The sequence below is a fragment of the Camelus ferus genome, chromosome 14 (genome assembly GCF_009834535.1).
Source record: "Camelus ferus isolate YT-003-E chromosome 14, BCGSAC_Cfer_1.0, whole genome shotgun sequence".
NCBI classification, from domain to species: domain Eukaryota; kingdom Metazoa; phylum Chordata; class Mammalia; order Artiodactyla; family Camelidae; genus Camelus; species Camelus ferus.
The window spans coordinates 48,311,916-48,456,094 of NC_045709.1; the positions used below are offsets into that span (position 1 = coordinate 48,311,916).

The 144,179-nt window shown below is 35.7% G+C and overlaps 1 protein-coding gene across 19 annotated transcripts; it reads left to right on the forward strand.

The window, feature by feature from the left end:
• Positions 1–17,788: 17,788 nt before the first annotated feature.
• Positions 17,789–92,992, forward strand: RBM26 (RNA binding motif protein 26). 19 transcript variants are annotated; one of them, XM_032496819.1, is made up of 24 exons: positions 17,791–18,306; positions 41,984–42,102; positions 42,725–42,861; positions 45,821–45,909; positions 46,754–46,971; positions 48,694–48,954; positions 49,749–49,988; positions 50,409–50,579; positions 50,919–51,074; positions 54,784–54,895; positions 55,823–55,982; positions 58,341–58,505; positions 59,181–59,312; positions 60,521–60,592; positions 67,707–67,832; positions 68,186–68,260; positions 69,684–69,851; positions 71,271–71,375; positions 74,431–74,631; positions 77,297–77,383; positions 84,775–84,888; positions 86,531–87,699; positions 88,337–88,395; positions 92,101–92,533. In XM_032496819.1, exons 1-22 carry the CDS (start codon positions 18,236–18,238, stop codon positions 86,618–86,620), a joined length of 3,069 nt encoding a protein of 1,022 aa, XP_032352710.1. In that variant the 5' UTR covers positions 17,791–18,235; the 3' UTR covers positions 86,621–87,699; positions 88,337–88,395; positions 92,101–92,533. The 19 variants fall into 19 exon arrangements, with proteins under 19 accessions (XP_032352722.1, XP_032352718.1, XP_032352719.1 ...); XM_032496822.1 differs by having other exon boundaries at positions 92,104–92,533; XM_032496821.1 differs by having other exon boundaries at positions 88,340–88,395.
• Positions 92,993–144,179: the final 51,187 nt, after the last annotated feature.

Consider the following 144,179-nt stretch of genomic DNA (forward strand, 5'->3'; position numbering starts at 1 on the left):
TGTATGATGGTTGCAATTCCAGTGGTCATCTTCTGACCTTGAGGATGGAAACCATGTATTTGTATTAAGAAAGGATTCCTGTTGCCTTTGTGGATAGCCCATTTTGAGTTTCTTTTACGTAAAAGAATAAACTCAAGTATTTAAGCCATTGTAGTCAGATTTCTATTGCTTGTAGCTGACACAATTCCTATTTGATAGAATATATCTCTGCAACTGAACATCAGTGGTACTTCAGGAGATGCTTGAACTTATTTTCTGTGAAATGAAGAGAGATGAGACGAAAATAGTTTTGCCTAAAGTTACAGGCAATCCTCTTTATTTTTGCCTCATGTAAGAATTGTAGGTGAGAATCAATGAATAATTCTGGCTGCTGCTTCCTCACCTCTTTTCTGATCCTTTCTATACAATGAAGAAATTTTTACATGGCTCAGATGTGGCAGTCCAGAGTCACAGATCTTGCCAATAAGAGCTTGTAGATGTTCTCTCTCTCTCTCTCTCTCTCTTTTGCCTTCTCCATTCTTGTGATTATTGTTCCATTCCAGGACACCATCAGTCTGTTATTCAGGGCTTCCTGCATCCAGTATTTGTTCACTAAATCTAATTCTCTGCACTGGCATCAGAATAACAAATCAAAAAACATCATGATTTTAAAAACTACAGGAAACAACTACCTAAATGAGCTGTTGGGTGACCAAAATCAGGTAGAAGCTGGAGGAAAGTCAAAACCTGAAGGAAGTGGCAACATACAATTTTATATATATATAATATATATATAAAACAACATGTGTGTGTGTGTGTGTGTGTGTGTGTGTGTGTGTGTGTAATTTTTATCTGAGGGCAGGCTCCAGTGAGGGGGCTAAAACTTGGATGGCAACCCATAGTCATACTGGCTTAAAGAATTAAGAAATAAAGCACAGAGTTTGGGGTGACCACTGCAGCTAGAAAGAAAAGAGAAAAAAAACTTCATAAAGGAGAGATCCAGAAAGGGAGAGTTCCAAATTGTCTGCTCAAGTCTTTAGTTGAAACCTGAACTCTACTTGCACAGGACAGATTCAAAGGAGCCTAGATAAGGCCAAAAGATTTGAACAGAAATTTCAGCTGCTACCTTCTATAGAGAAGACAGATTTTGGAGTGTGAGTCCAGGTATGTTAACTACCTATTAAAAAACAAACAAACAAGCAAATATCACTCTTAACAAACTAGGAATAGGGAGAAACTCCTTCAACTTAATAAAGACCATCTACAAAAAACCTACAGCTATTATTATATTTAATGGTGAGAAAATTAAAACTCTCCTGCTAATAAGGCAAGGATAGCCCCCCTCACTAATGCTTTTCAACATTATACTGGAAATCCTAGCTAATGTAGTAAGACAAGAAAAGGAAATAAAAGTTATACAGATTGAGAAGGAAGAAATAAAACTGTCTTTGTTTGTTGATGACATGACTGTCTATGTAGAAAACCCAGAAAAACTAACAAAAAAACCCTCCTGTAATTAGTAAGTTTTATAGCAAGGTTGCAGGATACATGGTTAATATATCCAAGTCAATTTCCTATATACTGGCCATGAACAATTGGAATTTGAAATTAAAAACACATTACTACTTACATTAGCATCCCCTCTCCAATGAAATACTTCTGTAAAAATCTAGCAAAATATGTACAAGAGCTATATAAGGGAAACTCTAAACTCTGAGGAAAGACAAAAAGAACTAAATTGAGATATTTAATATTCATTTAATTGACAGACATAAATATTAATATTTAATTGCATTTCCTTGATGATTAATGACGTTGAGCATCTTTTCACAATACCTGTTGGCCATTTGTATGTATTTTTTTGGAAAGATGTCTATTCAGATCCTCCACCCATTTCCTAATGGGATTATTTGATATTTTTTGCTATTGAGTTGTGTGAGTTTCTTATATATGTTGGATATTAACCTTTTATTAGATATATGGTTTGCAATATTTTCTCCCATTCCATAGGTTGCCTTTACATTTTGTTGATTTTTTTTTCTTTTTGCTTTGTAGACTGTTTTTTAGTTTGATGTAGTCTCACTTGGTGATTTTTGCTTTTGTTGCTTGATGTCATATACAGAAAATCATTTCCAAGACCAAAATCAAGGAGCTTTTCTCCATGTTTTCTTTAAGGAGTTTTACAGTCTCAGGACTTTTGTTTAAGACCTTAATCTATATCAAGTTTTTGCAAGTGACATACGATAGGGGTCCAATTTTATTCATTTTGCATGTGAATATCCAGTTTTTTCCAACACCATTTATGGAAGAAACTATCCTTTCTCCACTGAATATTTTTGACTCCCTTGTCAAATATTAGTAGATTGTATAGGCACGGGTTTATTTCTGGGTTCTCAATTCTGTTCCATTGGTCTGTGTCTAGTTTTATTTCAGTACCATATTATTTTATCTTTGTAATATAGTTTGAAATCAGTAAGTGTGATGACTCCAGCTTTGTTCTTTCTCATAATTGCTTTGGCAAGTCAAGGTCTTTCGTGGTTCCATACAAGTTTTAGAATTTTTTTCTATTTTTGTGAAAAATGTGATTGGAATTTTGGTAGGAATTGCATTCAATCTACAGATGGCATAGAGTAATGTGGACACTTTAATAATATTAATTCTTCCAATCAATTAATATGGGATATTGTCCCATTCAGTTGTATCTTCAATTTCTTTCATCAATCTCTTATAGTTTTTGGTGTATAGATCTTTCAATTCTTTGATTAAATTTAGTCCTAAGTATTTTACTGTTTTTGATGCTATTATAAATTGGATTGTTTTATTTCTTTTTCAGATAATTCACTGTTACTGTATAGAAATGCAACTGATTTTTGTATTTTGATTTTGTACTCTGCAACTTTACTGAACTCATTTATTAGTTCTAACAGTTTTTTGGTGGAGTCATTTGGATGTTATACTATATTGGTAGTATTGGGACATTTTGGTACCTATTTGGAAAAATAAAGTTTGATTCATAATGTACTTCAGAATAAAGCCCAAACCCCCAAATCAATGAAAACAATAAAAACAACATAAAAGTACTAGAGAAAACATGGGAGAATTCTTTATAACCTGGGGATGGGGATGGTTTTTCTAATAATGACCCAAAATCTAAAAGGCATTAATTAGCAAGATTAATACATTTGACTAGGTAGGTAGGAAGATTTCTGCATGCCAAATAAATACCGTAAGTATGAAGACAACAAAGTGGTAACACATATCACAGAGGGTTAATCTCCCAAATAAAGAGAGAGAGCCCACAAATTAATAAGAAAAGGACCAGCAACCCAAAAGAAAAACAATCAAAGGATTAGAAACAGTAAGTTCATGGAAAGGAAATACAAATAGCTCTAACAGTGATGTTTAATTCACTCATAATAAGAGAAATGTATAATATAATTACAACTAGATACATTTTTTACCTATCAGATAGGCAAAATTCAAGTTTGATAACACTCAGTTGGCAATATTGTAACAAAATCACTACACTGCTCCTAAGGGAATATAAATTGGTATAACCTTCATAGACAGTAATTTGACATTATCTATCAATAATACAAACTTGTATGTCTTTTTACCTAGCAATCTCACTTTTGGGACTTTATCCATCAGACATAATTTTCATATGTATAACAAGGTTATTACAGAAAGATTCTTCACAATAGAAAAAGACTGAAAACAAGTTAAAGTTTATCAACTGGGGACAGGTAAATAAATTATGATATATTCTTAAAATGTACTTGCTATCCACTATACGAATGTCGAAAAATAAAAAGCAAGATCTCTACAACAGGTTTATGGAAAGATTTCCAAGATACATATAAAGCAAGATATAGAATAGGATATATGATTGATACTTTTTATATAAGAAAAAAATGGGTTAGAATAAAAATATATATCTATCTGTAATTCACAAAGAAATTCTGGGAGGATACATAAGAAACTAATAATGACAGTATCTTATAATAACCTATAATGGAAAAGAATCTGAAAATGAATACACATATATATGTATAACTGAATCACTTTGCTGTACACCTGAAACATTGTAAATCAACTATACTTCAATTACAAAATCAAAAAATTTTTTTTTAATTTTAATAAGATATAGAAAAAAAGAAACGAATTATGAATGATGTTTATCCATGTATGTGGCGGGGCTGAGAATTTACCAGATAGAAACATGTTTGTATTATGTTTTACAACATATACAAGAAATACTTAAAATGTGTCATATTTTACCTATCATGTTCTATATTTTAATTTTAGTTTAGTCCACCTTAGCAAAACCAGAAATCTTGGTTAAAAAAAAATTTTTTTTAAAGTAAAGGCTATTGGAAAAGTAAGTGGAAAGAATGCGACTTTAATTGCCTGCCATTTCTAAGTAAAGTAAGTGATACTGATTATATTTTTTGTTTGGGAATATATTTATTACTTAAACAAGAAATATGATATTCTTTTTTTACTAATACATCTTTACCATTTAAACCACAACTACATTATTTTTCAGAATCCAGCATCTTCAAAAGAGAAAATAATTTTTAGTTAAAAAACAAAACAAAAAGCTTGAGCTCCCTCTGCTGGCTCTGTGGTAGCATATCAGAATGAATTTTGGTTTTATTTAGAAACAGTCACATAGTTAATTCATTTGCCAAAATTCAAGAGAGTAATTCTAAACTGTTTCCCACAATTTTCTAAATGTTAAGTTCGCTGATATATCACTAATATTGGCAAGTAAGATGAGCATTTCAATATAAATTTAAAAATTTTAAATTTTATTCAGTATGTGCCTTTAATACACCCCTAAATATGGTACCATAAAAGTGAGTTGTACAGGAAAATTTTTTACAGGTACAGTATGTACAGGAGAATTTTAGTTTTTAAATTTATAATGGCTTTCAAGTTGCAGGAACCATAAAACTTATATGTTGTGTTACTGTACTAATATTTAATTGATTTAAAAATCACACACATATTTTGAAGTTAGAAGAAATAGAAAATACTTGCATAGTTAAGCAATTATTTATATGAAAATTCTGAGTAACTGGAAATATTTTGTTCTTTGTCATGACAGCATAATCTATGATGTACTAATTTATGATGTACCATGCAAAATGACAAGCTACTTCTCTTTTTATGATTTCTATCTTCCAGATCATAGATTAGTGTCTCAGTGATGACCATCTTATTCTTCTATTTACCTACTAACTTCTTTAATTATTTTTCTCTTTCACTTAAATCTCTTTAATGATGCCTGGGGAATCACTGATACAGTATTCATCCAGCCTCAAAGGTAGTGCCATGGTTTTAGAATACGTCCACAAATTCTTTCTTATCTCGTTTCTTAAGGTGAGTACTAATTCTTTCCCCACTGAGTGTTGGCTGTACTTGACTCAAATGAATAAAATGTAGTGGAGGTGAAGGTGTTAGACTTCCAAGGCTAATTCATAAAAGACATTGAGGCTTCCGATTTGCCCTCTTGAACTGCTTGCTTTGGGGGATGCAGGCTGCCATATCACAAAGGCACAAACATCCACATGAAGAGGTCCATGTGGTGTGGAACTGAGGTCTCCTGCCAACAGCTATTTTGAAGGAGATTCTCAAGCCCCAGGTAAGGCTTCAAAGACTGTGGCCCAAGCAGACATCTTGACTGCAACTTCATGAGAAACCATGAGCTAGAACCTCTCAGCTAAGCAGCTCTCACAGATCAGTATTGCTTCCCTAACTCCTAGTAAGTCTTACATGATAATTTTCACTGGTTTTGTTTGGGCTATATGTGTGCTTGTGTGTTTTATTCATGATTTGAATTTGCCTTTTGGGCATACAGTTCCCAAATTAAATTCATATTCATCTTCTGGAAAATTACATGCAAACAATTATTGATAAAGAAGAATCAAAATTTGATTTCTATTAAAATGCGATCTGCTTTAAAGTCACAATTTTTAGCACACCAGCTGTGATAATATGCCCTGTCTTCCAATTCATGTTGGTAGTAAATCCCTTCCTTGGTGAAGAGATAGGCATAGATCCAAGCTAAAGCAATTAGCTTTTCTATCCTGATAATTTATATCTTAAACAGAGATGCCTGGGGTGGGTGGTTGCTATTACATCACTGGACTGCAGGAGTATTTTGTAGAGAAGGTCCAGGAAGGAACAGATACTGGCTGCTATGATTCCTAGAGGTGTGCTGGTTCCTGTGGCCTAGGAGGTTTGGTCAGTATTCCTCAATGCCATGTGTTACCTTAATTTCATTCAAAAGATGAATCTCCTTTTATATAAGTAAGTCAACTATGAATATTTGTTGAATGAATGATTGGAATGAAATAGCTGTGTCATAAGAAAAATAAATGTTGATAGAGGTATCAGTGTTTGTTGGGTTTTGTATCAGTGTTCACTATGTAACTAACCACCTCAAATCAGTGGCTTACAAACATTTAATATTTCTCGTCATTCTGTGAGTTGCTTGGGATGTTTCAGTTTGGGCTGGCTGAGTGGTTTAGGATGGTGTCATTCAAACATCTGGTGGTTAGTCACTTTGTGGTCTCCAGGTTCTCAGGGCTTGAAAGGAACCAGAGAGGGCAAGTCCTAATGGGCAAGCACTTTTCAAGTTGTTGGCTTATATCACATTTATCTCTGCATATTTACTTTAATCTCATCAGTCAAAACAAATGACACGGCCAAGTCTAAAATTATTGTGGGAGGAAACTGCAAACGTGGATATGGAAAATGTGAACAAATTGGGGGGCCAATTACTGCAGTTATTTACCATGCACTTGGATATAAGAGTAGAGATAGCATTTAAACTCCTATGATTTTCTAGCTCCTTTGAATACAAAAGAACCCCCCAAATCTTTGTTAATTCTTTTTTAAATCGGTTCATTTTATTTTTTCCTTTCTTTGGGAGAACGACAAGTATCAAAGAAAGGCCATTAAAAAAATCTCTCTTGTGACTAATGTTTCACTTCCTGGCACCCTGAGAGATAAAGTGTCAATTACCACTATGAGCACAATATCATAATAATTACGGTGCAGAAGACCCCTTCCCCCCAAAAGAGCCTAATAGATGACAATTTAAAAAAATGCATTATCTTATTATTCCCATTTTAGAAATGAAGTAACTAAGATGCAGAAAGTTTAAGTAACTTGCCCAAGATAAGTCAAGGCATCAGGATTCAGACCCTGCTGGCCTAACTAGAACTCAGGCTCTCATTGGCCACACCACCTACCATTGCCCTGGGGTGGGACAAAGATAGGGCTGAAGGGGCAGGTCATTCTTAGGTTAAGTTAACCAGTTAATACAGTGTGCTCCCACAAGCACACTCTACTAAAAAAAAAAAAAAAAAAAGGGTAACAAATAATTTCCTTTATTTCCAGAATGAGCAGTCCAGGGCTCATTAGCTGCGGCCACCACCTACCTCTTTCCCAACACTGTGAAACAGGACTGCCATACCCCAAATTAACAAAGATCATCACTTGTCCAGAGTCAACAAAGATCTTTCTGCGCCCACAGCTCCTAATGATGCTGTCATTTGTTATATAAACAAATCACTCAGTTGGTAACAGAAAGGTCAAACAAATACATCTGCTAACTGGCTGATTAGCCCATGTCTCAGCAATGAGGGGATCCTCAAGGGGGAATCAGAATTTTACTCCTTAGCTTTTTGGACTATCTCTTGCTGTCCAACGAGTAACACTGGGTGAGGATACTACTTTAAACCAGTAAATCCCAATAATGTATGCAAAGAGGGGCAGGTCTGATACAGAATGGGGGAAGGGTGGATAAACTCTGACATGTTCCCTCCTCTTGGTCCCATCACTTCCCTTTCCTCTCCTGACTACTAGCCCTCCAAGGCGTGTGACTGCCTGCTGTGTCTGGGACACTATGCACTTTCGCAAGCTAAAAGGACACAGACTTCTCGAGGCTGTATGGCAGAACATACTGCCAACTGGAATCAGACAAGCTGGGATGAAATCTTGACTCCACCACCTCCCATTGTGTGACGTGCCCAAATGCTTTGAGTCCTCTGAGCCTCAGTCCTCTCATTTCTACAGTTGGGACAAGAATAGCATCTATTTTATAGACTGATGTGAAGAGTAAACACATGTCAGCTCCCAGAACCCCACAAATAAAAGTTCCTCTGGATTGATTGAAAGTGGTGACATATGACTATCTCTAAGCAGCACTTTTTCCCTACAGGTCTCTTTGCTTAACACATTTCTGACCTTCTCTTTCGGAACTGCTTCCAACATGAGTACCTTTGGTGATGACAAATCTCTTTCTTTTGGGGATGCATTATGACCAGAGCAGTTATTTAGGGCCAACACTGGTACTGAGAAAAGGAGCATCCTTTCTATCAAACGTGAGGGTTGACTGTGAAGTCCTAATCTGGCCCAATACACAAGTTCCTATCAGCTGCCACCACTCCCCATTCCATGCATTCAGAGTTCCCCAAACCTCACCATTCCTCGAATGAGCATAGCCTTTCCTGCTCCCAGGGCTTTGCACAGGCTCTTCCTCCTGAATGGAATGGCATACCCTGACCCATCTGGAAAAATCCTAATTACCTGACACACCAGCCCATATTCAACCCTCTGTAAACCTTCTCCTCTGCCAAGGAGGCACAATGGCACTGGTTAAGAACAAAGACCACTTGGATATGAGCCCAATGACAGGGCTCAAGAGAAGCAGCAGGTAAGGTGGTGATGTGTGTGGATCATGAAGCCAGGCTGCCTAAAGCTGAATCCTGCTTCTGCAATATGATCATGAGCTCCTGTCTCAGTTTCCTCAACAGTGAAACAAGATAAAGAGTGGTGGCTGCTTCAAAAAGGCTTCTTCAAGCCTTCAAAAAGACTACTTCAAAGGTTTATTTTAGAGATTAGATGAAGTACCCAGCAAATGTCTATCGATCTATCATTTCTTAGCTGGGTGATCTTGAGTGGGTTATTTAACCTTTTTGCATCTCAATTTCTTGACTTTAAAATGAGGAAAAGAAAAATAGCACCAACTTCACGGGATTCTTAAGGATTAAGTAAAATAATGTATACAACTTGCTTAGTACATAATTGTATAAAGAGCTTTACATATGGCAGGATTTCAATAAAATGGTAGTTTTAAAAAAAAGTTGTTTCTTCTAAACTCTGTAACACCTTACTTATATCTCTACCTGGCACATATCAGATTATATTACAATAGCCTTGCCTGGTAAGTCTTTGAGGAAAGGAACTTTATTCCTTCTGATAAAGGGAAAACCAGTTCAGCTGGCAACTAGGATGTGAGTGGGGAACTGAAAATTGAAACAGATACCACAACTTGCAAAACTGTATTATGAATCACAAAGCAGAAAAACAGTACAAAATCATGACACGTAAGACAAACTAAGTTCAGATTCTTAACACAACCTCATTCAGACCCATGGTATTCTAAATAAGACAACAAACTAACTTAACAATCACTCCACACAAAGCCATGTGTACTAAAGATAAGACCACTGATTGTTCCAGCAACTTCCTAGTTTACAAATTCTGACCAATCTCTGCCAAGGCCACCCTATGACTAACTCTGCCCTGCAAACTCTAGATATTCTTCCCTAATTTCCACCTGTTGAAATGTTGAATTTTCCATCATGTGTGGCACTCCTCTGCTATAGCCAGCTAATAAAGATTTGTCTGTTTGAAAAAAAGAAAAAAAGTGCTATCTATTGTATGTTAGAATAAAACAGTGGAAAAAAAGCTTTTGCCTTCAAGGAACCAAATCTTTCAATGTGGTAGATAGACAAATATTAACAATATGGTGTGATATAATTATGATCGAGATAAATACTGTGAATACTTGGCCCAGTCAGGGATGTCTTCCTGGAGGAAGTAATTTTTAAGTTAAATCCTGAAGGGTGATTAGGAGTTAGGGAAAGAACAGGGTTGAGCATGGTAAATGTGCTAAACAGCAGCGGCCTCTTGTGCAAAGAACAAAGAACCGCATGGCTTGGAATAGAATAAAGAACAGCTAGGAATAGATTAAGGATTTTCTAGGCCAAATGCCTCAAAAATATTGTAATTTTCTTCCATTTGCAAATCAAAATAAAAATGCTAACTATAAAATACATGTAGGAAAGTTTTTCTCACCATGTTTAGTTTAATACTTTAAAAGAAATCTCAAATGCTCTAAAAAATATTCATGTTCCTAATGAACATGAATGAACAAGAAACTTGGTGGTTTCTTCAGCATAAACCAGTCTGTCTATCGCATAGTGCACTACTTTCTGGGCAACTACAAATATTTTGGTGTGCCACCATCGTAGAGTGCGAAAGGTGAAGAAGTCAGAGATAAAGCTGGAGAGCAAGGCAGGCACCAAGTAATGAAAGATTTAGTAAAGATGTGGGTAAAGATGCTGTCTTTGTTGTCAGCTGATCTGGGTTCAATCTCTGCCATGCTTGGGCACTCTCCGTATATGCCTGGGCAACTCAAAGCCTTAATTTCCTCAGTTGTAAAATGGAAATGCTAAGTTGTGATGATTAACTATAACAAATATAGACCACTTAGCAGTGCTTAAAATTATAAAATACACTTAATTTCAATTAGGTATTATTATTAATAAATTTGTTCTTCAGCTTGAGAAACGGGAGTCAATAAAGAGTTTTAAGTAGTGATATGATTAGAATGAGCTTTCATGGATTTCTTTGGCTGCAGTGTAGCCTAGGCTGAATGACAACAAGTAGCTTCTAGGTGTGCTTAGGCGGAAGACTCAATAGGTATTATATTACTGATTGGATGGAGGTTGAAGACATATACCCATGCTGCATGAATACATATATTACATATTCCTGTACATGCACACATTTACAAAGTCTCTATGAACTGCTACAGATGATGGCAGATAGACATAAATCTCAGTTCCGGAGGAATCAAATATGTAGTATTATTAAAATCATCTGTCGGTGAAATGATGTGATATCAATCTGCCAAAATAATTTGAAATGATGTAGGAAGCGAGGACGGAGTGTCAATGAAATAAGATTGACCATGACTCAACTTTTGTTGAGACAGGATAATAGGAAAGATTATACTTTTTTCTGCTTTTGCATACATTAAAATTTTTCCATAACAAAAAACATTTAAAATATATTAAGGCAGGGAGACTCAGAAATCAAAAAGAACCCTGGGAGGGCCTTATAGACTGGCTAGAATTCAAGCTCTGTGAGGGCAGAGGCCTTGCGGGTCTTGTCCACACCTGTACCTCCAGGCTTAGAACAGTTCACAGCCACACAGCAGTCTCTCAGTTTGTGTTCGTTGAAGGAATGAACACTGGGGAACAAAACTCAAAACCTGAGTTAGAGTCTGACAGCTTAGACTGAGAGCCAAGATTCCTGGGCCTCCTTTCATCTTTCATGCTACATATGATATCCCATTCGCTGCGTAAGGAAAAAGACCTCAAGAAAACCACCCTGAGAGAGCAAAGCAGATTCATAAACTTCACTTTGGAAATCCATGAGAAGAAGGTGTTTACATGCTTATATGCACATAATCCCTAGCAAGCCTCTGCAGGGACTCTGTCATATTTCATCTCACTGTTTTTTAAAAAACAAATATTTACTGTGGAGATGTCCTTTTCCTTTAAGCCGAGAATCAGAAGAAAACTATGTACACCCTCTCCCCTCTTCCCTCTTTTATACTGTGGCTAAGAGAGGGGAGGAATAAACAGTCTTTTGAAGAAGGCTCACCTCTACATTTTGTTCTCATTTCCTTAGTAGCCTTAGAAAAAAAACTGTCTACTACAGAAGTAATGATGTAGAACCTTCAATTAAGGCTTTTGAAATTCAAGCCCACTTTTATTGGGGGCCAGAATCCGAGCAGGAAAAAAACCACCAATAGCACTGAAACAACAGACATCAGGCACAACTAAATTCCCATGTGAAGCACCCTCTAAAGTTTGAAACCTGCACTGACTGGGACAAGGGCCACCAGCAATGTGTGGCTATTGAGCATTTGTGATGCAGCTTGTTTGAGCTGAGATGTGCTTTTAAGTGTAAAACAAACACGATTTCAAAGACTCAGTAACAGCAACAACATAAAGTAAAATATCTCAATAATTTTTATATTAATTGTGCAATGAAACAATATTTTGGATAAATTGGGCAAAATATATTAATAAAGTTAATTCCATTTTTTTAACTTAAAAAAATATGTGGCCACCAGGAAATTAAAAATTACATACATGGCTCACATTACATTTTTATTGGGACAGGTTTTTGTTTCTTTTTTTTAATGAAGTGTAAGGACTTTTCCTCTCCTTATGTGGAATGAAAAAAGCAGAAGAGCTCAGTGTATTACTAGCACACTCCCAGTCCACTTACTCCGTAGTTTCAGACCCCTTCTATAAAAGTGCTGCTATATGGAGTGACTGAAACCACTTACAGGTACCGATGGAGTGCCCACTGAAGAACTGCTGATTGTCCCACAAACTCTTTTTCCTTAGAAGTGCTCTGATCTTATTAAGGGGGAAATGATAGAATGTCCTCTGATCCCAGTTTACACTATTAGAATTGCTGAAGTGTTTCTTCTTCAATTACCTAAGGATAAACCTCACAACAGCAAGCATTATTTTTCTTTTTCAAGTTATCAGTGCCTATTCTCAGATGAGAAAACTATATTCCCTTCATTAATATGCTTCTGATTCACTTCTAGGGAAATAAAAATCCTGGCATTATTATGTTAAGAGCGATTTGCCTCTCTTCTGTGATATTTAAAAATCCCCAATTTAAGCTTTCTCTTTGAGAAGAAGTATCTGTGTATGTGTATTCATGTTTTCAATTCATCCTGCCACAATGGAAAACTTTCAATGGCTGTGCATCATATTTTAAATAAAATCTAGTTCAAAAATTTTAACATGTCCCATGTTTACCTAGTTTAACCGACAGCCATGTTTCCCCCTACCTGGATATCCTCCCACCTTTCTGGCTTTCTTTAAGACCCTGGCTCTTCCTTACCTCAGAACATCCCATAAACTATTACGTCTGCCTTGAATGTTCCTGTCGGTCTTTTGTTTCACATGGCTAACTTCTCCTCATTACTCCCTTTCTTAACTTCTACTCGTTATTCCCTTTCTTAACCATTTAAGTATTACATCTCAGAGAAGCCATGCTTGAGCCTTTCCAGTCCAAATTGTTATAAAGGTTCATAATTCCTTTTATTTTCTTTCATAATACCTAATATAATTTGTAATTAAGTTTTTTCCTATATGATTTCCCATGAAATGTCTCTCCTCTAAATTAGGCTATAAGCTCCACAGGGCAGATATTATGTTTTCTTTGTCCACCACCATATTCTCGGCAAGTAGTAGTAGTATGTTCGAAACAGAGTAGACCTTCAGTAAACATTTGTTGAATGATGAATTGGAAAGACCTAATACAGTGCAGAGTTGAAAACAGGAGATAAGGAAGTAACTGATGAAACGAGGTGCTTAAGGAGGCCATAGGGGATAAAGTGTATGTATATTAAAAAATAAAATGATAGGTGCTAAATTAACGATGGCCAAAGAAAGTCAAAGGTTTGTTAGAATGTACACCTTGGGAGAGATCATATTAAACTGAGGTGGCTAGGGACGGTTCTAAAGAAGTAATTGGGGCAGAAGGCATGGTTAGGTTTTCTTGTTAACTGTGATTTCTAAAAAAATTAGTAAGAATAGAATGAATAAGATGACTTGTGTCATAGATTGGATTTTTTGGAAAGCAGATGTTGAGATGGAGTTAGAAGTACAAAAGGTTTACTGGAGAATAACGTTTGTGGAAGGGAAAGGGAGGAATTGGGTAGGGGGAGCTATCAAGATTGCCATGCAGGTCGGACAAAGCCTCTGTCATCCTAACATGGCGAAGGTCCTTATATTATGCCTTATTCAGTCTTTAGCTAAGGATGGGTATGGGAAAGAGGGGTAGCCTTGACAATGGTATAACTTCAGCTTGGAAGCTGAGGTGAACTCAGAAAGAATGAACAACTGGAGGCTGTCAGCTAACTGCATGCCTTGCCGTTGGGCAGTGAGTCCTTTCTTGAAGGTAGCTCTGAGTGCACCTCTGTAACCGCCACACATTGTAGGATGCCAATTCAAGCCGAATTAATTTATAAACTCAATGAAGAATTTTTTTGCCAAGATCAACAATCTTGTTCTAAGAAGTATTTGGAAGACCAAAGGTTCACATTTAGCTGAGTCAAATCTGAAAGAGACAAGCAAAGGAGAGCAGTTGCCCTATTATGTATTAAGATAGTCTGTAACACAATGGTAAATAACAACAACACATTTACTGGTGTAGTCACAAAGAGACCAGCTGAAGAGGTCAGAACCAGAGCCACATACAACTGGAAATATGAATATACATAAAGCTGGTATCAAAAATCAATGGGGAAGGGAAAGACTGCTGAGCAAAATTATAGAGAAAAACTGGCTTGCTGTTTGGAGAAAAAGTAGACTAGATCCTCACCTTACACTAAATAAAGGAATGTGTTCCAGAGAGAATAAAGACCTAAACATGATTCTCTGGAGAGGGTAATGACTATAAAAGAAATAGAAGAAAAATATAGAATATGTTCGTGATGTTGAAATACAGGCTAAGTTTTTAATCAAGACCCCCAAAGCACCACTGAGAGTAATAAGATCGTCTCCATTAACTAGGAGAGAGAACTGGAAGAATCTAAGGAGGAGCTAAATACACCCTAGAGAATATTCCTAGGATCAGGGCAGCAAAGTAAGAAAAGGAGATCTATCGGGAGAGATATCATTATGACTTGCCTAGCGGAAATATTTCCCATGCCTCTACTTTCTTTTTATTTAAAATGAAGCACATATCCTTCAATAAACAAAGACATTTTTGAGTTCCAGACACAGTACTAAGTGCAGGAAGTACAAAAAAGAATATACTTGAGTTCTAATCCTTAAAAAGCTCATAATCTAGTTAGGGAAACAGATGAAAAAACTAAATGTTTTAACGTCTATTCTATAGGCAGGAACCAAGAAGCAACTATCTTTGCCTAGGGCATCTGGTATTTAAGCAACAAAAAGTGATTGCAGGCAAAAGTAACAGCACTAACAAAGCCACAGGGCTTTGAAAGAGTATGGTGTGTTGGAAAATGTTAAGTAGGTAACCTAATACTGGACATTCTGGAATGTTTGTTATTGAATAGAGAAAGTAGTCTATGGGGGTTGTTTTAGTCTTTTCTTAGTTGCCGTGCTTATCACAGTACCTAATCATCACCTTTGAAGACAAAGCCAAAGATGAAGCACTGAAGTGATGAGGGATAAGTGTTAAAGGTTAAGAAGAGAAGCATGCTAGGAAGTTGTGGAGTGATAATAAACACTGTAACCATGGATTTAGAAGAGGAAGAGACTGCTATCAGCTATACTGTTCAGGGAAGATTTCATGGAAGTGTCAGGGCTTCAGCTGATCACTCAAAAAATTGAGAGTTGAAAATTGACTGTATATATCAGGAAGCCATGCATGGAGCTGGAGATTCAAAGCCATGAACAGTCTACTACTGAACAGATAGTCAGATAATCACAAAAATAAAGCAATTAGCATTATTAGACCCAAGCACAGGCTGATGTGATAGAACCTCAGAGGGACTCTTGCTTTAGAGCAGGGAGGGCAAGGATGGGCACCTTCCCAAAGGTGATGTATGCACTGAATTTTGATGGATGAGTAGGATTCCATCAAGTGCAAGGAGGGAAACAATTTCCAATGGATCAGTTGAGTGAGAGAACACACCTCTTTCAAGGAACATAAAATAGTTCATCACGGCTGGAGCAAAGGTTCAGAGGCAGCGAAAAAAGTTTCTAAGGCAAATATAAATGTTTTGATTATAAAAGGCCTTTCATAGGTGGTAAAGAATTTAGATTTTTATCCAGAAGACAATGTGGAAGTTGCTGAAGATTTTAAGCAGGGAAGTGACGTGATTAGAGTCACGTTTACAATAATTGCTACTACAGGCAATGATGATAAAGGCAACTGAAGATGAACTGATATGGGGGTAGCTAAGAGGCAGAGAAATTAAAAGGCTGTTGCCATTGTTTTGGAAAAATATGAGCAGGCTTCCAAAATACAGTAGCAGTGGTATTGAGAGAGAAAGGTGAGCAAAGTTTTGAGTAGCCAGAGAAAGAAGTGGAAGCCTTCCCTGTGGAAATGATGTGCATAAATGTTTGGAGGAGGGGAGGGTGAGCAGATCGGTTTACCTGGAGCATGCAGTATTTGATGGAAGAACGATGATTAGCTACAGTGGAGGACCAGAGTTACCCAACAGCTGGTGATGATATTGAAAACACTGGTGGAGTCCTGCCTGTGGCAGGCTATTCAACAGAAAGGCTACACAATTAGGATTTTACATTTTTCCCTAGCAATGTTAAATATATAAATTATTTTTAATTGTGGTAAAATTTTACCATTTTAACCATTTTTAAGTGTACAGTTCACAACACTCACATTGATGCACAACCATCAAAGCCACCTATCTCTAAAACTTTTTCATCATTCCAAACTGAAATTTTTTACTCATTAAAAAAATAACTCCATATTCTCCCCCACCCCTCTGGCCTCCGGCAACTAACATTCTATTTTTCTGTCTCTAGTGGTTTGGCTACTCTAGATACCTCACTTAAGTGGAAATAACAGACTTTTTGCCTTTTTGTGTCCAGCTTATTTCACTTAGCTAAATCACTTTAATCAACACCCTGGTTATTCAGTAGTTGACTTCTAATTTAAGTGCTACTTTATATGCTATATCTTAAAACAAATGTCTAGCTTTTCTTACTTGATCAAATCTTTCCCACTTATTAAGGACACTTTACTCTAGCAAATTATAAACTCAGACAATTTAGTCTACCACTGTGTCTGCCATAAAGAGCTTTTTATTGGTCTATTTACTGTCTTTACACTATGAATTTTTTCATTTCATTATGGTTTATGGGCACTGGACCTTTTGCAAAATTCCACCTAGTACAATGGTAGTAAATAATAGCAAATAGAACAAGGGAAGCAGGAATCAAACTTATCTGACCACCCTGGAGAAAGGAAGTTATTTATTTAGGATGCTGATATGAAGCCTCTCTCTTCTGATACTATGTAATTTCCCTATCTGGGGCTGAATTGGCTGTAAATGGAGAAAATTTCTGGCTGGGGAAAAGTCAGAAAGTTTCAGATGATTGGAGACTACCTGAGAACTGTCAAGGGCTAGGGACATCCCTAGGTCACCAGTGCTCTGCCAATTAATCAATCGAATAATTTTGTACAAGACGCTAATCCGCTGGAGGTCTCAGTGCGTTAGATTCGACCAGCCCGTTCTTCCCTGTTTTGTCCACATCACAGCACAAACGGAACACAGTACTGCAGGACCCTGAGATTAACGGCAGAGGCAGTACAGCACAGCACACCTGTAGCCCCTGGCCGCCTCGCGTCCCGGCAAATCCGAGTGGACGCTCTCCCAGGAGAGCTCCAGTCCGCAGGTTCGTTCCAGCTGATGCGTCACGCCGTCTGTTACAGACGACAAGCTAGGGTTCCCGCTGTTTCTGAAGTCAGCAGCCTTTCGCTCCTTCTGAAAAAAAGAGAGCCTTCATTCCTTAAGAGGACCAAAGCGTGGAAAAGCACAAGGGCCACAAACCACGCAAATACGCAAAAGTCCAACTACCGCACTTCCCAGCGCGCGCTCTCCGCCCGTCTTACGTCTCTTCCCAGCAGGCTCCGGGAGTCACCGCGAGACTTCATCAATTCTCGCGAGATTTATCGGCAGCCATCTTCTTGGGGGTGCTGGGAGCCGGGAAGACCCCCCGAATCGTTCCCATTCAGCTGTCCTTCGTCTTCGCTTTCTTCACTTTTGCCTCTTCTGCGTTGCCAACAAGCACCTGGTCCCAAGGCTGAGAGAAAGCCCGGGTCTAGGCGCGTGTCGCGCGCTCGGTCCGGGAAGATTCGCTGTGGTGGAGGGAAGGGGGAGGGCCCAGGCAAACCGTTGCTGCCTCAGCCCGGGTCGGGGTCCGGGGAGGGGGAGCGCCTGACACCCTGTGAACTCGCGGCCTGCGGCGGTCCCCGCGGAGCTGTTGCGGATCGGGGCTCGCGGGAACCTGCCACCGGCGCCTCCCACCGCGGCCCACGCGGGCGGCGCGCGGAGGAGGGGGCGGGGGCAGCGGCGGCTGTAGCGGCCGCGACCTGGGCGGGCTGAGGAGTGTGACGGGCCTCGGGGCCGCTGTGGATGGTTTCTAAAATGATCATTGAAAACTTCGAGGCACTCAAGTCCTGGCTCAGCAAGACTCTCGAGCCCATGTGAGTATCCGGGGGCTATTTCCTTGCAGGGATGGAAGTGGGAGATAGGTGGACACAACAGATGTGTGCAGTTTCCCCAGGTGCCTGCGGTGGAGGCCGAAGCGGTGAACGGAGGTCCCAGGGCTCTTGTGTTTTTTCCTCCTCTTCCACCCTCGCTCCAGGTTCAGGATACCCCTGGGAGCCCGAGCTGACCTTTATTTTATCGCTGAATTGGTCCTTAAACCAATGTCTCTTCCTCTTGTTTTACCGTTATATGTAGACCGACCCCAAACTACAACTCGAACTCGTATTTGCCGAGGGCCCTTAAATCTTTTTTTTTTTTTTTGAAGTGAATCCGACTGTAATTTCCTGTCCACAGACCATTTTGCTTTGTTTCTTTAAATGAAGTGAATAGCCCTTATTAGGGATTAGGACAGTTCTAGTCTAAGCCACTCACGGTTTACCTAAATAAAATCCCTGAAAGAAAGGCCGTGTCTCCCATGTGCTATCTGGCTCATCAGCACCTCTCTTCACTGATTGAAGATGTAACAGGTGCTACGGTGCCCAGTAAAATACCCTTTTCCCACCTACACGTTTGTTCGCTTCGAGGAAGAAAATACAGTCTGTCCATATGGAATATTTAGCAGTTTTAAGTAGGATTCTATAGGGGTGTGTGGGTGTTTTGATGGAGGGGGGTTCAGAGTGCTGAAATGTAATAGATGGGAAAAATTAAGGAGTGTTTTAAGGATTTATCTTTTAATACATACAAAATATATCATAGGCCAGGGGCTTTATCAAAATTGGTTGATTTACAGTAAACAGCTTAAAATACAATGGGTAAAAATCCACTCACTTAAATTTATTAAGTGCCTACTATGTACTTCGGGAGGCGTTGGGGCTAGAGCTTTTAAATTTCAAAGCCAGGAAGACATAGTAAGCAAGTAAATAAGATAACTTCAGGTAGTAAGAGTAATGATGGTTGTATAATAGAAGATCATGCAAAAGAGTCGTTAGAATGTCACTCACTTCAGAGGAGGTGACATTTGAGCAACACCTAAGGAGGAGAAGGAACTATCTGTGTGAAAGTCTGGAGAAATAATGTTCCTTTTAGAAGGAACAGCAAGCAAGTGCAAAGGCCATGTAGCAGAAATGATCCTGGTGTGTTCCAGGAAGAAAAAGAAAACAGTTGTGGCTGCAGAGAAACCTTACCATGAGGGAGAGAATGGCAGGATATGAAGTTGGAGAAGTAGGCAGAGGCCTGTCATGCAGGATCTTCTAGGCCATGGTGAAGAGCTAGGATTTTGTTTGAAATATAATGGGAAGACATTAGATGATGTAAAGCAGACAAGGACTGATCTGTGATTTTGTTTTAACCCTGCCTGCTTTGTGGAGTTAAAAGGGGCAAGACTAGAAGTAAGGAGACCCATTCTGAAGGGTGTTATAGGCAGAGATGTAGATAGTTTGCATTAGGGTTATAGTGGAGATGGTACTAAATATGTTTTATAAGTAGATGGGCTGGAACTAGGTGATGGATTGGACATGGGAGATAAGGCTAAGGGAAATCAATGGCGATGACTAAGAAGTTGGCCTAAGCAGCTGGATCGGTGATGGTAGAGAAGGCTTGGAGAGAGCAGGTTGAAGGGAGGAGAGTAGGATGGTTGGTTTTGATGATTAAGGTGTTTGTTATACATCTAAGTGAGATATCAAATAGGTAGGTGGGTTTGAATTTAGAACTGAAGCCAAAACTAGAAATATTTGGAGTCATACAGTTAGCATTTAAAGCCTTGGAACTGGGGGAGATTTCTGAGGAAGAATGTAAATAGGGAAGAGAAGAGGGGTCGAGGTCTGAGGTAGGAAGAAGATTGGGATAGATGTCACTAAAGAAGCAAATGTATGACAAAAAAGGTGGATTGTCAGCTTGATGGGATGCTGTGTAGCGGATGAAACAGGCGGTGGCAGATAAGTGGCCCCTGTTTGGTAAAGTAAAAATCATTGGTGGATTTAGTAAAAAGTTTCACTGGAGAGGGGTGGTGCAGATAGAAGCCGTATTTCAGTGGACTGAAGCAGTGGATTGGGCAGCAGTGTAGTGTAGTGGTTTAGAGGGGGCCTCTGGAGCCAGAATGGCTGGCTTTGAATTCTACCTCTGCCACTTACCAGCTATATACTGGGTAAATTACTTAGCTCAGTGCCTCTGCTTCCTCATGTCTAAACAGGGGAGACAATAAATATGTATTGAGAAAATCTTTGAACACTGCCTGGTTTGTAATTAGCAATCAATAAGTATTAAGTGAACAGAAAACTTAAAAGAATGTTTTAAGTTAAAATAGCATTCCTTTTTTTTAAGCCTTCAGTTTACAAATGACTTACCAGCTATATTACCACTTCCTTTTTTTCACTAACCTAAGAGAAAATTATTTATAGCTTCTTAGTGTGTTTGCTTGTAATTTTTCTTTAGTTTTAATGAAGCATACTCAGGTATCCTGTAGCCTACTCAGACGACTGTAGCACTGCAGTCATTATTGCTGGAATAAAGCACTGCTTGCAGAGCCTAGACAGTGTGGTAGGAATTGGTTCTTTTATAATGCACACTGCTGATGTAAAATTGAACCCTTATCCAAGTTTGTCCCTTTAATTGCACTTCAGGTGAATTCTTTTAGATGACTTTTAAAACTAATCCTAATTATTTAAGATCTATGATTTCTTACCTTGGTTTTGTGAAACTTTAAGATGTGTTTGTTTAATCTAAAGAGTGTTTTTTCCTTTACTTTAAAACTGTAATTGCCCGATAGCACCTATTTGAGGCAGGACCATTTGAAGGACCAAGGGTAAGATGTAACTTGAAACCTGTGTAGAACTTTATAGCTGTTTGTTCTAGTAAAGTATCTCACGGTTTTTGACTTGCACCATAATTTGAATGTATTAATTCAGCAAATATTTATTGAGCACTTAATCTACTCTGTGCTAAACAATTTCTCTTTTTTAAAAACTTTTTTTTGGGGGGAGAGGTAATTAGGTTTATTTATTTTATTTATTTTTAGAGGAGGTACTGGGGATTGAACCCAGAACCTCCTGCATGTTAAGCATGCACTCTACCACTTGAGCTATACCCTCTCCAGCAATGTGTTAGTTGTTGGGGATAGTAGGAAACACAGCATGAGATGACTATCTTCGTATTGTTTACCATTTAGCAGGGAAGACAGATAATGAACAAGTAATTATAAGACTAATGAGTGTTATGAATTCAGAATGCTGTCAGAATATATGTGTAGGAGTTCAGGAAAGGCTTTCCTGGGTTGATAAAATTTCATCGCAGCCGGGAAGGATGAAGAACAGTTTGCTGGGGCAAAGGATGGAAATGGAGAGCTGGGAGAGCGTTATAGGTTTTGGAGAGCAGATGGTATAAAGGCCAATGAAACAAAAGAGGTGTCTTGGAGGAACTGAAAGAAATTGAAAAAAGAGTAAGGAAAGTATAGCAGTGAATAGCTTTAGAGAGAGCAGCCAGATCACACGAGACTGTTGAGTCATGTTAAGGATTCGGGATTTCATTGAAGGATAGTGGGAAGCCAGAGAAGGGCTTTAGAGGCTTTAGGGGAGGAGTTTTCAGATTAATATTAAAAAAAAAAAAAAAAAAAAAAAAAAAAAAAAACCAGCCTGGTTGCACTTTAGCATGAGTTGATAAGTCTGTATTTCAGTTGCCTATAGTTGTCTATAGGTATATCAGGATTCAGAGTTTTCTTTTTCATAATTTACTGAAAGTATAAGTGTTAAGATTGTCATTTTTGAAATACTTAAGATTGATGTTTTGTTGTATCAAACTTTTGCTTAGTCTTACTTGCTAATAATAAAATAAAATTAGATGTTGATTGTTCTAATATTAGTTTCTTTTTTATAATGTGAAGTCCTGGAAAAAATTAAACTAACTCTTTGATGTCCAATTTTTCTGTTCGTGTTTTTTAAACAAAAGATTTTCTGTTGTATTTTAAAATTTTTTATGGGTTTACCCATCACTAAATGTAGTGGTTTAATAAAATTAGGTGGTTTTTTTTTTTTTTTGGTTTGTGTGTGTGTGTGTTTTGTTTTTGTTTTTTTTTTTTTTCTTTTCTTTTCAGTGGTGGTACTGGGGATTGTACCCAGGACCTGGTGCATGTTAATGTGAAGCACACACTTTACCACTGAGCTATTATCAACCCTCCCCCAACCAATTATGGATTTTTTTTTTTTTTTTTTAGCTAAAGGGAAACCTCAAGATCTAATCAAACCCCTTGATTTTTCAGAAAATAAAATTGAAAGGCAGATAGATTTAATGACATGCTCAGATTTTGTTGAGTTTAGTAGTAAAGAACAGAATGCCTAGTTTTGTGTTCCTGCTGCTATGTAGTGCTGTGGAGGTGGTGTTGTATAGTGGGAAGGAAACATTTTGTGTCAAGGTAGGCCGGTGTTCAAATCTTAGCTCTGCCACTTATTAACTGAGTAATCTAGGCAAATGAACTTCCCTTTTCCTTATAATAGGGAGAATTACACTTGTTTCTTTCTGTAGTTGAAAATATTGAATGAAACATACTTTTAAGAGCCTAGCCCTTCTCTCCTTTCTTAAATGCTGGTTGACTAAACACAAATAGATTACATTACTATTATTGCTATTGTTAATGTTTATATGATTGTTATAAGTTTTTTATTACTTCCAATTCTATAAGGTAAATATTACCTCCATTTTGCAAGTGATGACACTGAGGCAGTGAAGCATGAGGTTAAGACACTTGGCCAGAGTCATAGCTCCTACATGTGACTAAACAGTGATTTAAACTCAGGTTGTTGACTCTGGAGCTATGTTCTTTATTTACTACTACACAATATGGTGTATTCTTTCCTATTACTGTATATACTTTTTTACTATTACATTTTCATGGTAGTAGCTATTGTTATAAAGGAATGAAGTTCTAAAGCGTCATGGTCATCAGTGCTTTAGACTTTAAAAAAGAAACTTCAGTTTCTGTAATCTTTTCCATGTCAGTCATACTTGTTACTATACCTTTGTTGCCACATTAAAATTTATTTTTGTCCCTATTCTACTGGAAGAACTGAAAGGTGATCTTTTTATTCCTGAACTTTACTCCTATTTCCCTTCTTTGATCTTTCCTTTTCTATAGACTCCTTTGGCCAGAGAGAGTCAATCTCCCATTCCTTAAGAAAAACTCAGAACAATAGCAAAAAACAAAACAAAAAATGAAATCATACTTCATCACTTTCGTGGTAGCTTTCTTTTCCTGTCACTGTTAAATCTTAAAGTAGTCAGCCTTTAATTTTTCACTCATTTGCCCCCAACTATTTACTTCCTAATGCCTTACAATGTAGTTTCTTCCTATTTACAGTCCACCAGAATTGCTTACCTTAATGTTACCAGTAAATGTTTTTATTAAATATAAAGATTTTATATAAATTTTAATTCTTTGACCTCTGTGTATCACATTAGATAATGTTGATAGCTGCTTTTTTTTTTCTTTTTAAACATGTCATGTCTGGGATCCCTAATATTTTGGGTCTCTTTTCAAATCAGTCCTATCTCTTTAAGTTCTTTTTCTTGCCTTTGAATTGTATTTTTATTAGTTTTATTCCCATGACTTTTTTTCCTCAACCATTTCAACTCTTGACACCTTGTTCACGTTCATTGCTGTGGATAATTTCTGTTGTGATACGTGCCAGTGACTTTAAGTACTTTTTGTGTGTGTATTATAGATGCCTTGAAAGTTTGATTAAAGACTTTTTTTCCCTAGGATACTGCATATATGTATTTGCATTTGAATTTTAGAGCTTTTCCAAGAGCACCTCTATGCATTTATTTTTCACATAAGTTAGTTTAGACTTAACCATGCTTCAGAGCCTTAAGGTCTTAACCCCAATTGCCAGCTAAAATCCACCTGGTCCTTTCATCCAAACTTCAAACTATGTTTCTGAAAATAAAATGTTCCCTGAATTCACTTACTTCCATTTCATTTCTCCAAAAAACCTGGGTTTGAAATTTTATTTTTTGGCTTCTCCTCCCTTCATCTCTCCCCTCCCTCTCCATTCATTTAATCATTGGGTTCTCTCTCTTTCTTTTAATAATTCTTATAATGACAGTGCCCAGTAGGGAACTCTACACTCCTTATCCAAACCATTGCAGGTTGTCTCTTAACAAATCTCCGTATCACCAGTCCTTTTCTCCCTTCCAGTTCTTCTGACCTATTCTTTTGTTTGATCAAAATCTTCACTCCTGAATAATTAATTGCATACTTTAAAACTTGGCTTTCAAAAGTCTAATGTCTTTCAAATTATCTTCCCAGTTTATATCTTCCTATTTTTTATATGTCTTAATTTCAATGAGGCTGAACTTTTTATTCTAATTCTCTGTCATATTGTTTATACTGTCCCTTTTACCCCAACTTTAAGTAGAAGGTAACATTCATTGAGGGCTCATTACATGCCAATCATTTACTGTATGTACCTTACTGTATGTGAGTTAGGTTCTGTTATCCCAGTTTTAAAGATGAGGAAATTGAGTCTTAGGAAGATTAATACACTTCATTCATAGCTAATAAATAATAGAGACGGGATTCAAGACAGGACATTTTGATTCCAGACTTTGTTGTGCACTATGATGTACTGCCTTTCTCCATTTCCTTTATATATGTTGAAATCAAAGATCAAGCTGATTCCTGTTCTTCCAGAAAGCCATTTATCATCTGTCCAGTTGGAAGCAGTGATTTATTTTTCCATGACTCTTCTCTGTTTGCATTGTTTATGATACTCATCACTTCCAAACTTGTTTACTAACTAATTCTTAAATTTTCCAGCATTATTATTAGAAGTTTAAGGTCCTTGAAAGTAAATTCCAAATAGAGGTTAAATGTCTTCCTGTTCTGTATAGCATCCAGCACAATGTCTTGTGTGTTGTATACACCTGAGTTTCAAGTGCCTTCGTTGAAATCCCTACTTTGTGCACTCATGACCTAAGGAAAGAGAAGCATTTGTGTAGAACTATTTTATTTTATAAAAGCAGGTATGTGAGCATTTTGAAGTTTTACTCATCTCTGGGTCCCTTTCCCTTTATTTTTACCTTATAGCACCTTCAGATTAGTTAAAACTTAAGTATTTTTAAGAGGGTAAGGACACTGAAGAGTATTAACATTTATTCATTAAAGTATTGGTAAATGCTTCTGTGTGCAAGATTGCTGGCTTTCATGGAGCTACACAAAAGAAATGTACTCTAATTCTAGTCTGATGAATTTTACAGTTGGTAGAAGAGTTTTCCTATAATTAATTAATGGCTAAAATATTTTTCATGACCTTCACCCTCTTAACTTAAATTGACCCATTACCGTGTTTTACTGCTGCAACCTTAGTTGGCTTTTCCATCTGAGTGATGGGTAGTTAAAATGATTTAGCATTTCCTACCTGTTTTAGCAGTTCCTTTTGTCTTACAGTACTTCTCAAATAAAATTATTTTATATGCATAGACCAAGATAAAAGAATTGTATTATGAGTAAAATGGAAAATAAGGTATTTCAGTGTTTGGTGTGTACATATGGAGAATGAGTAACTGAAACTTGAGCTAAATGGCTTCTAGTAATTTTCTTTCTTCCTCGTGCTTCATTAGTCCCAGAGAATTGAGAATGAATGAAAGAAATGAGTGGATAGTAAACCCTTCCTACCAGACTTACTCACTACCTCCCACTACCTTTTTTTTCTGTGGAAAAATCCTTTTCAGTTTACAAATAGTAACTTCTGAAATGGTAAAAGTTTATTTTAAACTTGATATTTAGTATTTTGCATGTGTATGAAACAGTGGAGTACACTTGATATGTTACTCATTGGTTCTTCCTGAGATATTTTGCCTTTGTACAAGCAAATATGTTTGTATATTTTTCTTACTCTTTTTTGACATAGTTGATATTATACGTGGAGGTTATTCCATATAATACTTAAGAAGCTTGCCCTCTCCACCTTTTTTTAAAGACTGCATAGTATTTTAATGTAATGGGTGTACTGTAATTTATTTAACCATCCTGTATCGAGTAACTGAACAAATAGTACTATGGTGTGTATATTTATGATGTGTGATTAACATAAACAGATTGGTTGCATAAGTTTTGACAGTTATATACACCAGAGTAATCCCATAAAACAAGCTCTAGAGTGTTCTCTGGAAAATTTTCTTGTGCTTCTTTCTAGGTTTTTCTTTCCTTCCTCAACAAATGCATCTACTTTCTAACTTTGGCATTATGAGTGTGGCTGCTATGAATATTCTTATTCAAGTCTTTGTGGAAAAAAAAATACATATATGTAAATACCTAGGAGGGTGTTTGCTAGGTCATAGGGTAGATTTATGTTTTCCATTATAAGAAACTGCTAAATTGTTTCTGAAGTGGTTGAACCATTTCACATTGTTATCTCCTATGTATGAGAGTTCCAGTTGCTCCATATCCTCAACAATATTTAGTATTGTCAAGGTTTTTATTTATTAATTTTTTTCCTTTTTTTAACCTTTATAGTGAGTATGAAATGGCATCTAACATTTTTTTGGACTAACAGTTTAATTCTCATTATGGTTTTAATTTGCATTTTCTTTATGACTAATGCTATTGAGGACCTTTTCATGTGCTTATTGACTATTAAATCTTTTGTAAAGTGTCTAAGTCTTGCTTATTTTTAAAACTGGGCTATCTTTTATTGTTGGTTTATAGGAGTTCTTTATTCATGTATAATGTACTGTAGATTTTTTTTCCCCACTCTGTAACTTGTATATGGTAGTCCCCCCTTATCTGTGGTTTTGCTTTCTGTGGTTTCAGTTACCCATGATCAGCTGAGGTTTGGAAATACTGAATGGAAAATTTCAGAAATAAGCAATTTAAAAGTTTTAAATTGTGTGCTTTTCTGAGTAGCATGATGAAAGCTCACACTGTCCCACGTGGGATGTGAATTATCCTTTGTCCAACATAGCCTTCCCATTAGTCACTTAGTAGCTGTCCTGGTTATCAGGTCATGGTATTACAGTGCCTGTGTTCAAGTAACGCTTATTTTACCTAATAATGGCCCCGAAGCATGAGAGTAGTAATGGTGGCAATTTGGATATGCCAGAAAGAAGCCATAAAGTGCTTTCTTTAAGTGTAATGGTGTTAGTTCTCAACTTAAGAAAAAATCCTATGCTGAGGTTGCTCAGATTTACAGTAATAAGAATGAAACTTTTACTTGTGAAATTGTGAAGAAGGAAAAAGAAATTCTAATTTTGCTGTTGCACTTTAAGCTGCAAAAGTTACAGCAACTGTGCGTGATAAGTATTTAAGGTGGAAAAGTCATTCAATTTGTACAATGAAGTATTTTGAAAGGAGAGAGAGATTACCTTTTATTCTCTTACCTTTTATTACAGTATATTGTTAGTATTATTTTTTATTATTGTTGTTAATCTCTTACTGTACCTAATTTATATACTAAACTTTGAGGTCTTACACTTCAGTATATGTGCTACCCAAGCGAGCAAGAGGTTTGTACACTTAAAATGAATTTTTAAAAATGCATATGAAATGAGATAGGGTTAATGGCTTCTTTTTTCTTTAATAAGTGTATTATTAATTTTTCCATAAATAATTCCTAAAAAGACTTTTCCTTTTTTCATTAGGTGACTTGCCTGTTGGTTGAAATCAGTTAGCTGTATAGTTGAGTCTATTTGTAGACTCTGTCTTGGTCCAATGATACTGTTCATTCTGATGCTCATACCACACTGTCTAAAGCCAACTAACTTTGTAATAAGTCTTGAAATCAGGTTATGTAAATCTTCCCAGTTTGTCCTTTTAAAGATTGTCTAGGTTTTGCTGGATTTTTGTTATTTCCCTAGAAAGGTGAGAATCAACCTGTCAGTTTCTACAGGAAAACCTGTGTGATTATTGATAAGGATTGTGTTGAATGTAGAGATCGGTTTTAGAAGAAAGAGCATATTCATAATATTTAGTCTTCCGTTCATGAATGTGGTGTATCTATCTCTCCATTTATTTAAGTTTAATTTCTCCTAGCAACATTTTGTAGTTTTCTGTGCAGGGGTCATGTAAATCTTTTGTTAGATTTTTTTCCGTGGGTATGTGATGTTTTATAAAAGCTTTCAAAATTTAATTTTCCAATTTTTATTGTTACATATAAAAAAGTGATTGGTGTTTGCATATTGACTTTGTATTCTTCAACTTTCTAAGTGAACTTAGTTGTGGTCGCTTTGGAATTTTCTTCTACCTGTTATATCTGTGAATAATGACAGTTTTACTTTCTGATTTTTTTTTTTTAATGCCTTCATTTTTTATTGTACTGGCTAGGAATGACAGTAAAAGTTAACTTAACATGGTAAGAGTTTCTTGTTCTCGGTCTTGGGAGAAAGAGACTTAGTGTTTCAGTATTAACTGATGTTAGTGCTAGGTTTTTAGTAACTACCTTTTACCAGATTGAGGAGATTTTCTTGTATTAATTTGCTGAGTGCTTTGCCATGAAAGGATGTTGAACTTGTCAAATTCTTTGTATTTGTTGAGATGATCATGTGGATTTTCTCTCTGTATTTATTGACATGATCATGTGGATTTTTCTCTCTTTTCCTATAAATATTGTGTATTATTATGGGGGTTGGTTTTCAAACATTAAACCAGCCTTGCACTCCTGAGAGAAATTCTACTTGGCCATGATGTTTTATCCTTTTTATACATATTGCTGGATTTGATTTGCTAATATTTTATTAAGAATTTTTGCTTTTGTTTATGAGGGCTATCTGAATTTTACTTTTTTCTCTAAGATGTCTGGTAAACTTCACTGGTGAAGCTATCAGAAACTAAAGTTTTTGTTGTAGGATGGATTTTTTTTTAAATTACAAAATTGGTTTCTTTAATAGGTATAGGTCTATTTACATGTTTTTTCTTGTGTCACTTTTGACAGTTTATGTTTTTCAAGGATTTTTCTCTAAGTTGCCAGATTTATTGACATAGAGTCTATGTGAGTTTATGTTGTTGCCTTACTAGTCATATGATTATAGAATCTATTGTAATGTTCCTCCTCCCCTTTTTAAAATTACACCTGATGTTGGTAATTTTACTCTTATTTTCTTGACTAATTTTTCTAGTAGTACAGTTTTATTCACTTTTCCCAAGAACATTATTAGCTTTATTGATTTTTTATGTTCTCTGTTTTAATATTTTACTTTTATTATCTCCTTTTTTCATACTTTGAGTTTAGTTTGTTGGCCTGTCCCTCTTTTTAAGGTGGAAACTTAGGTCATCGGTTTTACATCTTTCTTTTAGTTTCAAACATTAGAGGGTAAGGCACAGGATCTACTGCTGAGACTCTAGATCCTATGAAAGGGAAAATTCTGATTGTGCCCTCGAAATATTTAGAGCCATGGTGAACTGAATCAAAGTAAAGCTGCTTACAAAGCCCCAAGCTGCATCAGTTACAGAATGATTGACTCCACTCTACAGGCTAACAAAAGAAAAGACATGTCTTTTACTGAGGAGAAATCTGATTTACTTGTTTCCACCTTAGTGTTCTTTTACACAAAATGTTTAGAGTAAGATCAGATAATAAGGAACACAAAATAGTAAGAAAATGAGATCCACATGAGAAGAAATAGTCAATGGAAGCATACCCAGAGATGGCCCAAATAATAGAATTGTTAGATAAGTACTTTAAAATAACTGCTAAAAATGCTACAGAATCGGAACATGTGAATAGCATGCATAAAGATATGGGGAACTTAAGCTAATACACAGAAACTATTAAAAAGAGTCAAATGGAAAAACCTAGAAGTGAAAACTATGATAACAGAAATAAAAAATTCTGCTTTAAAACAGAGTGGACACCATAGAGAAAAAATAGCAATGAACTTGAATATAGGAAAGTAGAAAATATCCAAACCAAAAGCAAAAGAATAAAAGTAATTTTAAAAGATATATCTGATATCTGTATAGTATCAAACAGTATAAAATACAAGTAACTGAAGTCTTGGAAAAAGGAAAGAAAAATAAGACAGCAAAAACTGAGGCATAATAATCAAGGACTTTCCAAGACTGATGAAAGACATCAAAATACGTATCTAAGATGACAAAACCAAGCAGGATAAAAACACACATACATACACAGAGCCCTAAGCATATCATAGTCAAACTGCTGACCTGAATCTTAAAAGTATTCAAAGAGAGAAAAAACACAGATACATTACATACAGGAGAACAAAGACTCAAATGGTGGCTGACTTCTTGTCAGAATCAGTGGAGGACAGTGGCAATGGAACAATGTCATAAAACAGCTAACCACTCAACACTTACTAACTAAAAACACAGGAGTAGTTCTGGAAGCAGGGAAGGGGAACTAGAAGAGACCTGCCAGCGCACTAGCAAAGTCTGGGAGTGGAGCAGGAGGGCTTTGCAAAACTCTTAGGCTTCCAAGCCTTCACATAGAATTGGGTGGTTCCCCTACAAAAGACAAGGGAAAAAAGCAACACAACAATTGCTGTGCCTACATTCTCTAATTATTGATTTTCCATTGCTTACCGGCAGTTTAAAACAATATGGAAAAAACATTTATAAAAATCTTAAATGAAATCATTGTTGTAAATGAAAAACATTTGGATAATTTCAGATCCTACACATAAGCAATAATAAGCAGTTCAGCAATCATTTTTTGCTCTTTAATATAGTTTCAAATGTAACAAGTACTTTTAGACTTATAACTTAGAACCTTTTTAGGGCATATTTAAAAGAAATTATCAATGTGACCCTTCTTATTTTTATATTATTTTCTTAAAGATATATCCAGTATTTATTTTACTCTTTCAAAAAATTTAATTCTTTATAACAGGCAGACTGTGTGTGTAAGAGAGAGAGAGAGAGATCCCATTTTGAAAACTAGTTTATAAACTTGCAGTTACTAGTCTGTGAAGTTTCTCAAGCACTTTCTCAAATTGGAATGTTAAAGTTTTGAAGCTTCTGGTGACAGTGAGTACTCCCAAATTGGAAGAACAGTTGTATTCAGTGAGCAATTATGACTGTTCATTATGGTTAGGAAAAGGTTTTTGACTCCAGTTATCCTTTTTTGGTTTCAAATCAAGAAAAAGTTTTATTGCCATGCTGAAGTGTGTGAACATTTTGGGGACTAAGCTATGGGATAGTGGGGAAGATTAATAAAGCAGTGAAATAACTTGATCATGTCTCTTTTTAAGAATGAAAGTTTGATGTTTAGAGATTTGATTAGGTTATAGCATTTTGGAAACAAGAAAGTCTAAGTAGCAGTTTTTAATTCTGATTTTAAGAGTGGTTTGTAAAATGTCAGAATTTGGACTTTGGCAGGAGGTAGGAAGAGAGGTAATATTCTTAGAACATACGTACTGAATATATGTGAGGGCTGTCTCAGCAGTAAGGATATAGAGAAAAAGGCAGCTAGGAAGGACTTGTCAGAATGCTTGGGGACTTTTTATTGAACTTTTTGGGTATCTGTGACAGCTTTTTGAACTTGTTTGTACACCTTTATATTTGTTATTATTGGGTTTGACCTAAACTGAGAGTTATTTTTTGTGAGTTTTGGTTGATTTGCCCCTAATTAAGTATACTGTTACATAGTGTGATAATTAGTAGATACTTCTTAAACATTGTGATTGGTTCTAGGAAAAAGGTAGACACAGTTACCTAGTCTGAAACAGATAAGCACACTAGTAGTAACATTTTAACAGTGGTAGAAATATGTATGCATCTTAAGGTCTGGCAATTGAGGAAGAATATATAAAATGTTTCTCCTTAGTAGAATTTAGTTATTCTTTGTCCTTCCCAGAGGCTCAAAATTTGCTCATGAGTGTTCAGGAAAGGGAATTCTATGGCTCTTGAAAAAGACCTAGAGGAAAAAAATTTAGAATTACATACTGAATGATTTTTAAGTTCAGTTAACTGAAAGTTCCTGGGAATGAGATTAGGGGAGGGAGTGCAATGATGGTGAAAGCTTAGCATCTTATTGTCAGATTTATAGTTCAGTGCCTTTGTTTTAAAACTGAGAAAACTGAAGCCTAGGGGAATAAAATGCTAACCTAGGATTACATAATTTGTGAATAAGGTAAGATAACACTAGACTAGGAATCTGAAAACCCCTGGATTTTTGGAATTCAGTCAGGTTTTTTTTTTTTTTTTTTTTTTTTTTTTTTGCAATACTGCACTGCTTCAAGGAAAAGCTGACAGTTTGGCTTAGAAGACAACATAGATTTGATAGGGAATAGTGCTTAAAATACAGTAACTAGATTTTAGCACTTATTCTGAAGATGGGGTGGGTGTAATAGACATCTTATAACTTTAAATTTTATTGTATTTTGTTCCTTAGTAATTTTTTTTTTTTTTTGGTGTTGGTAGGTTAATAGTAATGCTCTCATATTTGTAATCATATTTATTTGTAATTATTTCTAATTTGGCAGAGCATCTGTTCTCTCATATAAGGAAACTGAAGTCTTTGGAAGCTAGAGCCCTTCCCCAGAGAATTCAGCCCTTCCTCAACTGTGAATTGGAATGTAAAACATATACTAAATGTGGAATTTTGTTGTGGGCTGCCATATCAGTATTTCTTCTGCAGTTCCACTTTTAAGAGAGTTCTGTGACATTGTTCTGTTAACCACACCTCTGTGCTCAGTTTGCTATTTGGGCTACTCCTTTTTGCACTGAACACTATAGAGTTTTGCAGTCTGATTATTGGGTCTTATCTTTGGGAGTATGTTGAATTAGACATTTAATGAACACTTTCTGAATAACTTCTAAAGCAGTGATTCTCAAATGTAGTGTGAGGACTCCTGGGGTTTCCTGAGACCCTTTCATGGGGTCTTTTGAGGTTTCCTCGGTTTTCCAAGTGTATATCTATGTTGAGGACAGACTTTCTTCATATATTTCAACCCAAACAGCGTATCACAACAGAGTGAATGTGAAAGTAGGCTAAAGAATCAGTCTGTTATTTAGGCCAGATATTACTAGTATTTGCAAAAAAATGTGAAACATTGTCAGTCTTCTCACTACATTTTTATTTCATTGTGGAAATAAAACTTTTTTTTTTTTCATAAAAAATATAGGGTACAGGTTTCCATCTGTCCAAAAGTAGAGTGTTCCTTTGAAACCTTTTAGAAGCCAAAATAGTGTTAAGTGAAGAAGCAGTTACCTTAGGACACATCTTGCTAATGGATGCACAAAATAAATCGAGATCAAACACATGCTTACAGATACAGTTCATAGCTATGGTGACTTGAATGCTGAGGATGCCCAATGTAGTTCCTGAGGAAGGAGCTTGGCAGTGCTACTCTTGCTGCTCACGATACAGGGTACCTCAGTATGGCTCACTGCACAAAAAAAGAAAGAAAAAAAAGCTGGACACTATTTTTGCTTTTTGTCTTTTTATGTAAAAGCAAACGTCCTTTTTGGATTTCTCATGGTTAGTGAAAACAGTTACTAATGTAGGTCTTTTGTAAAAGTTTTACAAAGTGGCATAAAGCAAATTTCAAGAAGTAGGAGATACCTGTGTTTAGTTTCAGGTGAGGCTATCAGTCATGGAGCTCTGCCCATCCTGCAGTGGGGATATGGCTCAAACTGGGGAAGATCAGTCATTTTCAAGGATCAATATGATGCTCTGAGAGAGAGGGCAGGCCCCTTTCTCTGGCTTCACTAGCTGTCAGAATAATGTGAGCTCGGAACTGATCAGGGCCATCTTTGTTGCAACTTGGAGAGCACCTGCAAATTCAAAGGAAAGCAAATGGAATGGGAGGATCCTGTTGACATCTTTTGAACTCCTGGATCCAGCTATGCCCTAAGTCAGCCCTACCACTGGATGTCCCGTTTACTTATACCAATAATTACTTCTCCTGCCCCCCCCCCACCAAGGTTATTTATGTTAAATTGTAATGGATATGTTGTTATTTTAAACTGAATAATTTAGAATTACATCAATTTTAATTCCTAATGTGGTAAATACTGGTAGATATAATCCATTTAAATGAAAGCTTTTTGTGTTCTCTTATCATTTTTAAAGTGTAAAAGGATTCTGAGACCTTGAGAACCACTGCTCTCAAGGGTAAGAAGAAATTTTTGCCATTATGTAGGGGTAATATAGGAGAATGCAGGAACTAACTGAATAGTTTTCAGTGTTATAATTATATGTTTTGTGGTAAGTTTCTTGCAGTGATAAATGGTTTGTGTGATGCTCATGGAAGATCATATTTAGATATGTTTCTTTTGTGGTGGTTTTATTTTATTTTGTAGAATGAGTGGGAATGCAATAATTCTTAATTAGTAACCTTTGCTGTAACTGATTACTATGAAAAAATAATGTTTTTGCCTCTGTTTGAATTGAATGAAGCTGTATAAACTATGGCAACTGAATTTTTCAATTATATATTATGTTTGTTGTAATGGAATTTGAGTTTTTAAAAGAGTAATTCTTAGTACAGAATAATTGTATGACTTTGTTGCAAATTAGGTATTTTTCTTGAATATAAAGTGAAAATTTGGTAGGAACAGATGTGGGTGTATATCCGTGTTCTAAAGTTACTGAGTTAACATATTTAAATTTAATTTTTAATTTCCACTGCCACCTCCAGCTCCTCCTTCTCAAGATTACTGAAAATGGAAGGTTGGGTTAAATTCCATCAGTTATCTTCCACTGAATTTCTAAACCCTCCAAACTTTTTGAAATATTTTTCTGGAATGACTGGAGTGTTAGCTTTTTAAATTTTATTTCCTTTTAATACTTTACAGTTTCATTACTATTTTGAAGCCCCTAAATTAATATGTAAATACTCGTATGATGAGTGTGTTAGGAGGATTAATTACAACCTTTATATCTAGGGATGATTTTTTTAAATTGAAGTATAGTTCATTTACAGTGTTGTGTTAGTTTCTAGTGTACAGCAGAGAGATTCAGATGTATACACACACACACACACACACATACACATATTCTTTTCCATATTTTCCATTATGGTTTATTATAGGACATTGAATATAGTTCCCTGTGCTATACAGTAGGGCCTTGTTGTTTATTTTACATATAGTAGTTTGTGTCTGCTAATCCTAAACTCCTACTTTATCCCTCTCCTGATCCCCATAAATTTGTTTTCTATGTCTATGAGTATGTTTTGTAAATAAGCTCATTTGTATCATATTTTAGGTTCCACATATAAGTGATATCATGGTATTTGTCTTTCTGACTGACTTCACTTAGTATGGTAATCTCTGGGTCTATCCATGTTGCTGCAAATGGCGTTATTTCATTCTTTTTATGGCTGAATAGTATTCCTTTGTGTATAAATATCACATCTTTATCCATTCATCTGTAAATGGACATTTGGGTTGCTTCCATGTCTTGGCTATTGTAAATAGTGCTGCTATGAATATTGGGGTGCATGTGCCTTTTTGAATTAGAACTTCCTCTGGATATGTGCCCAAGAATGAGATTGCTGGATCATATGCTAACTCTATTTTTAGTTTTCTAAGGAACCTCCATAGTGCTTTCTATAGTGGCTGCACCAGTTTCCATTCCCACCAACAGTGTAGAAGGGTTCCCTTGTTCCACATCCTCTCCAGCATTTGTTACTTACAGACTTTTTAATGATGGACATTCTGACCAGTATGAGATTTTACCTCATAATAGTTTTGATTTGCATTTCGCTAGTAATTAGTGATGTTGAGCATCTTTTTATGTGCCAACTGGCCATCTGTATGTCTTTGGAGAAATGTCTATTTAGGTCTTCTGCCTATTTTTGGATTGAGTTGTTTTTTTTTTTGTTGTTATTGAGTTGTATGAACTGTTTGTATAATTAAACCCTTGTTGGTCCCATTGTTTGCAAATATTTTCTCCCAGTTTGTAGGTTGTCTTTTTATGGTTTCCTTTGCTGTGCCAAAGCTTATAAGTTTGATTAGGTCCCATTTGCTTATTTTTGCTTTTATTTCTATTGCCTTGGGAGACTGACCTAAGAAAACGTTGGTATGATTTATGTCAGAATTTTTCATCTGTGGTCTCTTCTAGGAGTGTCATGGTGTCATGTATTATATTGAAGTCTTTAAGCCATTCTGAGTTTATTTTTGTGTATCGTGTGAAGGTGTGTTCTAACCTCATTGATTTACATGTGGCTGTTCAGCTTTCTCTAAGGGTGATTTTTGATTCATGCTATTTGAAATCTTTCTTAAGAAAATTAAGTTCTTTTGGGGGGAGACTTTATTAGAACGTTTGATTTTCTGCATTGCTTTGGCTTCTGTAACATACTTATTGTGTATGCTCCCCTCTGCAGTTGTAGCTGTAAGAGAATGACTCTCTTAGGTGTTCACCCCATGCCTTTTCAAGGGCAATACTGTTATTTGTATCCTTGACACAGTATATTCAGAGATTGATAAAGTTTTATTTTTATGCCTTTAAAATCATTGGTTTGAATGACTTCATAGTGGTTTAGATTTTTAATTTATCAGAAGTCATTGAAGCAGTTAATTTTAAATCCTTGCAGAGGTGAGAGTTTAGAAATTTAAATGTTCAGGAATGCTCACTATGCTCCATCCCACTGGACTCCTCTTCCTCGTGTCAAGTAGATCCCCACCTCAGGCCTTTTCTGTCAGGTTCCTTTGCCTGGGCTTTCCTTTTTCCAGATAGCCAAAAAGCTTGCTTTCATTGCATTCAGTTCCCTGTTTAAATATCACTTCATCAAAAGTCCTTTTCTGATGTTCTTAGCTAGGATCTACTCATTTATTCCTTCACCTCCCTTCCTTTTCTTCCTCTTTTTCTTCCCCTTCATTCCTCTTCTTCTGTACTTTACCCCCTTACCTACCTCTTCAGAGCACTTTTCTACATGAAAACACCCTATATGTATGTATTGTCTGTCTCCTCCCTACACAACCAATGTAAACTCTGAAAACAGTGACTTTATTTTTTCTAGATCCTCAGAATCTAGAACAGTGCCTGACATTGTAGATACTTATTAAGTATTTGTCAGAAATGAATGTGATATTTGGAAGGTAATCAAACTATTTTTAAATTTTATTCTCAGAACCTTATGAAAATGGAAAAGAAAAGGTCCCTGACAAATGAGCTAATGAGAGTGAAATAGATTTGTACATATATTCTCTTTCTTTCTCTTTCAGTCTTCTGTCTCAGAGGCTCAAAGGTTACATATTTGAGTGAAAAATTCTATTTAAAAATTTTCATATATTTTTGATAAAATTATCTCATAATTTATATTTATCTATAGTTTTTGTGTAATTAAAAAACTTTGTTACTAATATTTATAGATCAATAACTGAAAGTACTGTAGCATCTTATATTTTGTATAATATCATAAACAAAATTAAACCTAAGGATTATACTCTTTGAGGTTTGTGAGGGATTTATTATCCAGTCTAGTACTTATCTGCCAGGGGCTGTTCAGTTTATGCTTGACACCATTCTAGTGATGGAGAACTCTTCCAGGCATTTTATTCAGCCTTTGGGAGGCTCTTATTATTAAAAAATTCAATTTCTATTTTAAGCCAAAATCTGTTGCTTCTACTTACTAGTTCTAACTATATCCCATGGAGGATATATTGAGTAAATGTAATCCTTCTTTCTAGTGATAGGCCTTCAATTATTTGAAAACCTACCAAGTTCACTCTGACAGTTCAATTTTCTAGGCCAAGAATCCCTAGCAAGCTGTCTGATAATGATATTCATTTACCATTCTGGCAATCTTCTTCTAAGAATATTTGAGTTTGTTTATTTATAAAAGGTGGCATCTAAAAATGAAAGCAGTGGTACTTCCTATTGCACAGGAGAGCTGCATTGTTTCCTCTCTAGTTCTCTGTTTTCTATTTTATTGCATCTTTATGATTTGTTTACCTTCAACAGCAGCCACACTTTCACACTTTATCTATGTGACTTTTGTTAGTTAAAATACTTAGTTGCTCCCCATTGACCCCATCTTCCACAGTGCTTTGTAAATCATGTGTTTCTTACTTTGTAGCTTCTGGTTTTCTTTGTGTTTTATCTGTCCCCCCCCCCCCCCCAAGGGTAATTGGAGTTGGAAAACTCTCTGGTCAGAGTCATAATTTATTGGCAGATTTATGCTTTTGCTGGGCTAAGAAGTTCTTATGGAACATAGAATTAGTGCGAATTCAATTAGTGTTTTCTAAGGTAGGAATGAAGTATTCACTCTTTCAGTGTTATTTCTTTGTCCTTAACATTTTCAAAATCTTTTTTTCTCTCTTCATGATCTGAAAGGAGATTTTAGCCCCACTTTTCCTTCACATGTTTCCAAAATGCTAGCAGTATACCAGAGGGTAAAGTCTAGCTCTAACAAGATAATGTGCCATTCAGATCACAAACCTATCAGCAGTAGCAGCTGGTGTAGCACAGTACCTCATGAACAATCTGACTTGTCATGGAGACAGTTTTTTAAAATGACCACTTACTATCAGAATTTAATTTTCTTTTGATTTAGTGATTTGAACATTTTTATTTCATTAATTTTGCATAGCAGGTTATTACTGCCAGATGTTCAGATGAAGTAGCATTGGTACTTTTAATTAGGACAAATAGAAAAGGGGATGCACATTTTGCCTTCTCTTCCTGATCCATAACATTTTGATATATTATTAAACTTCTGTGGTTCAAAGTATTTTGTTTAGCTATAATTTGTAAGTACAGACCTTTTCTTGTTTTCAAAAATTTTGAAATAAAAATGAAATGAGTTCCTATAGGACTTCAGAAAAGTTACCTTCTAAATGCATATTTACCTGTTTTATTATTAAATGTGAAATTATAAACTGTGCTTCTATATAATTTTCAGTCTAACACATTTTAAAAAGTAATCTGCCTTTCAGACTATTTCAGGTATTTAGCATTTTTGTATATGGTAGTTGATTTGTTGTGGCTGCTGTGGCTTTTATTGGTTTTTGATTTGATTTGAATTGCTTCTAACAGAAGATGTTGAACAAAGATTGTTTAGGAATTCTGTATTGCTGTTTCGTTAAACTGTAGTCTGTACCATAATGATTACAAAACCACAAAGTTCTTTCACCACATATTTAGCTGCTAGTATTCGAATTCACTTTTAAAGTGCCCTATTTAAAAAAATACTGGAGGGAATGGAATAGATTTGGTGTTTGGCTAAGAGAGATGCAAAGTGACAGTTACCAGAATGGCCGTTGTTAAACTGAAAATTTACCACAACCACCAAACCAATATTCAGTAAAATCATAGCATTTGGATTCAATGTGGAGACTCTGAATTTGCTTGTTAACAGCAGTTGCAATAAAACAGTATAACACATTGATAATATTATGTCTCTCAGTGATTTCTAGTAAACTGAAGTAGGTTTAGCTTGATACCTAGTTAGGTTAATGTTTAGTTGATTATGCTTATTCAGGTTGCCTAACATGAATAAGTATTGTTTCATGTGTCTCTCATGCAGTATTACCAGATTGTCAGTTATAAATGTATCTATAGATACGTCATGAGGTTATTGTCCCATTTCTTCATGCAGATCTAAGTACTTCCATGCTCATGATAAACATGAAAAATTAACCTATCATGAATCATTTTGTCTGAATTAAAAAGGTTGCTATAAGTAAGTATATTGAAATTAAACTTCAAAGAGAAAATGTTTAAAAATCTCATATACCATTGAAATGAATTTTCTTATTTAGGTTATAACTCACTTCAAGTCTTTGTAAAGAAATGAAAATAGGTCTATGAGAAAAGTTAGTTTATGATTACTAACAAATTACCCTGAAACTTAGTAGCACAGCAGACATTTGTCATCTCATGACATTTATCATTCCTGTGGGTCAGAAATTTGGAGTAGGTCAGTAGGTATTTCTGGCTCAGAGTCTGATGAGATTGCAATCAAACTGTTGGTCAGTGCTGCAGTCCTCTCAGGGACCCACTGGGTCTGTAGAATCGGCTTCTGTGCTCACTCACATGTGGCTATTGGCAAGAGACCTTAGTCCTCCCTGGAGCCCTCATTTCATAGCCACATGCTTTCCGTAAGGCTGCTTGAATGTCCTTGAAATGTAACAGCTGATTTCTCTAGAATAAATGATTCCAGAAAGAGAGAAAGGAAGATACCATGGTTTTATTACCTAGATGGTGTTCAGCCTTAGAAGTGAGACACCATCACTTCTGCCATATTCTATTTAGAAGCAAGGCACTAAATTGAGCCAACTCTCAAAGGGTGGAGAATTGGGCTCTACCTTTTGAAGGGAAGATTGAAAAGTTTGAAGACATATTTAGTCACCCCAAAGATGTATACTAAGGAGTGTTAATAGCATATGATAAATGCTATACTGATTCCTTAATAGAGTAATTTCTCAACTCTGGCAGTGTATCAGACTCATCTATGTGGCTTACAAAACAAAGCAAAATACAGATGATTGAATTAGACCTGTTGATTCACTTAAAGTCACGTTTTCCATATGTGTTTCTGCTGTGCAACCAAAGCTATTCAGTATCTTTAAGATGTACTTTTTGTTTCAGTGGCATTGCATTGCTCTACTTTTGTAAAATTGTTACATTCTGGATATGTATAGGAATTAAGACTTTTTGGTGTTACCTATTACAGTATTTTCTAGCTTTAATGTATATACATTCCTTATTAATATCCTAGCATTTGAACTTTTGTTAGGACGTGTGGAATCTCTGTTTTGTTTTTATTATTAAAATAATGTTTATTATCATTAGAGTCAGAATTGCTAACAGTTGTTATAATAAAGAGCAATAAAAATCAATTGAAGGATGTCATATATCGTGTGTATGTTTTTCCATAAATGAACTATTACATTATCCTACCTCCCCCCTCATTTGTAGTCTTCTCTCCCTACTGTAATTCCCTAATATATTTGTCTTTTTTTAAAGCCATGATTGGTAAGCCTTTTTGTGTCATCAGTGTCCTTTGAAAATATAATTTACTAAGCATCATTTATGTTATTAGCATGAAACTAAGCCAAGCTAGGAAAGTAAGTAAAGTGGGGCAGGGAAATGGATTCTAGGTAGGGATTTTACTTGGTGACATAGAAGATTAGTAGAAAGAAAGTGAAGCAAATGTGGCTGAGGAATTTAGAGGCTCTTTGAAATAATGAACTCTGAAAATTAACCTGAAAAGGGGAGAGTCCAGGGAGTAGTAAATTAGAGGGACTGTGCCTTGGATAGCAACTAAGGATATAGGGAGGCATTCTAGGGAGTTTTTTTTGTAGGAGTAATTGGATGGGTAGGGAGTTAGTGGCTGTAACTAGATGTTTATAGGAATAAGTAAATCGGAAGTCTGGATTTTGGGCAGATCATTGTAAGAGGCAATCTGGTGTAGTGGTTAAGAGTGTGGACTTTGGAGTAAGAAATTTAGATTTAAATCTTGATTCTGTTACTAACTACATGTAGTCTTGGGCAGTTGGCTTAGCTTTTTTCTGAACCTCAGTTTCATCAGTTAAATTGAGAACTAAGTACAGTATGTAAAATATGGAACACAGCTCATGGAACAAACTGGGGTTCAGTAGAGTATATTAATATAGGGAAGAAGAACTTAACATTTCTTTATTACTTTCTATGAGCCAGATGCTTGTAACATGTATTAACTCACTTAACTATCATACTGACTTAGTTTGTAACTGGAATTTGTAGAATGTGCGATTATTTATGGCTAAATTTCCTTCAATATTGCTTTTTTCTTCAGCTGTGATGCAGATCCATCAGCCCTAGCAAAATATGTTCTCGCTTTGGTAAAGAAAGACAAAAGTGAAAAAGAGTTAAAGGCATTATGTATTGATCAACTGGATGTATTTCTTCAAAAAGGTAAGATCTTTACTTTAAAAGCACTACTTTAATAAGTTATTCGAAATAAGATTCAGAGAGTATTAAAGGAGCTCAGTAAGAGATAGGCTTTAACTGTAACAAAGTTGAACAAATAGTATTGTTACTAATTATATCCGTAGGTTATTTATAACAGAAGTCTTTTCTTTCATTAGCATCGTTATGCTTTTTTTTTAAAGAATAATGACATTTTTTCTTAAAAGATCAGGACAGTGACTGAAAGATAATACTGCTTGGAAACCTACTTTGAATTTTGTCTAGCACAGCACTTCTCAACTTTTTTCACTTTGCTAGTATATAGTTAATGATAATATTTCTGTTTGGCACACTGGGTAGGATACTTGGAAACTAGTCATGGCTGGGAACGACTGACCCAGAGGTTCTGTGTATTCTGGCTTTCACCACCCTGAGAACTGAATAGATCAGTATTACCGTGGGACTTGTGCCATGCCACACTGGTCAGGAAGTTACTGGTCTTAGTATAATTTTTAGATTTGTAAAGTGAAGGCATGTTTCATCATATTTAAGTCTGAGGTAGAGAAGTGGAGAATTAATATCTTAGGAAATGTTTTTTAATCTGTGGTATTTTTGGTTTTGTTTCTAGAGACGCAGATATTTGTGGAAAAACTTTTTGATGCTGTGAATACAAAGAGTTACCTACCTCCTCCAGAGCAGCCATCATCAGGAAGCTTGAAGGTAGAATTTTTTCAGCACCAAGAAAAAGATATAAAAAAAGAAGAGGTAAGAATCTGTGTTAAATTTTACATGTTCTTTAAAAACCTATTTGTAATAATTAAACTGAGTTTTATTTTCTGTATCTGTGTTGGGAGTCCTCAAGACCACCCCCAGGTGTGATGATTTCATTAGGAGCACTCACAGGACTCAGTGTATAGTCATACTCATGGCTATGATTTCTTACAGTGAAAGGATACAGAGCAAAATCAGCAAAGAGGGAAAAAGTGTATGGTGAAAAGTCTGGGGGAAAATAGGAACAGACTTCCAGAAGCCTCTCCCAGTGGAGTCAAATAGGGTGTGCTTAATGAGTAGTGACAACACATACGAACCAGGGAAGCTCATTAGAGATACAGTGCCAGGGTTTTTATTTAGGGATGGTAACATAGGCACCTTCAGTGTAGTATGTACCAGAATCCGAGACTCCAAGGAGGAAAGCAGATGTTTAGCATTAACCATATTGTTTATATAGACAGTTCAGGCATGGTGAGCTATGGTTATCAGGGAATGATGGGAACCTTCAGAAGTCAAAGTTTGCAGATGCCAGCCAAGGGCCTACATTGTCAGCATGACTTTCTAAAAATAATAGTCTCAGGCCTGCTTTTAACTCTTCTACACAGTATTTTATAGTTCTGGACTCTTACCTGTTCTGTGAGATTAGTTAGACTGACAGATCTGTTTGCTTCTGCCTACATGCATTTTGTAGGAGACTATTTTTAAGGTAGTCAAATAAAAGGACCTTCACAGGGCAGTGGAAATTACTTCATACTTTAAGAGGTTTTGAAGTTTTTTTATCTTTTTACAAGATTACCATTCCTGTTTAATAATCATATAATAATTCAAATATCCTCAAGTTGATGTTTAAAAATTATAATTTTAGCAAAGATAATTGTTGACAATTAAGTTATTATATTTCTGCAGATAGCCTAGTTTTAGGTCAGACATATCTTGGTTAAAATTTGCCTTTCCCAGCCATTGCTTTGTGACCTTGAAAATAATACTCTTCCAACCTTTAGTTTACACAGCTGTGAAATGGAAATATTTAGAGGGTTGTTGTGAGGAATAGGAAGCTAATACCTGTGAAGCACATGGCAGAGTGTGTGGCACAAAGTAGGTTCTCAGTAAATGGCAGTTGCTATTGTTGAAAGACTGTTGTGTGATGGGTGATGTGGTTTTGGTTGTGATCTTTGGTTTTTTCACCTGATACTCTGGTTTTTTCCACAATATATTTACGTATGTATTATATACCAATTCTCAAGTGTATTTTTATCTCTATATCTGAACATATTTACACATATGTATGTGTATATAGTTACACAGACACACATACACATAAAACACCATCAGCTGGGGAAGACCAGAAATAATTTTATAACTGCGTATTTCGTATCTAAACAGTGTAAGGGTTCTGCCAGGAAAGACCAGAAATAATTTTATAACTGCGTGTTTTGTATCTAACAGTATAGGGGTTCTATTAGTAAGGAAGAATGGGATAGTAGATACTGTCTTGACATCTGCTTATGCTACATAGAGATATATAATAATTTATTTAAATTTTGCCCATTGATGGAAGTTTGGGTTTCAGATTTTTTTTCAGATACTTTGCTATTGCAAAGTATATATTAATTCTTAAAAAATCTCTAGTAAATCATGGGCTATTGGTTTGAGAAGCAGTAAGAAGTTTTCCCACCAAATGAGTTAACATTGAAGCGTTAGTCGTAACATCTGTTGATATAATATTTGACACCATTGTCTTGACTAGTTGTGAAGGATATTTGTCCTTCATCTTTCAGAATGGAAATGTCAGATGCCAATCTGGATTTAAAATGGCTGTGGATGTAGTAAGAGTTCCCAGTTGTGGAACTCATGGACATGTACTATGGAATATGATGATCTGTCAACATAAATTACTTGCAAGAGTACATGGAAGCAAATAGAAGGGAAGAAAGGCATCAAGAGGGTTGTATTTGCCTCCCCCCCCTTTTTTTTTTGCAGGGGTGAGGTTTGAAATGGGTAGAAGAGTAGGACAAAAGTACTTACACACACACACACAAAGGGAAACTGTTAAAAGAAGGCTTTTAAGCATTGTTTCTCAGAGTTTGGTCTGTTGATAGGACTTCCATTTAATTTATCATGCCATGTGGGACACTTGACAGCGAGAGGCTCTTGCCCAAAAGGATGCTGAAATAACTGACACAAACTGGGACGTGTTTGTAGTATCTGTAGACTGTCTGCATTAGAATATCTTAGAGTTTTTATTAAAAATGCAAAGTTTTGAGCCCTATCATATTTACAGAGGGTCATGTTCAGTATTTCCTGAATTTGTTTATTTTCTAAATCCTTTTTTTTTTCCTAATAGCACCTATTCATGTCCTGTGGAACCAGTTTTCTGGGCAGCATGGAAAATTCTGGCCTACAGAAAGTAGCACTGATCAAGGGAACTGATCCAGGACTGCTTTCTATTAGTTATATAATATGAATTGTAGGAAAGAGAAATATATATAGCTGTCATACTACTATAAGAAAACTACAGAACTAGTTTCACCTTATATATTGCTTTCTCAAATGTTTCCTTTTTCTATAACTTGGTTACTTTTAATGCATTCTCCTATATCCCCTTATGTATTGTTTGGTGCCAGACGAAATCCATGGATCCAAAACTTGAATGGACTTTTGAAAGAAGAAATAAAATTGGCTTTCCACTAGTTATGTTAAAAACAAAGACATTTGCTTGAAATGTTTTCTCACTACTGTTACCTAAGATAAACATTTATGAATTTATTATTCACTTTAACTTTGAGCAAGCCTGTTTTTTACTGTTAAGTAATTGTATTTAGAAATTTATTTTGTTTGAATACTTTTGCAAGAGGTATTTTGCTCTTTTATTTTAATAGTTAAGTCATTGAAACAGTAGCATGGCAAGGAATAACTGTTATTAAACTTACACACATTTTTCTTTGTGTATCAGATCACAAAGGAGGAAGAGCGAGAGAAGAAGTTTTCTAGAAGGCTAAATCACAGTCCTCCCCAGTCAAGCTCCCGATACAGAGAAAATAGGTAATTGATTCTTTGAACTATGTTCAATGTTTAGACATTGGTTATCTTTTATATGAATATTGAGACTTGATTTTCTTTTACGTAGGGGAAAGTAGTATCTACTGTTTTATTGGTCTAGGAAAGTGTAACTATCTTTTTCTACCAAGAATATCTGGGTGAGATTTGTAGGTCCTAGAGTGAGATTTAGAACAGTGATTGACATATGTTAGTTATTATTTCTATTTCTAACTTTAAATTCTAATGAAGTTTCTTTTTTTAATATTTTACTTATTTATTATTGTATTATTTAATTATTTTATTTTGGTGGTTTGGGGCAGTAATTAGGAAGTACTGGGGATTGAACCCAGGATCTCATGCATGCTAATCATGCACTCTACCACTTGAGCTATACCCACCCTGCTCCCAGTGAAATCTTAATGTGAGATCTTTTTTAGTACAAAGTTTCCCTTTACTGTGAGTAAATTATTTTTCCCATTAAGGCTTCAAAAGCATTTAGAGTGCAATACATGTGATATATACCTTTAAGTATGAGACTGTGTACAAGACAATATATATATATATACTATAGGATGTATGTACAGATGCTTTAATGTATAGATACCTTTGTGTATAAAACTAAGAATTAGTACTTCAAAAGAATTTTTTTTCCTTTAAAGAGATTTTAGAGTACTTAAATTGATGATGTTCAGTTTTTCAGTTGTTTGAGTTTCCTTTATTTGTATTCTGATGGTGGGGTAAAGAATCATAATGTTACAAGAATAAATAGGACTTTTGCATTTAGTTGGAGTTTTTCTTGTATCCACTTAGAAATTATTTTCATAAAAGTGATTGTATATTTTTTTAGAAGTCGTGATGAGAGGAAGAAAGATGATCGTTCTCGAAAAAGAGATTATGATCGAAACCCTCCTCGAAGAGATTCGTACAGAGACCGGTACAATAGAAGACGAGGGCGAAGTCGCAGTTATAGCAGGAGTCGGAGTCGAAGCTGGAGTAAAGAGAGGCTTCGTGACAGGGATAGGGATAGAAGCAGGACTAGAAGCAGAAGCAGGACACGAAGCAGGGGTAAATAATCCATATATACGTATGTTTTGGTTGGCATTTATTGTGAAAAAAATTTTGTATTTGAGAGTTTTAAAAATTTTTTTATATTGTCATTGTTATCTTCATTTTTTTCTGTTTTGATATATTTTGTGGTCCAGGCAAGTGATGATTTTTAAAAATTTCTTTAAAAGATTTTATGTAAATTAAAACAACGAATTACCACTTCATACCCATCAGCTACCTAGAGTAGGTAAGGATGGAGATAAACTGGAACTTTTTGGAAAATACTTTGACAGTATCTTAAGAATGTTAGGCTACACTTACCAAATGGCCCTGCCATTCCATTCCTAGGTGTTTACCTAAGAGAAATGAAAGTGTATCTCCACAAAAAGACATACACAGATGATTGTGACAGCCTTATTTGTAATAGCCAAGACTAGAAATAACCCAGAGGTCCATCAATAGGTGAATGGAGAAACAAATTGTGGTATACCTGTAGAAAAGATAAAAAGGAGACTTTAATTCTTATTGATATATGCAACAAAATAAATAAACCTCAAAATAGTTATGCTGAGTGGAAGAAGTCACACAAAAGAGTGTGTGTGAGAGAGAGAGAGAAAATTTAGAAAATGCAAACTAGTCTGTGATGACAAAAAACAAATCAGTGGTTGCCTGGGATGGAGTTAAGGAGGGGTGGATCATAAAGGGGCACAAGGATATATTTTTTGGGGTGATGAGTATGCACAGTATGAACATTATTTTAATCATGTTTGGTTTCACAGGTGTATACATAGATCAAAATTCACTAAATTGTATATTTTAAATATGTTCAGTTTATTATATATCAGACCTCAAAACTGAAAACAATTAAAAATTTTCATTTCCAATATGTATAAACAATTAAAAATTTTCATTTTGGATGTGTATGTTTGCAAGAGTATGTCATTTCCAACATGTATAATTTTTCTTCTGATGTATTCCTGAGAGGAATACATTGCAGGCAGTAAAACAACTAAAACTCCTTAGAGTAAAACACCTTTACTCAAGCTGAGATTTTTACTGCCTCGTGACCTTTATCGTATAGTTATCTTTAGTCTTTAGAAAATTTGTGGCCTTTGTATAAACCTTGTATTTCTCTGTTAGTCTTTGCTTAGAGTTTTTTTCTCCTTTGATCTAGATACACTAGGTCTTTCTGCACATTGCTTCACTTACCTGATCTCCTTAATATCTTAGTTCTCTTCCCTTGGTAAATTCTCTTTCATTAGCCCACTTAATTTTTTCGTTCATGTTTATTACGAACTCCTTTTTCTTTCTCTTCCTTACTCATCCATTCTTGTCTTCAGTGAATAGTGTTCACTTAAAAAAGCCATGCTAGGACCTTTAGATGGATGACAGCTAAATGTTTATCACAGAAAAAGTAACCATACTTTACTGCATATTTTATTTTGTTGGCTGAAGTTACGCATACTAAGATTGCAATGAAGAAAATAAAAAGTCCCTTTTCTACAAATAAAACTCTAAGAAAAGTCTCATTAAGTACAGCAACTTTATGTGTGGTCTTTTAGGTCATATTGAAAAGAAATAGCTTGTCTTGGAATATGGTGTATTCATTGAATAATTTTTAAAAGAACAATTGTGTAAAATTTGACCTTTTTCTTTGTTTAGCAAAAATATCTATTTCTTAGATTTGAGACTTTTTAAAAACAGAGTATAGTTTTATAAGTCATTTATATTTTGTTGCAGAAAGGGACCTGGTAAAACCTAAATACGACCTGGATAGAGCAGATCCATTAGAAAACAATTATACTCCAGTCTCTTCGGTACCTAACATTTCATCTGGCCACTACCCTGTACCTACTTTGAGCAGCACTATTACAGTAATTGCTCCTACTCATCATGGTAATAACACTACCGAAAGTTGGTCTGAATTTCATGAAGACCAAGTGGACCATAACTCATATGTAAGACCACCAATGCCAAAGAAACGGTGTAGAGACTATGATGGTAAGCCTCTCAGCTACTTCATGAAGTCTTGAATTAATATTTCCAGCTGACTAAATTCTGTAAATTTAAGTTACACACAGTTACTCAGAGTTAACCTATTGAAAATAGTAGGAAATTAGTTTTAAGCACTTCATAATTCCTCAGTGTATTATTGAAGTCTGCATTGTCCCCACTGACTGTTAAATATCAATTTGAAGGTAGTCTTTCTTTGTGCTTAAGTCTTAATATATTTTTGGAATTTACCAAACAGGAGTAGTATCTACTGAGTTATTTATCAGGCAATTGGCTACTGAAACATTCTTGACAAAACTTACTTCTTTAGAAATCAGTAGTTATTGGCATGTCAGTAGAACATAGAAATGTGAATATCACCTTTGTAATACTTTTATTAATGAATTGAAGACTCTTGAGGTTTGCCTGTAAAAGTTTTGTAAATTGTGTTAAAATTGTAGTTGCAGTATTCTGAAAGTTTAAGTGAGAGATTTAAATAAAGGAAATGTTTCTAATGGTAAAAATCTAACAAAAATTTTAGGTTTTATATCACCTTGAGAGCTAAGTATACTCATTTTAATTTGGTGATATGTTTTTTTAGTGTGTATGTTAGCTGTATTACCACTTGATAAGTATTTTATACTACTGGAAGTTAGAAGGTAGCTCTTGTGATATGGTTACTTACACTTGCCTAGTTTTCAAAAATTTTTCAAAAACATTCCTGTTTTTCTTAACTTTTGTTAACTTAGAGAAAATGTATATGTCTAACACTTTTCGTATTTCTTTCTAACTCTTCCTCACAGAAAAGGGCTTCTGTATGAGAGGAGACATGTGCCCCTTTGATCATGGCAGTGACCCGGTAGTTGTAGAAGACGTGAATCTTCCTGGTATGCTGCCTTTCCCCGCACAGCCTCCTGTTGTTGAAGGACCACCTCCTCCCGGACTCCCTCCCCCTCCACCAATTCTTACACCCCCACCTGTGAATCTGAGACCTCCAGTGCCACCACCAGGCCCCTTACCACCCAGTCTACCACCTGTCACAGGTAAGTAAATATGTTTGCCTCTACTTAATGTCTGTCCATTCATAGTTTTTTATAGAAGTTAACAGTTTGATGCTTGCTTTTGTTAAAAGTATCTTAAGTTAACCTGTAGATGTCTGCTAGAAACTAAGAGCAAGATGCTCCCATTTGGAATATACCCCTACCTTGCAGGCTACGCCAGACCTATGGTTTACTGTGGTTTGGGGTGACGCTGAATTACACACTTCCCTAATGAATCCCAGCTGCCTGTAGTCCTTTATGGCTTAAAACAGACCTGTTTTGGAATACATTAAAAGAATATATTACCCTAGAAAACCAGTACAGTTGTAAGAGTTTGGTATTTGTAGGTATTACAGTTTGACTGATAAATGAGACTTACCATGTTTGGATATACAGTAACTTATTTTATTTGTTTGCTTTCAGATGATATTTCTTATTCTTTGGTTTTGACAGGACCACCACCTCCACTTCCTCCTTTGCAGCCATCCGGCATGGATGCTCCCCCAAACTCTGCAACCAGTTCTGTTCCTACTGTAGTAACAACTGGCATTCATCACCAGCCTCCTCCTGCTCCACCTTCTCTTTTTACTGCAGGTGCAGTTTTGGCCCTCTCTATATTAATAATGTTATATAATTTTAGATGAGGAATTAAAAAATGTCTAGAGAATGAATCGCTCTATTAGGTCTTTTCCACTAAAATTATGTGGAATAAAATGTAGACATGGTGAATGTACATTAAATTTAAGTCATCAGTTATGATTTTTAAAAAACTAAGTTTTTACTTTTTAATAACATTTTATTTTTTTAAACTGATTTTTAATGTATATAGTAAAACATTAGTTATGAATTAGTAACATGTTATATGGTATACTTTTTCTCTTATCAATATAAAAAATTACCAAGTGGAGTTTTATAATTGTTTTTTAATTACAGTTTTTGTATTACCAGATACATATGACACAGATGGCTACAATCCTGAAGCCCCAAGCATAACAAATACTTCCAGACCTATGTATAGACACAGAGTGCATGCACAGAGGCCTAACTTGATAGGACTAACATCAGGAGATATGGATTTGCCACCCAGAGGTACTATGATAAATCTTATCTTCTTGTCATTTTCATAATCTCAAGAATGGAAAACATTTATAAAGAACAGTGAGTCCTGTGTTTATTGAAGTTGAATACAGAATAGTGGTATGTTTGTTCCTTGGATCCTGTGGTCTCAGTGAGAGAAGGTAATGTGCGGTACCCTATTTGTGCGCTAGTGACATTTTATTCTACCATCCAAGTGGAGAGGAATCTCCTAAAAGTACTTATTCTGTGGGTATATTCTATTGTTTACAGTCTTAATTGGTTAATTTATTGAACTCTTAAGAGTAATGCTTTAATTCCTAAAGACAGTTTCTTTTGTAGTTTAGATAATGAAATTAGCTCTGCAAGCTTAATGCTTGATACGTATTTTATTTTTGTTTACTTTTGACATGTTAGGATTTGATATTGGTTTGCTTATGTTTTATGCAAAAAAATTGTGTTTTAGAAAGTGACTCATTAGTTTTTAAACTTTTCTTAGAGGAGATAGACATTTTGATACAATTTTGAAATGGGAGAAGACAGAATTTAGACTGACACAAGCCAGGGCAGGAAAAGTGCTACACAAAATGTGCAAAGTGGTATGAAGGTTCAGAGGAGGGAAAGTTCATAGTCATTTGAAAGATGGAGCATTTGCTACAGATAATATTTGTTATAGGGAAATGAGAGATTGTCAGACATTATATTGGCCAATAAAAAGAAATCTTTTCCCCTGACTACTTTAGCCAACTTTAAAATCCCATTTTTTCCCAATCTTTCCTTGCTATCTTTTTTTTCTAGTAAAAAATCATGCATTATCAATTGTGAATAAAAGTCCAACTTATTTAAATAACAGGCAATACCTAATGTGGTTTATTTAGTAAGCTTGTATCTACCTACACTTTGAACTTTGTTGTTGTTCATTAGAAACTTTCAGATTCTGAACATCTACCTTGAGTGTTCAGAGAACTTTTTGTGATGGATATGAGGAACATTTAAATTCATACCCAATTTAATTTATATCCTCTGAGACTACAGAACAACATTTCACATAGATGCCCCTTTTCCCCACACCTTTTAAATTCTCCTTGAGTCGTTCTAATAACTATCATTAACAACAACAACAACATCAGATAAAAAGTTTTTTAACAGTTTCTGTGGTAAGAGATAATATGATTGCTTGTAATTGAAAAGTAGCCACTTAAGATTGTGGCTGTTCATGGTGTTTACTTATCTCCTGAGCTCTCGCCTACCTGGCTGGTTCAGAGGAAACCCCTTCTTTCTTTGGGTCACTACTTAGCATTTATTTTCTTTTCATTATACCAGTAGTCCTTGCTCTTACTGGAACCGTCAACATCAAATTATATCTCACCTTGCTGCTTTGGGTTGGCATAAATGTATGCCACTATAGATCATTATTTATTAGTCCCATCCCAATTCTAGGCCAGTTTTTTGTTGGTGATTGAGAAAAGGAAGGATCAAACACCTTGCATATGCATGTAGAAGTTGGAGTTATGGTAATTTCAGCTTCACATGCATGTATTTACAAGTTACAGGAAATGGCTTTGTTGAGAGATAAGTGTTTGGTATGCCTGCTTAGAAATTTGAATGCCTTTTCCCATAGAATCATTGTACATAGTGATTATTTTAGTACTGTTCTTTAGACAATGTATGCTGTTTTTGTAAGCTGGTTTAGGAATATATTCTCCATTAATAACATTGTTTTTACGTACCAGACAGCTGATTTAGCAAACCATTTAAATTGAGGATTACCTGTACTTTTATTTCCTTATCTTTTTCAGTTCTCCTCCCCCAAAATGTTCTTATCTTTTGCCCATTTGATTTGAAATTTACTGGTCTGGATTGTGACATATACATAATTAGAGGTTTATGATATTGTTATTATACATTTCTTATAGGCTCTAGATGGCCTAATTTAGATTTGTCATAGGCTACTAGTATGTGATAACTATATTTTTATGCTTCATACTTTAAACTTCATAGGGAATTATTGTTACTAAACAAATGAAAAAACTTTAGGCCTTTTTGTGCTTTGGAATTACTAATATAGAAGTGACCTAGAGGCTCTGATAATTGTTCTTTCTAGATTTCTAAACAGGTAGAGAAGTTGACAGATATTCCCTTGATTGGATTTAGGTAGGAAGAAGGGCTAAGTAGTTTTCCGCTTGCCATCAACAAAACCAGTGCTGAAAATTTTAAGCAGAAAAACAATTTATTAAAAGCATATCAGGGGGAAAAAACCAGTGTATATAACTAATAGACACATTTGTTAGTAGTATACCAAGAGGAACTTACTTCTGTGTGTTTTAACACTTCTGCTTTTAAATAAATAATAATGAAAGAGAATATGAATGAGAGAATATGAGTTGGAGTGAACCCATCACTGCCTGTCTTAGTAACCCTTCAGGTAAAGAACATATTTAAGTAAAAAAGGATACTGAATAGCTCAAAGGCTCTTTAGTGAACCAGACTTGAGATGCAGGAATAAGGTCAAAAATTCTTTTGCAGAACTGGTCCTGTGAAGATACCACTGGGCAGAGAGACTGTAACTGGCACTGTGAATATCTGCATTGCCAAATACTGGATGCTACCACCTGATCTGCTGTGGAGATTTAGCATAAGTCAGAATTAGCCAGAGAAAGAGGGTAGATAAAGCACATACACTCTGTGATACTTTTGAGAAACTGGAAGAACTTTTTGATTGGAACAGAGGGAGTAAGAGATGGTGAGGAGAGATCTGAGGCCAATTAAAGGCATTTGAAAAATTCTGGAAGAGAGATGATAGTAGCTGGTCTAGGTATTAAGAATGGGAAGTAAAAGATTTAAGTTTAGTGGAAAGAACTGACAACACTTGTAAGTTACCGAATTTGGGGACTTAGAATGGTGGTAATGGAGAGGGTAGAATGAATGATACCAGGTTTCTGCTCTGGATAATTGGGCAAATGATAATATCATTCACTGAGAGGAAGAACAGATTTGGTAGGAAAATCTGCGTGGAGGTTATAGTTATAGCCATGAAAGAGAGTGTGCTGAAACAGATCCTAAGTTCTTTTAGTTATGTGTTTAGAAATACTTAGGGTATGATTTATACAATCAATTAATCCATCTTTAAAAAAGGAATTTTAAAATACATTTTTCTGTGTGGACTAAGTTTAGCATGTTTTAAACTTTGGTGTCACTTGGGAATAACAGATAAAATGTAGTTCTATATTTGTGACACTCCATCTAAGTGTATGTAAAATGTTGAAAGGAGCAGATATTTTTTGCACTGCATTTCAGTCTTGAATCTTTACCTTTTTAAATTTAGCATGATTTTATTATATTAATATACTGATGTTTACATAAGCAACTCATTTCAGTCACAACTCTTAAGCTATCAGTTCTTAAAGGTCATTGGAATAGTGTTTAATTTTGAATCTTGTAGATTGTGCATTTGATTTCAAAACTATAAACTCAGCCCCAGGATGATTTATTTGTTATTAATTTGACATGTGAGAATTACTGATTCTTCTTCAATTGGGTGTGAAAGGAATTCAGTCTGAGTTAAAAATTTCTTAGATTACTATATTTAGATGTGTATTTCTCTTTCTTCCAAATTGTGTATTTGGATGGAAAGCCAGAACTTTATTTTTAATCCAAAGTTAAGGAAGTGGCTATGATTAACAAAATATTAATCTATGCTTTTCTTTCTTTTTTTTTCAAACAGAAAAGCCTCCTAATAAAAGCAGTATGAGGATAGTAGTGGATTCAGAGTCAAGGAAAAGAACCATTGGTTCTGGGGAGCCTGGAGTTCCTACAAAGAAGACATGGTTTGATAAGTAAGCTGGCAGGGAAAATGGAAGAATTTTATTGTGCAGTGATTTTTTTAGGGTAGTTACAGTATTACTGTGACAGTTCTCTTTCAAAATAAAATTTGTTTTGTAGGCAGTCCCCAACTGAAATATATAGTAATTGTTTTCTAAAAATGTGTAAGTTAGTTGTCTGTACTTGGAACGAGCTTTTTTACAGAAATGATGTGGTGGTTGAGCACACAATTTGTCCTATTTATACCTCCCTCCACCTCCAAAAAAAAAAAACCGCACCCCTTAACTTAGAGATGTTGTTGAATACTAGCTATATAAAGGATAGTCATGAGCCCACTGTTAGGGAAGGAAGGATGGATCGGTTCTGGGAGGAGACTTTAGCACGTGGGCAATTACTATTTAAGAGTTAGAAAACAATCTTTTAATTCTCTGATTTAAAAGGCAGGCAGTGCAGCCTTCCTGGGCCACAATTGTGCCCCATTTTTCAAGTGTCAAATGTTTGGTCTATAGTTTCAACATTTTTTTTTTCCAAGTTGGAAAGAAGTTTGGACAGTCATTTCTTGCTTTTAATCAATGTTTTAAAATAGGAAGTATTTCAGTACCTAGCTTTTGCAAAAGCGGCCAAAGGTAATATACTCAAATTAACTGAAAAAGGGTGCGAAGACCTTTCCTGCTAAAAATTTTAAGTAGGAGTGGAATGGAAAGTGGAAAGGAACAAAAATGATATGTAAGAACCCTTCTCACATGGCTTCCATGAAAGATGTGAACATTACTAATTTGGAAACTTCATTTTTTGAGGAAAAAATTTAAATTTCCTTTATCAACTAGAAATTTCAGTTTTGAAAAAATATTGAACTTAAGTTGTAAAGCTTTATTCCTTTGTATTTGATAGAGATCAGGATTTATAAACGAATGTATTAATTAACTTGATTTTTGTTACAGACCAAATTTTAATAGAACAAACAGTCCAGGCTTCCAGAAAAAGGTTCAGTTTGGAAACGAAAATACCAAACTTGAACTTAGAAAAGTTCCTCCAGAGTTAAATAATATCAGCAAACTTAATGAGCATTTTAGTCGATTTGGAACCTTGGTTAATTTACAGGTAAGAGCTATGAAGTGGTTTCTGTTGTCTTTGCTTAATTATTTAGGGAGGGAACCTTAAACTGGTAAGAAAAATACTTTTGTAAAAAGAAATATTATGAAAAATTTGGTAATACTCTAAATCTGGAAAATTGGATATGAAATGGAACTTTATATTTTAGAAAAATGTGTGATTTTTGAATAACATTTTACTTTCAGAAGGCAATTTTGATTGGTCATATTATTATATGCTTTTTACCTAATAGAGGTTATCATAAAATTACAATGAAGTTAAATAACCACACTGGTAAAATCTAATCTTACAGTAGTTTTCATTTCCTCAGTTTCTTAAAAGCACTTTTGCAGAATGCTTCAGGCAGGTTTATTTTTGCCACCTTTATGATGGGACACATTTAACAGATACTTTCGGGGCCTGAATAACCATGTAATCCATAGTTTAAACATTTACATTTTCCTCTGCCACTTTTGAACTTCTTTCAAGGTAAATATCAGTGTAATTTGTATTTGATTTCACCTAAAATTAGACCTTGGCTTAAGAGTATGTTACTTGTGAGGTTATTTACTATTGAGTTTACATTATGTGATTTGTTGAAAGTGGCAAAATAATGTTAAGCTTCTTTTCCAGTTTGTATGACATTCTTTTCAATTGAAATAATTATTTCCCATAATCTGATAAAAACAAGAGTAAATGTTAGAGAGTACAGCTTAAGTTGATAGTTTGGAAAATTTTGTTCTTGCCATTTAAAAAATAATATTTTTAAAGTAATAGATGAAAAAATACATGCTTACTTGGGATGGAGTAATAGAGATTTATATAGAATTTAAAGGAAATGTTTTCAGCTTTATATCCCTCCCATTCTTCTCCCCATTTGTCCCCATGATATTATTACATGATTGTTAACAGTTTACCATGTGTTACTTTGGATTTTTTGTTTTTTATTTCTGTGAGCATGTATCTACCTATAAATCAGTATGCAGACGTAAAAATTTATATGTATTTAAAATTATATGGACCCCTAGTATTCATAGTAGTTTACTTTATCTGAATATCTCTAAATATCCTTTTATGGCAGTTCAGTTTGATCTACCACATTTAGACCTAAACATTAAAAAATTCTCAGAATATTCTTTTCCTTTCACAATTAACTACACTGGTAATATTAATTTTTAAAAAAAATGTAAAGCTGAGAGTCAAAACATGTTATCTCACTATTGTTTCAGTTTGCATTTCTTCAGTTACTAGTGAGGTTGGTATCTTATCTGTTGTTCCTTTTTCCATATCTGTATACTACCTGCATTATTATTTATAAAACACGTGTTTTAAAAAATTAGTTTAGAAAACCCTTTAGCTTTATTCTAATTAACCATATTGGTGAAATTGATGTTTTAAATTCCAATAAATGGATAATTATTAAAATGCTACCTAATATATAGTTATATCCTTATAGTTAATATTTATTAAATACTTACTATAAATATACATAAACACACATACACTCCATTTTCCCTGAATTTAATTCTTAACACGTACGGAATGGGTGTTGTTATCCCACTTATGGAAGAAGAAGTGTAGACTCAGAAAGAGTAAGTAATTTGCTCATGCTCCTGTGAGAGTAGCAGTCAGGGTTGGAGCCAGGTAGTTTGATTAGTGTCTATGTGCTTAACCTCTGTTTTGCATTGCTTCACACCACTAGAAGTTCAAATAATACACTTTGGAAAGTACTACTGTTATTGAAAGAACAGGAAATTAAACACTGAACAGGCTTGTATCCTACAACTTATTCATTGTATGGGTCTACAGAATCACATACTCTTTGAGTCTCAGAGTTTCCTTATGTGTAAAATGTGATTCTTGCTGTTGTTATGTAGGTCTTTTTATCACCCCCTTTAAATTTTGTTGTAGTCTTGGGAATATTTTTGTGAGAATTACCAATTTGGATAATTTTACAGGTGGATTTTTCTGTAATTTTTATTTAGAGATGACCCCCTTTCAAAGTAGTTTACTGCCCTCTCCTGACCCTGGATGTTGGTCACATCACTCATTGACTTAGGGATTATTTCTCATAGTATTAATATTGGGGGTAAAAAGTGCAATATTTTGAATGCTTATATAAAGCATTTGTGCAGTGAGCATTCTCTACTAAGTGTTACATAGAGGAGGCTCCTTTTCCACTTTGAGTAGTCCTCAGTTGCCGTTTCTTCTAGAGTGAAAGTAGACTATGGTAATAATCTAGATATAAAGAAGTGTAAAGATATAATCTTACTTGGAAGGACCAGCATTTCATTTTGGGGGAAATTTTGCTGTGTGAATCAATAGATTTATTTGCAAATTCACTATTCTTAATATTTAAAATTTTAGGTTGCCTATAATGGTGATCCTGAAGGTGCCCTTATCCAATTTGCAACATATGAAGAAGCAAAGAAAGCAATATCAAGTACAGAAGCAGTGCTAAACAATCGCTTTATTAAGGTTTATTGGCACAGAGAAGGAAGCACCCAGCAGTTACAAACTACTTCTCCAAAGGTAAGAGAAATTTGTGTGAAATTAAATGCTTTTCTTAGAAAGCTCTTGGCATAGTGTTTCTTTTAAAAGCAGAGACACTGCAGTCAGGAAGACTTGAGTTCAGATTCTGGCTCCACACCATTAACTGTATATATTGAGGAAGTCACATAACTTCTCTAACCTGTTCTCTCATTTTGTTATGACAGAAATTCCTAGTTTAGGTAATTGTAGGATGATATGTGTAAAGCACATAGAACAGTCCCTGGTGGGTGGGAGATACTCCAGTACATGGTAGCTCTGCGTATTCCAGAAACTCAAGACTGTGGGTTCACCTTGGAAATCCTTCCCTCCCTCCCTCCTTCTCTTTTTCTTTTTCTTTTCGATCAGTGAGTCAATCAATATGTAAAGTTAGATTGACTGTGTGTAGAGGTGTATTATAGCAATTTGTTTCTCAATTTAACTTTCTCCTGTTAAGTAAAAAAGAGAGAGACAAAAGATAGTGAAGGGTAGATTCTACTATTTCCTTTACTTTATCAGTGAGTATCTATATACGTAAGTGAAGGAATTTGGAAGGCAGTTAGGTTTTGATAATAAGCTGTACTTTTGAAACTTTCTTTGCATGGGCAACTTGGTAACAAAATACTTCCCATGCTCAAGAACTAACCAGCTTGTTTAACATATTTTTCTTGTTCTGAGGTAATGCAGCCTTTAGTCCAGCAGCCCATTTTGCCTGTAGTGAAGCAGTCAGTCAAAGAGCGGTTGGGTCCAGTACCTTCAAGTACTATTGAACCAGCAGAAGCCCAGAGTGCCAGTTCAGACCTTCCTCAGGTGAGTGAGAAAAAAGTCTCATTGTGCCTGGCACGTAGTAGGTTCTCCATAAATTAGTTTCCCTTGGTGATTTGAATTTCAGTTAATTGTGTGTGTGTGTGTATATATATATATATTTTTTTTTAATACAGAAATATGATGGTCTATATATATTTAAACCCCACCTGTAAATTTTTTTTTTACCATCACCATAATATATTCACAATCTACTTTTTCTGTAATATTTGAATCTTAAGTTCTTTTCTCTAGTTGATACTTATTTATGAGATAAGAGTTTTCTTTCACTTTATAGAAGAGATATTTTCCAGCAAAACTGCCTGAAAAGTATAGTACATTGAATCTTGTTTTTCCCATCATCTTTTACTTAAACTAGAATTCTGTTCCAGAGATAATTATGCGATAGACTGGACTAAAAAGCGTTTGGGAAGGGAAGGTTTAAACCTTCAAGTTACTTATGCAGCTCTCTCAGAAGTTTGCATCACTTATTCCTGACTCTCAAATTCTCTTCTCTATATGTCATTCCCTTCCCACTCCCTTCCACACTTGAGTGGCAATTTCTTGTTTCTACACCCTTAGTCTCTGAAACTTAGCTTTCCTTTGTCTACAGATGTTTCAATATTTGCTGTGTAAAATGGTTAGGATGTAGTATCCTACTTAGCTAATGGATGCCACCTTATTCTTGAAGAGTAAGTTACTGAGATTTTATAAAAACCTGCAGAATGTAAATTGGTAAATGGTTAGGTATTAAAAAAAATCTCCAATCCTACTATCCCAAATCATAACCAAATTCAGTATATTTGCCTAAAATATAAACATTCTTTAGAAAGGAATGGCCTTTAAGCTCAAAAAGCTAGCACATATTGTAACTACTCAAATCTAATATTTAGAATGTACAAATTTTCTGCTTGTCAAAATAGGATTCTAAGAATTTATGATTCTATATCAGTGGAGGGACTTAAGCAATCACCTGATTCAGACCTCTTATTTTACATCGTAATCTTTTGTGATTGAATAATGTTGCATACTGTTTGTTTTTCCAAGCACGTTTTCTTTCTGTCTCTGTCTTTGCAAAAAGGCCCAAGTTGTGTTATTAACATCAGTATACTCATAGAGTCAGTATATGTCAGTAGAATCAGAATGTTCAAAATCCCTACAGACTTAATATATGTTTGGGGAAACACTGAATATGTCCATTTTAATTTTTTTAGAATGTAACTAAGTTATCTGTGAAGGACAGGTTGGGTTTTGTATCAAAGCCATCTGTTTCAGCAACTGAAAAGGTAAGAAGAATAGCATGATGTGTGTGTCTTGGCTTCATAAATGTTTTCAGGTGGCATCTTAATTTTTTAATTTTTTTCATAGTTCCAGACTCTTGCTTCTTAATAGTATCTGTATTTTTTCCTACCTTTTTGCTCTCCATTTGCTGAAAAGAACGATACTTGCCTACTTCTTTTTACTTTTTGCATCAGCATTTTAATACTTGCCGCTCACTGTATTTCCTTGTGCCTCCATTCTTCTTGTTTTTTCTTTTTATTTACTATATTTTCGTTAGCAATATTGCACATTTTAACTTGAAAACTCTGACAGCCTAATAGTAAGGGCTATGATTAGGAATTTTGCCTGGGTTTGAGCTCTGGCTCTTCACTTACTAACCCGCATGACTTTGGGCAGTGCTCTTAGCCTTTCTGAACCCTTTTCTCATCAATAAAATGGTGATGGTAATATTTGTCTTACTCATGGGGTTTTATAAAGATTAAATGAAATTATTTAAGAGTATTTTGTAAAGTGAAAAGAATGATGTACATAAGCTTTTTATTTATTACTAACAGCTATTGTGTATAGCCTGGTAATACAGTTAGTCATTTCTTTTTTTAAATGAGGGGAGCATATTCTGATTAAATTAAGAACATTTATGGACTGATCTTATAGTTCTGTGTAAATGGTTTTTTTTTTTTTCTGTTTAAGTATGAGTGAATGCTCTGATCTTTAGTCTTATTTGAGGTATGTGGAATCACAGAATATTTGAACTAGATAATCTTTCTCATTTCTATATTCTTACCTTAAAGGAAAGTAAGGTCCAAATAGTTTTATGGTTGACCTATACACTATGAGTTAGTGAGCTCGGATTTATAGTCCATGGCTCTTTCCATTATAAAGATTACATAGGAAACTGACATTGTAGATAAATAAAGCATTCCATGAACTACCTGACCTACTGTCTTCACTGTTTGTTCAATGTATTAGTTTCCTTCTTTACTGTGTTAGACTTGGGCAGTTCTGGAAATTTGAATATTAATCTCATTCTGTATATCAGATTTTCCTCTTGGGCACCCCAGCATTACTTAAGGCATAACATGCCTAAAATGATACATTATTTCTCATGTAAATTAATTTATCTTCCTAGCCCCCGCATCTGGAAGTGTTGCCACCATTTTCCACATTGTGCAGTCTGGAAGCCTTAGAGTCATTTACTTGTGTTTGTAGTCCACTTCTCTTTTTCTACCGCCTTCAGTTCCTGGCCTCTGGGCTGGCATCCCCTTCCTCTAGTTTATACTGCCACCATCCTACTGTCAGACTTATTTTAATATTAATTCTTTACAGAAACTTTTATTTCTCAGCTAAATGGCTTTGCTTGATTCATAACTTACCATACATCAGTTCTGGTTCTGTTACCTCTACTTTAGTTCTTCCTTTCTACCCTAAGGAGCCCTTTTCTGCTCATTGTCTCTTGCTGTTTCTGCCTCTTTTTTCTTTTTGGGTTGGGAGTTTTCTTGAAGTGCATGTCCCTCTACCTAACTGAGTTCTAGTCATTCTTTCAAAGATTGAAAATGTCTCTAACCTCTACCATGAAACCTCCAAATTTTTTCATATATGCCCCCTCTTTCTCTGAATTTGTGTGGCTTAGTCTGTGCTACTAAATTTAACAGTACCTAAATATTTACTTTAATTAGATTTATTCTCCTTCATAATAATAACTAAGGATTAAAAAAAAAACAATATAAGGGCTGTTATACTTAGTGTAGTACTGAGCAGTTCTGGAGAGGTCTAAAACCCTGATTATGTTTAGGATCTGTTTATGTCAAGATTTGGTCTCTGAAATTGAAGTATGCAAATTACAGCTTTTACAAAATTTTTCTAGTGTGTTTATTAGCTACTGGTTTCCTTATTTTTTTTTTAAACATGTTTTATATAACTTTAGTTAAAAGGTGTAAGAGTTTGGAATTGACAGTATAAATTTGTTAACATAGTTACCACTAACTGAATTTGTGAAAAACCACTAATGTTAGTGGGCTATTTTTGAAAAAAAAAATTGCTTGGTAAATATTGTAGAGAATCTTTTAAGAAAAGCAATTATTTATAAGTATGAAACTTTGTCATTTTCTCTGAACCTGTTTACAGAATAACATTCTGTTTTTACTTATTCTTGGTTATTTGTGTTCCTCTAATTCATAAAGGTTTTTGCTGCATAATCCTTAGAGGTCAGTGATTTAGAGAAGTCTTATTAGAAAGAATAGAAGAATGCTGCCCATCATTAAATTTTTTTTTTAAGTTGAAGTCAGGAAAAACTCATAACTAGTTTCAAAACAGTATCTTCTGTCATTGTTAAAGGAAATAAGAACACAAGTGTAAACTTTTATCCCCTTCCTCTAAACAACACCCAGTAAATCCTTTAGTGATTCTTCTTTATTCTAAGATTGCATTTTGTGAGAGGGCTGAGAGAGAGGAAACTTGAAACCTATTTGATACTGCTAAAGATTAAGTTAATGTAATAGCTATTAAATAGGTATTATTGCACTAGTGTGATCAGAGAAATAATGTTTGAGGGCCTCTGTTTACTATAGAGAGATTTATGAAGAATAAAAGTGGCATCTGCATATCCCATCCTGGTAAAAGATTTAGACTGTCCAGATTATCTCCCTAAAGCCCTCCTAAATTCTAAGGCAAACTGGTTAATCAGTTGAGTATTTGATGTGCTTATGTCATATCAGTTTTAGGTATGTCATACTTACAATATAAGATGTTATTGTTCCTTAGCAGTTTTTTTTTTCTTTCTTTCTTTTTTTGGCAATCTAAAAATATGTCTTGTTCCCCTTGCATGGAATTTTTAAAAGGAAAATTGTGTGGCATAATTGAAGGAACATTGCGTGTCATAGAGAATTCAGCTGTTGATATAGCGGCTGACATTTTGGATGATCTTGAACAGGTCTCTCTTCTATTTCATTAACTATAAAATGCCAGTCATTTAATCCTTTGATTTTTAAAATTTGTATTTGTTGTGTAATTTTACTTCTTTATTATAAAGATTAAGAACATTTATGATAGTTTTTTTTTCATCACTTATTGACTAATTTTTTTTTTTAATGGATTGCACTCTGTTAGGATTCTTCCATGAATTACTCAGGATTATTATCAGGATTATTTTTCTTACAGAGAAGTATGATTTATATAAAATTATTTTCTATGCTGAATTTTCTGGGAAGCAACCTGTTGTAGCAGAAATTGATTACTGACTTACACCATTTTTCTTTGATACTAAAATATTTCTCTGCAAGATTTTCAATCCCTTTGTCTCTTTTAAGCTACTTGGTATTCTTGAAGGAAATCAAATTGTTAATCCCTGAAAATATTTGATGAGTTCAACTTTAAAGTAAACTCCTATTACTAAAATTCCCAGCTCTGTTTTGCCATAGAGAAAACATCTATGTGCAGCTTTAAGAGAATAGCATAACTGAACATTGAGATTTATTGAAAGGCTGATTATTTACTTAATATAAAAATTGGCCATATGGTAATTATATATTAATAAGCTTCCTATACATAACTCCTCAGATTCTGTCTTTTTATTACATTTGAAAGAAAGCATTTCTGCTTTAGAAATCTGTGAGAGTTAGCTTATGTAAGTGTGGCTGTGAAGAATCCTAACTATGTTTCTTTTGTATTTGATTTTAACTTGGGTACTGGTTATTAAAAAGTAATACTTGGGTGACTTAATTTGTAATAACCTTTTATACTAAGTAATTTTTACAAAATACTTTCTTTCCTTCCATTCTTACCCATGAGAAAAATCTGTTTTTCTTTTTGTTTTTCTTTTTTTTTTACAAGTACTAATAGTCATGGAGGGTAATATTTTATATAGGAAATAAGATAAGGAGGTGTTAATGGATTATAACCTCTGTTTTTTGAGGGTATTACTGGCTTTTATCTTGGGAAGTAAGAGGTATTAGTGATGTATATTTTAACAACAAATCATGTGATACTTTTTAACTCATCATATGAATTCAACAAAATCAGTTTAATTCACCATATTAACAAAATAAAGGGGGGGGTAGGTGTTGGAGAGAGGTGGGAGGACCCCATATGATTATTTGAGTAGAAAAAAACATGATAAAATTCTTTAGTCACATTATACATTCTGCAAACTAGGAACAGAAAGATCATTCCTTAATTTTGACACAGTATTAGCTGCAAAAAACCCCCTACAGCCAGCATATTCAATGGTAGAATACTGAATAATTTCACCCTGAGATCAGGAAGAAGAAAGGATACCCACACTTGTCATTTTTTTTTCCAGTAGTGTAGGGTTTAATCATTACAATAAGGCAGTAAAATAAAATAACATTGAAAAGGGAGAAATAAAAATATACTTATTCACAGATGATAAGATTGTATATGTAGGGAAGTCCAAAAGAATTCATGAACAATTGGAGTTAATAAGTGAGTGGAGTAAGAGCACTGGAAATTAGGTCAGTATGTGAAAACAGAGCACATGCAGAAACCCTTTTGGAAAATAGAGAAGTTGTGGTGGTTTGAAAAGGCCGTTGCCAATGTTTTGATTGTGTGCTTAGAATTGTAGCATCATGTTTTCTGTTTGGTTTGTTACTTCCCTCCACTGGTTTCATTTTTAACAGATTTTCTTCTCTGAACTACTGTATCCTTATCTTTTGAAAATAGTTATTTCTTGCTATTCATGCTCTTACTGTCTAAACTATGGAACCAAGTAGTGGTGGTGAGCAATATTTGTAATCATAGTTTACTGTTTCTATTTTCACATTTTTACACCTCTGAAATTGGTATAGTTGTTGGTGTTTATGGTTATAATTAACAACCTTTTTCTTTAGTAGGGTTATATTAAATGATCTTTTCTCCTAGTCAGTGACATGTGTTAGATGATGTTCTGTTTTTAGAGAAGGAAATTCCTGAGTAAAACAAGGAAGGTGACATGCTTCTAGGAATAAAGGATTCTTCTCATTGTTGTCAGATACTTCTGTTCACCTTGAAACAGCACTCCTTAGTCTGATATTTGATGTAATAAACAGTACTTTGAAAGAGAGTGTTCCCTACTCACTGAAATTGGAGAAATGCTAAATTAAATAAATTATATGAATGTCTTTACTTCTGGCTTTCTCACAGCTCTTATGATTATATACATTTGTAAACTAGAAAATCGGGTTATAATATTGTTTCCAACTTTGAGTATAGAAGTTCTTTTGGTCACACCTTTTCAACTTGTTATGGAACCCTCATGACGAAAACAGTTACGAAACACTCAAACTCTTCAGAATATCTTGTGTTTCTCTCTTTAATAAAGCTACGCTCTCATCCTTATATTATCATAGAGTTTGACATTGTGTGGTGTGATAAGGTAGCCACACATGGAAACACATGTGAAAGAAATTTTTCTCTAGAATTACAGAGACTTGTGACAGGTTAGACTGTGAACTAAATCTGTGTCTGCTCTGTATTTTACTGAATGCAACCATTTCATATTAGTGATGGCTTGAGTATTTTCATTGTTGAGGAAAATTATCAAATTTTGGTACACATCAACGGTTGTAAAGAATCTTTATTTTTAAACATCAGTTGCACTGTATGGAACTAGTAAAATTGCAGTATTCTAGATTTTTATTTCATTAGAGGCTAAGACATTCTTAAATACTTACAGTAGTGATGAGTTGCCTAAAGTTTTGTGATGTTCCCTAGTCTAACTTTATGATAAAAGATTAAAAAATAATGTCCAGATTGCTACTTCTCTGTTATGTCCTGTTGTTTACATTTAGTAGCTAGAAAGTAGGACTCTTTTTTGTTTTTTTTCAGTGATACTCTTTTGCTTATGTAGTTCTTTTAAGCTCTTTTAGGTCATGAACTCCTTTAAGACTTTGGAAGCTATGTTTTTTCCTCTGGAAAGTTACACTGTTCAGACACACGGTTTCATGTTTAGATTTTAGAGCATTTATAGTTCTCCCTGAAGGGACCTCTGGACTCCTTTTTAAGAACCAGTAACCAACCACTCTGTAGAATCTACAACTTTTTTGCTTTTTGAGGATGAAAAAGGCAGCCAGTACACTTATTTTCTCAGATTAACCTTTGAACAGAAAATGTTGTCCACTCTAATCTATCGTCATTTCATTCTCATTTAGTACAAAGGTACATTTATTGAGTATTTACTATGGGCCCTGGCCCTGCTCTAGGCATTGAAGATACAGCAGTGAAACCAAGCAAAAAAACCTACCCTCATGCAATGAATTTTTGGGTTTGTATGGACATTAGACACCATCAAGTTGAACTATTCTTATTGTATGAGCAAACTGAAGCCCCGAAAGCTGCCTGAACTTACCCAGGGCCTCATAATTAGTTGGTAGCAAGGTTTAGGTACTGGAAGAAGCAGAAAGAGGAAAAAGACATAGTTTTTGTTTCAAGGCTCTTATGGTATAGACAGAAAGATAAAAATTAATTAATCATCAGATCGTTTTTTACTAAGTATTTTAGTAGGAATAGAATTTCATTGAAAGACCTAGGTAGAAGAAATAAATGATTAGGCCTTTGCAGATGTCTTGAATGGTTGTACTGAACCTGAACTCGGTTTAAGGGAATAAGGTCATTTAAAGTAGAAGGAACAGTGCTAGCGAAGGAGTGGAGAGAGAAAGCAAAAAGGTTAATTTCAGAACTGTAAATTGCTGATAATCACTTTAAATTGTTTGCAGGACAGTGTCTTATTTCCTTCTGTGCCATGTTCCTGTGTTCAGTTTTTGCTTTAGTCACTAGGAATACTAGTAATGTATTCAGGAACTAGTATTTTCTCAGTGATACAGTAATGGCAGTTTCTTTATTGATTTGAAGTTTTTGTATGTTTGTTCTTGCTTTTTTCTATAGGTATATGGTGTTAATTTAAAATTTTTAATTTAAAAGTATTTTTCATTTTATAATTTTTCCCTCATTCGTACTCCTCCTTTCAAATCACTAAATGTGATTTAGTTATTATAAATATATGATACTTTTAGTTCAGTGTGCTAAAATTTGACAGAAGTGCTTTAAAGTGTAGATTTGAAGAAAACAGGACTTAGGAGATCATGAATGTTTGATACATTTTTTGAGAAATTGAATTTGTATTGGTAGGTGTTGTCTACATCTACTGGCCTAACAAAAACGGTGTATAATCCAGCTGCTTTGAAGGCTGCACAAAAAACCTTACTTGTTTCCACCTCTGCAGTTGATAATAATGAAGCACAGAAAAAAAAACAGGTAAGTACAGTGAGTAGTGTACAAAATTTGCATGTAGAAAAGCTTTTCTGCATGTATGTCTTTTCCAATGCTTATAAAATAGAACTAAAAGAAAGATATATGTTGGCTGCCACTAAACTTTCATTTTCCAAAGTATATTAGTAAATATTAATTTTCTTCTTGGAATGAAAAGTTCTCCTGATTGATCTTTGATTTGAATACATATTTAAGTTTTACATAGGGAAACTTTGCATTTAATTTTTATTGCCAGGCTTCTTCAGTTTTAATTATAATTATTTCTGTCTTCTTGAATAATTCTGTTTATCAGAAAAGTAGATCGTAAATATTCTGTTATTTTTGTTCCCTTTCTCTAGGAGGCACTGAAACTTCAACAGGATGTAAGGAAAAGGAAACAAGAAATTTTAGAAAAGCACATTGAAACACAGAAGGTAAAATATTAAAGTTAGATTTGGCAAGATATATTTATGTGTCATTATTTTTAGTGAATTTAATCTTACACTATATGGATAGTCCTGAGAAACAAATTTACTATCACTGATAATGGTAAACCCGAAATATTTATCAATAATATATTTATTTATTGATAATATATTGAGGATGAAGTGGACTGGGAATTAGATTAGTTTAAATGGAGCTATGGTTATTAACTTGAAATGAAAATATTTATCCAGATATGTTGCCGCACAGTAGTTAGTTCAGTAGATAGCGAAATGAAACCTTTTTTTTTCAGTGTTGAGATATGTACCTTTCTTTAACTGGCGTGGGATTCCCTAGTCCTTTATTATCCAGTACAATAGCTAAGAGCCACATCTGACTATCGAGTACGTGAAATGTGTCCAGTCCAAATTGAGATGTGCTGTAAGTATAAAACACACACCAGATTTTGAACACATAAAGAAAAAAGATAAAGCATTGCAATAATTTTTATTGAAATGTTACATTTGAAAAATTTCATTAAATAGAATATATTTAGTTAATTTTAATGTATCTCATCTTTTTAAGGTGACTGCTAGAAAATTAAAAAAATTTCTTTTGTTGCTTACAGTATATCTTGTATACGGTGTTGCTCTAGTTTATCACATTTAATTAGTGTCAGTTCTCTATTGTGTCTGGTAATAAAGGTTATGACATTTCAAAATATTGAAAATACACTAACTTTTTACCTTTTGGTTTAAAATGTGTATGTCTTTTCTAATTTAAATTTGTTTATACTTGATAAAGAGACATCACAATGCTTTATACCAAAAACTGCAATCATCTTGACTCAGAGAACCTTAATACTGTATGGTGTCTTCTATTCTGTAGTACCATGTGTATCTTCTTATTTCCTATCCATATTGGGCATATCATTCTAAGGCTAGCCAGCTACTGTTCCCTCTGACAAAGAAAGTAGGTAATTAAACATTCCGTTTTTCCAATATTTCATATGAAGGGAAACTGTAAAGCTTTTTCTCTGATTCTTTCTGGGTCGCAGACTACATTTGGAGTGGGAATACTTAAAAACAGTAATATCAACAAATGGATAAGAAAGTAAAATGGTTGCTATTTCAAATTGACAACTTTTTTCAGGGATCAAATTAAATTTTTTACGGTTGTGTTCTGTGAACTTATAGAAATTCTTAGAGACTTAAATAGTAATATAGTTCTTCACAAAGTAAACCAAGATTAAGACTTCGATTGAGATAGTTAGCATCACTAGTCTGCTCTTCTGCTATCTTAGTGGTTGTAAGCCTTGTCATGAATACATAAACAAAAAGTAGTAGTTATTTATATTTTTATTTATTTTGCTGTTTGCTTTTTTAATAATAGTAGGAATAAGTGTCTTAGATTTTTTTCCTAAAAATTTGGCAGATGTTAATTTCAAAACTGGAGAAAAACAAAGCAATGAAGTCTGAAGATAAAGCAGAGATAATGAAAACTTTAGAAGTTTTGACAAAAAATATTACCAAATTGAAAGATGAGGTCAAAGCTGCTTCTCCTGGACGCTGTCTTCCCAAAAGTATAAAAACCAAGACTCAGGTATATTAATTTGTGTTGTTATTCATATTACTACTTAAAAACACTAGAACGCTACATTATTTAAAACTCAGTTTTCCTTTTAGCTAATCTTCTTTGCTCAAAATATTATTACATACTACCATTGTCCCCATTCTCCATTGATTAATAAGTAAATAAATACAAACAAACAGTCTCTCCTTATCTTTTGAATCCTGTACATTGTAGTTAGAAAGTCAATAATTGGGAGAATAGTTATGGATAATCTTAAAAAGGTGGCTTGAGGGCAAAATAATGCAGGTACTTGAATGCTTGACTGAGGAGTTTGATATAAGTAGTTGGTGATATAAAACGCTAATGAACAGAGAAGTAATATTCTCATATCATTGAAATGAATTGATTAAGCAGGAGAAAATTCAGGTAGATTAACCCATTAGATAAAAATAAGCCAGCAAGTTAATTTCAGATGGCCATAAGTGATTTAAAAAAAAACCCCACAGTTATACAGTACTTAGAGTAGGGGGGGGGTGTGTGTATGTGTGTGTATGTGTATAAAATCATGAGTTCATATTGATATTTCTGTTTCTAATCCAGCACCACAGTATTCTTCCTTTCCTTCTCTTATACCATGTTTTTTCTCCCTGTTCCCATAACAACTTGGTTCCCACTGACATCAATATAGTACTCATTTGCGCAGTCCTATAATACATTCCAAATAGTTTCAGAATTGCTACAACAATACCACTTCCAACTAACTAAATATAAAAATCAGAATTTGTTTGCATTCTTTACAACCTCACAATATACTCCACTGAGTATAGAGTTAAAACTGTGGGTGTAGGATTACTTTTTTCCTTTTGTGTGGTTATGTTTTTAATTTGATAAAGTTAGGTCTGCTTCTGTATGTATTCAGTTTTGGATTCCTCACCCTCTCATTCTTGTCGATTTAACTTTATTTTTTGAGTAAGTAAAACATTAACATGATTCAAAAGTTATACTGTATAAAAAAGTATGTAGAGACAGCCTTTCCCCTCTGATTCTTGACACTGTTCCCTACTCTTCCCTCCCTCTTGGTGTGTGTGTATGTATTCTTCCCTACATAATAGTATACTGTGGATTGCTCATTAACACCTTGGTGTTTTGTCTTTCTTTTCACAGTCATTTCCTGAAAATTACTCCGTATCAGTCAATAGAAATCTCACTCTGACTTCTGTATGGAAAATGAATTATAGGGAAGTCAGTGGAAGTAGGAACAAGTTAGGAAGCTCTTGCAGTAGTGTAGACCAGAGATGACTGATGGCTTGAACTAGGATGGTAGTACTGGAGATAGAGAAGAAAAGTATGGATTAAATGAAAATGTGTAAAAAATTCTTTGTAAAAAGTTTTGCATAAATGCAGGATATTAATTATTGTCACCTAAAAATATTAATTACTATTTTCTAGATGCAGAAAGAATTGCTTGACACAGAACTAGATTTATATAAGAAGATGCAAGCTGGAGAAGAAGTCACTGAACTTAGGAGAAAGTATACAGAATTACAGCTGGAGGTATATTTCATCACAACTACACAGTACGCTAAAAAGGAGCAGTTTTACTGATAGAAAATAGGAAAAGGGGGAAAGAGGTTAACACATTTTTCAGAACTAATAGAGAAAATCTATGTAGTGAGGGATGGTGGAAGTTCTGCCTTTATATCCAAGTCCCTTTGCTTCCAGTGAATTTTGTTCCTTTTCTGTTTTTGATTTTTCTTCTGGGGACCAAAATCTATTAAAGACTTTTCAGGTATTCTTACGTAAATATTCTGTGCATATATAGACATGTTACATTGAGTTACTCTAAGGATCAGATTGTTAGTGGTAGAAATATATTAAAGAACATGCTTAAGTTTTGCCTATAGGTGGTGCTGTGGATGTTTATAAAAGTGAAAATAAACTAGTTTCTTATAATTTAGTTATATGATTATTTATATTAAAAAACTCCTAGTGAAATTATCTCTATCTATACGAATCTTTAATATTTAGTTAGTGAAAAGGTGTTTAAAAATCAGAATAACATTTTGAAGTACAGAGACATTTATGCCATTAATGTAGTTGGTACTTGTCTATAGTCATCGTTTGATGGCGCGATTTTAATTTTTTGTATCTTAGCTTATCACTTTTGCTTAATTTAAAAATAATGCTTTTCCCCAAATTTGTTAGCAACTTGATTATCTTTTTCCAACATACTACAAATCTGTATTGAGTACTGGCATTCAGGTATTAAAGACTTGACATTTAGCAGCCCCTGTGTTTGTCCTGAGGCTCTATCTTGTTTAACTGTTACAGGAAGCCATAGGATGGTTTCCTAAACCTGCATACGTTTTGCATTCTCTGGGAAGTTGATATGGTTGTTTGTGGGTTCTACCCAAGATAACGAGTTTTGGAAAAGATACATTTCTTCTATGTTAATATAGAAATTGTGTTTCACCATTTCATGCTTGTGTTAGTGCAACTTTAAGAAACATTTAAAAAAATTTTGGCCCATAATTTTAGTAAATAAATAATAGCATTACTAATTATATTATAGACTGATAATATAAGGATTACTAATCTTTATTAGTCTATTTTCATTCTTTATCATGATACAGCTAAACACTGAATGACATCTTATTTTTCTTTTATGATGGCCAAACTTGCCAAACTTTAGTTTGCAGTTAATATTAGTATATACAGTAATGCAGTTTCCCAGAGTGTGTTCATTCACTACACCAATTCCATATTGTGTTATTAGATATTAGTGAAAAAAGCTTTAGAGGCCAAATAAATTTGGAAAAGGTTATATTAAGCATGCTTTTTGTATATGGTTTCCTATAGGCTTGTAACTTGTAAATCTCCAAAAATGTATATTAAATACTCAGTATTATTTATCTTACTTGTCCATGAACCTCCTTTTTTAAGGAGCATTTTGAGACATTAAAGTTCCTCAGCATAGTTTTGTATATGCTGCACTATTATTAACATTAATCCTTCACCTTTGAAGTTTATTACTTGGATTTTAGATAACTATTTTAGCTAAGGTTAAAATTAACTCTCTTGAGATGAAGAAAGTGAAATATTTATACTTGCAGAGATTTTGGCCGTGCCTGCTTGGCATTTCAACTTGGATGTCTCACATCCTCAGATTCAGCACATTCAGAATTGTATTTATTTTGTCCCTAGGCTCATCTACACAATTATCCAAAGTAGAAATTGGGGAGTCTTCATTGATTCCTCCTTTTCCTTCAGTGTTCATACCCATTTAATCGCCAAGTTTTATACATGTTACTCCTCAATATGTCTTAAATATTTTAATTTTACTTCTCTGTATCTCCATTGCCACCACGATAGGCTAAGCTTCTATCTTCAGCTGTTGGAGCTACTGTACTAGCCAAGTGACTGGTTTCCACCTTGTTCTCTTTTTCTTCTTCCAGAATAACATTTTAAACACTGATTTGATTACATCACTCTTGATTTTTATGGCTCTTGGGATAAAAATCAAAATCCTTAACATGGTCCTTAAAGTTATTCATGATCTGGCTCTGCCTATCTCTCCAGCCTCATATCTCCATCCCATGTGGTCCATCTGCATTGGATTTTATTCCTTCTTTTTGAAGTACTGTGTTCCTTTCAGTCTTGGTTCCTTTGTTCATGCTGTAACCCCCACACCTCACCCTTGCCTTGCTTGTTCTTTGTTCCTTCTTTGATTCATTGAACAAATACTAAATTTCTGCAATCTGCCAGCTACTATTGTAGGTGCTGGGGGGAAAGTAGAGAATAAAACGGAAAAAATTCTTCATAGAACTTTCATTCTAGTTCTAGTTCTATTCTAGCCGTTGCAAGTCTTTAATGTTCTATTCAAATCTTTAAGTAAAGCATTTCCTCATTTTTTTGAGTCACTTCTCATTAATATAATTAAATAACTTGGTTTCTTAATGTCTCTACCCCTCCAGGATTTGAGTTTACGAGGGGAAAAGACTTGCACACAAGAAGTGCTCATTAAATACTGGTGGAATGAGGGAATGGTGTGCTATTCATATAGAGTGATATAGTAGATTATAAGTTACTATGCTACATTGGTTATATAATGGTGTTACTGTAAGTGATCAAAATGATGAATTTGAAATAACTCTAGCTTCTAGAGTCAACAGGCAAACAAACAGAAATGCTGTATTTGAAAGTCATAACTGGAAAAAATGCCCATATATATAGGTATTTTGTGTCTGTGTATTAAACTGACTTTGTGACATTTAACACTGCACTATTTGGAGATCAAGAATTGCTGGTCTTTCGTGATATAGTCTGATGTCTTGGAGAGGAAGGACTTAGTAGAAAAGGCACATTTAATAATTTCAAAACATTACTTAAATGTTGCTTTGTTGTCTCAATTCGTTAGCTACTTAAATTTGCTTTCACTTCAAAAGCTAAAACCCTAGTTTAAATTATGAGATCCTTTTGTAGGATATTATTTGAATATGATGTCAAATTGTATAACCTATGTCATATTGTGTGACTCATCTGACCAGCTAGAACACTTAGCTTGTGTTAATAATTGTGATGTTCAACCTACGTGTCTAATCTCTTCTAGGCTGCAAAACGAGGGATTCTTTCATCTGGTCGCGGTAGAGGAATTCATTCAAGAGGTCGAGGTGCAGCTCATGGCCGAGGCAGGGGTCGAGGTCGAGGTCGAGGTGTGCCTGGTCATGCTGTGGTGGATCACCGTCCCAGGGCATTGGAGATTTCTGCATTTACAGAGAGTGACAGAGAAGATCTGCTTCCTCATTTTGCGGTACTTTCTTACTGTCCAACAAAACAAATACTAATAATCATTGTTGAGGATAATGAGTATTAAAGGGGAAAGTATGAAAATGGAATGGATAATTTTCAATCTATGAATCTCACCAAAGGATTTGATTAACTTATAATAATCTTTTAATGAATTATTTAAAAAACAATCTAGGGATTTTTTGTTTATTATTTAGAAGAAATGTTGCTATTCTTACACTTAGTAGGCCTTCAGATATTGTGAAATGAATGATATAAACTATCGTTTCAGAGAGGGGAAGTCCTATAGTCTAGTTTTACTTGATACTTTTAGGAAAAATTTAACATTGCATGGGCCACCCATGTATTTTTTAAGTTAAGATGGAATTTTATTTGTTAATATTGTGTTCTTGATGTAGCTGACCTAGAAATGAAACAGGACAAAATTTTGGTATATGAGCTTAAAGTTGCCTTAGTCAGTGCCAGGGTATAGTTAAAGGGAGTCAGTCTAATGGTAATAGACCAATGTATGAGGAAGGAGAATGAGGCTCTCTAGTTCTTGCTAATCCATTATTTAATTTACTTAATTCCTGGGATCTGTTGAGCTCATGTGCAGAATGGAAATTCTGTCTGCCTAAAGGCCTTTCCAACTTCAATGTTGTGGTTCTTAGTGGTGTCGCAAAGGTTAGTTACTAAGGATCAGTCTTGCCCTCAGCATTACAGTAATTGCTCTGGAGATATGAAGTAAATAACCACTACTTTACCTTCAAGGATGTTACATACATCAATTTAGCAGAGACTGGTTAAACTACAAAACAATTTATAATCAAGTTAAATTTATTAAAAACTACAAATACTTCAGTAACTTAGAGAAATATCTTTCACACAGGCAAATGATAGTAAAAGAACAGTAGAGGAAAGTTTCATGAGGTAGTAAAACTGGAGCTTAGGTCTTGAAGAGCAGATAAACTTGCAGATAGCTACACAAATAATACAGCCTTTTGAATATTCAGATTTAAATGTTTGACAATTATATTCCAGACTGTGAACAGCAGTTACAAAGGTGAAACTATACGTTGTCAGGGCGTAGGGAGGTATTGAAAAAAATGGTACACGTTTAAGAAATAACTAAAATGATTAATATTTAAGGATCATGAGTCTGGAAAGTCTTGAGCTTGATGGCTTCAAAGAGAGAAAGAAAAGAATCAGAAAATTAGAAAGAAGCTTGGAGATAATCTAGCCCAGTTCTTCCCTGCCATATACCCCACTTTCACAGCTTCCCAGAAGGGAGAAGATCCAGATAACTTAGGTGTATTTTCATATAGTTTTATAGCTAATCAGGAAGTTAGCAAAGAAAATGCCAAAATAATCCAAACAAACAAGGTGAGTCTATGAATGTATTTAGGTGAGACTGAGGTGGTTTTGATTTTAGAAATATTCAGAGCCTATAAATGAAGATTCCTGCATGCATTTGGAGATACTCCATTTCAAGTTAGTAATAGTCATGCACATTTAAAAATTATCAGTCTTTAAGGTAGTTTCTCTATCTCAGCCTATGATTTGAACATATGACAGGTATCAAAAACCCATATTGTTAAAGGATCGTTGACTGTTACAAATTGTGATTAATAAAATGCTTTCTTTAATTTATCCACTGGAGCCAACAGTAGAAATGTTACAGCTAAAACTTACAGAGCACTTATTTTGTGGCAGGTATTATTCTGAATACCTTATATAACTCATTTTAGAGTTATTTTGACAACTCTGTGAAGTACTTACCTCTATTATGCCTGTTTCAGAGGTGAGGAAAATGAAGCATGAAGAGATTAAGTAACTTGTTCAGGTATACTCACAGAGCTGGGATCTGACTGATTCTACAGTCCATTTTCTTTACTATGCCCTGCAGAATTTTTCTTTGGAGTGTGTGTATTTAATGAGATGATGGTTATAATTATATTTGGGGATAAGAAAGAAGGAAGGTATTAGCAATGACATATAAAGGACTAGAGTTTTACGTGATAAAATTTGCTATTGGCAGAAAAATTCTCCTACATGTGGAAAAAATAAAATGCAGCACACCCAAAACAAGCATAATTGAATATGTTTAGCTTCTAAATGTCCTAAAAGAGTATGATCTAGAGGAGTAAATAGTAATAGTAAAAGCAGGGTCAGTTAGTGTTAAACATTTGAATTGAAAGACTTGGGACTCTCATCCTGGTAATTAACTTAGTTACTTTAGAAATATTACTTAAATTCTCTGAATCTTTTGCCCTTTGTCTTTAAATTGAAAGTGATACCAAAAACTCATAGAATATACTGAGGATTAAATATTCTGCTTTAGAAATAATTAAGCATATTCTGAGATTAGAATGACGAATGTAAAAAGAATGAGAATAAGGAAGCTCAGTCTTTGACCATTGTTTTCTTTATTTAAAGAATAGTTCAGTCAAGTATAAGATTCCCTAATTCTAGAAACTGTAGAATTATAAATAATATTGGAAGATAGGACTACCCTTTATCTTACAATATCAAGTATTAAAATGAACTATTCCTAATTTTTTTCTGCTAATCACCCTGAATTGTTATGTATTCTGGGTTATATTTATTAGTATTTTAATATTTTAAAAACCATTAGGATTTTGGATGTTGCAAAATATTTATTTGGAGGAAATACTTTTTTTAATTTAAAGCAATATGGTGAAATTGAAGATTGTCAGATTGATGACTCTTCACTTCACGCGGTAATTACATTCAAGACGCGAGCAGAAGCTGAAGCAGTAAGTATTATAAGTCTAATTTATTGAAATTCAGATTTAAATGTCTTATAAATATTGCCTCTTAAGTTTTAATAGGAATGAATCTTTTTAAACTTACTAAATAACTAAACTTTGACAGTAGATAAAACATATGAAGTGGAATTCATGGCCACTAAGAATGTCTTAGAGGCAGTTTTATATATAACATGAATATTTAGAATATATAGTTAGTCACCAAGTTGAATGTCAAGTTTATTGTCTTGAGACATCAGGAATTCTCCTTCTGTTCTCTTTAACAGGAGATAGGGCCACTCCACTTTTCCATTTTTCTCTTTTCTCAGCTGGCCCAGAACAAGTCTACTTTGGCAGAATGAGTGGTGAAGGATAAGGTAGAAGCTGAGATACAATCCTGATGGCTGCTCTTCTTAACCATCCCTCATCTGCTGCTTCCTAGTCCCAGTTGGCTGAACCCTAAAGAAGTGTCCCTGGCTCAGCATACCCTCAGCTGGGCCTCTACAGTTTTTTGTCCAAGACATGATATATTGTGCTAGCTTTTAGAGTTCTTTTCATATAGTTGTCTTAATATGTGTATCTTGAATTGTCTTTCCAAAGAACGACCAGAAGTATTTGCAGTCTTGTCTGTCTTCTGGGTTTAAAGGATTGAAAGAAGGGAAACTGTGTGTAAGGTATAGGGGATTCATAGGAACCTTTTTAGCCCTTTGTGTTCTTTCTTTGGGATTGTAGAGAAATAGAGGTACCATCTGACCTCGGGAAAATGTATTAAGTGTTCTAAACAGTTAACCTAATGTGAATAGAAGAGTTGAATGTTTTTCAGAAATTTTAAGTTGAGTGTGGTCTAAATAAGTTTCGAAAATCTTCAGAATTGATTTATCCTCTTTGTAGCAAATACTCCCTGCCAACACACGATACATTGCTTGTGCTTACCTGGTAGGAGTTGCTTTTGGAGCATTGTAACCTGTGAAAGACTCGGGGTCTGATAAGTCTCAGAGAAGTGTTGAGCTGGGCCCTGGAATAACACGGTTTCTAGGTCAGGCGGGTGGGTAGTGGATAGTTTTATAGAATAGGATTTCCTCATCCCAGAGTTTTATTTTATTAAATCTAGTTTGTAGTAATCTTTTATTCAAAGTTCTTTTGTGAAAATAAAAGGTAATTTATAATTGATGAGAGTTTAAAACTTTCTTATAAATTTTTGTATGTATATATGTTATTGAAAGAATAGATCTTTGATCAAATTTTCTCTCGGAGGTGTTGTTGAGTACAAGTTAACAATAAACTTCCCTTAACCGATGGCTTCAGTGTCAGTTTTCAGTGTAATGTTGGATAGGTAGTTTGAGTACCATCTTTTTATGTTGTGTATTTTCTAGGAAGTAGTCGTTTTATAAAACATTGGCAGTTGTTATGTTCAAATGGTTACAATATTACCAAGTTGTGAATTTAGTAAATACTTTAAAAATGTATAAACTACTTCTCCCTGCCTACATAAATGGGTGAGAGGGGAAAAAAAAAAGAAAAAAAAAATCTTTGCCTCTTACATAATTTTTGGATGTTTTGCTTTTGGTAAGTAAGACCTATTGACATATGCCTTCCTTCTGGGGTTTTGCTTTTTCTACCTCATTGTAAATTTTTTAATATATGTTTTTATACTGTGCATATATTTTCCAAAGGAATAGCAATCTCTTTTGAGACCAGGATTAATGTATAAAAAATACTTTAACAATGAATTATATGAAGGTTGAATAAGTGGCAAAATAACTTAGGTTAAATTAAATCTGATGAGAGTTAGCTTTTCAAGGTAAATACCATTTTAGTTGGATTACTTAACAGACTAAAAGGAACAACTACCATTGCTATGATAAACACTTGGAATTCAGTTATAGAAGTTGTTAAAACATGAACATTTCCTTAAGCCTAAAAATTTTCTTAAAATTTTGTTAACACTCTGTTTTAGAACAGAAAATTAACTTGAAGCTTATACTTTACAAGCAGAATATAGGCTAAAGCAGTGGTTTTCACACTTCCAGATTTCAAGGAACATTAAGGTTTAGGAATTTAAAAATTAGTATGTTTGACATTGGGGTGCCAGTTGTTAATTTTGTCAAGGAAGAATGCTCAAAAAGTACAAAAAAAGGGTTGCTTGTATCATCATCATTATATAAAACAAAGAAAAATGTAATACCAAAATGTAGGAGGATATAAACTCCAAGAAAAAGAATAGGCCTTCCCAAGAAAAGAAAATTATCAACCTTTGCTAATGTTTATTTTCAAATATGTCATTGTTCATAGTTTCTGAACCATTGTATTAGATGGTTGAATGTGTGTATCAGTATTTTCTAAAGTCAGTAGATGCATAATATTTCAAAGTGAAAGTATTGGAATAAGATAATTGAGACATTTGAATATGACTGAAAAGAGAGAAATTTTCCCCAGGAAAGAGGTTGAAATATTTTAAGGAGTAATGATATAACAGAACCATTTTCGCTTTAGATTAAGATGATTAAGGTTTGACTCTGGTTAGTTAAAAGATGGATCCTACTGCTTTATTTTCTACTTTCCGGTTTGTCTGTCACCACCCCAATGTCCTAAAGTTGAATAAGTACCCAAACAGGACAGGAAAAAATAACCTCTTCCCATGACTGGTTAGAATGTTATTTTTCCTACCCTGAATTATTCCTTTACTTTTATAAGAAACCAGGATCCAGTTTTAGAATAGGAATAAAGTTCTTATTTTATAAGAATCAGTTCCAAAGATAAAACTACAGACCCAAAGTCAAAGAGGTGTATAACTTTTTGTATTGAAAGGAATCTTGTTCTATTTGTGCATTTTTGACACTCATGCCTCAGCTCCTAGTAGTTATGAGGATTCATTGATTAAAAACTTGTAAGGTATACTTAGAACAGTGCCTGGAACATAATAAACCCTGTTAACATTAGCTAATATTAATATTATTGTTTGTGTTGTGTGTGTGTGTGTGTGTGTGTGTGTAAGTGTAAGTGTAAGAATGAGGATTGACTGGTAAATCAGTGAAACCAAAAAGAAACAAGATGGAGTAAATGATTTCAAGACTCTGATTTTTGACCTGAAGTTAGAAGTGCAAAATTGGATTCATAAGGAATAGTGCAGCATCAGCAGTTGAAGGTGATGGGGCTGACTGAGTCAATACTAAATTTATAGCAAGCACAAAATGTGTAAGTGGATTCAATCAAACAAATCAAATCATGTGTAAAACAGACACTTTATGTGTGTGTTCTTACTGACTGACAATAGTTACAAAGAACTGCTATGTGATGGGCACTGTGCTATGAGAATTAGTAAATCTAAATCTGAAGCTTGTGAGAAAGTGGCTAGGCAGCTTGAACTCAAGAGCTAAAGGAATAGAAATCTTTCCCTATAAAAGTTCTAAAATTTAGATTTTACATTTTTTTTTTGGTGGCTGTTTAATGTAACTCCTGCTAAACATCATATACTGTGGTTATTACAAACATTAGTAAACTTGGTTTTAACCTACTTTTATAGATTAGATTTATCATTATGGTTACTAAAACTGTAAGGTACACTAGGATTGCAGCTTTAGCTCTTCTGACCTTGTTCAGTTTTCCCCACAGTGTTTTTATAGGACACTGGTTCTGTAAGAGCTCCCCTAACAAAGGATTCTCTTGTCAGATAAGTTTGTGAAGAGCTACATTTTGTATATTCAATTTAGATTTATCATCTAAATGACTTGAAAAGGCAAAAGACAAACATTCCTGTTTAATTTTGTTTAATTCAACTTTTTCCAAATGTTAATTGTTTCCAGAATTATTTTCCTTGTAAGATTTGGAATCTGCCTCATAACTGCTTTTTATACTTTTCCCCACTTTCTTCATTTGTCTGATCTTCAACTTTTTTTCCTTCTGTTGTGTGTATTCATGCTTTTTTTCCTTCCTAATTTGCCTCAAACTTTGAATGACTGTGCAAAAAAAATTAGGAAAAGTTCTAGAGTGAGCCTATGAATAAAATGCTTCAGCTTTTAAACAGACTTTTTGTTTACACTTCATAACACAGAAATTAGAATTGTAAAATGAACCTCCACATGCTCATCATCAAGCTTCAGCAATTATCTACTTATGATCAGTCTTATTTTGTCATATCCCACCCACTGCAACCCTCTACCTCTTTATTTTGGAGCCATTCCCAGTCATCGTGTCATTTTATCTGTAAGCATTTCAGTATGTCTTTCTCAATATTAGAGTCTTTAAAAAAAAATATAATTACCACACCTAAATATTTCCTCAGTGTTATCAAATACCCAGAGTTTACACTTCCCCAGTTTTTTTTAAAAATATATTTCTTAGTTTATTTAAGGATCCAGAGTAAGTTTCATATTTTAAGTGATTGGTATACACAATTATGAATTCATGAATTTAAACATTTCATGGGTATTGATCCGTTGTTCTCAGTTACTGATGTATTGTTCCATCTTTGGCTAGTGGCCAGATACAGGTTTGTTCCTGAGTTCTTTTGACAGGACTCTAGTGGGTTATGATACTTTCTTTGCTTTCTGATATAAAAAGGTGTTCTGAGTTCATCTTATACATTTTCTCTTCCAGACCAGGAACTGGCCATTTCTCTAAGGAGCTCTGATTCTTTTTACTGGGAAAGGTATTTAGAGACCACAATCTGAGTCCTAGGGGTGCTCATTACTACTAAGTATGTTACTGTAACTAATATTTTTCAGTGGTCAGAGCTTAGAGTGAAAAAAATTACATTCATACATATAAATATATACATACATGGTTATATTCACATGTATAAAGAAAATTGAAAGCACCTACTGGTATTTCCCATTTAATTCTGGGCTCTGGTTTTATACACACATGTATCCAGGCATACCTTGTTTTATTGTGCTTTGCTTTATTTCAATTTGCAGGGGTTTTTTGTTTTTTGTTTTTGTTTTTTTTAACAAATTGAAGGCTTGTGGCAGCCCTGCTTCTAGCAAATCTGTCAGTGCCCTTTTTCCAGCAGCATTTGCTCACTATATGGCTCTGTCACATTTTGGTGATATTCACAATATTCCAAACTTTTTCATTATTATTACATTTATTATGATGATCTGTGGTGATTTGGGGGAACCATGAACCATGCCCAAATACAACGGTAAACTTAATTGATAAATGTATGTGTTCTGACTGCTCCATTGACCAGTTATTCCCCATCTTTCTCCCTCTCCTCAGGCCTCCCTGTTCCCTGAGATACAACAATATTGAAATTAGGCCAGTTGATAACCCTCCAGTGGCCTCTAAGTTTTCAAATGAAGGGAAGAATTGTACATCTCTCACTTTAATAAATCAAAAGCTGGAAATGATTATACTTAGTGGGAAATGCACATCAAAAGCTGAGATAGGATGAAAGCTAGGCCTCTTTCTCCCAATAGTCAGCCAGGTTGTGAGTGCAAAGGAGAAGTTCTTGAAGGGAACTGAAAGTGCTACTCCAGTGAGCACATGAACGATGAGAAAGTGAAACAGCCTTGTTGCTGTTATGGGGAAGGTTAGTGATCTGGATAAAAGATCAAGCCAGTCACAACATCCCCTTAAACCACGGCCTAATCCAGAGCAAGGCTCTAACTAATTCTGTGAAGGCTGAGAGAGGTAAAGGAACTGCAGAAGAAAAATTTGAAGCTAGCCAAGGTTGGTTCATGAGGTTTAAGGAAAAACGCCATCTCCATAATACGAAAATGCAAATTGAAACAGCAAGTGCCGATGTAGAAGCTGCAACGAGTTATTCAGAAGATCTAGCTCAGATAATTAATGAAGATGTCTACCCTAAACAGATTTTCAGTGTAGGTGAAACAGCCTTATATTGGAAGAAGATGCCATCCAGCTTTTTCATAGGTAGAGTGGAAAAGTCGGTGTCTGGCTTCAAAGGTCAGGTTGACTCTCCTATTAGGTCAGTGCAACTGTTGACTTGAAATTGAAGCCATTCGTCATTTACCATGCCGAAAATCCCAGGGCCCTTAGATTTATGCTAAATCTACTCTGCCTATGCTTTATAAATGGAACAGCAAAGCCTGGATGATGGCATCCAGTAAATAATTTTTAAGTTAAAACTTCAGAGAGTTGTAGGCTCACCTTATAAATTTGAAGAAGTGTGTGCTGAATATAGAGATTTACAAAATTAAGTCATAAGAAATTTTTGAAGAACTTACTATGGAAAATCTCTAACACTTTTTGCTTTTTTGGTTGGATAAAACATGAGTTTAAAGTGTAGACATTTTGCATGAGACAATTGGAATTCCTTACAGGAATATATTTTTATGTAATAGTTATAGCTTGAAAAAATTACAGTTTGTTTCTGAACTTATGTATAAGTACTTAAAATTTTTTTTAGTTATATGACATGAGGGGGCCATGGACTTAAAACTCTTGAGCTGCATTTTAATAGGCACGAAATCTTTTAAATTTATTATAAATTTCTATGTGCAGATTTAAAATTTATACCTGGGGACTTTAATATCACACAACTCATGGTCAAATGTCATTGAACATGTAATTGTTTCTACATTTCACATTATGCTGTATTTTGAGATTGTGCAATAAATCTTTTGTGAATATGAGTTATTTCGGTATGTTGCTAACATTGATTTATGTTAGTTCACATTGCTTGAATTTGAAAGAACTGTTTCCAAAGCAGCCACTAAATGTAGCAAGTACTTAGACTCAGTTTTATTATACGCAGTTCTGAAAGCTAAGTTCAGAGTTTTTTTTTCTTCATTGAGATAGTCGTATTTTGTAAAAAGTGATGCAGCAAACATTTTATGATATTTGTGATTATTTGATGTAATTTAAAAATAAGTACTTCACACATGCAAAATTATTCTTGTATTTGTTAAAGATTTCTAGTTTATAGTTACTTCATGAGCCATTTGTAAATTAATAAGAATTAAAATGCAATAAGATACATTTAGCCTATTGATTCTAATTTAGACTTTTTTTTTTTTTTTTCGAATTTAGACTTTGATTCAGAATCTACAGCCAGGATCTTGGAAGTTCTTCGAGATTATTGCTTTGAATAGCAATTCTCATTGTACTATAATAGAAATGTAGACATAGTTCTTCTAATGAGATATTGGCCAGTAGTGAAATAGCTGTACTCAATTTGAGAAATTATTCTTGTTTTCTTTTTAAAGGAATTTACAGTCACTAGCCTGATTTTAGAAGTAAATAACCATAAAAAGTAAGTTGTAAATTGCAGTAATAAATAGTAAATAGAGAAGTAAATAACCACAAAGCAAAAATAGACAACTGTCTTCACTTGTGCTTAGCTAGTTTAATTTAAATATTAGGTGCTGTAACATTTCCTTTTTTCCTTCAGAAATTATTAATGGTTTATATTCCAATGTTCTTAATTGTTTTAGGCTGCAGTTCATGGAGCTCGTTTCAAAGGGCAGGATCTAAAACTGGCCTGGAATAAACCAATAGCTAATATTTCAGCTGTTGAAACAGAAGAAGTTGAACCTGATGAAGAGGAAGTATGTTTTCCACTTGTTTTTTACCCTTAAATGTTAATGTTTTTATATAAAATGTGATTTTTATGACTGTGATTTTAACATAAAGCTTTTATTCCTGAGCCATTTTCCAGGCAGGGGATATCATATAAATGCAGACAACTTTAAATTTTCTGTATTAATGAGAACTGTGGATTGCTAATCCAAAGAGAATATATGAAAATCATATATATATATAATCAGTTTCATTTACTCTAAGAAGACAATAATTATTCATTAGATTTTTATCCACAGGAAATCTTGTAATATTTTGAGTTTTAGAGTATATATCCTACTCAATTGCCTTATTAACATTTCAGGTTTCATTTTAATTCATATCATTTTAGTTCATTAGAATGAATGCCTGCTACATGATAGATATTGTGATAGGCACAAAAATGAATAAGACACGGTCCCTCTCATGAAGGAGCTTATAATCTGGAAAAGAGGGGTGGTGACAGACACATAAGAAACTAATTATTAATAAAAGGCAGACTGATAATGCTGAATAAAGATTTGAACAATATGCTGTGGGAACCCAGAGGAAGGAGTGATTGTTTCTTTCCAGAAGAATCTTGAAGGAGGTGGTGACAGTGAAACTGAACCCTGAGTGATAAAAAAGCTTTTTATAACCCAAGAGCTGGGTCTGGGAATATTGTTGAGAGAGGCATTTTAGACAGAGGTATAGGTGTGGAAGAGTACATTTTTCTTGGGTAACAGCAGTTAGTCTGATGGCTTGAGAGGTGGGAGCATAAAGAACAGTGAAGTGGGAGAGCCCTTTGAAACCAAAAACCTAAAAATAACTGTTTTGTTTAGTCATGAAATAAGCTGTAGGGAAAAGTTGAGTAAGCTAAGAAATTAAGGTAAGGTGGAGAAGCTAAATGATTCCATGTTTTACCTTGGTTAGGTTTTCATAATGGCACTTCATTTTGTTTGAAGAGCATTCAAGGCTGTTATACATATCCATAGTCAAATGCAAGAATAAAAATGTGTATTTTGAAACTCATATACATGATTTGTCATTTTATATTTTAGATTATACCTTTGTCCTTCCATGAGTTTGAATTCAATGGGGAGAAAAGCAGGAGAGCTCCTGGTATTAGGTATTTTGAAAAGTTTGAAAAGTAGTCTGAGAAGCTTTCATGAAGGGAATGGGGAAAAGAATATACTGCTGCAAAAGAAAATGTTTGTTCCATACAGTAGAAAAGAAATACAAATATTGATAGGCTTTTATTCAAGTTATTGGTTGATTTAGTGTCCATGGTAGACAGAGTAAGTTAGAGAAGACTTCATGATGTATTCTTTAAAAAAAAAAAAGGTATTGAGTAGTGTTTCGTAGGTATAGAAGATGGCATACTTGGATAAACAGAAGCAGAAGAAACGGCATGTACAGAGGCTAACTTTGGTATTTCTTTAGGCCTATTTGATGCAAGCAATAGAATAGATAGTACTGAGAAGCCATTGAGTGGATGAGGTTGCTTTTCTCTGTTTCTTAAATGTTCTAGCTATAGAAATACCTTTTGTATTCAACTCTGTTGAGAGTAATCAGTATTTAAAAGTGTCACCTTTTTTCTTTTCTTTTTTCTTTTTTTTTTGGGTAAATTCCTAAATGCATTTTAACCTAAAGTTTCAGGAAGAGTCTTTGGTGGATGACTCATTACTTCAAGATGATGATGAAGAAGAAGAGGACAATGAATCTCGTTCTTGGAGAAGATGATTTGACTGATCATTGATCTGCATATGCTAGAACTCTACCTGTGTTTCATTAGTATTATCTAATGTACTTTTACATATTTGTAAAAACAATTTTTGGTAAAATGTGATGAAGATGGATTTCACAAATAGACAAAAGAGAAGAAAACTACCTTCTGATCCTGTATTTTGAAAGATTGATGTTTGCATTTTATTTCAGTAAACAATTGCTAAAGACATCACACTAGAAACATATGCAATGTTTTTATTACATACTTCTACTGAACATTACAGAATTCTTTGGGTTCTTTGTAATTTAATGAATAGGTCTGAAGACTTAATGACCAATACTTGTTATAACTTAAAGGATTTTGTTTTACTCCAAATAAGGAATGAATTTGCATTTAAAATCTTAATGAATGTTTTCAAAAATGAATAGATAACATAGTACTCTAACTAAAGTCTCCAAGTTATGTATTCATAATATTACATAGTAGTATGCTTAGGCTTTACTATGTATTAGCCTTTTGTTGGACTTGTGTATGTATTTTACCATATGGGTTTTAATGATAACGGTGTATGACTGCTTTGCATTTGAGTCCTTATGCATTCAGATGTTAAAAATAAAGTGGAATGGTCTCTTGAAAAGAAAAGAAAAGAAAAAGCAATGACAAAAAAAAAAAAACAAACAAACAAGACAATGTTCCTTGATTTAAAAAAAAAAAAAAAAGAGAGAAAAAAAAAGTTAAAATAAATAGACCATTCCAGATGGTGATCTGCCCTTCCCCCAATTATCACAAAAGGAGCTATAATCACTAATTTATTCTTAATGATAATGATTACTGGTACCTTTACAATAATGTACAATCCATTGTTTAAAATTTATACCACTTCAATTTGATTTGATCCTATAAGCTTTCAACAGATGTCTTAAAATTTAAAAGCAGGCTGATTAGTTTGGAACCAGACTTCAAGTAGAGCTAACATTTGGTGAATAAGAAAACATCACATTACATTTTGGATGTATGAAAGAAAACTTGACCAATTGAAGATGTATGAATAAAGAAATGTACTATAGATACTACTTTAGGAAAACACTGTTTGGTAAGTGTTCCAGTCTGATATTTTAAGTGTGCATTTCCTATACTTGTGTAAAAATCTTTGACATTTGCAACAATATTGTGATTTTTAAGTGGATTTCTCTGGCAAATGAACACGATCATTGAAAGTTGATACAGCAGTTTCCAGGAAATAAATGCATTCTTTGTAGAATGGAGGGTGGAAGATTACATATTTATCTTTTAAGATTCATCCTTTTGGTTGCCAGTGTTTCTACCCCTCCTGAGATTATAGTAATTATATTAAAAGTCATATGAAAAAATCACTTTCTTCCCATACTGGGGTCCTCACAATCACAAACTGTAATTCCACCGTCACAGTCTTCTGCCAGTGGAGCAACTAGCGGATGCTGTTCTTCTTTTTCTTTTCTTCCCACACGTAGGGTTAAAGTTGTATATATGTTTTGATAGTAATACTGTTTCATAGGAATGTTTTGATTTGAAGTTGGTACATAGTTCTATTTTAAAAATATAGAATCAGCTTTCAAAGTCAAAATAGTGGCTTTACTCAAAATTTCTTTACTTAGATCTATGAAATATTTTTATGTAATCTTGTAATCTCTTGTATGTTGACTGTGTGCTATTCTGATTCATTAGGTAAGTTTGTTTTCTTTTCTTTTTAGTAGTCGTGAAAGATGCCAAATTGGCAGAGGCTCACGTTTCTTCTCTTTACACCAAACAGGTATTATAAAGAAAGAAAATCTTTCAAAGGCCAGTTAAATCTCCATGCTGATTCTTGGCTTTATAATTTGTTTAGTAAATTTTAGCATGATATTTTACAATTATTGTAAAATTTCTTTATAATGTTACTGAAATCACATACTATTTGTTTAAATTCGTAAATAACTAATCACTTTCCCTAGTCTTAAATTCTGTAGTAACCTAAAATTAAAATGTTTTACACCATGTTGCTTTGAATGAATCAGAAGACAAGTATGTTTTGATCAGGTCCTAAAGTATAGGGATTAAATATTAGCAACATTTATTAGATCATAATTATGTTTTTATTATCATTAATATGATTTTAACCATAAATATTACTTAGTATTAAATTGCTATTAGATTTTTTGAATTAATGAGTATGTTTATAAATACTAGTACTCTACATGTACTTTCATGTGTTCTCATTTAAAACTTAAGGTATCCCTTTGAAATACTTGTTAATTCCATTTTACAGATAAGGAAACTTAGGCTAATAAAGATGGAATGACTTGCCCAAAATGACAGCTAGTAAGTGGAAGAACTAGACTTGAATGCAGGCATTTTGATTTCAGTGCCAACTTAAAAAAAAAAAAAATCCTACATTGCTACCTTCTTCCTAATTACTGATTGGGCATGAGATTGTGTTTGCAGTAAATGTGGTAGTTGTTACACAAAATTAGTAGACTTCTTGGTTATTAGTCAGTTCATACCTTTACCCTCCCTTTTAATACAGCACTTTGTTCATCTCTGTTACAGTACTTATGTTGTAATATAATTTATCTGGTTTATATGTCTGTCTTCCCCACTAGATTACAAGCTCCTCTAGGAAGGGGACCATGTCTTATTCATCTTTTTATCTCTAGTGATTATCACAAAGCCTGGCTCATAGTGGGCATTCAGATGTTTGTTGAATGAATTAATGAATGATTGCAATTTAAATCTCCAATAATGGAGTGACAATTACCTCCCTTGTTAATTCTTATCAATTTTCCAAAAAAATCTCTCTTGAAGGTCTTCTCAGTCACTGGGACCGTCTTACTAAACAGTTGATAACAGTTAAGTATTGCACCAGTGGGGTTACAAATACTGATGGAGGAATGCACGTGTAGTTCTAGTGGAATTTCCATATAAAGTAAGCTACTAAAATTTTGGAGTATTAAATGTTGTAGTCCATTTCAGAAGTAAAATAGCCTTTTGGTTTCTATCAGTGTGTAAGAATAGAAATATCAAGAGCCACTAATCTAGTCCATCCCACTAATGTTTTATATCCAAAGATGAGCTAGTGTAGAGTACTGGACAAAGGTTAAGAGATTTAGCTTTCGGTCCCCAGCTCTGTAACTAACTCTCTGGCCTTAGACAAGTCTCTTAACTTATCCAGGGTTGTTTCCTTGTCTGTAAAATGAAAGGGGTTGGACTAGATAATCTCTAAGGTCCCTTTCCCATCTTGATTTTCCCTGGTGTTAGTGTTTGATCTAAAATAATTTAATGTATCTATGCCAGTTTTCCCTACCTGTTGTTGCTGTTGTTTCTATCATCTTATTGGTGGAAACAACTTAAATTTGGTTATGATAATTTGTATAATGTGTCTTGGTACAATTTTGTATATAGAGTTCCTGAATGTTTGCCTTTGCTACACAAATTCCAATTAACCTATAAAGTATAAATTAACTTCTGTACTCACTAGCACTTTCCCTTAGTACTCATAACTTTTCTTTCACTTCTAAATTCAAAGTGTAAAACTCTTATTACAATATGCTACCTAAAACTTGAAACACATTTTTCAAATTCTGCAGTTCTCCTAGCAAGTTCTTTACTTTAGTGCAGATCTGGGCTGCAGTGGGATTAAAAAAAAAAAAGGAATTAAGATGTAGGTAGCTACTTTTTACAGGAAAAATTGAAAGGCAATCATTATTATTGGTTAAAAGATTGATTAGGATTACCTCAAGGGATGGTTGTCATTTTACATATTTCACTCAATATTTTATGTCTCTACTTAAGCAGTGTTGTTTTAAATGTTATTGGATAATTGTAACATTTAAAAAATTAATTTTAGTATTTAACCAGTACCCAAGCATTTAATGAAATCACTTTGCATGAATGGGAGAATTTTTCATAGCTCTTGTTTTATTTTGTTATATGATTGAATGTATCAAACAGTAGTTTACTATGAGGATAAGACTTCACTGTTTTAGCTGATTACCTGCAGAAAGTATGGCTGAGCTTAATTGAAGGAAATTTCTTGTTATTAGGACTTTTATTGGGACTATTTCCAGTCTTATTTGGAACACTAATCATTGGCTGTAAGGGTTACAAAAAGAAAGCAAACAGTTGCTTGTTTGGTATGTTAAAAATATCATTGGATACTTTAGAGTATTATACAAACTTTATCGATCTATATTTTCTTTCTTTTTTCCCGTTACCTATAATGTGAACTAATTATAGAAAATTAGTTTTAGTCCTTCTAGACTTAGAATTTATATAAATATTTATAAGCTTTTTTCCCCTCCCCCTTTAAGAAAATCTTCTAGCCTTTTAAAACAAAAATGCCCTGTGTAAAGTTCTAGCTAGATAGGTTATTTCACTTTTTGGTCTCAGGGCTTTTCTCATTCTTCTGAAACCTTGTACTTAAAAGTACACAGTATTTGTAAGGCAGAAAGAAAACTTCCTTTTCCCAGATGTCAGGAACTGCTTTGTTCTTGTTAACTTCTTGAACTGGCTAGTTGCTCTAAGGTATGTATACAGGCTTTTAGAGGAGAGTAGTTTTGGGGTTTTTTTCTCTCTGTTCATTGTATACCTATGAAATGACAACAGATAATCTTCCAAAATAGCTACCTAAAAGTCCTAAGAAAGAAGAAACCTTGGTGAACATGACTGCCATGCTCAGAAATTTTTAATGAAAACATCATACTAGTTTAGTAGAAAAATTCCTAATTTGGTAAATAACTTTCTTGTAATTTATCTATATTATGTAGTCATTACTTAGTGTAATTGAAAGCACTTTTTTTTATTTTGTATTTTTGTACCAATTTACTATACTTGCTTCTTCTAATCCCTCCCTCCCTCTTACTTTATTTCATCTATTCTCTTATCTTCCAATCATGCAAGTTAGTCTTCCTTTGTATACCAAATACCGTCTCATTTTGATGTGTTCCTTTTTATTTATCTTTGTGGTTAATCATTGTGCTTAGTATTTTATGTCATTTAGTGTGATTAAAAAATGAAATGGTTTTCATATGGAATTTAAGGAGATTATATATACTTCACAATTATTTTGAAATCCTTGGGAAACTTAAGACAATTGTTCTTGGTTTTATTTTTATATATATAGTACCTTGGAATTTGTTCATGATTTCTTAAAATTACTACTTTGCCAACCCACACCTCTATAAAAATTTACTATGTGATCAGTTATGACATTTCCTAACCTAACATTTAGATCATAGCCGTGTTGTGGAGCTGTGATCTTTGTAGCTTAATGTTTCAGTAAAGCATGATGCAGAGGGGTTTTGTTAAATCGTTTTAACCCAAAGGTAATCTTTTGTGAAATTTGTCTGCAACTTTTAATTTAATTCCCATCTCAGATTATAATATAATGTTTAAAAAAGTAGAATCGTTGTATGTACAATTCAAGTTTTAGATTTATTTACTACTTTCAGTTTTTTTTAATAGTCTTCTCTTTTTCCAGCAGAGAGAGATCATCATTGCCTGAATTTAGCTTTGTGACTACAGCAGCAAGACCTGTTCCTGTCCGGAGACGACTGTTAAAATAATATCATTTTATGTTTGCCCTTTATCAGTTTGAGTAGATGTTTACATGTACTATAATTAGCATTTTATCTTTACAGTTCTTCTAGGGTACATCTGAGTCCAGAAGTAAATCTGAGTGTGTGCTTTGTCTGACCTTATTCTTGAATATTTTCTCCCCTTTATAGCCGTTTATTTTTAAACACCTTAAGAAGGAAAAAAACCCCCCAAACTTCTTGGTTTCCTAACATGAGATAAGTTTTCAGTCTCAGCCAAGTTGACATTGTGTCTAGGAAATATATAAAGCCATGATACTGTGTTCATTAGCATGAACAATTTAAAATGATGAAAAATGATTAAAAAGTTAAACCTGGGTTTGGCTTTAATTTTTCTGGGTTTTAGGATACATTTCTGGGGTTAGGATAGTCACTTAAAATAATTTTGAACAAATGGTAAAATACTTCTTTCACATGGTGATAACTTGTTTCTTCTAAATATATTTTCTGAAGTCATTGCCAAGGCCACTTACCCAAATAATTTTTTTTTCAAATTCTGAACACTTCAGAACCAACAAGGAGAATAATTTTCTTTCTTTTCAAGTTGTACAGGATGATCTGTGGATTATAAATATTGAGAAATATCTATTAAATGTCTAATTTACTCAGTTTTTCCTTATTTTCCTCACTTGCAACCAGGACATCAAAGACAATCTTAAAAGCAAGGGAAATAGTGTTGTGTGTCTAACTTGTTAAAGACCATACTTTTCCTGTCTTAAAAGGTTTATGCCCATACTTATAAGCAATATGGCTTGGAATTATTTATGAAGAATGTGATTAAATCTTACTCTTAAGTATTATTCATCCAAAATGCCCTCTTTATAATGGGCACCATAAAGTTTTCAGAAAATTAATTTCTTGGTATTCCTTTGTAGGTTATGTTAATGTTAATGAACATTTGTGAAATCAGAAGTTACACTTGATAGCAACTCTTTATTTTAAAAAGTCCAAATTATACCTGATTCTATTCACCCTTGTTGCTTTTTTTTTTTAGTTCCATTCAGCCATGCTCATATTGTCACCTTTTTGTGCAAAGTTGACTATTCTGGAAGCACTTTTTCTTAAGTATGCATTGCATTTGTCTTCATGAAGAAAAGAATGAACACATCAAACATAATGTAAACTATTTTGATCCACATTAGTTGGAGACAATATGGTTAATGTAGGCTTGGTTTAAAGGAAAAGTACAAATTTTGGAAGATCTTAACATAAATATGACCTACAAGGCATTCTAAAATTAGACTTTTGTTTTAGTTCACATTTACGGATTAATGTATAGTTGAAGGAAGATCATAAATATTTTCCCAGATTAGTTCAGGGGATTTTGGGGGGGGGGGTTGTTTATTTTTCCAAGGAAAGAATCTCTGCTCATGTAATAGAATAGTTCTAACCTGCTAGGTTAAAAACCCAAAGAACATTGTCTGAAGAGACCATACTAGCTGTTGACAGTTTTGGTTGGTTAATAGATGTGGATCACATACCACTACTTTTAAGTTTACTCTGTCATCTTCCACCCCACACACACTTTTAAATTCAAAACAAAATAGAGCAAAACAAAATTGAAGGTGCCATTGGGAATCAGAAGTTGATTGAGATGATTTGATTCTCATTAAGATCATTGCACTTTTTGAAAATTGCTGAGAGATCTAGTAGGACAGTTACCTATTTAAATTCTCATGTTGATTAAGAATTTTCATTATTTCGTTTTCCTAAAGAGGATTCTCATAGAACTATGTGTAGATTAGTGTACAGAATCACTTGTGTAATTGAATGGAGCAGCTTACCTCTGCATGATTGCATTATGGAAGTCTTTTTTTATATCTTTATATTTTTCAATATATTTAGATTTTACACTATTAGCTGCCCTGGTCATGCTATATTTGGTTTTTTAATAGAGTTTATAAATATTTGTGCTCAAAATACAGATCAATTGAATATTTTTGGTCTTGTTTACAAGATTAATAATACTTTAAAGTGATGCAGCCCCTCAAGTGTCTTCGGAAAAAGTCATTGGTGCTACACAACCTTTCAATATCATTTTGGAACCTGTTACCTAACTTTGCTAGGCTTCAATCTGTGATTGCTTGTGATTTATTCTAATCTAGCAGCATAATTATAAAAGTGAGGCAGGTAAAGAGCCCAGCCCGTTAGAAACACCCCATAATTTAAAGATACGATGCAGAATGACAGTATACTAATTTGTGCCCAGACTCCCAAAAAAGAAAATGGTTTCTTCAGATTGTCATTAGGTCTTTTGAGAAGAGGAATGGTGTTAATCTGGCTAGAATGAAAAAATGATACATTCAGCATGGCTCAGTTTCCCCACATTTCAAATGGAAAACTTCCCTATTCCTAAAATATGGTGTAATCCTGCTTTGCTTTAAATTCGCATCTGTCTTTTACTCAACAGGAGGCAGGGTAATTCTTAAATATTTATAGAGCATTTGATGAGTTGTAAAGAGATGTATTATTTACATTGTACTAGTTTTGTGTTGATGTGCAGATTGTTTTCTACATCTGCAGGAGTTCATTCCAGCACCTTAGTGAATGTTCTTAAGATACAGTTTTTAAGTATCAGCAAAGCATTCATAGATGTTTACTTTTGATTCTCAGAGTCCTGAACCTGTTTTGGGTATAATATTACTTCAGAACATGTCTGGCACAAGATTTCCTTTAATAAGTGATTTGGTTTCACTCAATTTCTGTGGATTGTTGAACCTAAAAACACCAAAGGAGTCCTTTCTTTGTCTGGAGACTGGATTGTTCCAGTTTTTAATACCTGTGCCCATAAGTATCCCATTTCACGAATGTGTGTTGGCATGGGGGAAAAATTCCCTGCTCTTTGAGTGGAGCAAAAGTAATTGGTTAAGCTGTAGCAGCTTTTTTTGTTTATTTTTTAAAGTGATAATAAAACTTGAACTGAAAATGGTAAAACTTGAACCAGAAAACTACTCTTGTATGCTTAGAATGTTTATAGTATTACGTGTTTATGTGGGGTTGTCAACATTTTTATTATTTATAGTTGAATTATGTTTTGTTTGTTAAATATCCATAATGTTTATTATTTTTATATTTAAAAAATTTTTTAAATAAAGTAGTCTTACTAAAAGCAGTTGTTAACTTTTTAAAATTGTCCTGCATTTTGCATCAATTATATTAATATAGAATAGAAAGGAAAATTTGCAGCCCTCGAGCATTACACAATTGAAAATTCTGAAAATGTTTATATGAAGAAATGGCTCCATGTTGCCTCTTCCCCTCTTTACCTCTATTCTCACTTTAAATTGTTCTAAGTCACCTTTGGTACCAAAGTTTTCTTGGCCTAATGATTCCTTTTCCCACACATAAACAAATTCCTGCATATCCTTTTTCTCCCTAATTCCTGCCTCTTTACTGCTGGGAATTTTGTCTTTGTTTCCTTTGGGGACCAAAAAATTTCTCCTTATCATGAGGGATAAGTATAAAAATATTACTGTGCTGTCAAAGAAGGACTGCCATAGATTCTGAAGTGAAATTAGAGACATATAGCACTTACTCCTGTCAACCTCCAGAGCCACTGAAAATTTTCAGAACGTCTACGTAATTTTCAGTTTTCATCTGAACATTTCTTCTGATCTAATTTGATATGCTTTTCCAGCATTCAGCATGTTCATTTCATATTTTATTTTATTGAATGATAAATATTGCAGTATTTGTTCTTTTGTTCTTTTATTGCAGATATTCCTTCTGTCATCTGTAACATGGGTTAAATAAGCTTGGTAATAGCCTGTCTTCCACTTGTGATACTGCTGCTACAAGAAGATACATTATCATCTCAAAGTGTATAAATCTTGATGAAAATCTAGTTAAAGAGATCTGGTTAGGAAATAGTAGAAGACTGACTTGAAATAATAGAGGACTTTGGTTAATAAATAATGATACCCTCGGTAAAACTATGAAAAATAATTACATATTTTATATCTGTATATAGCCAGTCCCTGTGGAGTATTTGCAGAATGAGCATGTTGTCAACCTTCACTTAACCCAGGAAATATTTCTGTATGAAGTATGAGTGGATTTGGTCTTCTTTAATCCTTTAGAAAATCCCATATAATCTATGTTATTGTCAAAAAACTAGAAATTCAAAATAAAAAGACGAGATAGGATGATAGAAAGCCTGACATCTACAAATGATGAATAGGCATTTTTAAATAGGATTACATGATGTATACTGTTTTGTAGTCTTCATTTATGATAGCAGGTTTACACCATTTTTAGAGACCCTGCACTTGTAGATGAATCATGGTGTATTGATTCTTCTCATTTGGGGCACTTAGAATTTTTCCATTTTTATTTTCATATAAATGATACCATACCCTTGAGCATCTTTGATCATTTCTTCAAGATACAGTCTCAGAACTGCTGGGTCAAAGTACGCTTATTAAAATGATACATTTTGAGTTTGATCTTTTATAAAGCATATATGTATTAATACCTAGGTACTTTGGTAATTTAGCTGTTGAAGAACAGCATACGTTCACTTTTCTTTGCAAATGTGTTAGAATTTATTCTATGTTCATTTTATAACAAACCAAGTTATGCCTAACACAGTAGTCAAGCTCCGATGCAGTAGTGGCACTTACTATTTTGCGTTGTGTTTCGCTGCCAGGACTTTGTATACATACCACAGCAAGTTCTCTCCTTGGAGCTGCAGACTTTTATACTTTTGTTAATGGCATTTTATAAATTTCCAAGAACTTCAGTAGTCTTGCAACTAATCTGTATTGAATGGTAGGGCAAATAATCTTTACCTTTATTAAATAAGAAAATAAATGACAGAATAAGGACTGGAATTCCCATGTCTTAATACCATATCCACTATAAGAACAAAGAGGTACCAAATAATTTACAGCAACAAAAAAAAACTCCCCATATTTTTCATCTCAACTCTCCAAACTGCTTTTTTTCCAGAAAAATGTTATTTATTTTCCCCATGAAGTTTATGAACATTTGTTACTGAAGTACACAAAGCATGAAATAGACTATGAAAGAAGAAAATTACATAGAAATAGAAGATAGTGGTCCACTAAATTTTCCTTATATGTCATGAACAGAAAAGGGCACTTTTGAAGTGAGACTTCATTTTACTGGGAAGAATAAGATTCCTTGCAAACCATGAACATTTTCCTGAGCTATCAATGGTTGTGTTTTATCTAATATTTAATACATAATATTCTATGACAATTACAGTATTTAAGGACTGACGGTATTATGGCAAAGTTGTGAGAGTTTTTCACTTTTTGTAAATCTAAAATGTGTATTATTGAAGTATTATGCAAGAATACGCTTTGTATTCAGTTCTGTGAGAATCATTCTGATTATCTGAAATACAACATGCAGTGCATTTGTGTTGAAAATTTTGAATTTAGGACATGGAGTTAGTGAAAAGACCAAATTTCATAATTCTTATTCAAGGAGGGTAAAGTACAGATTACACACACAAAAAGTAAGCCTTTAAAGTCTTTCACGTTTTGAAACATTTTCAACGTTAGAATGTTACTTGTCCAAAGCATCTCGTTTAAATTAAAAGTTTTAGGGACATTACCAACCTACTTTTTAAAAAAGTAGCATCTATGATTTAAGACTTCATGGACATCCTGTGTGTTTTATTAGAAGTCAGGGTTAGGAAGAAATACTCAGAAATTATAGATGTCTGCAGGTTAGGAGTTAGAAGTGGATATCTTTCATGTTTGTACCAGATTTACTACAGTATTTGTTTAGTTTTTTTTTTTTGTGATAAGTAACTCATGGATAATATGATGCCAGTTTTACATTTTTTTTCTTATCAAGTTAATATTCAGAGTTAACAGATTAAAGAATGATAAAGAGGAAGATCTCTGACACTTAGCAGTTGTGGTGTCTGAATGAGGTAAGAAATAAATACCAAACAGGTAACTCCTGAACAAAGTACTGTGTACTGAGCTGATTTTAGTCGTAACAGCCCTCATACATGTCATATTTATAATACTAAATGGATGAAAACTGCATATTAAAAATTAATACATGTCCTAGCCATTTTTTGACCAACCTAAAGGAGTAGGTTTTTAAAGTTTTGTCAAGGTCTCCAGTGGAAAAGCGAGAACCCCCAGATTGGGAGTGCTCACGAAAGAATAGAGCCATCTAAGGTGCTGAGGATGGGAACAGGAGGATGGGTTACGTATCTAGTCCTGCATTTGTGAAACTTCGGATTGAAAGCCTGGAAGGAAGTAGTCCATTTTTTAATTTTTATTTTTGTTTTTTTCTCTTCAACTGATAAGCTTTGTGGAGCAAAATTTCGTAGAAAAACATGCATCCAAGAGCACAGCACATCTCTGCAAGGTCCCTCTTGTGTTCCCCATGCGGAAGCACTCAAGGTAGACACAATGATAGCAACCTGAGTGAGTTCCAGTGTCCCTGCCAAAAAAGAACCTGTTTATCTGCCACAAGAGCGCCTCAGCGTAACTTACCACATAAAGCCATAAGCCACACCATTCAGACCTAATGTCCAGATTCAGTGTCCCAGGATTTTTGCTGTACTATGTATGCAGCCTACCAGTGATTGCTCTTGTCCACTTGGACCTGGAAACTTTCCAAATGTGAACACTTAGGAATTCCTGTGTGCAATTCTAACTATGACTTACCACAAACCACATACATACAAATATCAATTGCATTTCTATATACCAGCTTTGAACAGTTGGAAGCTGAGATTAAACATACAATGCCAAATATAGTCACAGAAAAAAATGATATACTTAGGTGTAAATCTCACAGTCTACAGGACTTGTATGCTGGAAAGTGCAAAATGCTGATTAAAAAAATCAGATCTAAGTAACTAGACACATTCATGGGTCAGAAAACCCAGTGTTATAAATGTGTCAATTCTCCCCAGATTGATATACAGGTTTGACATAATACCAAAATCAGTTAAGATTTTTTTTTTTTTTTGTGGATACTTGTATCTTCCTAAAATTTATATGGAAAGGCGAAAGAACTAGAATAAGAATTTTTTTTAAAGAATAAAGACAAATCAGTCTATCCAATGTCAAAATTTACTTCATAGCTACAGTAATCAAGACTGTTGATGGGAAGGACAGACACAGATCATTGGAACAGCATAGGGATCTCAGACGTAGACCACATGAGTATGCCCAACTGATTTTTAACAAAGTGCAAAAGTAATCGAATGGAGGAAATACAGACTTTTCAACAAATTATCCTGGAGCAATTGGAGGCCTATTGGCAAAAATTTTTTAAATGAACCCTGACTTAAATGTCACACCTTAATTCAAAATGGATCATGGGCTTAAATGTGACTATATACGACTTTCAGGAAAGGGGGGGGGGGTGTGTGGAATCTTTGGGACCTAGGGCTAGGCAAAAAAATTCTTAAGGCTTGATACCCAAAGTTTAACCCATAAAAGCATGATAGATTGGACTTCATCAAAATTTAAAACTTTTACTCTGTGAAAGAATCTGTTAAAAGGACATAAAGGAACGCTGCAAAGTGGAAGGAGATACTTGCAAACCACATTTCTAGTATGTGCCAGGACTGGTGTCAAGATTATATAAATAACTCAGCTCAACAATAAAAAAGCAAACAATCTGATTAGAACGTAGGCAAAAGACTCAGAGACATTTCCCTGAAGAGGACTTTCAGGTGGCAAATAAGCACATAAGAAAATATTCAGCATTCTTTGCCATAAGGGCAATGGAAATTAAAACCACAATGTGGTATCACTACATACTTCTCAGAATGGCCAAAGGAAAACGTGACAACACTAAATGCTGTCAAGTGTGCAGAGAAACTGGATCACAAATACGTTGCTGGTGGCAATTATACAGCCACTCTGGAAAACTGTGGCAGTTTATTATTAAATAGCTAAACATGCAACTATCATATGAACAAGCAGTTATAGTCCTGGGCATTTACCTCATTTTCACACAAATACCTGAACACACATTTTCCTAAAAGCTTTATTCATAATTGTAAAAAAAACTGGCAGCAATCATATTATGGATGAATCATTGATGATATACCCATTCCATGAAAATACTGCTCAGCAGTGTAAAAAGGAACTACTGATACATGCCACTCCTGGATGAATCCCCAGAGAGTATGCAGAGTGAAATAAGCTGCCCCAAGAGACAACTATGTGATCCCATTTATATAACATTCTTGAAAAGACCAAATTATAGAGACGCGGAACAGATTAACAGTTGCCAGAGGTTACAGAGATGGTGGAGGTGGGAAGGAAATGGGTGTGATTATAAATGGGCAACATGAGGGGTCCTTATGGTGATAGAAATGTTCTGTATCTTGACTGTCAATGTTAGTATGCCAGTTGAGATAACTGTACTATGGTTTTGCATGATGTTACCATTGGTTTAGGGGAAGTTTGGTAAAGAGTAATGGGATCTTTCTCCATTATTTCTCACAACTGCATATGAATTTTAATTATCTCAAAAGTTTAATTTGAAAAAAGTAAAGGCAGAGTAACACCTAGTCCCATTTTAGGGTGCAATCGGGAGAAATGTCTTGGCTGTATTCTCCTCATAAAGAAAGAGGTCTTGAGAGCACATATTTGAGATATATAAAAGGAGTAAATTGAGTTCGCACACATGAGAATTTTTGGAATTACTACAGACTTATTTCTCCCATTGGTTACACTACAACCAGTGTCGGAAAATGAAGTAGCCCTATATGTATGTTGACTCTTTTAATTCTTCCCATCAGCATTGCTGCCTGAAAGGGACTTCAGCCTGGGAAATGGCAGAGCTCACCTACCTATGAAAGGGTGGGTGAGGATTAAAATGACCGATGCTTACCTCGTTCTTCCTGCTCTTTACCATAGCTCAGGAGTGCTGAATCATCCAAAAGGGGAAGGAAACAGAGAACAAAAGCAAAACTATAAATTAAATGCCCTAAAGGAAAGGAACAGAGTTTTATGAAACTATAAAGCAAATGGACCTGACTTAGGATGTCAGGAGAGTCTTCCCCAAAAAAGTGATCTTTCATTTGAGATCTGAGAGATGAGCAGGAGTTTACTGTGGGGGAGTATATATCCTCGAGGGAATGAACAGTTTTGTGCAAAAGTACTATAAAGGGATCAAATATGGTGCATTAAAAAAAAAATCAGAGAAGCCCAGAGTGGCTATAATGCAGAGATACACAACTTGAGAATTTAAATAATACAGAAATCTGAATTTAATCTATGGGTGAAGATGAAATTCCTAGAGATCAAGTACAGAGTGAGGAACTCTACTTTTAACCCAGATAATGTAGCTAGATTCTGCAAACGGAGAATTAGCAGGGGCAGCCACTGAGATAGAAAGAAAACTAGGAAGGGGAGATATAGAGGACAAATGAAAACAAACAAAAACCCCCAAACTTTGTTTTAGGAATAAGGAAGTGATAAACAGTTTCAGACATTGCAAAGTAAAGTAAGATGAAATGTGAAAATGTCCATTGGATTTTAGGAAAAGGAAGTCATTGATAACCCTGGAACGTCTTTTTGTCTTTTGTGTGTGTGTGTGTGTGTGTGTGCTTATTTGTCTTTTATTGACAGATATTGGAGACAAAATGGCTAGGCTAAGGAGTAAAAGGAGGGTAGGGCTATGGAGACAGAGTATAGACAGGTTTTTTGAGGATATTTTTAAGGATGGAAGAGATAGGTTAGTAGTTTGCAAGGCACATGGGGTAAAGGGATGCCAGAGACTTAAAAAGTTTAGGTCTCTACAGAAAGGAGTCCCAGTAAGAAGAGCAGACAATGACGATAGTTTCAGGTGCCCCAAAAGATGGGATGAGAAAAGGTCCAGAGCACAGTTAGAAGGACTGCCCTTAGGTAGTAATAGAGACAACTGGAGGCAAGGAGAGAAAGAAAATTTCAAATTTGATTTTAGATTTGGTACTGAAACTAAGAGTTCCCATCAAATGACTTCAGGTTTCTTTGCAACCAGTAGGAATGTCATTTTCTGCAAAGCTCCCACCTGTGTAACTGCAGAATACCATCCTCCTTTTACCATCTTTCCCAGTCATACCTGAGACTCTCATCTGAAGTATCTAGTCTTGACTATTCCCTTCACATTCTTCCTTACCATAATCATCTTGCCCCTTCACCACAGCCTCTACTGCCAGTGGCCGCTGTTAAAATGCTGGAAACCCTGACAGTGTTCCTCTCCCCTTCCCAGGACGACAAAGCTGCGCTGTGCTATGAGAAAGTCAGTGACCCTTCTCCAACTCTGTTGATCTTTGTTCCTGGGATCCACTGCATAGCCTCTGCTCAGAGCCTGTCTTTTTTGAACACAGCTCCTTTTATATCCTGCCCCAAACCTCTCAAGCCAGTGGGTAAACAAACATCTTACTATCCCACCATCCTTTTCTGCTCTATCTACTCTCTTTCTTGATATTTAGGGGAAAAAAATCATTTCCATAAGTATTAATTAATGAAAATAACTACTCGGAGGAATGACAAAGGGCATGAAATTAGCATTATTATTAGAATGTAAAGGGTTTTTAAGGAGATTAGAAGCTGGGATATAAGGATTCTGAAAAGAAACAAAGTTCAGAGCATGGTAAGAACTTTGGACATCATCCTGAGGTGCTGGGGAGGCCACTGAGGGCTTTGGAAGTTTCGAAGAAAGAAGGGAATGGAATGGAAGGAAGACAGGGATGCAGGTAGGGGAGTGTTAAATGATTATATTTGCAGCTTTGAAAGATCATTTTTGCAATGATGAGGAGGATGGAAGCATAACTGAGCATAACATGGGCAGAGATTGCAGGTTTCTGGGCTAAGCAGCAAACCTGATGATTGTGTCATACCCTGAGATAGGGCATGTGGGGTTGGGAGCAAATTTATAAAACAAGAAAAGGAGTTGAATTAATTTCTGACATGTTGAGCCTCAGGGCCTTGTGAGATATCAAAATGGAAATATCCTGTGGGCAGATGTCTGCTCTCTGAAGCCCAGGAGAGAAGAATGGGATGTAGATCCAGGTCTGGAAATCATAGATATGAATGAGATTCCCCAGTGAGGATATGTAGCATGCAAACAGGGATGATGAAGGATGGTGAACTCCAACATTTGCAAGGACCAGAGGAGGTGGTAACCATGAAGTAGATGAAACACTTGCTAGAAGAAAACAAGACCTAACTGAGGTGGTGTCACAAAAGCCAATGAAGGAGACAAGTTCACAAATGGGGGCTTGATTAAATAAGAAGTCAAGTGAGGTCAAGATGGATTTGCCAGCTCATAAGTTCACATGTAAGTTAATGGAAGGAAAAGACATACTGATGTGAAATGAAGAGGAGCTGGGATGTTAGATGGAGACAATGTAGAAAACTCAAAGTGGAAGGCAAAATTTAGTGTGGTAGCTTGAAGACTGCTGGATAAAGACAGGTGGTGATTTTGTTTGTTTGTTTGTTTTTAAGAATAGTAGACATGTGAGGATGTTTTATAGAGTGAGGGAAAAGAATCAGTGGGAAGGAGGAGATTAAGAATGTAAGGAAATTTTAAAACTATTGTTAAGACAATTATTTGTTAAGACTAAAAAGTCTCAGAGTACACCATGGACAGGAATGACAGAGGAGCTGTGAGAACAGTGGTGAGAGTATGTGAAAACGTGGTCACCACAGCCCAAGTGCGATATGGCAGATGGAAATGCATGAAGATAGCAAAATTCTGTATTTCAAAGCAGGTTTGACAGTTATTTTGGTTATTAGTGAGGCTGGTGTCAGATGCTAGGGGATGCTGATTGTCATTTGCAGCCAATCCCTACAAATTTTAACATAACTAGTATGTTAATGATTGCCTCATTACAAAGTCTAAGTATCTGGCTCCTAATAAGCATTTGAAATATTTGTAAAAATAAATGGATCAGGCTGCTCTGAATTTTTCTGGGAAAAGGGGGAAGGGAAATTATGAACAATAAAGGTGTAGGAAGGGGTATTGAGGAGAGGGAGAATCTTAGGGAAGAAAGATGAAATAGCAAAGCCTGGCACCAGAATGAAAAACACCCTGTGCAAGAAAAAAATGTTTGTCTATGCTTGCCATGAATAAAAGACAGAAAATTTGGGTTTTTTCTTTTCTTGTGGTTTTGTTGTTGTTGTTGGGATTTTTTGTTGTTGTTGTTTTGTTTCTTTGTTCTGAACTATTCATTTCTTTCAAACTATATCCTGATGCCTGAAGTACTGAAAGTCTTCCCAGGGCGGGAGTTGGTGCTTTTGGGTCCTGACACTACTTCCTGAAAACAAGCAGCATAAGGTAGCTAGAACAGAGACGAAGAAACTGGGTTTAGTCATTGTGCGACCTCGAGCTAACTAACGGCTTAGAGTGTAAATCTGTCTCATCATATGTAAAGTGGAGCTAAAAATAGCACCTTTCCCACTGAACTATTGAGAAAATCAGACGAAACTACATAAATATTTATCTGGGACATGATAATGACTCGATGGATTAGTAATGATTTATAAAGTCTCAGGGCATGGAAAACACCACCTATGAGCTCCTTGTGTTGAGGAAAGGGGAAAACCCAGAGGGTCACAGTGAGACCGGATGCAGGGTGGTTCTACCGTTCACTCCCAGGGCCTCCTCGTCTGGGAAGGTGAATGGCATTTATCCTCTGATCTGGTTCAGTTTCGTTGCAGGAAATGCTGTGAGAAGTCTCAGTATTTCCCCTGTTTCACTCCAATGGCTTCTAAATACTTTGGAGCCCTAACCTAAAGAGGCACGGAGCCTGTGGAATAGTGATCGCTGAGCTTTTTGTCTTGCAAAGGGCTCAGGCCGCTTCCAGACCCCTCTGTGAGCGAGCTCTGTTTCTTGGGAGAAGGCTGGCTTGAGAGGTGTATGTGGCTAGGAATTCCAAAATTATTCAAGGTTGAAGCCACTCTGTGCCTCTTTTTCCATAGCGAATCAGCCTTCTCTGTTTCTTCTCCATTCTGCTCTGTGTTCTAAAGCATACATTTTTTTTTGGAGGAGGGGGGATTCTAATTGGCTAAATGCATACTGTTGTTCTGTATTAATCAGCTATTGCCAGAGTGAGAGAGAAAGACTGAGAGACAGGTGTGTAATGAAACATCCTCCAATCCAGTGGCTTAGACTAAGCCTTCATTCTCCTGCATGTCTGCAGGTTGATGGTGATTCAGCTGATCTGGAACTGGGGTCCACTGGGAAGATTTGCTCCAGGCTGTGGGTTGGCTTCAGGTCAGTTCCGCTGGGGCCTAGGCTGAAGGAGGAGCAGCTTTCTGGGCATTTTCTTCTCATGGCAAATAATCAAACAAGTCATGTCTCTTGAGACTTCAGTCTGACAGTTGCCACGTCCATCTGTATTTCATTAGCTCAAACCAGTCGCTTGGCTAAGCCACCAGTATGGCAGTAAGTATCCTCTTCTTGTTCTAATGAAACAATGTCCATGGGTAAGGGCATGGATTTGGAATTCTAAAACAGGGAGCTGTGAAGAATTAACACTGATTCAACCTCTGTGCCAGGCAACTATGATCTATGTGTGCATCAGGTGCCCACTCTCATCTCGTCATCGGCTGCACTTATGCAAAAGTTGCTGAGTAGAGCAGCCCATGGTGAGAAATGGGTCAATGGGCCCAACTCACCATGACTCACCTACCTAGTGTGTGAATGCCAGGGAAGGTGTAAACAGCATGAGGAAATAGAAAATAGAAGGGCCCCTCATTGTTCGTAACATTTTACCATGAATTTTTTTTTTTTTTAAAGTCAAGTCTGTTTGGAAGTACATTTGTTGAAACAGATGACGAGTTATGATTCAAAAGGAATGAAGTTTTGAACCCCCAAATAGTTGAGTCATCACAAATAACTATTAGTAGTCCTTGCTTTAGACCATTTGGATGTGCAAGAATTTCAGTTACAAGTTAAATAACACCGGTCTCCAAACGGCATGCTTCAAAATCAGTCACCACCGTATATTAACTCCGATTCATTGCATAAAGTACAAACCTCACCGTTAGCTCTTCCATCTACACATCACTGTGTAGAGAAGATGTGCGTCACGACCAGAGGACAATCAGGTTGCTTCTTTCAAAATCTGTCGCTTATCCAGTTCACGCACATATAGCAAAACATAGTTGTGTTGCCTTCTTGTCTCCCAGTGATAGACTCGGGTAACAGTTTACAAAGATGGATAATGAAGTGTTTAGATACAACAGCTTTAAAGTGATGGAGAGGGTTGTTGCTCTCTCAAGAGCAAAGACTAGAGGGAACAGAGAGCTGCCATGCAAGAGGACTTGGACTTCTGAGGGGATCACACACAGCTGACTCTGAAAGTGATAAAAGATGCTGGAAGGAGACACAAAAGAACTGGATGTGGGAGCATCTTTTCTTCCTTTCTTCTCTTTGGTAATCTCCCAGCAGTGCTTCCCACTGGCAGTTAGTCTGGGAACTGTAGTTTGCATTTACAGAGTCAAATATAGAGGGTCAGGTGGGGTCTGAGAGGCAGTAGGTAGATGACAGTAAGAGCTGCCATCACCATTTCTCCCAGGGATTGTCGGGAAAATATGATTGCCGACGCCTTGCTTTGATACCCCAGGTCTTTGAAGAGGCGTGTCCGCAAGGCCACTGTCGTAAGTTTGCTGCACTTGTAAGTCATGCATTGGAATAACTGGACACATGTTGCACAAATATCAATGAGAGGTCAGTGAAGATGACTTTTTCTAGGTCCACACAGATCAGACTTTTTTTCCCCAAAGGCTATCCCTGTTGTTTGGTAATGGTTGATTTCATTTCTTATCCCCATATGGCTAACCTTTGTGTGATTCCATGCCCAAGGATTTCACTTGCCTGCTTTTATCTACTCTCAGGCTCTGGGGTTGCTTTTTCTTTACTGCCTTTCTCATTTGCCTCTCTATTTCTGGTAATGAGGTATCCTGGGTGTTGACTCTTTGAGAGGATTTTTCAGTATGCAACTCAAAGAAAAAGATGCTAAAGAACCTGAGATTTTAACTTATTTCAACTTTCTTTGTTTCTTTCTTATACCCCTCCTGATCCACTGGGAAGAAATAAGTCTATCCCTTTAGAGAATTTTGAGCTTATGCTCTGGAAAAGAAAACAGAAGCTTGCACATACTTCTTAATAAGTTTTTTGTTTTTGTTTTACATACATTCATTTACACATAAGCATTTGTGTCTGATAAAGATAGATACCTACAACATTTGAGCAGTTTAAAAAAATCCTATTAAGACAGTTCTGGGATCCTACCTGATACCCACTTGTCCTGGTGGCAGCGACGCCAGGATGAAAGAGCATGATGTACATACACCGAGAAAGTTACTGAAAATTACTAAATGAACAATCAGTGGCAACAATAATGTAGACGACAAGTCTTGCTTATATTCTAATTTCCATAGCTCTTTTTTTAAATACATCTGTGATATGCTAAGAAGCTGTAAGAAGGTTACCAAACAGTTAAACTAATCAGCACTTTTTTTCATTGTATTCTTTTATGTTTTACTACTTTTTATGGCAAATTTTAGAGGCACCTCACTTTTGACTTAAAAAAAAAACGGTATATTTGTCCTAGAGGACTAGGCCAAGCTGCAATCAGTTTTTGGAAAATTGTATCTCCCTGGCTTAAAGGGAGGGCTACCTTGATAGGACACACCAAGGAGGTCTTTACGACTTGTTGGCTTGCTAATAACATCATTGGTTGAGAAGTGGTAAGTGAAGGTTCTAAACTAGTATGTATCATATATAATATGCCCATATATGTGTGTGTGCATATATATATAAATAAAACAAAACTAACATGTTCTATGAAGTATTCATTTTTATTAACCAGCTGTAGAAATAGAAAGTGCATTCTAGTGGAAAGAGCCTTAGGTGACCAGGATTTCAGTTCAGGCTCTACTACTAATTAGCTCTGTGACCTAGGCAAAGTCACTTAACCTCTCTGGACCTGACTTTGCCTATCTGTAATAAAAGAAACTGAACTACACCAGGAATGACAAGAAGGATACATCTTGACTACTAACTCCAGAAAGTAGCCTGCTAAAGGGCTGAGTTGAAAATTCTAAGACTGAGTCTGGGCTTAATGAGAAGGAGTGCCGTGATCGATTAGTGCTGTCTGCTATGGGTGCAGGAGGTGAAGAGCAGCACTGTGGGTGCCATATATTAGCTGTCTCCCTAGACTAGATTACCTCCAAGGTCACTTGTGCTATGCCATTTAATTCAAGTTATTCATCACTTAAATTTAAATTTATAAACATTTAAAACAAACTTTGAGGTTCCTTGACCTAAGTATGGATTTTGGAAAGAAACATTTTCCTTTGGAAGTTGGAATGAAAAAAAAGTTTCTGCCAGAACTTTTTTGAAAGAGTTTTAAAAATAATGTAAATTTATCTCCTTTCACTCTTTTTTTCTCACATGAAATATTTATTAAGTACCAACTTTGAAATTGACAGAGTGCTACGTGTTGAATATTTGCTGAATTGAATTGAATTGGGGGAAAGAAAGATGAATAGACACAGCCTTTGCTCTTGTAGAGTTCATGACCCAGTGGGGAAAACAGACGTCCTAGCAGGTAATTCCAATACAATATGTTAAAAGCTATAACGATTTTGTGAAGCTGAAAAAATGAAATGATTAACTTTGTCTCAAGGAGTTGCTACAGGTTCCACACAGGAGATGACATCCGAGCTGAGTGTTAAAATGTGAATAAAAATCTGGTTGATGGAGAAGGATCGCTTAGGTATTTTGGCACTATTGAAAAAGAATTTCTTCTCACAAGTTATTTGTATCTTGGCGGTTGTTTTGGTTAAGGTAGAGCCTAGAAAACTGAAGTATAATTGTTAATGATTATTCTGATGTTTGTTTAAGAAACTATGATCAAATGATGTAGACCTAGAAATGCAATTTGAACTACCTGGGAGAGGAGGAATGAAGCATTTGAGATGAAAGTTTAAATACCTCTGGATGACAACACCAGGGAACAGCTTGGAAGGAGAGATGACCGAATTGTGCTGATGAAAACTGGAGACTCAAAGAGAAGGGAAGAGAGCACACTGGCTGAGAAGGGGCTGGGGGTTGACGGGGTTCATCAGGGAATTTGCATAAGGATTTGTAAAGGAATGGCCCTGCACCAAGAGCCTGCCAGGAAAGGACCTAACTTCTCCAGGAATATAGAGATGGAAACAGTAGTTCATCCTGGAGTATGACAGTGAAATATAGCATTAAGTTATGAGAATGACTATTTAGAGTCAGGTGAACAGCAGCAGTCAGGCAAGAGAGAGAAATAAAAGGGATCCAAATTGGAAAAGAAGAGGTAAAAGTGTCACTATATGCAGATGACATGATACTATACATAGAAAACCCTAAAAGGTCCACACAAAAACTACTAGAAATAATCAAAGAATTCAGTAAGATAGCAGGTTACAAGATTGACGTTCAAAAATCAGTTGCATTTCTTTACACTAACGATGAATCAACAGAAAAAGAAAATAAAGAAACAATCCCCTTTAAAATAGCACCCAAAGGAATAAAATACCTAGGAGTAAATCTAACCAAGGAGGTGAAAGACTTACACATGACTAACTATAAAACACTGATTAAGGAAATTAAAGAAGACTTAAAAAAAATGGAAAGATATCCTATACTCCTGGATTGGAAGAGTCAATATTGTTAAAATGGTCATACTGCCCAAGGCAATCTACAGATTTAATGCAATCCCTATCCAATTACCCAGGACATATTTCACAGAACTAGAACAAATCATAATAAAATTTATATGGAACCACAAAAGACCTAGAATTGCCAAAGCATTACTGAAGAAAAAGAAAGGCTGGAGGAATAACTCTCCCAGACTTCAGACAATACTACAGAGCTACAGTGATCAAAACAGCATGGTATTGGTACAAAAACAGACATATGGACCAATGGAACAGAATAGAGAGCCCAGAAATGAACCAACAAACGTTTGGTCAACTAATCTTCAACAAAGGAGGCAAGAATATACAATGGAATAGAGACAGTCTCTTCAGCAAATGGTGCTGGGAAAACTGGACAGCAGCATGTAAATCAATAAAGCTAGAACACTCCCTTACACCATACACAAAAGTAAACTCAAAATGGATCAAAGACTTAAACATAAGACAAGAGACAATAAACCTCCTAGAAGAAACTATACGCAAAACATTATCTGACGTACATCTCAAAAATGCTCTCCTAGGGCAGCCTACACACACAATAGGAATAAAAGCAAGAATAAACAAATGGGACCTAATGAAACTTACAAGCTTCTGCACAGCAAAGGAAACCAGAAGTAAAACAAAACGACAACCTACGGAATGAGAGAAAATTTTTGCAAGTGAAACCAACAAAGGCTTGATCTCCAGAATATATAAGCAGCTCATACAACTTAGTAAGAAAAAAGCAAACAACCCAATCCAAAAATGGGCAGAAGACTTAAACAAGCAATTCTCCAAGGAAGACATACAAATGATCAATAGGCACATGAAAAAATGCTCAATATCACTAACTATCAGAGAAATGAAAGTCAGAACTATGGATGAGGTATCACCTCACACCAGTCAGAATGGCCATCATTCAAAAGTCCACAAATGACAAATGCTGGAGAGGCTGTGGGGAAAAGGGAACCCTCCTACACTGCTGGGGGAATGCAGTTTTGTGCAGCCACTGTGGAAAACAGTACGGAGATTCCTCAAAAGACTAGGAATAGACTTACCATAGGACCCAGGAATCCCGCTCCTGGGCATACATCCAGAAGGAACCCTATTTCAAAATGACACCTGCACCCTAATGTTCATAGCAGCACTATTTACAATAGCCAAGACATGGAAACAGCCTAAATGTCCATCAACAGATGACTGGATAAAGAAGTAGTGGTATATTTATACAATGGAATACTATTCAGCCATAAAAACCGACAACATAACACCATTTGCAGCAACATGAATATTCCTGGAGAATGTCATTCTAAGTGAAGTAATCCAGAAAAAAAAGAAAGAAAAATACTATATGAGATCGCTCATATGTGGAATCTAAAAAAAAAAGTACAAAAGAGAAACAGACTCATAAACATAGAATACAAACCTTGTGGTAGCCAGGGGAACAGGGTGGGGAAAGGTACTGGGATTTCAAAATGTAGAATAGATAAACAAGATTGTACTGTGTAGCATGGGGAAATATATGCAGGATCTTGTGGTGGCTCACGGCGAAAGAGAATGTGGCAATGAATGTATGTATGTTCATGTATAAATGAAAAATTGTGTTCTACACTGGAATTTTACACAACATTGTAAAATGACTATAACTCAATAAAAAAAAAAAGAGTTTAAAAAAATAAGAGTCAGGTGAACCAGAGGAGTCAGTCACTGGAAAAAAAATTATGTAGCACCCATGGAGGGACAAGCTGATTTTGTACTAGTGGGTGAAGACTTCATTAAAAAAAATTTTTTTTAATTGAAGTATAGTTGATTTACAATGTGTTTGTTTCTGTTGTATAGTAAAGTGATTCAGTTATACACATATATATTCTTTTTCAGGTAATTTTACATAATAGGTTATTATAAGATATTGAATATAATTCCCTGTGCTATGCAGTAGGATCATGTTGTTTTATCTATTTTATATATAGTAGTTTGTATCTGTTAATCCCAAGCTCCTAATTTATCCCCTTCCTTCCCGCCCAGTAACCATAAATTTGTTTTCTGTCTTTGAGTCTGTTTCTGTTTTGTAAATAAGTTCATTTGTATAATTTTAAAAAATTCCACATATAAGTGATATCATATGATATTTGTCTTTCTCTTTCTGAGTTACTTCACTTAGTATGGCAACCTCTAGGTCCCTCCATGTTGCTGCAACTGGCATTATTTCATTCCTTTTTATGGCTGAGTAGTATTCCTTTGTACTTATATCACATCTTTTTTATCCATTCATCTGTCAGTGGACACTTAGGTTTCTTCCATGTCTTGGCTATTGTAAATAGTGTGAACACTGGGGTACATGTATCTTTTTGAAGTGGAGTTTTCTCTGGATATATGTCCAGGAGTGGGATTGCTGGATCGTATAGTAACTCTACTTTTAATTTTTTGAGGAATCTCCAAACTGTTATCCATAGTGGATGCACCAATTTACACTCCCACCAACAGTGTAGGAGGACTTCTTTTTCCCCACACCCTCTCCAGCATTTGTTATTTGTAGAATTTTTGATGACAGCCATTCTGACTGGTGTGAGGTTGTACCTCACTGTAGTTTGGATTAGCATTTCTCTAATAATTAGCAGTGTTGAGCATCTTTTCATGTGCCTGTTGGTTATCTATATGAAAGACTTCATTTTTAATATATGCAAGAAACAATAGAAAAAACTAACTCTGTAGATTGTGATGGTTTCTGGGGTAAAATGGTGGAAATTCTTAGACCAGAGGCCGCCTTAGCAGGAAGAGGTCCAGTTCTCAGCTCCCTCACCCTTAGAGCAACTGAAAACTGTTGGGAAAAAGTGAGAGTAGACCAGACAGTAAATTTACCTGAAATAGACTTACATGTTGCTCAGAGGGTTTGGTTGCTGACTGTTTTGAGTCGGGACCGTGTGTTGGCATGCCTGGTAGGTACAGTTAGTGGTTGGATTTGCTTCTTAAGCTCTGTGTACCCATGTGGACAGCAGAGGAGCTTATTAGCACAATGCTTGGCTAATACCATCATCTAGGCCCTCTTCTGTGTAAGGCTAGCTGTGAGGCTGGGCAGCAAGGACTCTGTCCATTTATCCACTGAAAAAGCACATTTATAGATTGAAAGTGCAACAGGCCTTTTGTTGCTCTAAAAGAATAAAATCATATGTGTTAGATGAATAAAAATATGGCTTATATTCTGAACGACATAGAGTGGGTCCTTGTGTCTGCCACACAGAACTGAAATTTGTGGGCAGATATATCTAACTTAAGTCACATAGTACACTTTTGGGAAGTCACTCAACAAACTGATCCTTTTCCAGTTCATTTATTTTATTTTATTATTATTTTATTTATTTATTATTAAATTTTTTTTTTTGGCAGGGATGGGGAGGTAATTAGGTTTTATTTATTTTTGGAGGAGGTACTAAGGATTGAACCCAGGACCTTGTGCATGCTAGGCATGTACTGAACTACTTGAGCTATACTCTCCCCCCTTTTCCAGTTCATTTAATGAACTCAAGCAGACTGCATTAGTCATCAGCTATGATGGCAACTCCTTTCTTTTCACAGCAAGGCCTATACAACAGAGGCAGGGCTCTGGGTTTCAATTTAGGCATGTTATTTTCTGGCTGAGAATTGTGTGTGTGGCATGTGTAATTAATTTTAGCTAATTTTTTTCTTGCCTTTTTTTTTTTTTGATAACCTAAGAGAAAATTTCACAGGGCACAGTGAGATACACTTACTAAACAAAAAGTGCTTTTTCCCACTTTAAAAAACTGTTAGACAGGATTTACTAAAGCTATAGGGTCTATTAAAATATATGTGTCCATCCAATGACCCAGCAATCCCACTCATAGGTATAAAGTCCATAGACATGATGTACATAGATACACACCAAAGTAAATGTACAAAAATGTTCCTAGCAGCAGATTAAACGTTCATCATGTTAAGAACCTGCTGGGCATACAATGGAATATTATACAACGAGAAAGTATAACATGTTACACAGCAACACAGATAAGTGTCACAAATACAATACTGAGTAAGGACGTCAGACACTCCCATCTGCCCTCCAAAGAAGTCAGACAACAAACAGTAAACTTTGTAAGATTCAGTTTATATGAATTTCAAAAGCAGGTAAAACCAAGCTGTGCTGATGGAATTTGGAAGACTGGTTGTACTTGAAGGGGTTGATGACTGAGAAGAGACACAGCCAGGGCTTCTGCGGCATTGGTAATGCAGCATTTCTTGATCTGAATGGTGGTTACTTTATTAAATGCCAGTGATATATACACTTATGATTTGTGCCCCTTTCTGCGTATATATTTTTACTTCTATAAAAAATTTAAAAAGCAGTTTTATTGACAAACACTTTATTTGTAATATTCTAGTCTTGTAAAGATAGACAATTATTTCTTTCTTATTAGCATAGTAGGGTCAAGTCTTTTGCACAGGAATCAGTACGTTTATATATTTTGATCTTTTGTTAAGTACATATGTGTACCAATTAGTATTTTCTAAATTGTGTGACATTCTCTATAGTAGTTAATCCTGTGGTAGATAATGATGAATTTTAAGAGATGGACTAAGGTAACAAATTATATCAAACTTTCTTGTAGAGCAAAAGATTTCTATTAGCTAGTAATATCAATTGACTGTGACAAATTGTATTTTAACATTTGTGTATTTATTTTCTTGTATATAAGGGCTATGTAGCTCATTTAAACATGGCTTGCCTCTGTTACCACCTTTACTTTCTATATTTCTTCATAATGTATTATGTCGTTTGCTATCTTCCCTTTTAATAAAAAGAATTTAAAATTACATTATATATATAATGTATATGTATATATATATACATAATCTCCGTAGAGTAAGTATGTGTAGGCTTTTTCTGCATTTCTGTCTAAAATCATTGGTGTCTTCCCAGAAAGGGGTGTGTGTATGTGTGTGTGTGTGTGTGTGTGTGTGTGTGTGTAGAGATGATAGAGAAATTGTAAAGTCAGATGTTGAAAGGAACCAAGGACAATAGTTCATATCGCCATTTTCAGACAAAAGATCCTACCCTCTGAGAAATTTGGTATTGTAAGACATTCTGTTCAGGGCTTGTAAGTAACATATAATGGAAAAGAATCTGAAAAGAAAAAATACATATGTATGTATATGTATAACTGATTCACTTTGAGGTACACCTGAAACTAACATTGTAAATCAACTATACTTCAGTGAAAATTTTAAAAAGAAAAGAACTTGTAGAGACAATAGAATTATAAGACCTAGGCGAAGCAAACTAGACAACAAGCTCTAGTGTTTTTCAAGCCTTCTGGCTTCATAGAATCCTAAACTGTTGGTGCTGATTGGAATGGAGTGTAGACACCCTACAAACTTGCGGAAATGGTCCCTTAGAGTCTCCCAGGTGCTGGCGATTATGCACCAAGGCCCCAGGCACAAAGGAAATGCTACCCTAAACCTGAACCTTTTTGCAGAGACACACTGGAAGGTGAACTGACTGTGCTAACTTTGCAGAGAGATCCTCTGCCTTGTGGGAGATGGAAGCCCCTTAAGAGGAAAGCTGCAATGCCTTGGATTTCTTTCCCTCGTGCTTCACTTTAAAATTTTTAAACTTTGCTTCTATCCTAAGGTATAAGGACACAGCTTTCTGATCTTATCCATTTTCCCATGTCGGATAAACACGTTGGGTTTAGTTAAATTATGAATGTTGGTAATATTCATTTGGTACAATTTATATTCTTCTTTTATCTTTTTATTTCTGACAGTTTAGGCTGGGGCATAAAGCATAATTATATTCTTGGCATCCTCCCTTAGAAGTTTTAAATCAGTTCATGAGGCTTTCAGCACGGTCCCTGTCACTCATCCATCAGCATCCAGTCCATTTAATCCCGGCCTCTCAGCCGAGCTGCCCTAGCCCCTGTTGTGAGTGATTGGCCTGTTCCAGCGCTCCCAGCTTCTCCTGTCACATCGCATTTGCATAAAAGAGGACAGATAACCAAATTTGAGCACACAAATGAAAATGCTACGCGCTAAACCTGTCACAGTTGTTGTTCAGCTAATTGTGAAAAATTTGATTTGCTCGCCTTTCGCTGTTTGTCATGCGGACCCCCTTCTCAAATGTGCCTTGGCTCCTGCCTCTGTATGTGCAGCTTTTAAACTCTTGAGTGCAAGCAGCCCACTCTGGGGATTACTTACCTCTCCTACCAGCTTTTAATGTTGGCTCATCTTCTTGACTAAATTAGGCCACCATGGCAAACAAACACATAATTAAAAACCCAGGAAAGCCAACTTCAGTTGCACTTCTTAAATTGATTTTCACAATGCTGGTGTGGGCCTCTGTGTGCTCTTCCATTTGATGATTTTATTTCTTTATATAACCTTTTGGTAGGAGAAAATTAAGGAGGGCGCTGTAGCAAGCTTTATGTTAGTTTGAAACCTACGTGTTATTTTGCTTTTTTCTGTTCCTCATATAACAAAAATTGTATAATGGGTCTTAAAACTCACACTTCAGTTCCCTAATACTTTACCTGACATACCAGTATACATTTTTAATCAAGGTTTCGAATGATTCCATTTGAAGCAGTATTAGGAACAATGGATAAAATTCCTTTTCTCACCACACTCCGTCACATGAGCTCTGTTTAAATGGTATGTAGTATGAGTGTTTTGAAAATTTGTATGAGTACTATGTACAGTAGTAAAGAGGTTTTAACTATTCTGTTTTTACTGGCATTAGGTTGGTAATTTCTTGATGCCCATTAAAACAATACATATGGTGTCTCTGTAAAGTCAAGAAACTTGTTTTCCAGGAGTCACACAAGAAAATCTCTCTTTCGTATATAACAGTACTTCTGATTGCTTTACTGCGTTAATTTGTTTCTAATACTTTAGGTACAAAGTGTTCTAGCAACAATGAAGGTGGCATTAACTAAAGTTGAAACCTCTTAAGGTTGAATACAGCTTAAATTACCTTTGAGAATTGGAGGGTTATATTTTTGAAAAATTGGGTTAAAATGAAATGTGACATTACAGTGACAGTTTGTGGTTTGCAAAAGTTGGATGTAACATCATTTATTGCAGGATTCCTCTGGGATTTATTTTTAGTATGTCATATAAAATGGATTAATTGAAGAAATATTTGAACATGTATAATTTTATACTGTCTCACCCTAGAGAAAATAATGTATTTCTCTTTGTCACAACCCTCCAAAATGCTGAGGGCAATATAATGTGAAAATTTGAACGTATGCTAATCTCTTTATAATGTTTAATCCCATTTTTGTTTAAAGAAACTAGATTATGGTGTGAATGCTTACCACTTTAGCATATATATAATAAATTTAAAGTTGAACTCTTTTTGGACAGAGCTAGGGGAATAATTTCATTCCTATTACATTTTGCATATAATTATACACTTTATGTCATCACAATTTCTTACTTTGTGGGCAAAAGTCTCTATGACCCTGATCTTTAAATTTCAACTAGACATGTTTAGTCACATATGAAGAGTATTGGTTGTAAGATATTTTAATGTCTCTAATCCAAAAATCTGGAAAGGACCACAAAAATTAGCTTAACACTCCAAAGTGTTGAATGAAGCTATTGCCAGAAAAATCTCCTATTACAGCACTTTGCACAGGGCCTTATACAGAGTAGGCACAAAATGAATTAATAAGTCTACTCCATTTTCTGCTTGCATTCTGCTTGCACGTTGTGCTGATTCCTTTCCAGTAATATTTCTTATTCTTTATCCACATGTATTTCACTTTTGCATTGGTTTAATTATGAATCATATAATCACGGAGGCAAGCATTAACACTATGTTTAATAGTTTGGGTTTTAGACCAGATGTGGGTGGGAGTCCTGCCTCCTGCTCTCAGTAGCTGTGCGACCTTGGGCAAAACTCACTGTTATCTTCAGATTTCTCTTTGACGTACTGGAGGTGACAGTAACACCTTCCTCATAGATTAGTTATTAGGTTTAAATGAGTGTGATGTTTTTAGATCAGAGGTTGACACATAGTAAGTGCTCAAAAATAGTAGCTCTTGTTACAGTGCCTACAAGATTAATGCTTTACTTTTGCCTTTGACCTATTTTAAATACATTTTAAAGGTTTCTAAGCAACCATACATGAATTTTCATGGCTTTATATAACATTCCATGGTGCACCCATTATTTCCCCAACTACTGAATGTTCGTATTATTACTAGTTCTTTCTTCTTTTTATAAATAAACACAGCTATCTGCATATCTGTTCATTCAGGCTCCTATCCCACCATCCCCACCTTTTGTGTTATTCCTCCGAGTTAAGTTTCCAAGGTGAGATCCCTGTTTCATACGGCATGAACTCTCTGCGGGTATTGAACTTATGTATTTACTGCAAATACACTGCAAATTGTCATCCAAGAGGTTGAGCCACTTTACGTCAGCTGCAGTGCCCGCCCTCACCAGGGTTGGTCTTGCTTGCATTTCCAGCCTCAGTGTGCTCATCACCTCCAAGTCACATCCCAGGTAGAGGACGCCCTAAACTCCTGCCGTGCTCTTTTCTTGCTGTTCTATACCTGGTACCCGCTTTGTATTCACATTAACATAATTCTTAACCATTTTTTATCTTATGACTCTATTAGAATTAGTCTTCTATGACGTCTACATTTTGAATAAAGTTAAAGGTTTTTATTAGTTAAGATCAACTGTTGAACCAACTGTTACCTACTAAGTCTACTATTTCTTTCTTTCTCTCTCTCTTTTTTTTTTTTTTTCTTTTAGGAAACTGCACAGCCTAGGTCCAGGAATGCAGGCATCAAGTTAGACAGATCCAGGCTTGAATTCTGAAGCTATTACTTGCCCAGTTGTGTAACCTCAGGTAAAATCTGTGAACTTCAATTTGTCACTTAGGAAAAGAACAACCATACCAGCCCTGTGTGGTTACTGTGATTTGAGGCATGTGAAATCTTGTCTGGCATTAGGCACGCAATAACTACTAGCTAATTTACTCTCTCAATTACTACTCCATTTCTACTCTTGTGTTTTTCTCAAAATATTTCCTGCAAATATTTTTTCTTTTCCATTTCCAAATCATTGTAAACACTGAGATGATTTTTTTTCTTTCTGCTGAATTTTGATTTTTTTAAATTTGAAATCATCTCTACTTATTTCTCCATATTGGACTCACCTGCTTCAATGGCTACTTCTCTTAGTCTCTTATTTGAAGCATCCCAAATGGATACTTGTGCATACAGGATTTTTTGTTTGATGATTAAGCTTACGTTGGGATAAAACACTGAAGGAATCCATAAATTAATATGAAAATGAAAGTCCTCATTTGGGTGGGGAAAGGAGAAAAGAGGAGAGAAGAAGTTTATGGAACCATTTCTATTTGCCAGTAAATAAAAACCATTTTGCTTCCTGAGTGGCTCTAAGATATCCTCCAGGTCTTGGCGCTGGCAGAACTTGGGATGTAAGAGACGCCACAGCTATTTGGCTAATTATGTTTATAAAGTGCTTCCACTCATCTTGCCCTGTTTAAATTTTTAATTGTATAAAAACATTTCCCTGACCTTAGGAAACTTACAAGTGAGTTGGAAATATAAACAAAGCATATTTTTTAAAAATCACAGAAAAAGATTAGAAGCAAACAATGCCACCAGCGTGGCATTGCACAGACCCTGGATTGTCCAGCTCCAGCAGTAAGGGAGCTGAAGAACGTACATGGTCCCTAAAAATATTAAAATTTAGTTTAAACAGTAGCATCCACAACACCATGTTGACCAAACGAAACACATCTGCGTGGCGTTCTGTGGAATGCTGCTTTGTGACTACTTGTATGCAAATTATGTTATGTTTACAGAACCAACCGTGGTTCAGGAAGAGTTTATGAAGACATTGGTTCTAGGCTCTAAACCACAGGTGGGATTTGAAGGTGGAAGGCCATATGCTAGACAGAGGTGATGGATGAGGAAAGGCAGAGAAAGAGAAAGTAAGTTATCTTTCCTAAGATCAGTGAGTGCTTTGATTTTATTTGAAAGGAAATTCATGGCCAAGACAAAAGCTCCAATGGTGAAAAGGAGTTGGTGTTTATACTGTATGTACAAGTTACAGAAGGGGCCAAGCTCCCCTGCCCTCCTGGCCCCCTTTCCCCGCTGCCCCGAGATTAACCTAATAAAAGCAATGTTTGCTTTAGGGTGATTGTGCAGGTGGTGTGCTGAAATTAGGAGACAGAGAAAAGCCTGGGGGAAAGGAGACCAGTTAGATGATTTTAATAGGTCCAGGTATGAGATACTAAGTATCATCGTGGTGAAACATGGAAAGGGAAGAGCACACAAAACAAAAATTTCATAAAAAAAGTTAATAGGCCTTGAGACCAGATAAAATCTGGAACTAAGAAAGATAAAGAAATCAAAAGTTCATTGACATTTCAAACTTGGCCAGAATATTATCTAAAATAATGAAGCAGAGCTGGCTTTGGGGGGAAGTTCTGAGTGTGAATCTAGATTTGCAAAGTAAGATAGTCGAGTGATGTTAGTATGTAGGTAGCTGGGCTGACTGGGATTGGAAGTGCAAGTGTGGAGATCAAATAGGAAAGTTACATGGAAGGAGGAAACGAAAAGTGATAAACTAGAGTCGGGGATGTAACTTGTTTCAGTAGTTTAACAGTGAAAGAAAAGAGTAAGCTAAGGAGATCGCTTGGGCAAGTAGGAGAATTACAAGAAAGTTACTATTTTTCAAGAAAAGGGAGGGACGTTGGGAGGGGCCGGTAAAGTAGGGACACCTCTTTCCTATGAACAGGCGATTTCCTGTTGGTTGTTCCTCTGCCCAAAGCAAATCACATGATCATATTGTAAAACATCAATAAACAGAAACTTCAATTAAAACAGAGTGGGGAGAGACCAGAGGAAAGCTGTGGGGTAGGGGACCTCATGTTCTGTGATGATAGCAGAGCCCAACAGGAAGAAGATACGCCTCTTCTTTCCTGGCAACAACTCAGCCAATGACAAACCATGGGTTCTCTGTTTACTAGAGCCCTCCCAACTTCCTTCTGCCACCGTGAAGAGTTTTCCTTCCCTTGCCAAGTAGGGACTTGAATGTGGCTAGCCAGGGTTGTAGACCACGAATTGCAATTCTTTGCTGATTCTGAATAAACCCACTTGTGCTGAAGAAAAAGCTGGCAGTCTATTTGCTTTAGGTCAACAATATCAGTTAAAGTCCAAATCCCACATTGGATTGGATCCAAGAATTAGGTTCCTCATTTGCTGCTCTGGGGACAGCAAAGAAAGGGAACTCCCTTCTCTGTAACATGAGGTAGGATCAGAGTTCAGAGTGGGAAAAGAGGCTGCCGTAAATTCCTGAAATTGTATGTGAATTAAAAATGCTTTAGTAGGATTCTCTTTTCATGAGATCTGCTTTGGAATTTTAAGTGTTTTTATTGGATTTTAATATAATAATAGCATTTTATTAAAAGCTTTGAGAAATGATTACTGCCAAGACCCAGGCAGTGAAGTGAGGGACTACCCAGTGAGGGACTACCATGATCACTCACAGCCATGGCAGCGTTACCTCTTCCTTAATGTCTGGTTCTCCTTTACCTTCAGACAGACAGTTGGGCAGCTTTTCCCCACCTGCCGTCCTGAAGACAGGTGCGCATGCCATTTGCGTTGGCCAGGGCACGAGTGGAAGTGCTATGTGTTAGTAATGATTCAACTCTCCAGCCTGCTTGTCCCTCCCATTGTGATTGGTCGTGGACATGCATGATGATGTGGAGATGCCATAAGACTCAAGCAGGTGAGAATGATGCCATCATGTGGGGACGAGCTGCCCCAGAGTGCTGTCGTCTGTTGTCTGTTGTCTAGGAGAGTGAGAGAAACTTTTGTTGAACTTTTTTTCTTAACCACAGATTAACCTAATTTATTCTGGTAAATAAAACAACTGAATTGAAAAATTAAATATAAAAAAAGGCAAGTTGTAGGATGCTGATTTTCAGTTACCTGAAATGTTTATAGTGGTTCAAAGTATAAATCCTTATACATGGTCAGAATGTAAAATTTTATAACAATAATCAGGTATAAACAGGGCGGTAATAGGAGCTAACATTTAATAAGCTCTCTCTATGCTCTATGTTCTAAACCCATCTAAGCTCTGTACATTCTCTCCTTTAACCCTCATGACAATCCTTGTTCATGGTAAATTCAAGGTTCAAGCCCACATATCTCTGATTTTAGGGTCTGTTTTCTTCCCGATGTGTCCCTGAAAGATGCATAGTAATTGACACTCTGACGTCTTGACTCTCTAGAATCCTGTGCTTTTCTGAATGTAAAATCCAGATTTTCCATCTATTATAATTACATGCATCAAAATTTCAAACCTGAGATCTTTTCTGCTGCTAATTAGTAATTCAGTCTTTGAACTGAAAGACACGATACAGGTTATTTTGAAGAACTGTAGCAGTTTGTAAAGCTGAGAACTCTTGATTAACCTATGGGCAGAAATCAGGCAATGCCTAGCCAAAATGATTTCCATTCAAACCTTGAGAAGCAATGTAACTGATTAATTGATTTTACACATACAGGCAGGTAAAACAAACTCCATAGATAAGGTGAGAAATCTTTGATTATGCAGATCGGTTCATTTATTTAGCACCTCTGATGTGCAAAGAAGAGTACTAGATGTGATGAAGACTCAGAGATGAATAAGCATAGCTTAGGGAGCTCCCAAACTAGGGATTACGTGATATCAATGATAATAATAATAACAACATGTAATATCTCTAAGCATTAAAAATTTGCCAGTGTACTAAAACCCATTGAATTTGCACTTAAAAATATGTGCTAGACATTTCACATACATTTCTTTTTTAATTTTCAAATTAATCTTATTTGATAGTTGTCCACATTATAAAATATCCATGGCTCAGAGAGGTCCGGTAACTTACCTGAGGACACACAGTACGTGATAAAGCTGGGATTCACAAGGAATTTTGTTGGACATCAAGGCCTATGCCTTTCTTTTCTTTACTAGTATTTATAAAGATGTATTAGACCTAAACTGATGGTACATCAAAGATTTTAATGGGGTACATCAGTAAACACTTTATTTGAAGAGTTGTAGGTTTTATAATTACTTTCTACTTATTAAAAATAGGAATACTTAGTTTTATTTTAAAGGAAATGCTTCTAGGTAGGTACAATTAAATTGATTTAAATGCAAAATAGTACTTAAGTATGCAAAACATTGAGAAGACAGTACTGGAGTGCTTAAGTGTTGCAAATACTGCTTCAGGCCACACCGCAGTATGACTGTAGGAGGGCTGGGGGTCAGGCAAGGTTATGCTGCTGTAACAAACAACCCCTGAAGAAAAACGGCTTATCTCTTCATGGCTCCCATGTACCCAATATGGCAGGAAGGGGCAGTCGAGGTTGTGGAGGTGTCTCTGTTCCACGTAGTCACTCAAGAACCCGCGCTGACATTGGTCCACTATCTTATGTCACTCAGTGGGTGTGTGGAGGATTAAGCAGGGACCCATCCATGAAAGGTTAAAGAGTTTGGACTTTATCCTGAGGGCAAGAGGGATTAGTGCTTTTAACGCCTTTTGTTCTATTCATTGCAAGCACAGGCAGGGTCATGGTGTAAGAAGATAATACAATATGTTGCCCGGGGACCTATCACCAAGATTTTTGTGATTCAAACCTAATATATGAAAATCCAGGCTTATAGTGCAAATAAGTATGGGGATTGCTCAAACTAGCAAAAGGGTTCTTTGCTTAAATAAAGGATTAATTGCAGGGTGCTCTTTAAGAGTAAATATTCCTTAGATGGGCTGTTTGTAATGAATATTTATTTAATTCCGTGTAAAACCCAACTTTTTAGAAGATCTTTTGTGATGTGAAGTTTTACCTGTTTTACAGTGAAGGTAACAATGTACCTATTTAAAATGTGAATATTGTTTCCAGTAACATTAACAGCAAAATGGAGTTTCTTTCCTTATGTGAATGCAAGGAAAGCAAGTGTAATTTAGATTCTAAGCATTGTAATTTTGAGAGGCAGGAACGTTTCTTTAGTAATTACTTGAGCTCCCAGACTCTTCAGTTTATGTTTCTATATTAGCCCTTATCCTGTAGAATTGCCTGATTACAGGGCTGTCTTCTTTACTAGCTCTGTCACTGAGGACAGGAGATGTTAGTTAACTTTGTCTTTCCAACACCTCACACAGGTCGTGGCTCCTAGTAGGTGGTCAATAGATATTTGCTGAGTGACTAAATAAATACCTTGCATTTTTCAAACCAAATTCTAACACGAAAGGCTTTTCCAGTCAGCATCACCTCTGCCAACTGTGACTTTTTAATTCATCAGTCCTTACCTCTGTTTGGATTGCAGCTTTACTAGAGATAATAGGTAACTCTTTCCCCTAAGTAATCCAAGATAAATAAGAAACACACTTCAGGAGAGCCAGTGTATTCCTAAATTGTTGATTCCTGTGACTAAGTGAGAAAAATGAATGTATCTGTTTAGTCAGGAAATAAATTCTAGGCTACCTTAGCATTGTTGTCTAGTTTTGAAACATTAAGGCCGATTTATCAGCCATTACACTCCAGTTAAGTACTAATCAAGTTTATGTTTCCCCTCCGAGCTAAGTAATAGAGAACAACTCTGATTACGGGGAACACTAAAACCATCTATTACACAGCCTTAAAATGCTTGTGACTTTAATGTCTATGAAGAGCATATGCTTATTGTGTTTAAATGTCGGTTTCACAAAAGCCATACATCTCAAGTGGGACAGTCAAGTCACTGGGAAATAATTTGCAAAAAATTGAATTCTTGCTTTGTCACCTCCCACTTTGCAACCATTTTTTCCCCCTTCTTTTAGGTAAATTTCTGTTATATCTCTTTATGTCCTAACGTGTATGTATTGATGCAGTTTCCAAATTCATACCACTTGTGCCGTTGAGAGCTCTGATTCCCAGATGATCTCCATCGCCCCCGTTCAAGCTGAAGCATCATTTGTTATCCTTGAAATTTATGTGACAAGCCAGAACTGTGGCCATGTATGCATTTGCTCCTGAGAGCGCAAAACTTACAAAGCAAAGAGGTAGAAAGCAGATGCACTCGGGGCTCAGATTAGCACTTGAGCTCAGTACTAAAGGACCTGCCAGTAATTAAACCACCTCAGAATAATGAAATGAGTGTACACAGTACGGAGGGAGGCCCACCACTAGACTGCTCATCAGAGCTAAAGGAATGGAGGACCTGAGCTCTGAGGGAAGAAGTGTTGACCGGCCAAAGGTTTACTTTTGATATTTGTGAAACATGACGTTGTTCAGCAGCATTAAATCAGTACATCTTTGTTTAGGTGAAATATAATGCTGGGCCGTTAATATATGTATATTTTCTCCATATTTTAGAGCATCCAGATCAAGAGACCGAATTTTTTGGGGTCCTTTGTTAATCAGAGAGGCAGTAGGACAGATCTCCCTGGGGGTGGGGACCAGCCATTGTCTACAAGCAGGCAGAGTGGTTCTTCCTCCTCCTGGTATTGCAGTTTCAGTTCAGAAAGCAACACTTAAAGCTATTTAGATGGAGGGGAGTGAATAGGGATGAAGAGACCAATTAACCAATTTTTCTTGGCCTTTCCTCACACATAGACACATTCCATACAACACCCTGGTTTTGATGTATTATTTTAATTAATCCCAGTCTTTTGACTCCTGCAGAAAGAAGGTTAGCAAATGTAACAATGCTCGGGAGTTCCTTTATCGTAAAAGACACATAATTTCAAGCATTTAATAAGGTAGATTTATTCTGGGTAGTTTAGCTTGCACATTCACTCAAACAGCCCTCCCCAAAGACAACAGTTAAAAATGTGATTAGTTAGCTGCCATCAATAACACAAAATAGGAAAATGCTCTCTGAAGGGACAGCTTTGTGGAGGGCACTGCACAGTGTGTAGTAAAAATATATGGCCTAATAAGTTTACATTTGCAGGCTCATTTGTTAAAACTCTTGAATTTCTAATTTGTGTCGGAAAGATAAATGGATGGAGCCACAGTAAAGTGTGAGATTAATACTGATGGATGGGGATTCAGTTTTTTGCTAGCCTCTTAGTTCCACACAACCCAGTAGGCAGTTTATAGGAAAACCAAATGTAAATAAAAGGAAGGACATTATTTACTCTGTTTGAGACCAATTACCAGTTATTTTGTTCCTTTCAACTTTACCGTTTAAGGAAATTTCTATGTAATTTAATTATTATATTCAGTAATCAAAAGGCCTGCAATTTATAATTTGTTGTTTCGAAGACTGGCCCCCAGAAGTTCTATTAGGTAAGGAGCGGTTAGGGATTGTCTTTCTCACTGTATTTCACAAAATATTTCCCCAGTCAGATTGTCCCTAAAAAAAAACTTCTGGACACAACATGAGAAGAAGACATGAGTCCTGAGGAAAGGCAGAAGAATGGTAAGCTTTTCCGTAGCCAAGGATTTAGGAACACAAAATGTGATTTCTGTAGCAAAAAATAAATTTAATGCCTCTTTTTGTTGTCTTAAGCCAGTCCCCCTTCCCCTCCCAATGCTCCCCACCAGGACAAAACACTAAAGACCTTAAGCAGCTCCCCAGCATCGAGTTCCCTAATGCCTGAGGACCTTCCTGCCTCTGTGTCACTGATGGCCATCAGATCAGAAATGGCAGCGATGGTCAAAGGCAGAGAGGGAAGGAAATCAACACCCAAAATAATTAATTTGGCAAAAATCACTCTAAAATCATGAAATGAATTCTTGACACATTTGTATGCTCTAGCGCCTATGACTGAAGCTAGACACACATTTCTACATTTTGTGCCAACGTATTATGGGGTCTACTTGGAGGGGTGGAAATCAGAGAGTTAAATTCCCCTCCCCTCCTCTTCCCTCTGCCCCTTCTCTGTCTTCCTCCCTCCACCCCTCCTCTCTATCAGGGCATCATCACACACCAGAAAGCGGTCTGCAGGAGGACCTCTTCAACTGTCCCTGAATTCCTCACCGGTTCCACTTGTCTCAGCGAGCCCCAAGAGGTAGTGTAGCACAGAAGAAAGAGCTTTGGCCAAGGGAGCAGAACGATCTGAGAGGTGGCTCTGGTTCCACTGTCTAAATGCTGTGTGATGGGCAAGCCCCTTACCTTCTCAGAGTCTCATTTTCCTCATCCCTAGAATGGGACCAGTACTCACCATATGGACTATGTATGGTACATGAAAGGGATAAACATACAACAGTGCTTTATAAAGTAGTTTAATTCTCTATATGTCTTTAATTAGGCTGGAAAATAACCTTTAAAATGTTAAAAAGTGTAAAGAGGAATTAAAAAAAAATCAAGATAGAGTAATTGTGTGGCCATGTCTGCAGGTAATGTTCCCCAGGGAGCCCCTCCACCAAGAGGATGCTGAGGGCGTTGTTAACAGGTGTTGATTGACTCAGAGGGGCTTCAGGGGGGATCTGGTGGGGAGTCAGAGGCAGACTCTACTCCCGCTGCTTCTCTGCAACATGAGAAGCCCGAGCTGTAACTGTGATGTGCACTGGCCTCAGGCCAGTGGCCTCCAGGCCTGGGCTGACCTCTCCTGAGCCCCAATGGCAATTTTTAGCCTGGAGCTCTCTGGAGAGATTTCTGAATAAACTACATCTGTCCATCTGGCACTGTCCAGCTTAGCTCTTCAAAGAACTGTCTCTAGCCGGCCATTCAGCTAAGGCTGATTTTAGTGCTGATTGTTTCTGTGTGCTTTGGTTAGATCAGTCCTGGGAACGTGGCCTTGGCCGGAGACCTATGCTCCTCTCATCTGCTGAGAAGTGAGCGGGAGGGGCTCACAAGTCCAGCAGTTAGCATTTGTTGAGCACTTACTGAGTTTTTAAAAAGGATGTCTTTTCACAGGAATGCAAGAAAATGACTTTCGCCTGTGTTTAGCGTGGGAGTCGAGCGTTTCTGTCTGAGGCATTGTCATGACACACAGCCACAAACTGGATTGATGAAAGAGTGAAAAATCCAAATGTACTGAATTTTTTTTATTAGGAGACATCAGTCCTAAGAAAAGAAGCAAAACATAGACTGAAGATGAGAGGGTCCTGAAAGTTTTTTTGGTGAAAGTTATTTGCAGATGATTCGAAGCTGCAGATTACTTTAGGAGATTCTAGCATAGATTTAGCATGCACTTAAGGCCCCCTTGCTCAGGGCTAAGGGGAATTAGCGGGGATATAAAGCATGTAGGAGAGATGCATTCTCTCCTTTTATGAGCCCTAGATCTGAGGCCACGAGAGGAACTTGTGTTGGTGAGTGAATTCTCCTATCAACTCTAAAATGGTTAAGAGCCTTTTCAGAGTTTTCTTAAAACATGAAGAAGCAGATTAATTTTAAAACTTCTAGAACTATATTTTCTTACTTAAACATTCTGAATGGCTCCCTATTGCTTATAAGATAAAAATCCAAGCTCCTTAGTTCTGCACAGGAGACCCTTTGTCATTTAATTCCTAAAACTTCACAGCCTCACCTCTTACATTCTCTACCAATACATTCTGGCCTCAGTTACATGGAACCCATTTATAGGTTCTTGAAAACATCATGCATGCAGGCAGTGCTGTTCTGTTCAGATGCTGTTCCCTGGGCTGGAATGTGGCCCTTGGCCTCTACTGGCCCCACTCTGGCCCCCAACCTTCAAGGCTGCTCCCAAATGCTGCCTCAGCCAGAGCCAGAGTGAGTACTTCCCTTCGCTCTGCTCTTCCCTCCTGCTTCTTCTCCTCTAGTACTCAGCCATCATCCGGCCATTGTCTGTTGGGCTGTTGTTCCTGCACGTAAACAACAAGCCCTTTAAAAAGGGAAACCTGTGCCACTGTCCCCACACGGAGGTAGTGTAAGGACAAAGGCACAAGGAGGCTGAAGGACAGCCATTGTTCCCAGTTAGCGCCTTGTGTTTTGTGACTCGGGGCAAGAACGATGGATTGAGGAGTGTGATTGCTGGGAGAAGTCCGTCACTCGTGCCATGGTTAAACACACGCACAGACACTTTTTAAAGTGTATGTATTTGGGGTAGGTTGGGGAGGCGGGGAGGGTGTTGGCTGAGCTGGAAAGCAAAGGCAAATTTAAGTGCTTGGGCTGACTAACCGGCATGGAGGTGTGGGATAACGTTTCCCATCATCACTCTAAAAGATTGATATGTTTTCAGTGGATTTTTAGACTCGTTAATGAGTATGTTGGTGGCCTTTTGCTCTTTAAGGTGATACAAAGAAACACAACTCTTCAGGTGACAGCTCTCCGTCTGCTACAGGTAGGAGGGGCTACATAACGTTCATTTGAATAAAGCACGCCCTAAATGAATGTCCTTTGTCTGGAGGACACAGGCTTTCCGATCTGAAGTTCCATTCCATCAGACAGTAGGGAGCTCCAGTTCCTATGCAGTAATCAATAAGCCAAATCCCCCAGAATCCAGCAGCCTGTCAGTCCCTTGTTTAATCAGGATTTTAGGAAGGATTAGCTCTGTAATGAATTCTCGTGAACTTGCTTTCTGTCTTCTCCACACTGATGACATCCCTGTGTATGTAGATCCACATCTGCCTCTCCGTGGGAATGCGTATTTGACATTTCAAAGGCTACAAAATATGATCCAGAAAATAAACACTGCTGTAGTAATTTTGATGGTTGATCATCTGTTTAATGTAATGTCAGTTAACTTTGAGACTGTAAATTAGACTGGCTTGATTTGTTATCAATTTTCAGTGCTGTTCAGCATCTTGAACAAAAAACCCCATAAGATCTAAAGAGAATGAAGGGTAAAGATGGATTCTAATCTTTATGGGAAGAACTGTCAGGTATTTTCCAGCATCTAAATGTAGGTTACTTAGATGAATTCTAAGACATGAAAGGCATTTTATGTTTTGAGATTTAAGGAAATGATATTCTGGATGATGAAACTATTGGTTTATTCTCGATTTTATTTCATGGTTTTGATGAGCTTCCCTGCAGGGAGAAAACCAACGTGTCTCTTTTTGCTTGTATCGATTCATAAAAATAACCTCCCATGGAATTCTGTAAATTAGGGTTTGTTGAGTTTTGTGCTTATGTGACATTATTCTTTTTGTTAAAATGTTTAGTTTTTTTCTTTTTTTTTTTTAAATAACTGAATGCTTTAATGTCAGACAGACCTAGTTTTAGAATTGAAATTGTTATTCTATTTCAGATCGTGATCATGTGGAAAAGTTACTTGGAACATAGAAACTTTTATGACTACCAAATTCCATGCTTTGAAACTAAAGTTATGAATTTAAGAATCTCAAATGTGGCAAGATGATAGCATTAATCAAGCTAGAAAGAGTCCTGGATTGGAGTAGGTGGATGGAGGGCTGCAGGAATGTTGATGGGAGTAAGGCAAGAAGAAGAAAGATTTGCTAGATGGTTAGATCTATTTGATCACTTCAAAAATTGAGAGGATGTTGATAGGATTTGGAAGAATTAATTAAAATATCACAGAAAGATTAGGAAGAGAAAAAACTAGCAATTATTAATAACAGGAACATGACTTTTATTGGAAAAGAAATTTAATCACAATACACTATTTTGCTCAGCAATAAAAAGTATTTACTTTGTCAGAATAATGTTTACTAAAGTTTTTTAATAAAAATTATGATATAAGTATATTGAGGGAAGGTAATATCATTATATTGCGGGGTAGAGTGAAGAGAAAACCAAGTCCTCATCTACCACAACAGCAAGTCAATAGTCAATCTAAAGTTGATCAAATCAATTTAAGAAAATAGCAATGTACGGATATTATCTAGAAATACAGAGGTAAAGACCATAAGACAGCCCAGAGTCTTGAAGGCTGCCTTTGGGGAGCAGGACAGAAAGATTGGGAAGAACAGGGTAGATGGCTGTGGTTTTCATTAAAGCTTTGATATTTTAAAATATGTGTGTTATTCTGATAAAACGGAAAATAATGTTTTGAAATTAATTTTATTTTCCAACCATTCCACTCCTTCATCTGTTCCTTTCCTTAAATTCTAAATACACACAAACACATAGCTTTATAATGAACAACACAGGGCAGGAAGGCAACAGTCATGTTGGTTATTTCAGTAGGGTACACCTAAATCATTGCTGAGCTAGACTGGGGGTTTTGCACTTCTTAGATTTACGTCACATAGGAGATTCTTAAATTCATCTTTATTTTCAAAGATGGAACTTTGTGCATGTGAAAGTTTCTATGTTCTAAGTAAGATTTCCACATGATCAGGATCTTAAATAGAATAACAACTTCAATTCTAAAACTAGGTCATATGACATTAAAACATTCAGTTTTGTTTTTTTAAATGGACATTTAAACGAAAGCAATAATGTCATCTAAGTGCAAAATTCACCAAACACCTGTTTGTAGAGTAGAAACTTGATTATCAAAGATCTAGAGACTGAAGGAAGGGCGGGGATCTTTCTGTTTTCAATCTCATGTCTCACCTCTACCTGTCCCTGATGACTGTAGCTTCTCTGATTCAGTTTACCCAGATCTCAAATTCTTTAATTGTCTTGAAAGGTTGAGGAGGATTGTTCATTTGGTGCCACGTAGTAGAGATGGGTTGTTTGGGCATTTTATCCGTTGCATCTTTATTCAATCCCATGTCTAACCTCCACTTGATATACACTTAATATCACCAATTATTGAGACTCTCTGGGGCTCTGTAAATGGAAACAGCTTGCTTCTTGTTGGAAGATATGCAGGTTTCAACTTTTACAGTTCAGACAGAACACCTTCAAGAGTGTTCTATTTTCTGTTCTCTTTGTCCCTATGGATTTATGATTTTCTTTTTGTTCTCTGTTGTTGTTCTTGTAATTTTCTGAGAGAGTGAAAACAAAATATATGCTTAAATTCACATGTTTAAAGAGAAGTCCAGACATTTAACTTATTTAATGCACAAGCAGTCCCACTTGTACTCCTTAGGATAATTTATTGGTACCTTTCTTATCATTGCCACAATCTTGAAAAGGAGATACAAGCATCTTTGCTTTGTAAATGAGGACTCTTGAGTTTCAGAAGAAGTGAGTAACAGGTCCTACGTCATATAATGGGGAAGTTGCTCAGATCTTGTTTGAGCCTCATCATCTTCTGCGGTGCCGTAGTACCTCTTCTTCATGTGAAAGCCCTTACGTGAAGTCTTCGTTTTAGCACATTCACAGGGCTCAACATCGCTCTGATATTTTTACTGCTTTGCTTGTAAGAAGCAGAGCTAAAGTTCCCTTCTCAGACAGCAGCCTCTCTGTGGACCCGAGTATTTAGGTCACCCCCCTTTTCTTTCTGTTTTTAAGGTAGCCTCCTGTGCCTTAGTCATCTTCCCTGTTGGGCTCTCTCTTTGGGGAAGCTCAGTCTGCATGCCGCTCCCGGTTTTGATCACCACTGTACTAAGATGTCACTCTATTTCCTGGCTCCCACTCTCCCAGATGAATGTTTAACATTTACCCTTCTCTTCTTCAAATTGAGCACTCTGTTTTTCCTACTCATGCTCCACTAATGCCTTTGTTTCTTTTATCACTGAGAAAATGGAAGCTATCAGAAAAGAACCTCCACATCTTTCTACCAAATCTGTTAAACAGTATCCATACCAAGTACCCTATATTCCCTCCCATTGTACTGGATCAACTGTCCCTTTTCCTACGTTAGTCCAGCTCCACCAGCCAGGGGCGCTGGCTCTCAGCCCTCCTTGCCTGCCTGAAGCCTCTTGCATCATCATTTCCCCCTTCTCTGTTAGAGAACTTCCATAAACGTGCATCATGGGGTAGTGTTCTCCATTAAAGAAGAAAAATTCTTTTCTTGACTCCTGAGCTGTCATCTAGCTACCCTTCCACCTCTCTCCTCTTTTGTGTTGTATCTGTTTGTTTTCCTCACTTTTCCTCTCACATTATTTCTTGAATCCTCTCAAATCGGGCTTTTGCACTTGGCATTCCATTGAAACTACTTTCCTCGAGAACGCTGAGCACAGCCCGCTGCCTAGTCCGCAGGGCGATTCTCAGTGCTCGTTTACTCAGTCTTGCAGCAGAATTTCCCTCTGTTGGTTTCTTCCTTCTAGAAACACTGCACCCTCCTGATTTTTTTTCTTCTTTTATAGGCTATTTATTATACATTTCTCTTCCAGGTCGTTCTCTTCCTGACCTCTACATCCTGGAATGCTCCAGAGCTCAGTCCCTGGACCTCTTTTCCTTTTTGAGTTTTTATTTCTTAGAGGATACAGCCATTTCTGGGAATTTAATACCATCTGTATACTGATGATGCCAACATTTGTTCTGTACTGAACCTCTGACTTGTATATGCAACTACCTGCTCAATATCTTTACCCAACGGTTTAACAGGCTTCTGAAATTTCATATGCCCAGGAGAACTCTTGATTTTTCCCATTCACACCCATTCTTCCCTCAGTATCCCTGATTTTTGTAAATGGTTCCTCTTACATCCAATACTCTATCTCCAGACTTTGAAATCATCCTTGGCACCTCTCTTTTTCTCACACACGACATCCAATCCATTAGCAAATCTTGTTGCCTCTGCCTTTAAGATGGATTCCAAACATGACCCCTTCTTATCACTTTCATCAGTCACACTCTAATTCAGGCTGTTCTTTTCTCTTGCCCTAACACAGTAGCATCCTAACTAGTCCAATAGCATCCTAACTAGTCCCCCTGCTTCCGTAGTTGCCCTACTGTAGTTTATTCTTTATGCAGTAAACAAAATATTTTAAGAATGTAAATGAGATAATGCTGTACTCTGCTCAAAAGCATCACGTTGCTGTTTCACTTTCTTCATAGCACTCACCATCGCACCACAATGGGACGTTATATAACTATTTGCTAATCTGATTAGTTCCTTTCTTTACCTCCAGAATGTAAGCTCCATGAAGGCAGAGGCATTGCCGGTCTTGTTCACCTCTACCATTCAGACTACTAAAATAAAACTACATTATAGACTGGGTGGCTTAAACAACAGAAATTTATTCCTCACTGTTCTGGAGGCTGGGAAGGCCAAGATCAAGGTGTAGGCAGATCCAGAGTCTGGTGAGAGCTCTGCCTCCTGGTTTACAGACAGCTGTTTTCTCGCTATGCCCTCGTGCAGCAGAAGGGCTGCGGGAGATCTGGAGGGTCTCTTTCATAAGGGCCCTAATCCCATTCATGAGGGATCCACTCCCATGACCTAATCACTGGCCCCACCTCCTAATGCCATCACACTGGGGGTTAGTTTTCAACATATAAATTTTGGAGGGACACATTCAGCCTATACCAACCTCCATGTCACCAGTGTTTAAAGGGGGACTTGGTACTTAGGACGTGCTAGTAAACATTTAATGAATGAATGATGAATGATCTTGAAATCAGTCCACTCCTGGGATCATGTAATTGTTTATTCAAATACCACTGCTTACTTCATCCTCCTGCCTTATCCTAACTAGCCACTCTCCCATGGATCTCTTAAATACATGAAAATTTAATGTTATGCAATTTGTTCTATTACCCTATTCAATTTATTTAAATATAGTTTAGAATGCTGGAAAATGGAATAAAGTATATACTTAATAGGTGATTAAATTGCTTAAAATATGGCTATTGTGGGTTTTTCTATAAAACAGTCTTTGTCTATGAAGAGAACTTAATCATGGCATTTTGTGGGGGGATAAATTTGAGTTAAATTATTTCATCTTACAGAAAATGTTCTTTGAACGTGAGCTGCGGTAAAGATGTAGGTAACTTTTTGTGCCTTGCACTGTGTGTGCATGTGTGCATGTGTTTTAGGAGCAGGGGCAGTTACACAGGGAAAGGGACAGTCTTTGCCTCACCCATGTAGCATGTGTTTACATTTTCTGATAAAGAAAAATATTTCATTACCTAATGCCCTTCATTTAAAACAGAGCATGGTCATTGTTAGAACATAAACAGAGGCAAACAAAATGTTATTCATGACCCAGTTGAATTAGGCACAGAGTTTGTTTGCTACTTTTAAATGACACCCTGTCCTTTTTCCTTGCAATTGTTTGTGCAATGAGTTTTTATACATATTTATAACAAAATGACGAGTCCTCTGCAGACAGAAGGCTATCAGTTTTACTTAAGAGCATACGGCAATTTACATACAAACTGCTTTATGTTTGCAATAATAAAAATGTCAGTACAAATAGGAAGTGTTAAACATGGTGATATTTTTATACCATGTAAATTTATTGTCCCATTTAAAATTAAAGTTATAACGGAATGTGATTGATGCTGCACGATGTAGTTGCCAAAAAGACCAGGCAACACCGCTTCACTTTCAGGCTGAGCGCTGTGTTTTATTTGGCAAATCTTCTGACGGTCACGATGCTCTCTTTTACCTTGTAATCCCATATGAAGCCTACCCAGAAAGCATAAAGAATGTTCTGGATGTATTGACTTGTGTGTAAACAAGTTTCCTTTGCTGTCTTCCTCATACGACTGGGAGTGAAATACTGGTTGGTTTCCCCATTCTAGTTGCTTCCCTCTGTGGAGTTTATTACAGTTTGGTGCTTCTGAGGTCCTGAAAGAGAGCTGGTTTTCAGATCACTTTCCCAGGTTATACAAGAGTACAAGGTCCTTAGTGAGTGAAAACTGAAGAGACTTACACTGGCCTCTTCAAAGGGAATAAAATAGACCAGGCAAGGAAGGAAACACAGAAAGGAGACGTGTCTGAACAAAAGATGTGCCAGACAGACAGCAGATCTAGTATGATTTACTCAAGGCTCGTGTGTTTTTATTCCCTCTAAATTTTGAAGAAGGTGGAAGATATGTGTGAACGCCTAGGAGTATATATAAAAACAAATGTGTGCGTAAAGTTTTGTATCTAAACCAACTGAAATAACTCAAACCTGTCAGCCTGATTCCCTTGAAAAAAGAATTGGCGGAGAGAAATTCTTTAAAGTAGTTATAGGCTCTTTGGGGATCAGAGAATAAATTTTGACTTGTGTTTAGAGACTACATTAATGTGAGCAGTACAAAGATCTAGATAACATATCCCAGCCATAAAAAAAAAAAAAAAAGACAAAACCAGGAAAATGGAAGTTTTGCATCAACTCAAAACTTGGACAGGGATCAACAGGGAGTCGTTCTGCTGAGCTTTTCAAGCACAGAGGTGTCTGCTACTCTTTCTTGATGAAACGCTGGGATGAGAGGTGAATCGTGGGCGTTTCGTGCCTTTGGAGCAGACTGATAGGTGGCGAGTCCTACCGGCACTATGTACAAACAATGCTCTCCGGGAGTGGCCCGGTACTTAGGTCTCGGCAATTACTCACACGTATGCTGGCCCTCAGCCCAGCTATGGGATTTCAGAGTCTGCACCTCATTGCTGGGAGAGTCTTCAGGAGACATTCAAGTAGTGAATTCCTTCCAGCAGCCCTGATTCTTGTTTATAGTCTTTTTGTCAAAATAAGGTAAAAGAGGTAGTAAGAGGGACGGGCCAATCCAAACCAAGAGTCCTTCCTGGTTACGACGTTTTCTGAAAGTGTCTTCTAAAACCTTCTTTAAGGAAGCATTCAAAACTCATCAGAACTTCTCTTGCCTCATTAGAGTCAAAACAGCTAGTTTTGCTCTCCCTGATTATTGTACAAAGTAGTGTTGTTGTGTTGTTACCGTTTGAAAAAAGGAGAAAAGAAAACTGAGGCTGAAACATGCTGAGCCATTAGTCCATGTCACATAGGACAGGGTGGAGCCGGAAATTAACTTGTTCCCAAACAGAAGTGTTAACATCAACATTGTGCTCAATAAATATTTGTGAAATAAATAATAAGTAAGTGGATAATTTCAAATCCACTGTTGTTAGCATGCAAGTAATATTTTGCTTTTGCCCAGTATTAGAAGCATCTTCAAGAATCACGGAAATCATTTATTACTCCCAAGCATACTGCCGATAATAAATCACACTCCTTCATAACAAAATGGCACTTTAAAATTAGAGAGACTCTTTACAAATGGAGAAGTTTTGTCTATATTACATATTTAGTTCTTTCAAGAATCTTGTGAGGTACAGAAACATTATTGTCTCTACTTTATAAAGCTATCATGACTTGCCAACATCTGCCCACTGCCGGTGGTTTTTTGAACTGTCAGAAGTCAGGATCTTCTAATTTAGACCTCCTCCTCCTCCTCTTCTCTTTTTCTCCTTCTTTTCCACTGTTATAGGCAGCTGGTTGCTTAATCCCACATTAAGGATATAGCTGAAAGGCTGTATAAAATGCATTTCATGACTGACTTTCAAAACAACACAACACAACACAACAGGGAAGCATTTACCCACTGGTGCCTTGTCCCTGTCCTTCCTACAATGTACAGATTATGCCTGCATGTGTGGCATCCATAAAATCTGCAGGGCAGGTAGTGAGCCACATGTACCACGGAGCTGAGGCAAAGTGCTGTCAGGTTGCTTCTGTGTGAGGCTGAAATAAAAGACAGGTAGGGCAAAAAGAGACAGGTACAGACAAAGTCACAAACAAGCAAACAAAAATAAACAAATTAAACATCCAAAAAATTCAAGAAGCATTCAAAATGAGACAAGCAGAAAATAAAAGATGGTAACAAGTCCAATTATATCAATAATACAATAAAGAAAAATAGATTAAACATACTAATTAAAGATAGGGATGATCAGATTAGATTAAAATATTCAGGCTTATATCTAAAATATGAAGTCATAGAAAGGTTCAAAGGATAGAAGGACAACATGCCATGCAAATGTTGACCCAAACTAGGGTGGTATGGATATATTATCAAGCAAAAGAGGCTTTCAGACAAAAAGCATTATTAGAAATAGAGAGGGTCACTAAATAATGATAAAATACTGAAATTATCAGGAAGATACAGGAACTCTAAATTTGTATGTCTTTAATAAAATATCTCAAACGTACAATACAAGAACTGATAGACCCAGTGGAAGGTAAGTCTACCATTAATGGTGAAAAATTTATTACACCTGCCTCACAGTCATATCCTAGAGAAAAATATTTAATCATAAAGATAAAGAAATTTGCACAACACAGTAAACAAGTTTGAGCTAACAGAACTCTGCACCAAACTCTTAAAGAATACACATTCTTCTTAAGCACACATGAAACATTTACACAAAAATGATTATGAACTGGATTAAAAAGCAAGACTGACCAAATTTCAAAAACATCAGCAATCTATACACTGACCTATAACCTACATCTCCTAGATCCTTCGAAGTTCTGGAGCTTTCTGGCAAATGCGTGAACAGAAATAAACGTGTGGGGTTACTCCACACGGAGAGGGTCTGGTAAGGGCCCACAGGGTCTACAGTGGGGAAAGGGGATGAATAGGCTTTGTTTCAAGCTGAATTATCAGCTGACACACTGCTTCCAATGATGCCTCCATAGAAAGATAGACACTTGTTTTGCAGAAAATGCAAAGAAACCAGCAGCTGGAGAAGAGCTGCAAAGAATTCAGTTAATCAGCAGCTTCCAGTAAGGGAAGTTCCTAGAAATCTAGCTGAACCAAGGGGAAGAGATGTTTCGTTTATTAGAGAGGAATGACAAATTTTTAGGTGTTGAACTATGTCAGAGGAGGTCAGATTATATGAGTTAATGGGAAACTAACCAACTCTGCAATGGCTGTTTCATGCTGTGTCTACAATTTAGGACCATTTCTTCCAGGTGGTATATGCTACATGTACAACCACATACAATTTTAATTTTCTGGATAATGCCCTCATTTTGGTTCTTTTCCTACCTTTTCTTGTTGCCCAATCTGTATAGTTGATGGCAGCCCTTTACTTCCAACTCCTTTACATTTGAATTACTAACCTGGATGATACGAAATTGGATGGACACATGTGTATATTACCAGCCTCCTTTGATTTTTCTTCCTTTAAGGATGGTTGATAATTCTGGAGGCAAGGAATATATTAAGTGCTGGTTGGGCACTAAACTTTACTACTGACATTACCTATTAAGTATCTCTAAAGGAAATAATAAAATAGCAGCTTTTTAGAGCCCATTTGTGACTCATAAAATATGGGTTAAAACCTCCCATTTTATTGCACTTTTACTTCTGTAATTATTACTGTAAGTGATGGAACAGTGCAGGGCAATCAAGAAAGCAACTCTCTCAACTCCTACACTTGAAGACAATCTATGAAAGTCTAAAGAACAGCCTGATGAAGTAAAAAATAAACAGGTCAAATGAAAAGGAGACAAAAACAAAAACCAAACTCCAAATGAAGTAAAGCAATCAAAACAATGTTAAAATTGTAGATCTGCAGAATCCCAGAGCCTCCACAAACCTGCTCATTCCCTGCCTCAATCCTCAGGGATGACCCCGGGAGAACTGAATGTCTCCACACCTTAATTTGGTCATTTGGTAAATGGGGCATAATAATTGTTCACAATGAATTTTGTGTCTTTTTTCCGGCGGGCGGTGGGGGGGTGGAACTAAGTGAGCTGGTGTATGTAAATACATTATCACCAGTTCTGACACATAGCAAATGGTCAATAAATGTTAGTTAATATTAGCTAACATTATTAGTATTATAATTAATAATGACAATTGTTTTCTTACACACAGCCCATTAGATTGTATTGTGGTATGTCTGATGTAACGTTTATGAAGCCCATACCCTGTCTATTTTAATTTCCACCCTGATGTGTGCTTGAAATAGTAATTGCAATTGACTTATAGTAAAAGTCTATTCTCACTCACTTCCGTTGAGAAAGGATGGGAAAGCTGTAAATCTAGCTATTAGTTTTTACAAATGCTATGTGAATTCCCACAATCTTCAAAGCATTGCTCTTTGGTTGCAGGAATAAGCCATAGTCCCTGTTTTCAAGAATTTATGGTATAACATAGGAGCCAGACATAGATACAAATACTGTCTGTCATACAATGGAGAGAACCAGAAAAAAGTTGCGTGGGGGAAGGAAAGTGCTGGGCATGGACTAAAATTCAGATTTAAATTAAACTAATATTTAACCTATAAGCTACTGGATTTCAGGCACTTTTCTCAGAATTCACTGTTGTTTGGTATTGAACCAATCACCCACAGCTCTAAATTGGAACATTAGTTATTGTGAAATGCAGTAATCACTTAAAAATACCATTGCAACAGTGTTATTTAAGGTAGTACTTTCTGTGTTTGAAGCCAGGAGAAAAGATAAAAGGTTCTTTTATTCTTTTATCACCCTACATTCTCTGGATTCAAGAATTTCACTGTCTAGTGAAAACAGACAATGTATCAATAGATATATTACTATATGATAAATTCTTAAGTGAGGAATGAAGCAGTGATGTAGGTATGGTTTTCCCTGGATTAGTTCTAGCTTGTCTTGGGGAAAGGTGAAAAGTTTGTGAAACACGTGTTTCTGTCCCTCAGGGCCCTGGGCGTTTCTGTAATTCTTGATTTTCTCTTCTACACATTCCAGGCCCCTACCCTAAACACATGCCCACCGCACAGGTTCTGTTTTTATTTCTCATCTAGTGCACCCCAAAGAAGTATTGCGATTTCCTCTCTTTCAGGGTTAGAATTTCAGTAGGGACATCTTGAAGAAACAACCACTTATATGCGAATCGAGGAGTGAGTGTTTATGATGGAGGCCTCTGGCTAGGGTGCCTGCCTGCGGGCTCTGCCGGGTTTCACCATAAAGAGTCTGTGTCAGATGGTGAATACGAATGGACCCTGCACAGGACAGACCTGAGCTGTAACTCGTGCTCCAGCAAATACCGGCCGTCTTGGGCAAGTTACTCAGCCTCCTAGGGTTTTTCCCTTATTATTAAGAGAAGAAGGGGGAGGGTATAGCTCAATGGTAGAGTGCATGCTTAGCACGCACAGGGTCCTAGGTTCAAATCCTAGTACCTCCACCAAAAAAAAAAAAAAAAATTAATTAATAGAGGATAAGAATCTCTATTTCAGAGAGCCACTGTGCAAGTTGAATGAAGTCAACCTATACCTAATGTAACGTTCTGTATGCTGCAAAAATTAAGAAATTATAATGGGGAGAGACAAATAAGAGATGAGACTCATAGTTAAAATCTGGAGTGTCATGGTAATAAGGCTACTGAGGAACTGAAAAGCAGGGAAAGGAGGAAGGTAATGTCAGGGGTGCCGAGCAACTAACTAGAGTGGGCAGGGAACTTTCTGTAATACGATGTGTTAATAAAGCTGTGAAAGAAGTGAGGGAATGACATAGAAGTTTGTAGAAATAGAACTCCAGGCAGAGGGAATAGGCAGTGGAAAGCTTGGTGCATCCTAATGTAAACAGGGATCCCAGCGTGGCGGCAAAGGGACGAGCTGGGTGTGTGGGTGTTGGAGGCGGAGGCAGGAAGCAGTAAGCTCGGAAGACAGAGCGGGTGGGATGGTGCAGATCATCTGGGCCCAGGCTGGTCATTCCGAGGGTTTGGCTCTTACTCTGAAGCAGGCAGGAAGCTTTTAGGGGTTCTCGTGGAGAAGAGCAACATAACCTGACTTGCGTTTTAAAAAGGACGGGTAAAGTGGTAAAGCAAATATAGTCAAACATTAATGGTAGAGTCGAGGTTGTGGATATACGGGTTCACTGTGAACATTTTTCCTCTTTGCTGTATGTTTGAAAATTTTCATAATAAAATGTTGGGGAGGAAAGATTCATTCTGGTTGGTGGTCTGAGAAGAGACTGAGGTGTCAAAGGCAGAGAAGGGGGACCAGTGCGAGGCTATTACAGTAACCAGGGGGAAAGGCGGGGGCTTAGAGAGGGCGGCGGTACAAGGTTTTGAGTCTGGATATAGTTTGGAGGGAGAGCCATGAGAATTTAGTAGCAGATTGGCTGCAAGGGGTAAGGAAGAGGGGACTCAAGAGTGATGCCAAGTTCTCTGGCCTGAGCACGTAACCAACCGCATGTCATTACCTACCGCAGACAGCGGCCAGGCTGCTGCATCCCATGCTTTGATTCCAGAAGGGCCCCTACCCCTCTGTAAAGCAGGTGAGTATGTCTTTGTGTCATCCTTTCTCAAGGACCTTTTTTGTCTTCCTGGGTCAGTCACCCTGTGTGGCCTCTGCCAGCCTGAAATGCTCCTGTTGCTCAGTGCCTGCTACCATCCAAGCCTTCGTGTTGCTATGGAACAGAAACAGCACTGAACTTGAGTCAGACGACCACGATCCTCTGCCTCAATACGTTGCTTAACTTTTCTGAACCTCAGTCTACTTATGAGGCTAAAAATATACAGATATAGGGATCCTGTGGGAACTGGGAAAACAGGTGAGGGGACAGATAGCATGAAAGTCCTGTCGCAGTAGCTTTTGGTCTTTCCTCACGTACCCCACTGAAATTTGTCCATTTTGTATCTCCTTACCCCGAAGGACTTTGATCAACTGTGAAGTTCCCTGGGATTCCTGGAGTTCTGCGGTGATATTCTCAAGTGCAGAGCGCTGACCTCAGAGCTGGGATGTGTGAGTTCCAACCTGCTTCTTCTTGCATGAGCTGAGTGACTTTCACAAGTTGCTTTAACTTTCTGTGATTCAGTTTTATTGCCTCAATATTCTCGAAGGTTCTTCCTTTGTAGATGTTGCCTATTAGAGGTACTTAGCCACAGAAATCGCATTTCATTCTCACAGTGACCCTATGAAATAGGTATTCTCTGATTCCGGAGACAATAGTCTAATCTCTTTGGTCTAAACCACTTTAGATGCTAAACATAAGATTTTCAGTCCAGTTTGTTTATGTATAAATATACCTTAGACATAAACAGTCAAGATAAGTGAAGGTATCTACAGCCCTAAAAGTTCCTTTGTGCCTTTTTGTTATCTCTCCCTTACTCCCTTCCCTAGCTTCCTTCCAATCCCTTGGAAACTACTGATCTACTTTGTATCACCATAGTTTCATTTGCATGTTATAGAATACTATATAAATAGAATAATGTGATGTGTATTCTTTTTTGCCTGCCGTCTTTCACCCAGCATAATTATTTTGAGTTCACCTATGTTGTTCTATGTAGCAATAGCTTATTCTTTTTATTTCTGAGAAAATTCACTTCTTTTTATTACTGAGTAGTAATCTATCATGTGGATACAGCACAATTTATTTTTCCATTCATCAGTTGATGGACAATAAGGTTGTTTCCCATTTTGGCTAGTATAGATAAAGCTGCTATGAACATTTCTATACCAGTTTTTGTATAGACATATGCTTTTATTTCTCTTAGGTAATTGCCTAAGAACAGAATAGCTGAGTTGCATGGTAGGTGTATGTTTAATTTTTAAAATTGTTAAACTGGTTTCCAAATTAATTGTGCAATTTTATATTCCCTCCATCAGTATATGAAAGTAGCCAAAACAATTTAAAAAAGAACACATTTGGATGACTTACACTACCTTATATCAAAGACTTACAAAGCTACAGTAATCAAGAAAATGTGGATTTGGTATATAGATAAGCAAATACATTAATGGAACAGACTGTAGAATACAGAAATAAAACCACATGTATGTGGTCAACTGGTTTTCAACAAGTGTGCCAATGCAATTTAAAGGAAGAAAAAGATAATGTTTTCAACAAATGGTGCTGGAACAGTTGGGTATCTTTATGCAGTGAAATGAACCTTGATATTGTAGACATTTTAATGAATCATTATCAAAAACCTAAGAAAACACCATGGTTTGAATAGGTTTTTTGGATAATAGGTAAATGATTAGAAAAAATGATTCAATTTAAAAAGTTTAAAAATTTGAATTATCACCATCCAACTGAGGAAAATTCATACAATCATATAAACTGTAGTCAATATTGACAAGTACAATTTATCAATCTCTGATTTGCCTTCTAAAAATATATTAAAAAATATTCAATACAATTCTAATGTATGGAAAATGAAAATAGCCAAATAAAGTTACATTCTTTATCATTCTGTCTATATAGGCAAACTAATTTATCAATACATTCTTTAAAAGATTGAATAAGAAACAAGATTAGGCTGTTTTGAAAACAGCTTGCTGGATCAGTAAACGAAAACCTTTTTTGTGTCACTGTATTTACCTCTTTTGTGTCCAGATGGAGCCTGTAGTAGCAAATACAAAATTGAGAAATGAAGGTGAAAGTTTACCAGTTGAGAAAAAAATTGTATATTTGTGATCAACTCTCTCAATACTATTTAAATTTAACCCTTCCTTCTCTGGCTGTTACCAGAGTTTTCTAACAAAGTAATAAAAACCTACTTTCCTTCTGTATCTTTTTCTGATTTAAACCACATGCAGATTTGTTAGCACCCTTGCTGGTTTCTAGCTTTCTATGCCAGTAGATGGCATTCTTATTCTTGCTTTTATTTTAGTA

What these genes read in the sequence shown, in the direction of transcription:
- RBM26 (XM_032496819.1), top strand. Translation starts at nt 18,236, where the DNA reads ATGGTTTCTAAAATGATCATTGAAAACTTCGAGGCACTCAAGTCCTGG. An exon ending in AGCAAGACTCTCGAGCCCAT is followed by an intron (nt 18,307 to 41,983) that starts GTGAGTATCCGG and finishes TTTTTTCTTCAG; the next exon opens with CTGTGATGCAGATCCATCAG. An exon ending in ATACAGAATTACAGCTGGAG is followed by an intron (nt 71,376 to 74,430) that starts GTATATTTCATC and finishes AATCTCTTCTAG; the next exon opens with GCTGCAAAACGAGGGATTCT.